Source organism: Entelurus aequoreus, linkage group LG14 (assembly GCF_033978785.1).
Source record: "Entelurus aequoreus isolate RoL-2023_Sb linkage group LG14, RoL_Eaeq_v1.1, whole genome shotgun sequence".
Classification (NCBI taxonomy): domain Eukaryota; kingdom Metazoa; phylum Chordata; class Actinopteri; order Syngnathiformes; family Syngnathidae; genus Entelurus; species Entelurus aequoreus.
In genome coordinates, this window is record NC_084744.1 from 935,640 (window position 1) to 1,078,520 (window position 142,881).

A 142,881-nucleotide genomic window follows, 5' to 3' on the forward strand; every position below is an offset into this window, starting at 1 on the left:
AACTAGTGCAGCTAGGGAGTGCACACAAAACATAAACTAGTACAGGTAGGGAATGCACACAAAACAGAAAATAGTGCAGGTAGGGAGTGGACACAAAATAAAAACTGGTGCAGCTTGGGAGTGCACACAAAACAAACATAAATGCAGCTTGGGAGTGCACACAAAACAGACACTAGTGCAGCTAGGGAGTGCACAGAAAACAGAAAATAGTGCAGTTAGGGAGTGGACACAAAAAAAAAAACTGGTGGAGCTTGGGAGTGCACACAAAACAAACACAAATGCAGCTAGAGAGTGCACACACAAGAGAAAACAGTGCAGCTAGGGAGTGGACACAAAACAAAAACTGGTGCAGCTAGGGAGTGCACACATAACAGACACTAGTGTCGCTAGAGAGTGCACACAAAACAGGAACTAGTACAGTTAGGGAAAGCACACAAAACCCGAAACTAGTGCAGTTAGGGAGAACACACAAAACAGACTCTAGTGCAGCTAGGAAGGGCACACAACACAGAAAATAGTGCAGCTAGGGAGTGCACACAAAACGGAAACTAGTTCAGTTAAAGAGTGCACAAAAAACAGAAAATAATGCAGCTACGGAGCGCACACAAAACAGAAACTAGTGCAGCTAGGGAGTGCACAGAAAACAGAAAATAGTGCAGTTACGGAGTGGACACAAAACAGAAACTAGTGCAGCTAGGGAGTGCACACAAAACAGACACTAGTGCAGCTAAGGAGTCCACACAAAACAGAAAATAGTGCAGCTAGGGAGTGCACACAAAACAGACACTAGTGCAGCTAAGGAGTCCACACAAAACAGAAAATAGTGTAGCTAGGGAGTGCACACAAAACAGAAACTAGTTCAGTTAAAGAGTGCACAAAAAACAGAAAATAATGCAGCTACGGAGCGCACACAAAACAGAAACTAGTGCAGCTAGGGAGTGCACAGAAAACAGAAAATAGTGCAGTTACGGAGTGGACACAAAACAGAAACTAGTGCAGCTAAGGAGTGCACACAAAACAGACACTAGTGCAGCTAAGGAGTCCACACAAAACAGAAAATAGTACAGCTAGGAAGGGCACACAAAACAAAAAATAATGCAGCTAGGGAGTGCACACAAAACAGAAAATAGTGCAGCTATGGAGTGCACACACACAACATAAACTGGTGCAGCTAGGGAGTGCACACAAAACAGACACTAGTGCAGCTAGGGAGTGCACACAAAACAGAAAATAGTGCAGCTATGGAGTGCACACACACAACATAAACTAGTGCAGCTAGGGAGTGCACACAAAACAGACACTAGTGCAGCTAGGGAGTGTACACAAAACATAAAATAGTGCAGCTAGGGAGTGGACACAAAATAAAAACTGGTGCAGCTTGGGAGTGCACACAAAACAAACGCAAATGCAGCTAAAGAGTACACACAAAACATAAACTAGTGCAGGTAGGAAGTGCACACAAAACATAAACTAGTGCAGGTAGGAAGTGCACACAAAACAGAAAATAGTGCAGGTAGGGAGTGGACACAAAACAAAAATTGGTGCAGCTAGGGAGTGCACACAAAACAGAAACTAGTGCATCTAGAGAGTGCACACTAAACATAAACTAGTGCATCTAGGGAGTGCACACAAAACAAATGCTAGTGCAGCTAGGGAGCGCACACAAAACAGCAACCAGTGCAGTTAGGAAGTGCACACAAAACAAATGCTAGTGCAGCTTGGGAGTGCACACAAACAGAAAGTAGTGCATCTAGGGCAGACCTGGGCATTCTGCGGCCCGCGGGCCACATCCGGCCCTTTGTGCGTCCCTGTCCGGCCCGCGTGAGGCCAATTATAAATTACAAAATACATTTTAAAAAGTATCTATGTCGAGTGTGCAATACAACGGTGCTGCTTTTGTTTTGAAAATCGTTATTTGTATTACTTCCGTGTGGACGTGTGCGTGATTGTGAGTGAATGTGAACAACTGCAATTACAAAATAAAGTTGAAAAAACATCTATGTCCTGCGCGTAATACAACTGTGCTGCTTTTATTTTGAAAAGTATTATTTATGGGCGTGTGTCCGTGTGTAACCTGCGAGTGAAGGTGCACATGCAGCGACAAGTGATGCACGGTTTACACCCGAGACGCTAAAAAGAGAAAAGTTGATGAAGAATGGCGTGTTTTCAACAAGACATGGACTGCCAAGCAACGTTCCCTCTAAGGTGCGTGCCTGCGCAATTGCGCACTGCTCGAGCGTCCTCTGCGCACAACAAATATATGCCGCGCACCAAATCAAATCCCATCTGAATTCTAAACAAAATAAACATATTTATTCTATGTAATTTTGCAATGTAACTCTGAGTGACAGTGACAACAAGCGGCCATAACGGTGTTCGTCAACACCGTTCAATTGAACACCGTTCAATTATTGTAACGTCTATCCAGATGCTTCGAGGCCAGGAATTATATCCATCACTTTATTGAGCAAAACTGTTTATATTCGGACATAACCACACCAAAAACATGAGTAAAACACTTCTATCTGGAAAAACTAGTCATTTTCTGCCGTACAAACCAGGCCAAAAGCAACTTGTCATCTGTCACCAACACGCATAGCACTAAACCACTGGTGCGTTTATGGCCACACAAAAAGTCGGACAACTCAAACACCACACAAAGTTACACTATGACTCCTCAGTCATACGTGTGCTTATTTTACTGTCATTTATTATTAATGTTCATTTATATATATTAGTCATGGAATGCTGTTACACACACTATGTTGAAGTATTACTATTATTATTAATTATTATTATTATTATTATTTATCTTACGGTATATATCAAAAATAATATTGAGCAAAATTTAATTGAAATATTGTCGATGTGGCCCTCCAGCAGTGCTCGGGTTGCTCATGCGGCCCCCGGTAAAAATTAATTGCCCACCCCTGATCTAGGGAGTGCACAGAACGCTAACACTTCTTGCACTTAAAGCAAAGATCCAGCCTGGTGCAGAGGACAGGGCTGGCTTATAAAGCACCCTGATTAGCAACCACTGTGTCCTGATTGGCAACCAGGGTCAGGTGAGGAAGCCAGGATCCAAACTGCAGAACCGTTGAAAAAAGGTGCAAACAGGAAATGAAAAGCAGAATAAGAGCACAGGACAGGAAATAAAAAAGAACATAAGAAAAGAAAGTGTAAAGCTGTCATGTTGAAAGTGAAGATTAGCATTTGAACTTATTGTCAACCCAGATGATATTTATCATATATTTTCACTCTCAACTTTTCTATACAATAATATACATCCATTTTATACTGCATGTCCCTTTCGGGGTAGTGGGGGGTTGCTGGAGCCTATCTCAGCTGCATTCGGGTGGAAGGCGGTGTACACCCTGGACAAGTCACCACCTCACAAATAATATATAACTGATACTTCTGTACACAATTAATATAGAACTGACCTAGCCCTAACCCTAATAATAATAATGCAAGTTTATGATAATACATCATAATAATGCACATTTATGATAATACATCATAATAATGTAAGTGTATGATAATACATCATAATAATGCACATGTATGATAATACATCATAATAATGCAAGTGTATGATAATACATCATAATAATGCACATGTATGATAATACATCATAATAATGCACATGTATGATAATACATCATAATAATGCAAGTGTATGATAATACATCATAATAATGCACATGTATGATAATACATCATAATAATGCAAGTGTATGATAATACATCATAATAATGCACATGTATGATAATACATCATAATAATGCAAGTGTATGATAATACATCATAATAATGCACATGTATGATAATACATCATAATAATGCAAGTGTATGATAATAGATCATAATAATGCACATGTATGATAATACATCCTAATAATATAAGTGCATGATAATACATCATAATAATGCACATGTATGATAATACATCATAATAATGCACATGTATGATAATACATCATAATAATGCACGTGTATGATAATACATCATAATAATGCAAGTGTATGATAATACATCATAATAATGCACATGTATGATAATACATCATAATAATGCAAGTGTATGATAATACATCATAATAATGCACATGTATGATAACACATCATAATAATGCAAGTGTATGATAATACATCATAATAATGCACATGTATGATAATACATCATAATAATGCACATGTATGATAATACATCATAATAATGCACATGTATGATAATACATCATAATAATTTTAAGTGTATGATAATACATCATAATAATGCACATGTATGATAATACATCATAATAATGCACGTGTATGATAATACATCATAATAATGCAAGTGTATGATAATACATCATAATAATGCACATGTATGATAATACATCATAATAATGCAAGTGTATGATAATACATCATAATAATGCACATGTATGATAACACATCATAATAATGCAAGTGTATGATAATACATCATAATAATGCACATGTATGATAATACATCATAATAATGCACATGTATGATAATACATCATAATAATGCACGTGTATGATAATACATCATAATAATGCAAGTGTATGATAATACATCATAATAATGCACATGTATGATAATACATCATAATAATGCAAGTGTATGATAATACATCATAATAATGCACATGTATGATAACACATCATAATAATGCAAGTGTATGATAATACATCATAATAATGCACATGTATGATAATACATCATAATAATGCACATGTATGATAATACATCATAATAATTTTAAGTGTATGATAATACATCATAATAATGCACATGTATGATAATACATCATAATAATTTTAAGTGTATGATAATACATCATAATAATGCACATGTATGATAATACATCATAATAATTTTAAGTGTATGATAATACATCATAATAATGCACATGTATGATAATACATCATAATAATTTTAAGTGTATGATAATACATCATAATAATGCAAGAGTATGAAGGGCAGCACGGTGCAACAGGGGTTAGTGCATGTGCCTCACAATACGATGGTCCTGAGTAGTCCTGGTTTCGATCCTGCGCTCGGGGTCTTTCTGTGCATGTTCTCCCCGTGACTGTGTGGGTTCCCTCCGGCTAACTCCCACCTCCAAAGACATGCACCTGGTGATAGGCCCCTCCCACCTCCAAAGACATGCACCTGGGGATAGGCCCCTCCCACTTCCAAAGACATGCACCTGGGGATAGGCCCCTCCCACCTCCAAAGACATGCACCTGGGGATAGGCCCCTCCCACCTCCAAAGACATGCACCTGGTGATAGGCCCCTCCCACCTCCAAAGACATGCACCTGGGGATAGGCCCCTCCCACCTCCAAAGACATGCACCTGGGGATAGGCCCCTCCCACTTCCAAAGACATGCACCTGGGGATAGGCCCCTCCCACCTCCAAAGACATGCACCTGGGGATAGGCCCCTCCCACCTCCAAAGACATGCACCTGGGGATAGGCCCCTCCCACCTCCAAAGGGGATAGGTTGATTGGCAACACTAAATGGTCCCTAGTGTGTGAATGTGAGTGTGAATGTTGTCTGTCTATCTGTGTTGGCCCTGCGATGAGGTGGCGACTTGTCCAGGGTGTACCCCGCCTTCCGCCCGATTGTAGCTGAGATAGGCTCCAGCACCCCCCGCAACCCCGAAGGGAATAAGCGGTAGAAAATGGATGGATGGATAATACATTTATCTACATTATAATACAGTTATCTACATCCTAATAAATATATCTACATCACAATACATGTATCTACATCATAATAAATGTATCTACATCATAATAAATGTATCTACATCATAATACATTTATCTACATCATAATACATTTATCTACATCATAATAAATGTATCTACATCACAATACATTTATCTACATCATAATAAATGTATCTACATCATAATACATTTATCTACATCATAATACATTTATCTACATCATAATAAATGTATCTACATCACAATACATTTATCTACATCATAATAAATGTATCTACATCATAATACATTTATCTACATCATAATAAATGTATCTACATCATAATACATTTATCTACATCATAATAAATGTATCTCCATCATAATACATTTATCTACATCATAATACATGTATCTACATCATAATAAATGTATCTACATCATAATACATTTATCTACATCATAATAAATGTATCTACATCATAATACATTTATCTACATCACAATACATTTATCTACATCATAATAAATGTATCTACATCATAATACATTTATCTACATCATAATACATTTATCTACATCATAATAAATGTATCTACATCATAATACATTTATCTACATCATAATAAATGTATCTACATCATAATACATTTATCTACATCATAATACATTTATCTACATCATAATAAATGTATCTACATCATAATACATTTATCTACATCATAATACATGTATCTACATCATAATACATGTATCTACATCATTATAAATGTATCTACATCATAATACATTTATCTACATCTTAATACATTTATCTACATCATAAAACATTTATCTACATCATAATACATTTATCTACATCATAATACATTTATCTACATCTTAATACATGTATCTACATTATAATACATTTATCTACATCATAATACATGTATCTACATCTTAATACATTTATCTACATCATAATACATTTATCTACATCATAATACATTTATCTACATTATAATACAGTTATCTACATCCTAATAAATGTATCTACATCATAATACATTTATCTACATCATAAGCGTTTATCTACACCATAATACATTTCTCTACATCATAATACATTTATCTACATCATAATACATTTATCTACATCATAATACATTTATCTACATCATCATGTCATGGCTGTCTTGAGTTTACAATAATTTCTACAACTCTTATTTTGTTGTGATGTAGTGATTGGAGCACATACTTGTTGTTGTTGTGATGTAGTGATTGGAGCACATACTTGTTGTTGTTGTGATGTAGTGATTGGAGCACATACTTGTTGTTGTTGTTGTGATGTAGTGATTGGAGCACATACTTGTTGTTGTTGTGATGTAGTGATTGGAGCACATACTTGTTGTTGTTGTGATGTAGTGATTGGAGCACATACTTGTTGTTGTTGTGATGTAGTGATTGGAGCACATACTTGTTGTTGTTGTGATGTAGTGATTGGAGCACATACTTGTTGTTGTTGTGATGTAGTGATTGGAGCACATACTTGTTGTTGTTGTGATGTAGTGATTGGAGCACATACTTGTTGTTGTTGTGATGTAGTGATTGGAGCACATACTTGTTGTTGTTGTGATGTAGTGATTGGAGCACATACTTGTTGTTGTTGTGATGTAGTGATTGGAGCACATACTTGTTGCTCACAAAAAACATTCATGAAGTTTGCTTCTTTTATGAATTTATTATGTGTCTACTGAAAATGTGAGGGTGAAAAGTATACATACAGCAATGTTAATATTTGCTTCCTTGGCAAGTTGACCTGCAATAAGGCACTTTTGGTAGCCATCCACAAGCTTCTGCTTGACCACTTGACCACTAAATTGCTGCAGTTCAGCTAAATGTGTTGCTTTTCTGACATGGACTTGTTTCTTCAGCATTGCCCACACCTTTAAGTCAGGCCATTCTAAAACCTTCATTCTAGCCTGATTTAGCCATTCCTTTTCCACTTTTGAGGTGTGTTTGGGGTCATTGTCCTGTTGGAACACCCAACAAGACCCAACCTCCGGGCTGATGATTTTAGCTTGTCCTGAACAATTTGGAGCTAATCCTCCTTTTTCATTGTCCCATTTAAAGCAGCAGTTCCATTGGCAGCAAAACAGGCCCAGAGCATAATACTACCACCACCATGCTTGACGGTAGGTATGGTGTTCCTGGGATTAAAGGCCTCCCCTTCTCTCCTCCAAACATATTGCTGGGTATTGTGGCCAAACAGCTCCAATTTTTGTTTCATATATATATATATATATATATATATATATATATATATATATATATATATATATATATATAGATACATATATATATATATATATATATATATATATATATATATATATATATATATATATATATATATATATATATATATATATATATATGTATCTATATATATATATGTATCTATATATCTATATATATATATCTATATATATATATCTATATATATATATATATATATAGATATATATATATAGATATATATATATATATGTATGTGTTTCATGCAGTATTGATGGAGACACAAGAAAGTGTCCTGATGCGTGTCAAAGGTGCAAGTCATTATCTAGCAGGTGCAACAATGATTGTAATTGTAATTGCTTCCACGTGGTAAAGCTGCTGATTAGATCCCTTGTTGACGCCACTACATTGGAGGTCTAATCAATGGCAATCATTTTTATCACCATCATCATCTCGTATATGTCAGTGCTGACTAACTGACTCACTAATTACTGATGGTGTCTGTGTGTGTGTGTGTGTGTGTGTGTGTGTGTGTGTGTGTGTGTGTGTGTGTGTGTGTGTGTGTGTGTGTGTGTGTGTGTGTGTGTGTGTGTGTGTGTGTGTGTGTGTGTGTGTGTGTATGTGTGTGTGTGTGTGTGTGTGTGTGTGTGTGTGTGTGTGTGTGTGTGTGTGTGTGTGTGTGTGTGTGTGTGTGTGTGTGTGTGTGTGTGTGTGTGTGTGTGTGTGTGTGTGTGTGTGTGTGTGTGTGTGAGCATTCATATTAGAGAAGCAGGGTTTGCTATCAAAAGTGAAATTACAAGTTACAAGACAAGCAGCTTAAAAAAAAGGTTTGCTTTGTAATTGGAAGTAGGAGTTCAGTAAAAAGCAATAGTTGTTCATGACATGAGGTTGCCTTCAAAATAAATCCTACACAGTAATGTGCCTTCAAGGTTCAAATCATTCACTTTGGAAGCTCAGGCCAACATTACAGTCAATAAAGTGTATGAAATGTAAAGTGAGTTGCCATAGAAACCTTCCTGGGAAGCAATAAAGTTCAAGATGCTGCAACACATGTGACACATGTGTCACACTGCACATGTGTCACATTTGCAGTGTGACACATGTGCAGTGTGACACATGTGTCACATTTGCAGTGTGTCACATGTGTCACACTGCACATGTGTCACATGTGTCACACTGCACATGTGTCACACTGCACATGTGTCACATGTGCAGTGTGACACATGTGACACACTGCAAATGTGACACATGTGTCACACTGCACATGTGTCACATGTGTCACACTGCACATGTGTCACACTGCACATGTGTCACACTGCACATGTGTCACATGTGTCACACTGCACATGTGTCACATGTGTCACACTGCACATGTGTCACACTGCACATGTGTCACACTGCACATGTGTCACACTGCACATGTGTCACACTGCTCATGTGTCACATGTGTCACACTGCACATGTGTCGCACTGCACATGTGTCACACTGCACATGTGTCACACTGCACATGTGTCACACTGCTCATGTGTCACATGTGTCACACTGCACATGTGTCACATGTGTCACACTGCTCATGTGTCACATGTGTCACACTGCACATGTGTCACACTGCACATGTGTCACACTGCACATGTGTCACACTGCACATGTGTCACACTGCTCATGTGTCACATGTGTCACATGTGTCACACTGCTCATGTGTCACATGTGTCACACTGCACATGTGTCACACTGCACATGTGTCACACTGCTCATGTGTCACATGTGTCACACTGCACATGTGTCACACTGCACATGTGTCACACTGCTCATGTGTCACATGTGTCACATGTGTCACACTGCTCATGTGTCACATGTGTCACACTGCACATGTGTCACACTGCACATGTGTCACACTGCTCATGTGTCACATGTGTCACACTGCACATGTGTCGCACTGCACATGTGTCACACTGCACATGTGTCACACTGCTCATGTGTCACATGTGTCACACTGCACATGTGTCACACTGCACATGTGTCACACTGCTCATGTGTCACATGTGTCACACTGCACATGTGACACTGCACATGTCAGCATTTGTCCTTCTTGGACTGTACAATTACTACATGTACTGTACTGCCTTTCTAAAATAAAGGTACTTTTTGTTTTTTCGTGTACAAACCCTGTTTCCATATGAGTTGGGAAATGGTGTTAGATGTAAATATAAACGGAATACAATGATTTGCAAATCCTTTTCAAGCCATATTCAGTTGAATATGCTACAAAGACAACATATTTCATGTTCAAACTCATAAACTTTACTTTTTTGCAAATAATCATTAACTTTATAATTTGAAGCCAGCAACACGTGACAAAGTAGTTGTGAAAAGTGGCAATAAATACTGATAAAGTTGAGGAATGCTCATCAAACACTTATTTGGAACATCCCACAGGTGAACAGGCTAATTGGGAACAGGTGGGTGCCATGATTGGGTATAAAAGTAGATTCCATGAAATGCTCAGTCATTCACAAACAAGGATGGGGCGAGGGTCACCACTTTGTCAACAAATGCCTGAGCAAATTGTTGAACAGTTTAAGAACAACCTTTCTCAAGCAGCTATTGCAAGGAATTTAGGGATTTCACCATCTACGCTCCGTAATATCATCAAAGAGAATGTGGAGAAATCACTGCAGGTAAGCAGCTAAGCCCGTGACCTTCCATCCCTCAGGCTGTACTGCATCAACAAGCCACATCAGTGTGTAGAGGATATCACCACATGGAACACTTCAGAAACCCACTGTCAGTAACTACAGTTGGTCGCTACATCTGTAAGTGCAAGTTAAAACTCTCCTATGCAAGGCCAAAACCGTTTATCAACAACACCCAGAAACGCCGCCGGCTTCTCTGGGCCTGAGCTCATCTAAGATGGACTGATACAAAGTGGAAAAGTGTTCTGTGGTCTGAGGAGTCCACATTTCTAATTGTTTTTGGAAACTGTGGACGTGGTGTCCTCCGGACCAAAGAGGAAAAGAACCATCCGGATTGTTCTAGGGTGAAAGTGTAAAAGGCAGCATGTGTGATGGTATGGGGGTGTATTAGTGGCCAAGACATGGGTAACTTACACATCTGTGAAGGCACCATTAATGCTGAAAGGTACATACAGCTTTTGGAGCAACATATGTTGTTATCATGGACGCCCCTGCTTATTTCAGCAAGACAATGCCAAGCCAGGTGTTACATCAACGTGGCTTCGTAGTAAAAGAGTGCGGGTACTAGACTGGCCTGCCTGTAGTCCAGACATTGAAAATGTGTGGCACCTGCAATGTGAGAAGGGAGACCCCCGGACTGTTGAACAACTTAAGCTGTACATCAAGCAAGAATGGGAAAGAATTCCACTTCAAAAATGTGTCTCCTCACTTCCCAAACCAAAACTGAGTGTTGTTCAAAGGAAAGGCCATGTAACACAGTGGTGAACATGCCCTTTCACAACTACTTTGGCACGTGTTGCAGCCATGAAATTCTAAGTTAATTATTATTTGCAAAAAAAACCTAAAGTTTATGAGTTTGAACATGAAATATGTTGTCTTTGTAGCATATTCAACTGAATATGGCTTGAAAAGGATTCACAAATCATTGTATTCTGTTTATATTTACATCTAACACCATTTCCCAACTCATATGGAAACGGGGTTTATACAAGAGTGCCGGACTAAACCACGAAGTCCTCTCACATACGTGACAAGCATGTTCTACCACAGTTTGTACAAGAAGTGCTCAGTTTTTGTAGGATTTGGTGAACCATGAACATTTTCACCAAAAGTTTGCCTCAATGTTCTTATAGCATCTTCGTTATGGTACAACCAAACCTTTCGTGTAACTCACCACTGGAGTCTTTTTGCAGTGCCTGGACAAATAAACCCAAGTGCTGGTGACTGTTGAGTTGCTGTGTGTGTTTTGAAGTATGACTGCTAAATATGAGGCCAAAGCAACTTTCACATGCCAGCATTTTCATCAAGAAAAATGTTGATTTGAAGGCAGAACTCGTAGAAAAAGGTGTTCATGTCCTAACCTCAACAAGAGTCTTTGATAAAGGTACAACTGATTATTTCGTGTGAACGATTCGATCCGATTCAAATTCCAGGGGTGACGATTGGACTCAGAACCAATTGTTGATTCAACACAGTTCTCGCTTCAAACTAATGTAGTCTTTTGTTTTATAATCATAATGACACACTTTCAAATCAATCAATCAATCAATGTTTATTTATATAGCCCTAAATCACAAAAGTCTCAAAGGGCTGCACAAGCCACAACCACATCCTCGGCACAGAGCCCACAAAAGGGACGTCGATGTGAATGACTATGAGAGACCTTGGAGAGGATCGCTTATTAGTGATTCCCAGAGCCCAAAAAAAGTCTGCGGGCTATAGAGCGTTTTCTATTGGGGCTCCAGTACTATGGAATAAAAGTTAGAGATGCTACCTCAGTAGAAGCATTTAAGTCCCATCTTAAAACTCATTTGTATACTCTAGCCTTTAAATAGACCCCCTTTTTAGACCAGTTGATCTGCCGTTTCTTTTCTTTTCTTGTCTACTCTGCTCCCAACCCGGGGTGGACCGCTAGCCTGTTCATCGGATGGGGACATCTCTACGCTGCTGACCCGTCTCCACTCGGGATGGTTCCTGCTGGCCCCACTATGGACTGGACTCTCGCTGATGTGTTGGACTTTCACAATATTATGTCAGACCCACTCCACATCCATTGCTTTCGGTCTCCCCTAGAGGGGTGGGGGGGTTACCCACATATGCGGTCCTCTCCAAGGTTTCTCATAGTCATTCACATTGACGTCCCACTGGGGTGAGTTTTTCCTTGCCCGTATGTGGGCTCTGTACTGAGGATGTCGTTGTGGCTTGTGCAGCCCTTTGAGACACTTGTGATTTAGGGCTGTATAAATAAACATTGATTGATTGATTGATTGATTGATTGATATGTGGGTAACCCCCCCTCTAAGTACAGTCCATAGTGGATCCACATAACAGTGAGAGTCCAGTCCATAGTGGGGCCAGCAGGAGACCAGCCCGAGCAGAGACAGGTCAGTAGCGCAGAGACGTCCCCAACCGATGCACAGGCGAGCGGTCCACCCCGGGTCCCGACTCTGGACAGCCAGCACTTCATCCATGGTCACCGGAACCGGAATAACCCGGCGAGGGGGCAAAGGAGAAAAGAAAACGGCATATCAACTGGTCTAAAAAAAGGGGGTCTATTTAAAGGCTAGAGCAGGGGTCACCAACACGGTGCCCGCGGGCACCAGGTAGCCCGTAAGGACCAGATGAGTAGCCCGCTGGCCTGTTCTAAAAATAGCTCAAATAGCAGCACTTACCAGTGAGCTGCCTCGATTTTTTAAATTGTATTTATTTACTAGCAAGCTGGTCTCGCTTTGCCCGACATTTTTAATTCTAAGAGAGACAAAACTCAAATAGAATTTGAAAATCCAAGAAAATATTTTAAAAACTTGGTCTTCACTTGTTTAAATATATTCATTAATTTTTTTACTTTGCTTCTCATAACTTTCAGAAAGACAATTTTAGAGAAAAAATACAACCTTAAAAATGATTTTAGGATTTTTAAACACATATACCTTTTTACCTTTTAAATTCCTTCCTCTTCTTTCCTGACAATTTAAATCAATGTTCAAGTAAATTAATTGTTTTTATTGTAAAGAATAATAAACAAATTTTAATTTAATTTTTCATTTTAGCTTCTGTCTTTTCGACGAAGAATATTTGTGAAATATTTCTTCAAACTTATTATGGTTAAAATTCAAAAAAAAATATTCTGGCAAATCTAGAAAATCTGTTCGATCAAATTTAAATCTTATTTCAAAGTCTTTTGAATTTCTTTTAAAATTTTTGTTCTGGAAAATCTAGAAGAAATAATGATTTGTCTTTGTTAGAAATATAGCTTGGTCCAATTTGTTGTATATTCTAACAAAGTGTAGATTGGATTTTAACCTATTTAAAACATGTCATCAAAATTCTAAAATTAATCTTAATCAGGAAAAATTACTAATGATGTTCCATAAATTATTTTTTTTATTGTTTCAAAAAGATTCGAATTAGCTAGTTTTTCTCTTCTTTTTTTTCGGTTGAATTTTGAATTTTAAAGAGTCGAAATTGAAGATAAACTATGTTTCAAAATTTAATTGTCATTTTTTTCGTGTTTTCTCCTCTTTTAAACCGTTCAATTAAGTGTAAATATCATTAATTATTAATAATAACATAGAGTTAAAGGTAAATTGAGCAAATTGGCTATTTCTGGCAATTTATTGAAGTGTGTATCAAACTGGTAGCCCTTCGCATTAATCACTACCCAAGAAGTAGCTCTTGCTTTCAAAAAGGTTGCTGACCCCTGGTATAGAGAGTATACAAATGAGTTTTAAGATGGGACTTAAATGCTTCTACTGAGGCAACTAAGAACACTTTCTTCTGGTCTCATGGAGATGGCCTAAATGGATTTTTAAAAGCTGATTCTTAAAAATGTAATCATTTGGATTTTTTTTTAGGGGGGGAATTATCAAGAATCAATTCATAATTGGGATGAATTGTTAAGATTTGATCAAGGTGGTGACCCCAGGATGCAGAGACGGGAGGTGAGGTTGAATTACAAAATGTTTAAACAATTGAATGAGTCCAAAAGTGTAAAAAAAAGCGATGGTGCAGAAGTGCACACCATGAATAATCAAACAAAAGCAGGTCTCAGTGGTCGGCAGGGGGGAACAGCCAGGGGGCGCTGAGCACAACAAGAGGTCCAACACAAAATCCTCTTTACCTCAGGGAGGCTAGGAAGCAAACATAAAGAGGTTAGGAATTTCAGGAATAAGGAGAGACAACATACCAGGAGAGACAACATACCAGGAGAGACAACATGCCAGGAGAGACAACATACTAGGAGAGACAACATACTAGGAGAGACAACATACCAGGAGAGACAACATGCCAGGAGAGACAACATACTAGGAGAGACAACATACCAGGAGAGACAACATACCAGGAGAGACAACATACCAGGAGAGACAACATACCAGGCAGGACCAAGTGAATCAGAGGTGCAGGAGACAAGAAGCAGCTGACAGTGACGAGCTTGCTTGAAATGGTTGCAGGTGTGCCTGGCTGGGGACTAATGAACTGAAGACAAACACACACCATAAAAAGAGAAGGCAGGGAAATAATAAAACACAACATGAATGCTAATCGCCATTCGTGTGTGAGTAGATTTCATTTTTCCATTTCATTTGTTTATCGGTAGGTTGGAGTTCAAATCCCGGCCGAGTCATACCAAAGACGATACAAATGGGAGCCATTACCTCCCTGCTTGGCACTCAGCATCAAGGCTTGGAGTTGGGGGTTAAATCACCAAAATGATTCCCGGGCGCGGCGCCGCTGCTGCTCACTGCTCCCCAAGGGGATGGGACAAATGCAGAGGACAAATGTCACCACATCTAGTGTGTGTGTGACTATCATTGCTACTTTAATCTTTAATTAATTTATTTGCAGGTATTTCATATTAACCTTTAAAAAGGCATTACGAACCAAACCAGGTACGACTAAACATTAGGAGCTGGTTGTCTTACTTTTACTCTTAAAAGGGTCAAATCATGATTTTTTTTTTCCATTTGAAACGCCTCCTTGTGGTCTACATGAAATGTAATGGTGGGTCTCAAGTGGAATGTTTGCATATGTGGATGTCAAAGTTGACCAACTTGTGGGATTATCAATCAATCAATCAATCAATCAATCAGCTTTATTGTCCATTCTTACATGTACAAGACACATAAGAACTGAAATTACATTTTCGGCACAATCCCGCTAAGAGCAGACATACGTTACAGGGAGACAAAACGGGACCGCCAACGGATCAGCCTCACTTAGGCGCTCCTCAAAAAGGTGGGAAAAAGGTGACATTGGGGGGAGGGTGGAAGTAAAAAAAATATCAGTCTGAGGCTGGACCCTCAGAATGGTCCAGACTGAGTCCGAGGAAAAAAACCTCACATAGCATGGCACACATAAACATGGTACATTTAATCACAACAAACTCGCAGCAGTGGTGAAGGCGTTACCGCCCTCACCAGTGGCAAGACAGAAAGGTCCACAACCTTATGTCCACAACCTTCTACTATCCAGGTGAGAGACATGATTTATCATCTACAATTAACTTTCACCAACTCAGAGGTGATGCAGCAGCTCAATATGTCAATATAGCAACATAAGCTAGTTAGCGCTCTGTGGTCACGACTTTACTAATAATAGTTTGTCTGTGTTAGCACTTATAATAACAATCTAGTTAATATTCAGGTCACAACATGTATTGTTGGTGTTTTTAGAGAGTTTTATGGGCGTAGTGTGTACTGCATTGTTAGCCGCCTCATACATGCCATATTTTACCACTTAGAATGCATAAAATGTCAAACATAGGTGTTTTTGTCTTACATAAGGATTGTGAATGATTCCAAAAACAAAGTGGAGTTCCTTTTGAAGTGACGTGCACTTGAATGTTGACAACTTCAAAAAGTTGTTGCTTTCCCTGACATTGACAAATCCAATCGAATGTGAAATGAGTAATCATACTGTTAGAATAATTATATACAAGTTATCACACATCTCTTATGCTTAAAGGCCGTTGCTCTAGTTATTATCTATTCTGTACTTTTTCTGCTTCGTGCAAGGGCACACAACTTGTTATCTTCCATGGCATGTGAGGAGTGGCCTCGCTGCAGATGTTTTCTGTCTTTCAGCCTTCTAACAGCCAAGGCTGAACCAGGACCTCAACGAAGATGAGTCATATCAACAGCAGACAGACAAAGCAGAGACAGGGCACAATCACAAGAGCCCCAGCAAATGATGTCACGTATTGTGCGTACTGAGCTGCTTGCATAATGTGTGACCCTTCCCTTTAGAAGCAGCCTCAGCATGTAACTAGGGAACTCCCAAACTGAATAAATAGGGGAGCGCGTGGACTGTTCCTCAGAGCGTGGGGGGAGACTGTAACTGAGTGTGCAGCTCCATGCGTTCTCCTCATAAGCTGAATTGAACTCTGTCTCTGCCTGATTCCTTGCTTCTTGTTCTGTTTGATAGTTCGGTGCTTAAACCTGACACATACAACAATATATCATCTAACAAACATAAGTGGAGAGACACCATCAACTAGGTTCATTTCCAGAAAGTGCAATTGAAGGAGCAGTAAGTAAAGTATGAGGCAGCAGTTAGATGAGGGCTACAATTCCTTCAATCATACTGTGATATCAACTTTATTCTTTCTTTGTCTGCTAAAAAGTGAGTAGCTGAATGTGAAGTCACATGTCTCCCTCCTCTGCCCACAGCCGTCGCCGTGTGAATGGTGTCGCTGCGAGCCCAACAACGAGGTGCACTGTGTGGTGTCCGACTGCGCCGTCCCGGAGTGCGTCAACCCCGTCTACGAGCCGGAGCAATGCTGCCCCATCTGTAAAAATGGTAAAGAATGATCAGAATTTGATGTGCCTGGGCAGAGACTGACCGCATACCCAGGGCCAGTGGGGGATGTCAAGTACCAGATTTCCTGGACTATAGACCGCACCAGTATATAAGCCACACCCACTACATTTTACAAGAAAAACAATCCATATATTGGCCGCATCGGACTACAAGTCGCAGATATATACAGTGGTGGTCCAAAGTGTACATACACGTGTAAAGTACATCATGTCATGGCTGTCAATCATTTCTACTACTCTTATGTTGTTGTGATGTAGTGATTGGAGCACATACTTGTTGTTGTTGTGATGTAGTGATTGGAGCACATACTTGTTGTTGTTGTTGTGATGTAGTGATTGGAGCACATACTTTTTGTTGTTGTTGTGATGTAGTGATTGGAGCACATACTTGTTGTTGTTGTGATGTAGTGATTGGAGCACATACTTGTTGTTGTTGTGATGTAGTGATTGGAGCACATACTTGTTGTTGTTGTGATGTAGTGATTGGAGCACATACTTGTTGTTGTTGTGATGTAGTGATTGGAGCACATACTTGTTGTTTGTGATGTAGTGATTGGAGCACATACTTGTTGTTGTTGTGATGTAGTGATTGGAGCACATACTTGTTGTTGTTGTGATGTAGTGATTGGAGCACATACTTGTTGTTGTTGTGATGTAGTGATTGGAGCACATACTTGTTGTGATGTAGTGATTGGAGCACATACTTGTTGTTGTTGTGATGTAGTGATTGGAGCACATACTTGTTGTTGTTGTGATGTAGTGATTGGAGCACATACTTGTTGTTGTTGTGATGTAGTGATTGGAGCACATACTTGTTGTTGTTGTGATGTAGTGATTGGAGCACATACTTGTTGTTGTTGTGATGTAGTGATTGGAGCACATACTTGTTGTTGTGATGTAGTGATTGGAGCACATACTTGTTGTTGTTGTTGTGATGTAGTGATTGGAGCACATACTTGTTGTTGTGATGTAGTGATTGGAGCACAAAAAACATTCATGAAGTTTGCTTCTTTTATGAATTTATTATGTGTCTACTGAAAATGTGAGGGTGAAAAGTATACATACAGCAATGTTAATATTTGCTTCCTTGGCAAGTTGACCTGCAATAAGGCACTTTTGGTAGCCATCCACAAGCTTCTGCTTGACCACTAAATTGCTGCAGTTCAGCTAAATGTCTGACATGGACTTGTTTCTTCAGCATTGTCCACACCTTTAAGTCAGGCCATTCTAAAACCTTCATTCTAGCCTGATTTAGCCATTCCTTTACCACTTTTGAGGTGTGTTTGGGGTCATTGTCATGTTGGAACACCCAACAAGACCCAACCTCCGGGCTGAGGATTTTAGCTTGTCCTGAACAATTTGGAGCTAATCCTCCTTTTTCATTGTCCCATTTAAAGCAGCAGTTCCATTGGCACCAAACAGGCCCAGAGCATAATACTACCACCACCATGCTTGACGGTAGGCATGGTGTTCCTGGGATTAAAGGCCTCCTCTTCTCTCCTCCAAACATATTGCTGGGTATTGTGGCCAAACAGCTCCAATTTTTGTTTCATCTGACATCACACGGACAAAGATAAGACCTTCTGGAGGAAAGTTCTGTGGTCAGACCAACACACCAAGGATGTTCTTTTACCAAGACTTGTGTTGGTTCCTAGAGCCAACAAGTCTTGGTAAAAGGACATCCTTGGTTTGTTTGTTCCTAGAGCCGACACAAGTCTTGGTAAAAGGACATCCTCGGTGTGTTGGTTCCTAGAGCCAACACAAGACTCAGTAAAAGGACATTCTTGGCGTGTTGGTTCCTAGAGCCAACACAAGTCTTGGTAAAAGGACATCCTTGGTTTGTTGGTTCCTAGAGCCAACACAAGTCTTGGTAAAAGGACATCCTTGGTTTGTTGGTTCCTAGAGCCGACACGAGTCTTGGTAAAGAACATCATTGGTGTTTTGGTTCCTAGAGCCAACACAAGACTCAGTAAAAGGACATTCTTGGCGTGTTGGTTCCTAGAGCCAACACAAGACTCAGTAAAACGACATTCTTGGCGTGTTGGTTCCTAGAGCCAACACAAGTCTTGGTAAAAGGACATCCTTGGTTTGTTGGTTCCTAGAGCCGACACGAGTCTTGGCAAAGAACATCATTGGTGTTTTGGTTCCTAGAGCCAACACAAGACTCAGTAAAAGGACATTCTTGGCGTGTTGGTTCCTAGAGCCAACACAAGACTCAGTAAAACGACATTCTTGGCGTGTTGGTTCCTAGAGCCAACACAAGTCTTGGTAAAAGGACATCCTTGGTTTGTTGGTTCCTAGAGCCGACACGAGTCTTGGTAAAGAACATCATTGGTGTTTTGGTTCCTAGAGCCAACACAAGACTCAGTAAAAGGACATTCTTGGCGTGTTGGTTCCTAGAGCCAACACAAGACTCAGTAAAACGACATTCTTGGCGTGTTGGTTCCTAGAGCCAACACAAGTCTTGGTAAAAGGACATCCTTGGTTTGTTGGTTCCTAGAGCCGACACGAGTCTTGGTAAAGAACATCATTGGTGTTTTGGTTCCTAGAGCCAACACAAGACTCAGTAAAAGGACATTCTTGGCGTGTTGGTTCCTAGAGCCAACACAAGACTCAGTAAAACGACATTCTTGGCGTGTTGGTTCCTAGAGCCAACACAAGTCTTGGTAAAAGGACATCCTTGGTTTGTTGGTTCCTAGAGCCAACACAAGTCTTGGTAAAAGGACATCCTTGGTTTGTTGGTTCGTAGAGCCAACACAAGACTCAGTAAAACGACATTCTTGGCGTGTTGGTTCCTAGAGCCAACACAAGACTCAGTAAAACGACATTCTTGGCGTGTTGGTTCCTAGAGCCGACACGAGTCTTGGTAAAGAACATCATTGGTGTGTTGGTTCCTAGAGCCAACACAAAACTCAGTAAAAGGACATCCTTGGTGTGTTGGTTCCTAGAGCCAACACAAGTCTTGGTAAAAGGACATCCTTGGTTTGTTGGTTCCTAGAGCCGACACGAGTCTTGGTAAAGAACATCCTTGGTGTGTTGGTTCCTAGAGCCAACACAAGTCTTGGTAAAGGACATCCTTTGTGTGTTGGTTCCTAGAGCCAACACAAGTCTTGGTAAAGGACATCCTTTATGTGTTGGTTCCTAGAGCCAACACAAGTCTTGGTAAAGGACATCCTTTGTGTGTTGGTTCCTAGAGCCAACACAAGTCTTAGTAAAGGACATCCTTTGTGTGGTGGTTCCTAGAGCCAACACAAGTCTTAGTAAAGGACATCCTTTGTGTGTTGGTTCCTAGAGCCAACACAAGTCTTGGTAAAGGACATCCTTTGTGTGTTGGTTCCTAGAGCCAGTCTTGGTTAAAAAAACAAACCAAAAAAAGCCTTCAAATCTGCTGCTCCATGGTCATGGAATGAATTCCAGAAGGTTACCTGAACTCATCACTTTGGGGGAATTGCAGGCCATTTGAAAAGATCGAGAATCTGTTTCTATTGTAAATGTTTTTATTGAATCATTTTATTTGTTTACCTATTGTGTGTTTGTACGTCCATCTTGTAACTAATTTGTGCTTTTAACTTTAGTGTGTGACTGCTGTAGTTTTATGTGTTGATGAAAGCTGGTTTTTGTTGCCCTCTTGGCCAGCTCACTCTTTAAAAGAGTTTTTAATCTCAATGACTTTTTTACCTGGTTAAATCAAATGAAATTAAAAATTCATGAATTATAAACTGCAGGGTTCAAAGTGGTTTATAGTCTGGGATTTACGGTTTAATGAATTTGACTTAATAGTCAGCAGTGATAGGTATTGTGTAGCAAAACATTTCAGTCTCAGTGATTGCTGATGTGGCTCCTCAAGCTCAGGTCCCAGCAAAGGACTTATTACAGGGAAGTGTGGGTGGAGAAGGCGTTGTAGTCTCCTGGCCTCTGCCACGTTCATTTTCCATAGTGTCTGTTCCTTGAAAGGATAGTGTGCCTCCACTCAGGGCTGTCTTCGGCAAGGGTCTCCTAGGTGGCACGGTCAATGGTGCAGCGGAGTAGAGTGGCCTTCAGTTGGTGACGGAGTGGTCGTTTGGGATAAAAGTTGTGAGACCAGGATCTGACGAGGGAGTTGGGTTGTGGGCAGTCTTCTTTTCTCGGGGTCCATTCAAAGTGGGCCGCGGTACTCTTAGATAGGTCAGCCCGGTCGCGGCCGTAGCTGCCAAACTGACACAACTTTGTGGATAGAACGATCTTCACCAAAGCACCGCCCATGTGTGGTTCCAGACTAGGGACTTAAAGCTGACCAAGTTTGTCCCCGGCACCATTGGGAGGATGGATCTGGGTAGTGCTGCCGGATGACTCAATTGCAGTCGAGGTCTGTCTTAAAATATGCCAGTTGGAGACTTGCAGGTTCGAAAAACCCTAGTAACCTAAGGGCCCGCTCGGTTTTTTGGCGACAATTGCACTCGCCAGTCATGGAGCGGGTGGTAATGGTCACCTGTGCACTTTTTGTAGGTATCAGGTTGGAGTTCCCCTGATCCCACACTTGACCTTCCCACTCCAGTTTAGTGTCTTACCCAGGACAGCTTTTGACTAATTACCACGGACTATTGAGTGGTCGTTGTTGTCATTCTAAATGACACACTAAGTGGAGTACACGCTAGTTCATTGATGAAATCATGGTTGGAGGGCGTGAAAACATTTTGAGTGACAAGCAACCCAGCCATTAGTTGGCCAAGAAAATGCCACAGAGACCCTTGTAAGATCAGCCCAAAATGTCTGGTCTCACACGGTAGCTTTAGCTTATAGCTGGAGATAGACTTTGTTTTCTGAAATAAAATAGAATAAAATTAAAATAAATATTTTTTAGTACAATCGTCCGAAAGAGCAGACATACAATCTACATTTCAGAGGACGACTGGTGGATCGCCACAAGGGCGGCGCCCCGTAAAAAAAGGTAGGAAAGGGATCTGGGGAGAAAAAAAGCAGCTCCCAAACTAAACTCTAATGGTGGGGCTTAGTGTGAGACCAGTAAAAAAAAACTCGAGCAACTATGAGCACATAAGAACACGTTACAGTACACAAAAACTCAACAGGAGGAAAGGGGAGCATCCGGTCCATAGGGCAATGCTCCTTAAGCCACGATACTGTGAGGGCTTGAAGGCGTGGGATGAGTGGGGGTATGTGTGCGTACGTGTTTAGTAGTCCATGACTGTAAGTCACTCCGTTAAGCGTCACTGAACAGAGTCAACATCCCCGGTGTCTTTGAATAAAAGCGTGTCTTTCACTGCGATGATCTCACTGGAGCGTTTACAGCCTGACTTTGCCAAGAGGGTGCCAAATTGTAGATAAGGATTGCTCTCGAAATTGATCATATTTTCACCTTGCAGAGCGGAAAGCTTCCCCGAGATGTTATCCAATTTGCGATTCAATTCAGACATGACATCAACTGTTGAGAATAAAAGCATTCTGGATTGAGGCTGAGGCGTCATATATGCGTGATGTTTTGAGGTGGGCGTGACCCTTCAGACTCTTAAGTAGTGTTGGTTTGTGTCCTACGTGTCACCAAAGTTGTTCCTTTTGATCTAATAAGTCGTGTCACGGCATCAAAATATGCTTCTCTGACCCTCTCTTGATGACTTCGGTGTTATATGCTGATAGCCAATAGCTGGCAGCCAATAGCTGACAGCCAATAGCTGATAGCCAATAGCTGATAGCCAATAGCTGGCAGCCAATAGCTGACAGCCAATAGCTGACAGCCAATAGCTGATAGCCAATAGCTGATAGCCAATAGCTGACAGCCAATAGCTGATAGCCAATAGCTGATAGCCAATAGCTGATAGCCAATAGCTGACAGCCAATAGCTGATAGCCAATAGCTGATAGCCAATAGCTGGCAGCCAATAGCTGACAGCCAATAGCTGACAGCCAATAGCTGATAGCCAATAGCTGAGAGCCAATAGCTGGCAGCCAATAGCTGAAAGCCAATAGCTGATAGCCAATAGCTAATAGCCAATAGCTGATAGCCAATAGCTGACAGCCAATAGCTGATAGCCAATAGCTGATAGCCAATAGCTGATAGCCAATAGCTAATAGCCAATAGCTGACAGCCACACTACTTGACTTGTTTTGTTGGTCTTTAAAGCCCGGTCTCTGTAGAATGATTGACAGCGGAGATCATGACACCGTGGTTGTATTTTGACCAATCAACAGTCCAAGCCCGATGGTTCTCCTCTGCCCTGGAGGTCCTTTCAATGTCACTCCTTAACATTCCCCGCACTCCCCTTCTTTGTGCAACTGTAGCACTTATCTGCATGTGACTCCCTCTCCTACACCTACTGGAACCAGCTAATTAGCTAATGATTGATTACTGGACGCTCTGTTCTCTGGCAATTATTCAGTCCTTGATTCTAAACCATTAGATTTGTTGCTGAACTTATGGATAGTTGTGTGTGGTAATTGTTTTTTCCAAATGAAAAGGTGCCACGGGCATTTATTGACTTAAATACTGATTACTTTTATAACAGGGGGTCTCTATTTAGTGAAAGCCATTTGCTAAAACTGTGAGGAACTCGCATGGCTGCAGTTTTTGAGACCCCAAGTGTCAGGAACCAGCAGACGATGAGAAGGTAAGATGATTTTTATTATCATCAACAGAAATAAAGCAGTCTTGCACATAAACGTTCCACAACAAAAAGCACTGAGGAGTGCTCGAGACAAAGCATAGATAGGATACATGTTGATTGGCTGCAGGTGTGGACCAGCGGCCAATCAACAGCAGTTGATACCATGATCATCATGGCGCCGATCACGGCTGCCTCGGTGCTCTTGTGCGCTCTGTTTTGTTTGTTTTTGTGCATAAATTGTGTGTCCGCGTGCTCTTACACCTGCGAAGAGCTACGGAACATCACATCAATCACCCCTACGGACTTATTACCGGTCATTTTGGCGTCAGCTGCGGATTTAGTCCATTTTTTGATCAAAAGAGGGAAACCGCACTGAAGAGGAAAGAGAGCGGGAGCCCTCGTCCGTCTCCGCAGACGAGGAATACACACACCCTTACCTGGCATCTTTCTCTCCAACGTCCGCTCACTTGCCAACAAGATGGATGAGCTAGCGTTGCTGATGAGAAGAAGCAAGGACTTTTCCTCTTGTTGTGTTTTGTGCGTGGCTGAGCGCGAGTGTCCCGGACAGCGCGGTTCAACTGGAGGGCTTTCATCTTCCCTGCACGGACCGAGACGCAGGGCTCTCTGGCAAAACAAGAGGAGGTGGAGTCCGCTATTTCATCAACAACAGCTGGTGTACAGACGTGACGGTGATATCCCATCACTTCTCTCCTGCTCTGGAATATCCTTTCAATCACTGTACGCCCTTTTACTCACCGTGTCAGATCATTTCATTAATTCTGGTGGCTGCCTACATTCCACCCGGCGCGGACGTGCATGACGCTCAGTGCACGCTTGCAGGCAAGATCTTACATGTGGAACGGTCTTTTCTGGACTCTCTTGTTATCGTGCTTGGTGACTTTAATAAAAGTAATTTGAGCCAGGAATTACCCAAGTATAGACAATTTATTAAATGCCCGACCAGAGAGGAGAACACTTTAGATCACTGTTGCACTACAATAAGCAAGGCATACCATGCAGTCCCGCGCGCTGCTCTTGGACTATCAGATCACGTGATGGTGCACTTAATCCCTTCATACAGACAGAGACTGAAACTGGCTAAACCTGTTATGAGGACCATTAAGAAGTCTACCGCTGAGGCTGTGGGGGAACTGCGCGCATGTTTGGAGACGACAGACTGGGAGGCAATTGGAGCGGCCACGGACAATCTGGACGAGTATACGGACACTATGACCTCATACATACAGTTCAATGAGGCGCACATCATTCCAATGCGCACCAGGGTTTGTTATAACAACGACAAGCCCTGGTTCACACCCAAGCTCCGACAGCTGCGCAAGAAGAAGGAGGCTGCGTGGAGAAGCGGGGACCGGAGTTCCTACAGAGAAGCGAAGCATCATTTCAACAGGGAAGTGGAGAAAGCTAAATCTGTGTTCTCTAACCGTCTACAGGAACAGTTCCGCTCCAATGATTCTGCGGCCGTGTGGAGAGGAATAAGGGCCCTTACGAACTATAAGCCCAAACCACCCCAGGCCCTGAATGACCGGACACTCGATCAGGGCCTCAACACACATTACTGTCGTCGGGAATGGCCTTCAGCTCATTAATCTCTGCTCCACCCACCATCACCCCCGCCCCAACCAACTCCAGCAGTTCATTAAAAGACTTAAAGGAATCAAATAACATCACAGGACTTCATCAAAGGCGCTCTCCATCCAAGAGGAGGATGTACGCCGGCAGTTCTTGAAGCTGAACATGCGGAAGGCCCCCGGGCCGGATGGTGTCTCCCCCTCCACCTTGAGACACTGCGGGGATCAGCAGGCTCCTGTCTTCACTGACATTTTTAACACCTCTCTGGAGCCATGCCACGTGCAGTCCTGCTTTAAGACCTCCACCATCGTCCCTGTCCCCAGAAAAGCACGGATCACAGGACTTAATGACTACAGGCCGGTGGCACTGACGTCTGTGGTCATGAAATCCTTTGAGCGCTTGGTCCTGCCCCACCTCAAGGACATCACCGCCCCCCTCCTGGACCCACTGCAGTTCGCCTACAGAGCAAACAGGTCTGTGGATGATGCAGTGAACCTGGCCCTCTACTTCATTCTGGAGCATCTGGACTCCCCAGGAACCTACGTCGGGATCCTATTTGTGGACTTCAGCTCTGCCTTCAACACCATCCTCCCTGGACTGCTACGAGACAAGCTCTACCAGCTCAGCGTGCCCGACTCCCCTCTGCAGTTGGATCAATGACTTCCTGATGGACCGAAGACAGCATGGATGGGAAATATTGTCTCAGACAGTCGAACCACGAACACTGGTACTCCTCAGGGCTGCGTACTTTCCCCCTGGCTCTTCTCCCTGTATACAAACTGCTGCACCTCCAGTCACCAGTCTGTAAAGCTGCTCAAGTTTGCGTACGACACTACCCTCATCGGGCTCATCTCGGATGGCGACGAGTCTGCCTACAGGAGAGAGATGGACCAGCTGGCGTCCTGGTGCAGCCTCAACAACCTGGAGCGGAACGCCCAGAAAACAGTGGAGATGATCTTGGACTTCAGAAAAGTCAAAGCCCCACCATCCCCCCTCACCCTGACTGACTCTGCCACCCCCGTCTCCATTGTGGACTCCATCCATTTTATGGGCACCACCATCACCCAGGACCTCAAGTGGGAGCCGACCATCAGCTCCCTCATCAAGAAGGCCCAGCAGAGGATGTACTTCCTGTGGCAGCTGAAGAAACTGAATGTGCCGACCGAGATGCTGGGGCAGTTCTACTCAGCCATCATCGAGTCCATCCTCACCTCCTCCATCACCGTGTGGTTCCCCCGCGCCACAGTCCGGGACAAGCATCGACTGCAGCGCATGGTACGCCCTGCTGAAAAGGTTATTGGCTGCAAACTCTCACCCCTCCAGGACCTGTTCTCCTCCAGATCCAGGAGGTGTGTGGGTCGGATCACAGCTGACTCTTCTCACCCTGGACACAAACTATTCTATTGAGTAACACAAAGGACAAAAGTAAAAGTGCCCCGAGTAATAGACGTCTCCAAACCAAATAGTTTGCAAAAAGAGGGATTTGTGAATTGATGTTCCACAGTATCTATTAGCTGAGGTCATTACTGTTGGGGAAAGAAGGCTTTATTGAGGGATGGCTATTTGAAAATAATATATGTCCTTTGTCCTGCTTCTAGTGCTGCCAGACATGACAGGATATCCATCGCAGGCAGAAGATAAATGGCCTTCTCAACGACTTTTCACATCTCCCATCTGATATTTTCTTCTTCATGTCGCAGCGTTTCCTCTCTTTTGTCACCACGGCGACTGCACACTGGGACTTAATAACAGGCTTCTTGGCCGGAGATAATCCATCCCGAAAGGACATAGTGACAACCCTTGGCATTTAAGGGCAGGCCTGTCATCCCCAGGGGGGCCGAGGGGGCCGGGTCCAGCAGCCAAATACATCTCAATGAGGGTGGCCGGCTGGTGTGTGTGTGTGTGTGTGTGTGTGTGTGTGTGTGCGTGCATGTGTGTGTACGTGCGTGTGTGTGTGTGTGCGTGGAGGGGAGAGCGTAATGAGGGCCGTACTGCTCAAACCAAAAGAACACGAAGAAGACGTCCAAAACAAATGTGTCTTACAGAAGATAGCTTGCAAATGTGGTGAGGAGACGTTTCAATCAAACGTTCTTGTCTTTTATGTTGTGTGGAAAACTGAGCCAAGTCAAAGTGAAACACAACTAATCACGTTTAACAACGCAGACACAAACTCAGCAGGCAGTGGAAGAATGTGGTGCTGAGCTAAAGAGTGGAAGAAGAGAAATAAAGAGTAGGAGTAGAAATAAAGAGTAGAAATAAAGAGTAGAAGAGTAGAAATAAAGAGTAGAATGAAATAAAGAGTAGAAGAATAGAAATATGCTGAGCAATATCAGAGAAATGACCATGGAAAAAGAGTGCCATCAAACATTATGTAGAGTGCATGGTATTGCATGTGAACAAGGCAATTGTTGCATTATGCATATTTTTATATAGGGCTGATACCCATAATTATTCATATTTGTAATGACCTATGGAAAATATGGACCAGGAGACCAACATAATCAATATTTCCATGTGAAATGTAACTTCCTCTGAGTATAATGCCATCAGCTATCCAGGCATCAGTCAATGTAAACACAATGTCAAATCCCAATAAACACTTCACAATAACAACACAAATATGTAAGAAACTAGTGCAAAGTGTGAACATGTAAACAGAGAAATACTGCCAGGAAGTTACGGAGTGTGTAACATTTCATTTGGTTTGGTATTTTTAGGTATGGAAAAACATTGCTGCCATGCAGTAATGAATATTTAATTATTATTGGACCAAACTATTATTTTAAAGTAGCATATTTGTTATATTGTGTCATACAGTCCTGCACTTTAGTTCCTGCCTGTTGTTTCCGTACATCTGAAACGGGAACGGACGTGTGTTGGGAAGAAAAGAAGGACGACTGCCAAACTGCGGCGTGACTTTTCCTCTTTTATCCACTATTTTTTTGCACTCTGTACAGAGAATCAATAGCGAGACAATGAGATAGTTGATACTGTTACACGATTGGCTGTTTAGCTTGTCCCACTTCCTGTTTGGCTAGCTTAGCAGAGCGCTAGTGCCTTTGTTCCTGCAACCAAGCGAGCTTTAATCTTTCCGTTTTTTCACTCCAAAAAAAAAAAATATATAATTATGGAACGTTTTATCGAAGGCATTTTATATTTAAATGTACTGATATCTATTTTTACACATACTTTTTGATCCTATGGCAGCAAAGTGGAGTTGTGTCACTAACAACAAACACCTGCTGTGAGAATGTTAATTAGGGTTGCCAGATCCCTGACAAATAAAGAAGGAACCCTCTTCACCTTCCAGTGTGGGAAAGCATGTTGTGGTGCATGCATGTTTGTAAGGTTGGGAGAAGTGGCGACTCATGTGCCTCTGCTTCTTTGTGTCCAAGACATTGAAGATGTTTGTCTGCTTGGACCTGTGAGGACGGCTCATTGAGTGTTGCTCGGGTCTAGCCACACATTCGGAAGACGATGGCAGCTGTTCAAGGAGCCCAAAGACTTGGCTTGGTCGGGCAGAGGTGTGAACGCTCAGACTTTTGACGATTTCGGAATTGAATGGCAAATTGCATAACATCTCGGAGAAGTTTTTCACTCTGCAAGGCGAAATGATGACCAATTTGACAACTAGAGCAGACTGGAGAGTGTTTGCTCGCCCTGACCAAACAAATCTTTATGGACCACTCAGCTCCTTCAGCCCTGGTAAACACCAACATCCCTTGTTGCAGCTTTTGAGCCATACCATGTGCTCATAGTGCTATTGTTGCTGCAGGTTTGTTCCTGCTTTCAAACTGAGCGTCCCTATTTTCAGATATCCTTTTTTTTTTTACTTTATCCTCTCTCCATGTTGACATCTGTCCAACCTTTGCTTCCCTTCAGTCTTCCTGTTCTGTCTGCACTGTATACTGTTTGTCTGTTCTTGGACGGGTGTGTCCTGAAAATCTCATTTGCAGTACTTTTTCAAGTGCAATGACAATAATGTTCCTTTTCTTTCTATGAGAAAGAAGTAGTCCAGTATTTGTGTGCGTGCAAAAAAACAGAAAGAAAGAAATTAGGACATGTTTGTGGTAGGTTTGCGGTTTGGCGTGATCCCAGGATGCAGAGACAGCAAGTTGCTTAAAGAAAACATCAGAGAGCACAAAACTATCACTTAGGTGTTCTACCGACGACTTAAGAGGTTTCTTCATTGTTGAAGTCGATTGTAAAATTTCAAATAAAGCGCCCTGTCAGCATTACCATCAATTCTGAACCACAAACCTCCACTCTTTTCCGTACGCTTTGAACCCTGCAGCTTATGAAACGGTGCGGCTAATTCATGTATTTTTCTTAGCCGACGACCATAACACAAACAGTTTTCATGAAACACATGCAAATACACTAAATAGATGTGTGATTGTTTGCGCTATGGCGCCGTCTTTTGGACGAGTTCGCTCGCTACGGGTGCTGTTAGGTGAATGACTACATGTTTCCTGCTGTTTAAAGCTTTGAACCAGAAGTAGAAGTGTAAGTTTGTCTTCTAGCTGTCCATAGCGTTTCTACTTGTATGCATTCGTCATTCATCACTCGAAGCGACGTTTGTAAGTTTTACAATATAACTAAAACACTTATTTCTTACTAAATCGTCCCATGTGTGATGTCTGTAGGAGTGTTTTCATGCATATTTGTACGTGCTATCGTAATGTAATGACGCTAGCAATGTTAGCATTAGCTAATATGCTAACGCGTTCACGAGGGTCTGTGTTACTATTATTAACTTACAATAACATTCTTTTTGTATTGTTTCACTTTCACAAATTCCTCAGTAAATTCAGCAAAACGTCAGCGTGGAGTTATTGAGTCTGTTTAGCTGATTGGAGAGCTAGCTTGCGCAGCTAGTGCCTCCATGACCATGACTTCTGTTTTTTTTGGTCAGCTGTTTTACTGCCGTGTTACAGACATTGATTGGAAATAATTAAGGTATGTAAATAAACATTTACAGAATATTTCTGTGTAAATAAGTCATTTCACAATGTATATATCTGCGGCTTATAGTCTGGTGTTGCTAATATGTTTTTTTTCTTTCTCAAATGTAGTGGGTGCGGCTTATACACCGGCATGTTCTATAGTCTGGAAAACATGGTAATTCTGCTGTCAGTTGACAATCTTATTTATATTGTCAGTTTTAAGGTTCAACACATGGAGGCATCCATCAACATTAGCAATGAAGGCTAATCTGTGAAAAATGTATTTTCTGAACATCCTGCATCCTCCATTTTGACTCTTCCCCGAGCTGATGGAGACTCTGCTGGGGAGTCTGGCAGCACATTAGTGTTCATGTCCAGGGAGGAAGAGGACTAACAAAAGAGATAAAGCCTTGCAAAAACAAGCCCGCCTGTGCATATGTCCGCCAAAAAATCTGCTCGCCTGACTGTCCTCCGCACATCCCTCCGCCAACCTCTAAACACCAGCACCGCTCAGGTCTTAGGAGAACTCAGGTCTTAGGAGAACTCAGGTCTTAGGAGAACTCAGGTCTTAGGAGAACCACCTTGGCTGCTTGTCGCTTTAATTCAGGGGTGTCTAAACTTTTTGACTTGGGTGCCGCATTGCGCTGAAAACATTTGGTTGAGGGCCAAAAATGTATATATATATACATATATATATACGTGTATATATATATACACACTGGTATATATATATATATATATATATATATATATATATATATATATATATATATATATATATATATATATATATATACACACACACACACACACACACACACACAGGTGTATATATATATATATATATATATATATATATATATATATATATATATATATATATATATATATACACACACACAGGTATATATATATATATATATATATATATATATATATATATATATATATATATCCATCCATCCATCAGGGCTCCGTCAGTCGTAACGACTATGGAAACTGCGCCAGTCCAGAGGTCAAGTTTAAACTCAGCGACAACGCCTGCTGTGGCTGATGAGTCGGATGTGGGAGAGGCAAACACGGCCGCATTTACTGCAGATGTAGCTGGAAGGCGCAACTGCAGGAGTGCGTGTCTTCCGCTTGGTTCTTTTTCCATTGGCTGTGGCATGGATCTTTTCCTCGCCAGTCTTCAGCTGTTTGTGAAGGACACTGCGCCATTTGCTGCGGTCAGCCGCCGCATCTTCCCAGTTTTCAGTGTTCATGTCCAGGGCTTTCATGTCCCGCTTGCAGACATCTTTGAAGCGCAGTTTTGGCCGGCCAACAGATCTCTTGCCAGAGGCAAGTTGGCCATACAGGATGTCCTTTGGGATACATCCATCCTCCATACGGCACACGTGGCCGAGCCAACGCAGCCTGCGTTGTCTGAGCAGCGTGATCATGGTAGGAAGACCAGCGCATTCGAGGACCTGGGCATTTGTCACCTTGTCACTCCAATGGATGCCGAGGATGCGGCGAAGGCAGCGCATAAGGAAGGTGTTCAGTTTGCGATCCTGTTTGGAGTATGTTGTGCGTGTTTCGCTGCCGTAGAGAAGAGTGTTGACAATGTACACTGCCATCTTGGTAGGAGTTGTCATCTTCCGGTTATCCCAGACATGGGTCGTGAGGCGCCCTAGGGTTGTGACAGCTTTGTCGATACGTTTGTTGATCTCACCATCGAGGGACAGATTGTCACTGATGGTGGATCCCAGGTATGGGAATCGAGTTGGTACTCATCGATTGTGATGGCTGGTGGAGTGTCCACTTCCTGACTCAGCACATTGGTCTTTTTTAGGCTGATGGTAAGCCCAAAGTCTTTGCAGGCCTAGGAGAATCTGTCCATAAGGTACTGGTGTTCTTGTTCAGTGTGCAAAATGACGGCGGCATCATCAGCAAAGAGCATGTCCCGGATGATTGTCTCACGGATTTTGGTCCTTGCTTTAAGACGGGCTGGGTTGAAAAGTCGGCCGTCAGATCTGGTACGTAGATATACCTCTTCTGTTGCAGTCCCAAATGCATGTTTGATGAGCAGGGCAAATAAGATGCCGAAAAGGGTAGGAGCAAGGACGCAACCTTGCTTGACTCCGCTCTGACTGTCTAATGGGTTGGACATGCTACCCTCATACTGGATGGTTGCCTTCATGTCGTCATGAAAAGATCTAATGAGACTACGGAGTTTTGGAGGGCATCCAATCTTGGGTAGGATGCTGAAGAGCCCTTCTCTGCTAACCAGGTCGAAAGCCTTGGTCAGATCAATGAAGGATATGTACAGGGGCTTCTGTTGTTCCCTGCATTTCTCCTGAAGTTGGCGTAGGGAGAATACCATGTCCACTGTAGAGCGCTTGGCGCGAGAGCCGCATTGAGATTCCGGGTAAACGCGCTCAGCAAGTTTCTGAAGGCGCACAAGCACGACACGGGCATAGAGTTTCCCTACGATATTCAGGAAGGAGATGCCCCTGTAATTGTTACAGTCGCTCCTCTCGCCCTTATTTTTGTAAAGGGTGACAATCTTGGCATCTCTCATGTCTTGCGGCACGGGTCCCTTTCCAGCACTGGCAGAAGACATCATCCAAAGGCTGCAGGAGGGTGTCTTTACAGCGCTTAATGAGGTCTGGGGGGATGCCATCAGTACCAGGTGCTTTGCCACTCGCTAAGCTGTCGATCGCTTTGTGAAGTTCAGCAAGTGTTGGTTCAGCATCTAATTCCTCCATGATGGGCAGCTGTTCAATGGCATCAAGGGCTGAGGTGACTACAGTGTTCTCTCTGGAGTAGAGTTCTGAATAGTGCTCTACCCATCTGTCCATCTGCTTGCCCTTGTCAGTGATAACTTCCCAACTAGTGGTCTTTAGGGGGGCTGTTTTGCTCTGTGTTGGGCCTAGAGCAGTCTTGATGCCCTGGTACATCCCTCTGATGTTACCTGAGGTAGCTGCAGACTGGATGGATTCACTGAGTTGTTGCCAGTATTCATTGGCACAATGTCTTGCAGTCTGTTGCATGTTGCTTCTTGTAGTTCTCAGTGCTTGCAGAGACTTCTCATTTGGGGAGCGTTTGTATTCAGCGAGGGCAGCACGCTTTGCTTCAATGATGGGGGTCATCTCGCTAGACTTGGCAACAAACCAGTCGTTGTTTTTGGAGATCTTCCTCCCAAAGATTGCAAGGCCTGTTTTTTGAATGGCCTCCCTGAGGTGGCCCCATTTCTCAGAGGCGGAGTAGTGCTGGTGTTCTCCACACAGGATGTTGTTGAGGGACTTGGCAAACTCTTCTACTTTCTCTGGAAGATGCATGCTGGTGGAATCAATGCGGAGCTTGCCTTTCTGTTTGGAGTTGTGAAACATTTTTGGTTGTAGCCTGATCTTGCAACAGACGAGTGAATGGTCGGTGTCGCAGTCTGTGCTGTGGTAACTACAAGTAACGAGCACAAACTTGAGGCTGGCTTGTCGGATCAGGATCATGTCTAGCTGATGCCAATGCTTTGAGCGGGGATGGCACCATATCACCTTGTGCTGTGGTTTTGTCTGAAAGTAGGAGTTGGTCACGCAAAGGTTATGGTAGGAACAGAACTCCAGTAGACGTTGCCCGTTCTCATTGACCTTGCCAACTCCGAAGTGTCCAAGACAGGAAGGCCATGAGTCATGGTCAGCGCCCACTCTTGCATTGAAGTCACCAAAGATGATGAGATGTTCCTTGGGGGGAATGTTTTTGATAACATCATTCAAGTTGGCATACAATTTGTCCTTAACTTCTGCTGTAGACATTAGAGTGGGAGCATATGCGCAGACTAGGGTCACTGAGACATCAGAGGTGTGGAGGTGGAGTGTCATCAGGCGTTCGTATCCTTTGTCTCCTGGTTCAACCATCTTTAACAAGGTGTTCCTGAAAGCGAATCCAACTCCATGGTCTCTGTGGTCTCTGGCACTCTTTCCTTGCCAGAAGAAGGTACAATCTTTCTCTTTGAGGGTTCCCAAATCGGCTAGGCGGGTCTCTTGCAATGCAGCCATGTCTAGCCATGTCTCTTGTCCTGTGTATTTGGAAACATTCACCCTGGAGTCATCCAGTGACTGCCGTGAATAGAGTGGCTGACAACAAGGGAAACACTATGTGACTGCTGGAAAGACAGCTGACAGGAGGAAATAGACCCCACCAGGGCAGGCATGGGCTAGCTACCCATGTTGGCAGGATCCAATAAGTATTTTGGAGACACCCACCAATTGCTACAGAAGAGAGAACACCCCTAGAGTCTGCAAGAGCGGGGGTGGAAGATGACTCATCAACGTATACCATGGTTTTAGACCCAGGAACGGAAATGACTACGAGAAAGACTAGCACTGAACAAGAACCAGGCACAGCATTATCATCAACATTGGAGAAAAGGCTCCAGGTATGTTCCTGTGGTTGGAAGAAAATAACATCTTCACGGGGCTTGAAAATACATCAAGGAAAGAAAAGGTGCATGAGAGAAGGAAAACAGGGATCTCGCATTGATAAGTACTTCTTGAGAACTCAATCAAATTAGTCGAATGAAGTCCAGCAACTGGAGTCTCACCAGATTGCAGGACATCAGCCGCCCTGAGGAATGAAACTCAAGCACATTGACAGATGCACAGGAAGGTGCAGAGCCCATCCAGCCAAGGAAACCTTAGACTTGGACTTATACTTAGACAAACTTTAATGATCCCAAGGAAAAATGTTCCCTGCAGTGGAAAAGAAGATCAGCGGGAGAAAACCCCGGGTGAAATGGCCCGGAGCCTCCGAAAAGAAAGAATGGGCAATCATAAACTCAGACCTAATCAGCATCCTACATGGACTAAAGGGCAGTCGAAAGAAAGCTTGACAAGATGGGTGACATCATCTACAACTATGGGGCAGAACGATATGGAGCAAGAGTCAAAGCGGCAAAGGTAGTAGCACCACAATGCAAGTCCAGACGGCAGCAGGAGATAGAATGCCTGATTCGGGAGAGAAGACACCTTAAGAAGAAGTGGAGGAAGGCTTCAGACAGTGAGAAAGAAGGCATTAACAATCTCCAGGGAAACATCAAAAGCCGGTTAACAACCCTGAGACGAGCAGAAAACCTGCGAAAAACAGCGGAAAAAGAAAGAACATGCAAGATCAAGTTTTTTCAAGGACCCCTTTAAATTTGTGAAATCACTTTTCACTGAAGAAAAGGGGGGAAACCTAAAAACGTCTAAGCAGGAGCTGGAGAAACATCTGGAAGAAATGTTTGTGGATGACAAGAAGAACGTGCAGACAGCTATTCCATCGGACATCCCACCAATTGAACAACCACAACACCAGATGGACATTAGCCCCCCAAAGTGGAGTGAAGTGGAGAAAGCAGTAAAGCTGGCGAGAGCATCATCAGTCCCAGGGCCAAATGGAGTTCCGTATCGACTCTACAAGAGTGCCCCTGATGTACTTCGCTTCCTGTGGCGGCTAATGAGGGTGGCTTGGGAGAAGGGAATCATACCCAAAGCATGGCGTAGGGCCGGAGGAGTCTTGATTCCCAAGGAGAAGGAATCTACAGATATCAGCCAGTTCCGCCCCATCAGCCTCCTCAATGTCGAGGGTAAGATTTTCTTCAGCCTAGTTGCCCAGAGGATGACCTACCTGGACAAGAACAGACCTGTGGATAGCTCAGTCCAAAAAGCAGGAATCCCAGGGTTCTCCGGATGCCTTGAACACACCAGCATAATCTGGCATCAAATCCAGCCTGCGAAGAAAGAGAGGAGAGATCTCCACATCATCTTCCTAGACCTTGCCAATGCATTTGGTTCTGTCCCACACAGTTTCCTCTGGGCATCCATCGACTTCTTCAAGATACCAGAGACCATCACCAACCTTGTCAAGGCATACTTTGAAGATCTGCAGCTCTGTTTTACCACACCAGACTTCACCACCACTTGGCACCATATGGAGGTTGGAATAATGACAGGGTGTACCATCTCCCCGTTGGCCTTCATCATGGCAATGGAAGTCATTATGCGAGCATTCAAGTGGGTACTGGGTGGCGAACAGCTGAGTTCGGGAATCCGCCTACCTCCTCTCAGGGCCTATATGGATGACATGACAACCATAACAACTACAGCACCCTGCACCAGCCGCCTACTAGGTAAGCTTCATGAGAACATCACTGGGGCCAGAATGAAATTCAAAGGCTCAAAATCAAGAAGCATCTCCATCATCAATCAATCAATCAATTATATTTTATATAGCGCTTTTCTCTAGTGACTCAAAGCACTTTACATAGTGAAACCCAATATCTAAGTTACATTTAAACCAGTGTGGGTGGCACTGAGAGCAGGTGGGTAAAGTGTCTTGCCCAAGGACACAACGGCAGTGACTAGGATGGCGGAAGCGGGGATCGAACCTGCAACTCTCAAGTTGCTGGCACGGCCGCTCTACCAACCGAGCTATACCGCCCCCATCATCAGAGGCAAACAGACAGAACAAAGGTTTTTCATTGGTGAAGAACCCATTCCAACTGTGTCAGAGAAGCCAATTAAGAGCCTGGGAAGGTGGTATGACTCATATCTGAAGGACACAGAGCAAGCAGACAAGCTAAGGCAAGAAGTCACCAAAGGTCTGAAGAACATTGACAGATCTATGCTGCCTGGCAAGCTGAAAATCTGGTGCCTCCAGTTCGGGTTACTACCCCGCCTCATGTGGCCATTAACCATGTATGGCATCTCCATCACCAGAGTGGAGAAAATGGAAAGAACAATCAGCTCTTACGTTAGAAAGTGGCTAGGTGTCCCTCGATGCCTAAGCAGCATCGGCCTGTATGGTCATGGATTACTCCAACTGCCTCTCTTTAGCCTGACAGAGGAGTTCAAATGCTCCAAGGTGAGGCTCGAGATGACCCTAACAGAGTCGAAGGATACTGTGGTTCGAGCTGCTGCCCCAAATCTGACAGCAGGGAAGAAGTGGTCAGCTAAGAACGCAGTACAGCAGGCAGCTCTTCACCACGCTGACATCGTGGGCCAAGTCCAGCATGGAAAAGCCGGTTTGGGACTTGGAGAGCCACGACCTTCCTGGAACAAGGCATCCTCTGCTGAGCGGTGCAAGCTGTTCGTGGCCGAGGTCCGTTGACAGGAAGAATCGACTAGATATGCCAAGGCTGTGGCGCAAGCTAAGCAGGGCCAGTGGACAAGGTGGGAAGGGGTGGAGAAACAGAAGATCATCTGAAGGGACATATGGGAGATGGAATCGAGTAGGGTAAGTTTCCTACTTCGAGCAACCTATGATGTCTTTCCCACCCCCAAAAACCTCAACCAATGGCTGGGTGAAGATCCATCATGCCCCCTGTGCTCAACACCAGCTACACTCAGACACATCCTCACTGGGTGTAAAGTGAGCCTCTCCCAAGGACGATACACCTGGAGACACAACGAAGTACTCAAATGCTTGGCAGCAACCCTGGAAAGCAGGAGAACAACCAACGACTCCTTTCCACCCAGGACACCCAACCTGAATATGCCAGTTGCCTTTGTTAGAGAGGGGGAATGAAGGCAACGAAAGACACCATCAAGGCCCAGGTTGGGACAGCTGGAGGTAGCCCGGGACTGGCAGATGCTGGTGGATGTGTATAAGAAACTCATTGTTCTACCAGAGATAGCAATTACTAACTTGCGGCCTGACCTAGTCCTGTGGTCCAACTCCCAGCGCATCGTGTACTTCGTTGAACTCACGGTCCCTTGGGAGCATGCGGTGGAGGAAGCTTTTGAGAGGAAAAAGCTCCGGTATGCAGAGCTCGCTGCAGAGGCTGAACGGTGAGGCTGGAGAACACAAGTCTGCCATGTAGAAGTTGGATGTTGGGGCTTTGTGGCAACATCAACAATAAGGCTGATGAGGGACCTGGGAGTTGGCGGTCAATCTCTACGTCAGGCCATAAAGGAAACATCGCGGCTGGCAGAGCGGAGCAGCCAGTGGCTCTGGCTAAAGAGGAAAGACCCCAACTGGTCACCAAAATAAATCATTACTCATGCTGAGGCTGGGCAGATGCAGAGGGGGGTGCTTCTGGGATGCCAGAATGCACCGCTGAACCTACTTGAGGCGTCGTGGGCCCAGTCAGCAAAACGTCCATGAGAGTAGGAGCCCACTTGAAAACCCTAATGATGCGTCTGCCCAGCCTGCAGCAACATAGATAATAAGTCAGTGTCTTTTAGTCTTCAACACGGGAGGTAGGAGGTGGCACTCTGGATTTTAGCATCTTGTCCTGTGTATTTGGAAACATCTACCAGGAGTCTCAGTAGCTCATAGTCAATGACAGCCGTTTTTCTAGCATCACTGATGTTGGAGATCGTTTGAGTGTCCGGGTGTCATAGTTCGGACATTCCATCTTCCCAGTTTTAGGACTGGGCGCCTGTTTTTCATACTTTGTTTCTTGCCTGGTGCAGGTCTTGCAGTCTGCTTGTCATTTTTTTCCTAAGCCCCATGCACCCGATGAGGAAGGCAGACTGTGGCGGGACAGCACCTAATTGGCTGCAGGCTGCCCAGCTTAGGCGGGCGGTAGCTGTCCAATGAAATTCAAGGATCTCTCCCACCGTCGGAAGCAACCCATGGCGCTATGCTCTACGCCAATTGAGCATTGTAGCTTATAACTGGTAGACTGTTGCTTCCCGTTGTTGTTTCCACGCTATGACACGAGGCTGGAGTGACCTCTCCAGGGCGCAAGCCAGGGCAGGGTAGTATGGGGGTCAAGCTGTTGCCCGTGCAGCAGGACCCCCCTCTTCACACTGATGATGGATCCAAAGGAGCAGCAAGAGCTGGTACAATTTGGCACCAACAGTGTCGCAGGAGTTGCTAGTGCACCGCTGTAGCCAGCAGTGGACCACCTTAGGGACTCTGTCTCCGGATTTTTTCCTCAGGGTTAACTCCCGAAGCCTTCCTCTAGAAAGGTATGCCACAAGGCAGGGGCGGTTTTGGATCGGAGTTTACCTTCTCCTAGATGGGTAGCCTTACTGGGCTGATGGGTCCCACCTACCCATGTGGCAGGTTGTACTGGGTTACATTTTACCAGTAGCAGGGATAAGATCTGACCTGACCTGACCACATATACATATATATATATATATATATATATACTGTATATATATATAATGGATGGATGGATGGATGGATTAGGAGGACGTGAGAGTTTGACTTTGACCTTGTTTACTTCCTCTTTAAAGTTTGTAATCAATCAGAAATATCAAGCAGCTAAAATGCACCAAACATGACTAAGTGTGGAGAGTATTTTGCATTTTCCCATCATGCACTGTAATGGATTTGTTGTCCACTAGATGGCAGCAACACATTTGTCAGACTACTTGAAATGAATGCAATCTTCCTGTGGGTAAAATTCTTGATCAAACTTATAATGGCTAGCGGGCCAAATTGATTGATTCCTGCTTTAATTCCTCTCTTTTCTGTGCCTGGCAGGTCCAAATTGCTTCGCCGGATCGACAATCATCCCAGCCGGGATTGAGGTAAAGGTGGACGACTGCACCATCTGTCGCTGCCATAACGGCGACTGGTGGAAACCGGCTCAGTGCTTGCGGCGCGAGTGCCTCAACGGCCAGTCGTCATAGAGAGAGACTCAGGCAAGACCCTGACCATGGACACCCTTTGTCATAGAGAGAGACTCAGGCAAGACCCTGACCATGGACACCCTATGTCATAGAGAGAGACTCAGGCAAGACCCTGGCCATGGACACCCTATGTCACAGAGAGAGACTCAGGCAAGACCCTGGCCATGGACACCCTTTGTCATAGAGTGAGACTCAGGCAAGACCCTGACCCTGGACACCCTTTGTCATAGAGAGAGACTCAGGCAAGACCCTGACCCTGGACACCCTTTTGTGCAGGGCAGGAGCACAATTCACAAAGAGAGAGGAGACTTTGCTATTCTGACGGCTGGGAAAAGACACACTTGGATGTGCTGAGGGGGTCACATGACATGTGCTGAGGGGTCACATGACATGTGCTGAGGGGTCACATGACATGTGCTGAGGGGTCACATGACACCAGTGGAAGTGTTCTCTCTAAAGGCTTCTTTGCAAGATCACGGCTTTTCTTTTGGATGTCTGCAGCTTTTTCACCAACGTTCTTGTCCACTAACATTAAATGGACTTTCTCAATCTGCCATCAGTCTTTGAAATGTTCCTTGCAACACAACAAGTACTGTGTTGATTTTTTTTGGCAAAACACAACAAGTACTGTGTTTATGTTGTATAGCACAAGGCAACAAGTACAGTGTTGATGTTGATGATTTACTATGAATTGATTAACGTGGACCCCGACTTAAACAAGTTGAAAAACCTATCGGGGTGTTACCATTTAGTGGTCAATTGTACGGAATATGTACTGTACTGTGCAATCTACTAATAAAAGTCTCAAACAATCAATGTTGTATAGCACAACACAACAAGTGCTGTGTTTATGTTTTATGGTACAACACAACAAGTACTGTGTTGATGTTTTATGGTACAACACAACAAGTACTGTGTTGATGTTTTATGGTACAACACAACAAGTACTGTGTTGATGTTTTATGGCACAACACAACAAGTACTGTGTTTATGTTTTATGGCACAACACAACAAGTACTGTGTTGAAGTTTTATGGTACAACACAACAAGTACTGTGTTGATGTTTTATGGTACAACACAACAAGTACTGTGTTGATGTTTTATGGCACAACACAACAAGTACTGTGTTGATGTTTTATGGCACAACACAACAAGTACTGTGTTGATGTTTTATGGCACAACACAACAAGTACTGTGTTTATGTTTTATGGCACAACACAACAAGTAGTGTGTTGGTGTTTCATGGCACAACACAACAAGTACTGTGTTGATGTTTTATGGCACAACACAACAAGTACTGTGTTTATGTTGTATGGCACAACACAACAAGTACTGTGTTGATGTTTTATGGCACAACACAACAAGTAGTGTGTTGGTGTTTCATGGCACAACACAACAAGTACTGTGTTGATGTTTTATGGCACAACACAACAAGTACTGTGTTTATGTTGTATGGCACAACACAACAAGTACTGTGTTTATGTTTTATGGTACAACACAACAAGTACTGTGTTGATGTTTTATGGTACAACACAACAAGTACTGTGTTGATGTTTTATGGCACAACACAACAAGTATTGTGTTTATGTTTTATGGCACAACACAACAAGTACTGTGTTGATGTTGTATGGCACAACACAACAAGTACTGTGTTGATGTTGTATGGCACAACACAACAAGTACTGTGTTGATGTTTTATGGCACAACACAACAAGTACTGTGTTTATGTTGTATGGCACAACACAACAAGTACTGTGTTTATGTTTTATGGCACACAGAGCTGAAAGTGTCCACTAGATGGCAGTAGAAGCACACACTCACAGTCAAATGACTCTCCTGTTTTAATTGATTTCATTTAATGAATCTTTGGGCACCGAACAATTTGATTGTAATCTATTTCATTATTTTGGTAAGAAAGAATATTTAAAAAGGTTTCTGACCATCTCCAGGATCTTTTCCAACCTCTACCTTGAAATGATCATAGCTTGTTGTGTTGAATGAGCTTTTACAGCCTTCCTTTATTGTCTTACCCGGGATACATAAAGACAATACATATAAATGGTAAATGGTAAATGGGTTATACTTGTATAGCTTTTCTACCTTCAAGGTACTCAAAGCGCTTTGACACTATTTACACATTCACACACACACACATTCACACACACATTCACACACACACATTCACACACACATTCACACAAACATTCACACACACATTCACACACACATTCACACACACATTCACACACACACATTCACACACACATTCACACACACATTCACACACACATTCACACAAACATTCACACACACATTCACACACACATTCACACACACATTCACACACACACATTCACACACACATTCACACACATTCACACACACATTCACACACACACATTCACACACACACATTCACACACACATTCACACACACATTCACACACACACACATTCACACACACACATTCACACACACATTCACACACACATTCACACACACACACATTCACACACACATTCACGCACACACATTCACACACACATTCACGCACACACATTCACACACACATTCACACACACATTCACACACACAATCACACACACATTCACACACACAATCACACACACATTCACACACACATTCACACACACATTCACACACACACATTCACACACACATTCACACACACATTCACACACACACATTCACACACACATTCACACACACACATTCACACACACATTCACACACACATTCACACACACACATTCACACACACACATTCACACACTGATGGCTGCCATGCAAGGCGCTACCAGCAGCCATCAGGAGCAAGGGTGAAGTGTCTTGCCCAAGGACACAACGGACGTGACTAGGATGGTAGAAGTTGGGAATTGAACCCCAGTAACCAGCAACCCTCCGATTGCTGGCACGGCCACTCTACCAACTTCGCCACGCCGTCCTTACCCTTACCACAACACCAAATACATATACCTGTTTGTACTACATTACCCACAACACCAAATACATATACCTGTTTGTACTACATTACCCACAACACAAAATACATATACCTGTTTGTACTACATTACCCACAACACCAAATACATATACCTGTTTGTACTACATTACCCACAACACCAAATACATATACCTGTTTGTACTACATTACCCACAACACCAAATACATATACCTGTTTGTACTACATTACCCACAACACCAAATACATATACCTGTTTGTACTACAACACCCACAACACCAAATACATATACCTGTTTGTACTACAATACCCACAACACCAAATACATATACCTGTTTGTACTACAATACCCACAACACCAAATACATATACCTGTTTGTACTACATTACCCACAACACCAAATACATATACCTGTTTGTACTATATTACCCACAACACCAAATACATATACCTGTTTGTACTACATTACCCACAACACCAAATCAATCAATCAATCAATGTTTATTTATATAGCCCTAAATCACAAGTGTCTCAAAGGGCTGTACAAGCCACAACGACATCCTCGGTACAGAGCCCACATACGGGCAAGGAAAAACTCACCCCAGTGGGACGTCGGTGAATGACTATGAGAAACCTTGGAGAGGACCGCATATGTGGGTAACCCCCCCCCTCTAGGGGAGACCGAAAGCAATGGATGTCGAGTGGGTCTGACATAACATTGTGAAAGTCCAGTCCACAGTGGATCCAACACATCAGCGGGAGTCCAGTCCACAGCGGGGCCAACAGGAAACCATCCCGAGCAGAGACGGGTCAGCAGCGCAGAGATGTCCCCAACCGACTCTGGACAGCCAGCACTTCATCCATGGCCACCGGACCTATGCAACTCCCCCTCGCAAGGGACAGGGGAGAAGAGGAGAGAAGAAAAGAAACGGCAGATCAACTGGTCTAAAAAAGGGGGGTCTATTTAAAGGCTAGATTATACAAATGAGTTTTAAGATGGGACTTAAATGCTTCTACTGAGGTAGCATCTCTAACTGTTACCGGGAGGGCATTCCAGAGTACTGGAGCCCCAATAGAAAACGCTCTATAGCCCGCAGACTTTTTTTTGGCTCTGGGAATCACTAATAAGCCGGAGTTCTTTGAACGCAGATTTCTTGTCGGGACATATGGTACAATACAATCAGCAAGATAGGCAGGAGCTTGACCGTGTAGTATTTTATACGTAAGTAGTAAAACCTTAAAGTCGCATCTTAAGTGCACAGGAAGCCAGTGCAGGTGAGCCAGTATAGGTATATATATGTATGTATATATGTATATAAAGGTATATACAGTATAGGCGTAATATGATCAAACTTTCTTGTTTTTGTCAAAAGACTTGCAGCCGCATTTTGTACCAACTGTAATCTTTTAATGCTAGACATAGGGAGACCCGAAAATAAAACGTTACAGTAATCGAGACGAGACGTAACGAACGCATGAATAATGATCTCAGCGTCGCTAGTGGACAAGATGGAACGAATTTTAGCGATATTACGGAGATGAAAGAAGGCCGTTTTAGTAACACTCTTAATGTGTGACTCAAACGAGAGAGTTGTTTTAGTAACACTCTTAATGTGTGACTCAAACGAGAGAGTTGTTTTAGTAACACTCTTAATGTGCGACTCAAACGAGAGAGTTGTTTTAGTAACACTCTTAATGTGTGACTCAAACGAGAGAGTTGGGTTGAAGATAATACCCAGATTATTTACCGAGTCGCCTTGTGTAATAGTTTGGTTGTCAAATGTTAAGGTGGTATTATTAAATAGATGTTGGTGTCTAGCAGGACCGATAATCAGCATTTCCGTTTTCTTAGCGTTGAGTTGCAAAAAGTTAGCGGACATCCATTGTTTAATTTCATTAAGACACGCCTCCAGCTGACTACAGTCCGGCGTGTTGGTCAGCTTTAGGGGCATGTAGAGTTGGGTGTCATCAGCATAACAGTGAAAGCTAACACCGTACTTGCGTATGATGTCACCCAGCGGCAGCATGTAAATACTAAAGAGTGCAGGGCCAAGAACCGAACCCTGGGGAACTCCGCACGTTACCTTGACATAGTCCGAGGTCACATTGTTATGGGAGACGCACTGCATCCTGTCAGTAAGATAAGAGTTAAACCAAGACAAGGCTAAGTCTGACATACCAATACGTGTTTTGATACGCTCTAATAAAATATTATGATCGACGGTATCGAAAGCGGCGCTAAGATCAAGAAGCAGCAACATAGATGACGCATCAGAATCCATCGTTAGCAATAGATCATTAGTCATTTTTGCGAGGGCTGTCTCCGTAGAGTGATTTGCCCTGAAACCGGATTGAAAAGGTTCACAGAGATTGTTAGTCACTAAGTGTTCATTTAGCTGCTGTGCAACAATTTTTTCGAGAATTTTGGAAATAAACGGAAGGTGGGAGACCGGTCGGTAGTTCACCATGAGGTCAGGATCGAGGTTAGGTCTTTTGAGCAGAGGATGAATAACCGCTTTTTTGAATGCTAGGGGAACAGTGCCGGAGGAAAGTGATAAGTTTATAATATTTAACACTGATGGACCTAATAATACAAACAGTTCCTTGATAAGTTTCCCAGGAAGTGGGTCAAGTAAACATGTTGTTTGTTTTATCCCACTTACACGCTGTAATAATTCCTCTAATGTTATTTCATCAAAAATAGAGAGACTGTTTTGGAGGGCAGTGTCCGTCGTATATACAGTCGTATTTGTGTTAATAGAGCCCAGTTGTAGCTGGGATGCGTTGTCTTTAATCTCCTTTCTAATGAGTTCCATTTTCTTATTAAAGAAATTCATCAAATCATCTGCCGAGTGGGTGGAGCTACTGGGAGGAGTCCCTTGTTGGGTTAGCGATGCTACTGTACTAAACAGAAATTTAGGATGAGATTTGAGTAGTATTTAGCTTTAGCTAAGGTAAGCATGCGTTTATAAGTTATTAAACTATCACTCCATGCTTGATGGAAAACCTCAAGTTTAGTCGCACGCCATTTGCGTTCCAGTTTTCTACATGATAATTTATGAGCTCTAATTTCTTCTGTAAACCATGGGGTGCGCCTTTTAGGGGCCCTTTTTTGCTATAGCGGTGCTATACTATCAATAATTTCGCGCAAGGCATCGTCAAAGTTGTTAGTGAGGTTATCAATAGAGCCGACATAATTTGGGAATGGTGCCATTACCGAAGGCAGTAGGTCAGCAAGAGTCATCGTTGTGGCAGCATTAATGTTGCGGCCGCTATAGCAGTTATTATTATTATTAGCTTGTTGACAATGAGTCAAAACTTCAAATTTTATAAGGTAATGATCGGACATTACTTTAGTATATGGAAGTATCATAACTTTGGAGGTGGTGACACCCCTGACAAGCACTAGATCTATTGTATTACCGTTGCGATGCGTGGGTTCATGTATTATTTGTGTAAGACCACAGCTATCAATTTTGGTTTGGAGCGCCACGCACTGAGGGTCCGATGGGGTATTCATATGGATATTAAAGTCCCCCATTATGATTATATTGTCGGCGTGCGTCACTAGATCAGCAACGAACTCTGAGAATTCACTGATAAAGTCCGAATAGGGCCCAGGGGGGCGGTAGATAACAGCCAGGTCGAGAGGTAGCGGTGTGACAGACCTCATAGTAAGCACCTCAAACGATTTATATTTATTATTTAGGTTAGGGGTAAGGTTGAAATTTTCATTGTATATTAGTGCGACACCCCCTCCCCTTTTAAGAGGACAGGCAACATGCGCATTCGTATAGTTAGGAGGAGATGCCTCATTGAGCGCAAAAAATTCGTCTGGTTTGAGCCAGGTTTCGCTAAGACCAATGACGTTAAGATTGTTGTCTCTAATGACCTCATTAACCAATAACGCCTTGGGAGACAATGATCTTATGTTTAAAAAGCCCATATTATAGGTATTGGGCTGTTTTGACGAGTTTTTGTTAAGATTATCCGTAGTGGCAATATTAACAATGTTGCATTTATTATGCGTAGTGCACTTGAAATAGTTTCGACCATATCTAGGAATTGATATGACGGGAATTTTCCGATTGTTTGCTTGGTGCTGCAATAGACTGGACATATCATAATTTGCCACCTCAGTAGAATGCATGTCCACCTCTGACACAGACACAACAGAAAAAACATGATGTGAATTGTGTATTATTCTAAGAGAATTGCTATGCGTACATGGATTATCCAGCCTGGCGCTGGCTAGTTCTAGCTTAACTGACTCCTCACCCGGACTAACAGACATTGTAATTGCCTGTGACCGGGCTTGCTCTAGTGTAGTCAGTCAAGTGAGACTTAAATAGTAGTCTATGTTTCTAGACAGGATGATGGCGCCTTCCTGGTTAGGGTGAAGGCCGTCTCTCATCAGCAAGCCTGGTTTGCCCCAGAAAGAGGGCCAGTTATCAATAAACGTTAGTCCCTGCGTCCTACAGTAGCTAGCCAACCACTTGTTAAGCGAGACTAATCTGCTATATCTCTCATCATTGCCTCTCGCAGGCAGGGGGCCAGAGACAATTACTCGATGCCTGGACATCTTTCTGGCGAGATCACAAGTCCTGGCTATGTTTCTCTTTGTAATCTCTGACTGTCTCATTCTAGTGTCATTGGAGCCAACGTGTACAACTATATTCGCATAATTAGTGGTGCGATTAGCCTGTCGTACGTGTTTACTAGGCCTGTTGCGAGTTAGCTCCCTAAGATTAGCTTCAATGTCAGGTGCTCTGGCCCCGGGGATACACTTTACTGTGGCTGGTTTGCTAAGCTTTATGTTTCGGGTGATGGAGTCCCCTATGACTAAGGTGTGGTGCCCGGTAGACTGGGGTGTAGGACTAGCTAAGGAGCTAAATCTATTATGCGTCTCAACCGGTACACCGTAGCTTGTAGGCCGCTTAGGACTGCTACAAGCTGGGCTAGTTAGCTCGCTACAGCTAACGCTAGCAGATGTGTCCGCAACATCTAAAGTTACGACATTACTCTGCTCTAACTGGCGGACACGGCCCTCTAGCAGAGCCAACCTCTCCGTGAGTATGGTGCAAGACGCGCAGGAAGCCATTACTCACAGTGTTTTCTGTCACCAAGTGAAGTTCCTGCTGTCCTCAGGGAAGTGGTCGCGGTCTGCGGGAGTAGCTTCCTACTTACCTTCTGACCGGCGCGGCCTTTCTCCGCGCTAGCTTAGCAGCTAGCTAGCTGAGGAAGGGGTGGTGGGACAGAGATCGGGTGATTTGCAAGTTAAATAGTACCACTAAATATGTTTGAGAAGTGATAAAGAAAGCTGTAGAACAATTAAAATCCAAGATTTTTTTTTTTTTCTCCGTTTTTTTTCTAAGTGTCTGATCGAGAGAAGGTAAAAAGAGGTGCTTTTTAGTCTCTTTCGATTTGGTACTTAGAAAAAATCCAATACTTTTTTTTTTTTTTTCTCCGTTTTTTTTTCTAAGTGTCTGATCGAGAGAAGGTAAAAAGAGGTGCTTTTTACCCTCTTTCGATTTGATACTTAGAAAAAAATCCAAATGTTTTTTTTTTCCCCCATTTTTTTTCTAAGTGTCTGATCGAGAGAAGGTAAAAAGAGGTGCTTTTTACCCTCTTTCGATTTGGTACTTAGAAAAAATCCAATACTTTTTTTTTTTTTTTCTCCGTTTTTTTTTCTAAGTGTCTGATCGAGAGAAGGTAAAAAGAGGTGCTTTTTACCCTCTTTCGATTTGGTACTTAGAAAAAAATCCAAATGTTTTTTTTTCCCCCCGTTTTTTTTCTAAGTGTCTGATCGAGAGAAGGTAAAAAGAGGTGCTTTTTACCCTCTTTCGATTTGGTACTTAGAAAAAATCCAATACTTTTTTTTTTTTTTTCTCCGTTTTTTTTTCTAAGTGTCTGATCGAGAGAAGGTAAAAAGAGGTGCTTTTTACCCTCTTTCGATTTGGTACTTAGAAAAAAATCCAAATGTTTTTTTTTCCCCCCGTTTTTTTTCTAAGTGTCTGATCGAGAGAAGGTAAAAAGAGGTGCTTTTTACCCTCTTTCGATTTGGTACTTAGAAAAAATCCAAGAATTTTTTTTTTTTCCGGTTTTTTTTCTTAGTGTCTAATCGAAAGAAGGTAAAAAGAGGTGCTTTTTACCCTCTTTCGATTTGGTACTCAGAAAAAATCCAAGAATTTTTTTTTTTTTTCTCCGTTTTTTTTCTAAGTGTCTGATCGAGAGAAGGTAAAAAGAGGTGCTTTTTACCCTCTGTCGATTTGGTACTTAGAAAAAAATCCAAGAATTTATTTTTTTTTCTCCGTTTTTTTTCTAAGTGTCTGATCGAAAAAAGGTAAAAAGAGGTGCTTTTTACCCTCTTTCGATTTGGTACTTAGAAAAAATCTAAGAATTTTTTTTTTTCCCCGTTTTTTTTCTAAGTGTCTCATCGAGAGAAGGTAAAAAGAAGTGCTTTTTACCCTCTGTCGATTTGGTACTTAGAAAAAATCCAATTTTTTTTTTTTTTCTCCGTTTTTTTTCTAAGTGTCTGATCGAGAGAAGGTAAAAAGAGGTGCTTTTTACCCACTTTCGATTTGGTACTTACAAAAAATCCAATAATTTTTTTTTTTCCCGTATTTTTTCTAAGTGTCTCATCGAGAGAAGGTAAAAAGAGGTGCTTTTTACACTCTTTCGATTTGGTACTTAGAAAAAATCCAAGATTTTTTTTTTTTTTCCCCCGGATTTTTTCTAAGTGTCTAATCGAGAGAAGGTAAAAAGAGGTGCTTTTTACCCTCTTTCGATTTGGTAGTCAGAAAAAATCCAATAATTTTTTTTTTTTTCTCCGTTTTTTTTCAAAGTGTCTGATGAGAGAAGGTAAAAATAGGTGCTTTTTACCCTCTTTCGATTTGGTACTTAGAAAAAAATTCAATTTTTTTTTTTCCCTCCGTTTTTTTTCTAAGTGTCTGATCGAGAGAAGGTAAAAAGAGGTGCTTTTTACCCTCTTTCGATTTGGTACTTAGAAAAAATCCAATAATTTATTTTTTTCCCCCGTTTTTTTTCTAAGTGTCTCATCGAGAGAAGGTAAAAAGAGGTGCTTTTTACCCTCTTTCGATTTGGTACTTAGAAAAAATCAATTTTTTTTTTTTCCTCCGTTTTTTTTCTAAGTGTCTGATCGAGAGAAGGTAAAAAGAGGTGCTTTTTACCCTCTGTCGATTTGGTACTTAGAAAAAAATCCAAGAATTTATTATTTTTTCTCCGTTTTTTTTCTAAGTGTCTGATCGAAAAAAGGTAAAAAGAGGTGCTTTTTACCCTCTTTCGATTTGGTACTTAGAAAAAATCTAAGAATTTTTTTTTTTCCCCGTTTTTTTTCTAAGTGTCTCATCGAGAGAAGGTAAAAAGAAGTGCTTTTTACCCTCTGTCGATTTGGTACTTAGAAAAAATCCAATTTTTTTTTTTTTTCTCCGTTTTTTTTCTAAGTGTCTGATCGAGAGAAGGTAAAAAGAGGTGCTTTTTACCCACTTTCGATTTGGTACTTACAAAAAATCCAATATTTTTTTTTTTCCCGTATTTTTTCTAAGTGTCTCATCGAGAGAAGGTAAAAAGAGGTGCTTTTTACACTCTTTCGATTTGGTACTGAGAAAAAATCCAAGATTTTTTTTTTTTTCCCCCGGATTTTTTCTAAGTGTCTAATCGAGAGAAGGTAAAAATAGGTGCTTTTTACCCTCTTTCGATTTGGTAGTCAGAAAAAATCCAATAATTTTTTTTTTTTTCTCCGTTTTTTTTCAAAGTGTCTGATGAGAGAAGGTAAAAATAGGTGCTTTTTACCCTCTTTCGATTTGGTACTTAGAAAAAAATTCAATTTTTTTTTTTTTCCTCCGTTTTTTTTCTAAGTGTCTGATCGAGAGAAGGTAAAAAGAGGTGCTTTTTACCCTCTTTCGATTTGGTACTTAGAAAAAATCCAATAATTTATTTTTTCCCCCCGTTTTTTTTCTAAGTGTCTCATCGAGAGAAGGTAAAAAGAGGTGCTTTTTACCCTCTTTCGATTTGGTACTTAGAAAAAATCCAAGAATTTTTTTTCCCGGATTTTTTCTAAGTGTCTAATCGTGAGAAGGTAAAAAGAGGTGCTTTTACCCTCTATCGATTTGGTACTCAGAAAAAATCCAAGAATTTTTTTTTTTTCCCCCGTTTTTTTCTAAGTGTCTGATCGAGAGAAGGTAAAAAGAGGTGCTTTTTACCCTCTTTCGATTTGGTACTCAGAAAAAATCCAATAATTTTTTTTTTTTCTCCGTTTTTTTTCTAAGTGTCTGATCGAGAGAAAGTAAAAAGAGGTGCTTTTTACCCTCTTTCGATTTGGTACTTAGAAAAAATCATTTTTTTTTTTTTCCCGTTTTTTTCTAAGTGTCTGATCGAGAGAAGGTAAAAAGAGGTGCTTTTTACCCTCTTTCGATTTGGTACTTAGAAAAAATCCAATAATTTTTTTTTTTTCCCCGTTTTTTTTCTAAGTGTCTCATCGAGAGAAGGTAAAAAGAGGTGCTTTTTACCCTCTTTCGATTTGGTACTTAGAAAAAATCCAAGAATTTTTTATTTTTTTCCCCCGGATTTTTTCTAAGTGTCTAATCGAGAGAAGGTAAAAAGAGGTGCTTTTTACCCTCTTTCGATTTGGTACTCAGAAAAAATCCAAGATTTTTTTTTTTTTTCCCGTTTTTTTTTCTAAGTGTCTGATCGAGAGAAGGTAAAAAGAGGTGCTTTTTACCCTCTTTCGATTTGGTACTTAGAAAAAATCCAAGAATTTTTTTTTTCCCCGTTTTTTTCTAAGTGTCTGATCGAGAGAAGGTAAAAAGAGGTGCTTTTTACCCTCTTTCGATTTGGTACTTAGAAAAAATCCAAGAATTTTTTTTCCCGGATTTTTTCTAAGTGTCTAATCGAGAGAAGGTAAAAAGAGGTGCTTTTTACCCTCTTTCGATTTGGTACTTAGAAAAAATCAAATAATTTTTTTTTTTCCCCCGTTTTTTTCTAAGTGTCTGATCGAGAGAAGGTAAAAAGAGGTGCTTTTTACCCTCTTTCGATTTGGTACTCAGAAAAAATCCAAGGATTTTTTTTTTTCCCGTTTTTTTTCTAAGTGTCTCATCGAGAGAAGGTAAAAAGAGGTGCTTTTTACCCTCTTTCGATTTGGTACTTAGAAAAAATCCACGATTTTTTTATTTTTTCCCCCGGATTTTTTCTAAGTGTCTAATCGAGAGAAGGTAAAAAGAGGTGCTTTTTACCCTCTTTCGATTTGGTAGTCAGAAAAAATCCAATAATTTTTTTCTTTTTTCTCCGTTTTTTTTCAAAGTGTCTGATGAGAGAAGGTAAAAATAGGTGCTTTTTACCCTCTGTCGATTTGGTACTTAGAAAAAAATTCATTTTTTTTTTTTTTCTCCGTTTTTTTCTAAGTGTCTGATCGAGAGAAGGTAAAAAGAGGTGCTTTTTACCCTCTTTCGATTTGGTACTTAGAAAAAATCCAATAATTTTTTTTTTTTCCCGGATTTTTTCTAAGTGTCTAATCGAGAGAAGGTAAAAAGAGGTGCTTTTTACCCTCTTTCGATTTGGTACTCAGAAAAAATCCAAGAATTTTTTTTTTTTTCTCCGTTTTTTTTCTAAGTGTCTGATCGAGAGAAAGTAAAAAGAGGTGCTTTTTACCCTCTTTCGATTTGGTACTTAGAAAAAATCAAATTTTTTTTTTTTTCCGTTTTTTTCTAAGTGTCTGATCGAGAGAAGGTAAAAAGAGGTGCTTTTTACCCTCTTTCGATTTGGTACTTAGAAAAAATCCAAGAATTTTTTATTTTTTTTCCCAGATTTTTTCTAAGTGTCTAATCGAGAGAAGGTAAAAAGAGGTGCTTTTTACCCTCTTTCGATTTGGTACTCAGAAAAAATCCAAGAATTTTTTTGTTTTTCCCGTTTTTTTCTAAGTGTCTGATCGAGAGAAGGTAAAAAGAGGTGCTTTTTACCCTCTTTCGATTTGGTACTCAGAAAAAATCCAAGAATTTATTTTTTTTTTCCCGTTTTTTTTCCAAGTGTCTGATCGAGAGAAGGTAAAAAGAGGTGCTTTTTACCCTCTTTCGATTTGGTACTTAGAAAAAAATCAAAGAATTATTATTTTTTTTCCGTTTTTTTCTAAGTGTCTGATCGAGAGAAGGTAAAAAGAGGTGCTTTTTACCCTCTTTCGATTTGGTACTCAGAAAAAATCCAAGATTTTTTTTTTTTTCCCGTTTTTTTTCTAAGTGTCTAATCGAGAGAAGGTAAAAAGAGGTGCTTTTTACCCTCTTTCGATTTGGTAGTCAGAAAAAATCCAATAATTTTTTTTTTTTCTCCGTTTTTTTTCAAAGTGTCTGATGAGAGAAGGTAAAAATAGGTGCTTTTTACCCTCTGTCGATTTGGTACTTAGAAAAAAATTCAATTTTTTTTTTTCTCCGTTTTTTTCTAAGTGTCTGATCGAGAGAAGGTAAAAAGAGGTGCTTTTTACCCTCTTTCGATTTGGTACTTAGAAAAAATCCAATAATGATTTTGTTTTCCCGGATTTTTTCTAAGTGTCTAATCGAGAGAAGGTAAAAAGAGGTGCTTTTTACCCTCTTTCGATTTGGTACTCAGAAAAAATCCAAGATTTTTTTTTTTTTCTCCGTTTTTTTTCTAAGTGTCTGATCGAGAGAAAGTAAAACGAGGTGCTTTTTACCCTCTTTCGATTTGGTACTTAGAAAAAATCAAATTTTTTTTTTTTTCCGTTTTTTTCTAAGTGTCTCATCGAGAGAAGGTAAAAAGAGGTGATTTTTACCCTCTTTCGATTTGGTACTCAGAAAAAATCCAAGGATTTTTTTTTTTTCCCGTTTTTTTTCTAAGTGTCTCATCGAGAGAAGGTAAAAAGAGGTGCTTTTTACCCTCTTTCGATTTGGTACTCAGAAAAAATCCAAGAATTTTTTTTTTCCCGTTTTTTTTTCTAAGTGTCTCATCAAGAGAAGGTAAAAAGAGGTGATTTTTACCCTCTTTCGATTTGGTACTCAGAAAAAATCCAAGGATTTTTTTTTTTTTCCCGTTTTTTTTCTAAGTGTCTCATCGAGAGAAGGTAAAAAGAGGTGATTTTTACCCTCTTTCGATTTGGTACTCAGAAAAAATCCAAGGATTTTTTTTTTTTTCCCGTTTTTTTTCTAAATGTCTCATCGAGAGAAGGTAAAAAGAGGTGCTTTTTACCCTCTTTCGATTTGGTACTTAGAAAAAATCCACGATTTTTTTATTTTTTCCCCCGGATTTTTTCTAAGTGTCTAATCGAGAGAAGGTAAAAAGAGGTGCTTTTTACCCTCTTTCGATTTGGTAGTCAGAAAAAATCCAATAATTTTTTTTTTTTTCTCCGTTTTTTTTCAAAGTGTCTGATGAGAGAAGGTAAAAATAGGTGCTTTTTACCCTCTGTCGATTTGGTACTTAGAAAAAAATTCGATTTTTTTTTTTTCTCCGTTTTTTTCTAAGTGTCTGATCGAGAGAAGGTAAAAAGAGGTGCTTTTTACCCTCTTTCGATTTGGTACTTAGAAAAAATCGAATAATTTTTTTTTTTTCCCTGATTTTTTCTAAGTGTCTAATTGAGAGAAGGTAAAAAGAGGTGCTTTTTACCCTCTTTCGATTTGGTACTCAGAAAAAATCCAAGAATTTTTTTTTTTTTCTCCGTTTTTTTTCTAAGTGTCTGATCGAGAGAAAGTAAAAAGAGGTGCTTTTTACCCTCTTTCGATTTGGTACTTAGAAAAAATCAATTTTTTTTTTTTTCCGTTTTTTTCTAAGTGTCTGATCGAGAGAAGGTAAAAAGAGGTGCTTTTTACCCTCTTTCGATTTGGTACTTAGAAAAAATCCAAGAATTTTTTATTTTTTTTCCCGTTTTTTTTTCTAAGTGTCTCATCGAGAGAAGGTAAAAAGAGGTGCTTTTTACCCTCTTTCGATTTGGTACTTAGAAAAAATCCAATAATTTTTTTTTTTTTTCCCAGATTTTTTCTAAGTGTCTAATCGAGAGAAGGTAAAAAGAGGTGATTTATACCCTCTTTCGATTTGGTACTCAGAAAAAATCCAATAATTTTTTTTTTTCCCGTTTTTTTTCTAAGTGTCTGATCGAGAGAAGGTAAAAAGAGGTGCTTTTTATCCTCTTTCGATTTGGTACTCAGAAAAAATCCAAGATTTTTTTTTTTTTCCCGTTTTTTTTCTAAGTGTCTAATCGAGAGAAGGTAAAAAGAGGTGCTTTTTACCCTCTTTCGATTTGGTAGTCAGAAAAAATCCAAATTTTTTTTTTTTTTTCTCCGTTTTTTTTCAAAGTGTCTGATGAGAGAAGGTAAAAATAGGTGCTTTTTACCCTCTGTCGATTTGGTACTTAGAAAAAAATTCAATTTTTTTTTTCTCCGTTTTTTTCTAAGTGTCTGATCGAGAGAAGGTAAAAAGAGGTGCTTTTTACCCTCTTTCGATTTGGTACTTAGAAAAAATCCAATAATTATTTTGTTTTCCCGGATTTTTTCTAAGTGTCTAATCGAGAGAAGGTAAAAAGAGGTGCTTTTTACCCTCTTTCGATTTGGTACTCAGAAAAAATCCAAGATTTTTTTTTTTTTCTCCGTTTTTTTTCTAAGTGTCTGATCGAGAGAAAGTAAAAAGAGGTGCTTTTTACCCTCTTTCGATTTGGTACTTAGAAAAAATCAAATTTTTTTTTTTTTTCCGTTTTTTTCTAAGTGTCTCATCGAGAGAAGGTAAAAAGAGGTGATTTTTACCCTCTTTCGATTTGGTACTCAGAAAAAATCCAAGGATTTTTTTTTTTCCCGTTTTTTTTCTAAGTGTCTCATCGAGAGAAGGTAAAAAGAGGTGCTTTTTACCCTCTTTCGATTTGGTACTCAGAAAAAATCCAAGAATTTTTTTTTTTCCCATTTTTTTTTCTAAGTGTCTCATCAAGAGAAGGTAAAAAGAGGTGATTTTTACCCTCTTTCGATTTGGTACTCAGAAAAAATCCAAGGATTTTTTTTTTTTTCCCGTTTTTTTTCTAAGTGTCTCATCGAGAGAAGGTAAAAAGAGGTGATTTTTACCCTCTTTCGATTTGGTACTCAGAAAAAATCCAAGGATTTTTTTTTTTTTCCCGTTTTTTTTCTAAATGTCTCATCGAGAGAAGGTAAAAAGAGGTGCTTTTTACCCTCTTTCGATTTGGTACTTAGAAAAAATCCACGATTTTTTTATTTTTTTCCCCGGATTTTTTCTAAGTGTCTAATCGAGAGAAGGTAAAAAGAGGTGCTTTTTACCCTCTTTCGATTTGGTAGTCAGAAAAAATCCAATAATTTTTTTTTTTTCTCCGTTTTTTTTCAAAGTGTCTGATGAGAGAAGGTAAAAATAGGTGCTTTTTACCCTCTGTCGATTTGGTACTTAGAAAAAAATTTGATTTTTTTTTTTTCTCCGTTTTTTTCTAAGTGTCTGATCGAGAGAAGGTAAAAAGAGGTGCTTTTTACCCTCTTTCGATTTGGTACTTAGAAAAAATCGAATAATTTTTTTTTTTTCCCTGATTTTTTCTAAGTGTCTAATTGAGAGAAGGTAAAAAGAGGTGCTTTTTACCCTCTTTCGATTTGGTACTCAGAAAAAATCCAAGAATTTTTTTTTTTTTCTCCGTTTTTTTTCTAAGTGTCTGATCGAGAGAAAGTAAAAAGAGGTGCTTTTTACCCTCTTTCGATTTGGTACTTAGAAAAAATCAATTTTTTTTTTTTTCCGTTTTTTTCTAAGTGTCTGATCGAGAGAAGGTAAAAAGAGGTGCTTTTTACCCTCTTTCGATTTGGTACTTAGAAAAAATCCAAGAATTTTTTATTTTTTTTCCCGTTTTTTTTTCTAAGTGTCTCATCGAGAGAAGGTAAAAAGAGGTGCTTTTTACCCTCTTTCGATTTGGTACTTAGAAAAAATCCAATAATTTTTTTTTTTTTTCCCAGATTTTTTCTAAGTGTCTAATCGAGAGAAGGTAAAAAGAGGTGATTTATACCCTCTTTCGATTTGGTACTCAGAAAAAATCCAATAATTTTTTTTTTTTCCCGTTTTTTTTCTAAGTGTCTGATCGAGAGAAGGTAAAAAGAGGTGCTTTTTACCCTCTTTCGATTTGGTACTCAGAAAAAATCCAATAATTTTTTTTTTTTCCCGTTTTTTTTCTAAGTGTCTGATCGAGAGAAGGTAAAAAGAGGTGCTTTTTACCCTCTTTCGATTTGGTACTTAGAAAAAATCAAAGAATTATTTTTTTTTTCCCGTTTTTTTCTAAGTGTCTGATCGAGAGAAGGTAAAAAGAGGTGCTTTTTACCCTCTTTCGATTTGGTACTCAGAAAAAATCCAAGATTTTTTTTTTTTCCCGTTTTTTTTCTAAGTGTCTCATCGAGAGAAGGTAAAAAGAGGTGCTTTTTACCCTCTTTCGATTTGGTACTCAGAAAAAATCCAATAATTTTTTTTTTTCCCGTTTTTTTTCTAAGTGTCTGATCGAGAGAAGGTAAAAAGAGGTGCTTTTTACCCTCTTTCGATTTGGTACTTTTTTTTTCTTTTTTTCCCCGTTTTTTTCTAAGTGTCTGATCGAGAGAAGGTAAAAAGAGGTGCTTTTTACCCTCTTTCGATTTGGTACTTAGAAAAAATCAAAGAATTATTTTTTTTCCCCCGTTTTTTTTCTAAGTGTCTCATCGAGAGAAGGTAAAAAGAGGTGCTTTTTACCCTCTTTCGATTTGGTACTCAGAAAAAATCCAATAATTTTTTTTTCCCCGTTTTTTTTCTAAGTGTCTGATCGAGAGAAGGTAAAAAGAGGTGCTTTTTACCCTCTTTCGATTTGGTACTCAGAAAAAATCCAAGAATTTATTTTTTTTCCCCGTTTTTTTTCCAAGTGTCTGATCGAGAGAAGGTAAAAAGAGGTGCTTTTTACCCTCTTTCGATTTGGTACTTAGAAAAAATCAAAGAATTATTATTTTTTTTCCGTTTTTTTCTAAGTGTCTGATCGAGAGAAGGTAAAAAGAGGTGCTTTTTACCCTCTTTCGATTTGGTACTCAGAAAAAATCCAAGATTTTTTTTTTTCCCGTTTTTTTTCTAAGTGTCTAATCGAGAGAAGGTAAAAAGAGGTGCTTTTTACCCTCTTTCGATTTGGTAGTCAGAAAAAATCCAATAATTTTTTTTTTTTTCTCCGTTTTTTTTCTAAGTGTCTGATGAGAGAAGGTAAAAATAGGTGCTTTTTACCCTCTGTCGATTTGGTACTTAGAAAAAAATTCAATTTTTTTTTTTCTCCGTTTTTTTCTAAGTGTCTGATCGAGAGAAGGTAAAAAGAGGTGCTTTTTACCCTCTTTCGATTTGGTACTTAGAAAAAATCCAATAATTATTTTGTTTTCCCGGATTTTTTCTAAGTGTCTAATCGAGAGAAGGTAAAAAGAGGTGCTTTTTACCCTCTTTCGATTTGGTACTCAGAAAAAATCCAAGATTTTTTTTTTTTTCTCCGTTTTTTTTCTAAGTGTCTGATCGAGAGAAAGTAAAAAGAGGTGCTTTTTACCCTCTTTCGATTTGGTACTTAGAAAAAATCAAATTTTTTTTTTTTTCCGTTTTTTTCTAAGTGTCTCATCGAGAGAAGGTAAAAAGAGGTGATTTTTACCCTCTTTCGATTTGGTACTCAGAAAAAATCCAAGGATTTTTTTTTTTTTCCCGTTTTTTTTCTAAGTGTCTCATCGAGAGAAGGTAAAAAGAGGTGCTTTTTACCCTCTTTCGATTTGGTACTCAGAAAAAATCCAAGAATTTTTTTTTTTCCCGTTTTTTTTTCTAGGTGTCTCATCGAGAGAAGGTAAAAAGAGGTGATTTTTACCCTCTTTCGATTTGGTACTCAGAAAAAATCCAAGGATTTTTTTTTTTCCCGTTTTTTTTCTAAGTGTCTCATCGAGAGAAGGTAAAAAGAGGTGATTTTTACCCTCTTTCGATTTGGTACTCAGAAAAAATCCAAGGATTTTTTTTTTTCCCGTTTTTTTTCTAAGTGTCTCATCGAGAGAAGGTAAAAAGAGGTGCTTTTTACCCTCTTTCGATTTGGTACTTAGAAAAAATCCACGATTTTTTTATTTTTTTCCCCGGATTTTTTCTAAGTGTCTAATCGAGAGAAGGTAAAAAGAGGTGCTTTTTACCCTCTTTCGATTTGGTAGTCAGAAAAAATCCAATAATTTTTTTTTTTTCTCCGTTTTTTTTCAAAGTGTCTGATGAGAGAAGGTAAAAATAGGTGCTTTTTACCCTCTGTCGATTTGGTACTTAGAAAAAAATTCGATTTTTTTTTTTTTCTCCGTTTTTTTCTAAGTGTCTGATCGAGAGAAGGTAAAAAGAGGTGCTTTTTACCCTCTTTCGATTTGGTACTTAGAAAAAATCCAATAATTTTTTTTTTTTCCCGGATTTTTTCTAAGTGTCTAATTGAGAGAAGGTAAAAAGAGGTGCTTTTTACCCTCTTTCGATTTGGTACTCAGAAAAAATCCAAGAATTTTTTTTTTTTTCTCCGTTTTTTTTCTAAGTGTCTGATCGAGAGAAAGTAAAAAGAGGTGCTTTTTACCCTCTTTCGATTTGGTACTTAGAAAAAATCAATTTTTTTTTTTTCCGTTTTTTTCTAAGTGTCTGATCGAGAGAAGGTAAAAAGAGGTGCTTTTTACCCTCTTTCGATTTGGTACTTAGAAAAAATCCAAGATTTTTTTATTTTTTTTCCCGGATTTTTTCTAAGTGTCTAATCGAGAGAAGGTAAAAAGAGGTGCTTTTTACCCTATTTCGATTTGGTACTTAGAAAAAATCAAATTTTTTTTTTTCCGTTTTTTTCTAAGTGTCTGATCGAGAGAAGGTAAAAAGAGGTGCTTTTTACCCTCTTTCGATTTGGTACTTAGAAAAAATCAAAGAATTATTTTTTTTTCCCCGTTTTTTTCTAAGTGTCTGATCGAGAGAAGGTAAAAAGAGGTGCTTTTTACCCTCTTTCGATTTGGTACTTAGAAAAAATCAAAGAATTATTTTTTTTTTCCCGTTTTTTTCTAAGTGTCTGATCGAGAGAAGGTAAAAAGAGGTGCTTTTTACCCTCTTTCGATTTGGTACTCAGAAAAAATCCAAGATTTTTTTTTTTCCCCGTTTTTTTTCTAAGTGTCTCATCGAGAGAAGGTAAAAAGAGGTGCTTTTTACCCTCTTTCGATTTGGTACTCAGAAAAAATCCAATAATTTTTTTTTTTCCCGTTTTTTTTCTAAGTGTCTGATCGAGAGAAGGTAAAAAGAGGTGCTTTTTACCCTCTTTCGATTTGGTACTTAGAAAAAATCAAAGAATTATTTTTTTTTTCCCGTTTTTTTCTAAGTGTCTGATCGAGAGAAGGTAAAAAGAGGTGCTTTTTACCCTCTTTCGATTTGGTACTCAGAAAAAATCCAAGATTTTTTTTTTCCCCGTTTTTTTTCTAAGTGTCTCATTGAGAGAAGGTAAAAAGAGGTGCTTTTTACCCTCTTTCGATTTGGTACTCAGAAAAAATCCAATAATTTTTTTTTTTCCCGTTTTTTTTCTAAGTGTCTGATCGAGAGAAGGTAAAAAGAGGTGCTTTTTACCCTCTTTCGATTTGGTACTCAGAAAAAATCCAAGAATTTATTTTTTTTTCCCGTTTTTTTTCTAAGTGTCTGATCGAGAGAAGGTAAAAAGAGGTGCTTTTTACCCTCTTTCGATTTGGTACTTTTTTTTTCTTTTTTTCCCCGTTTTTTTCTAAGTGTCTGATCGAGAGAAAGTAAAAAGAGGTGCTTTTTACCCTCTTTCGATTTGGTACTTAGAAAAAATCAAAGAATTATTTTTTTCCCCCGTTTTTTTTCTAAGTGTCTCATCGAGAGAAGGTAAAAAGAGGTGCTTTTTACCCTCTTTCGATTTGGTACTCAGAAAAAATCCAATAATTTTTTTTTTCCCGTTTTTTTTCTAAGTGTCTGATCGAGAGAAGGTAAAAAGAGGTGCTTTTTACCCTCTTTCGATTTGGTACTCAGAAAAAATCCAAGAATTTATTTTTTTTTTCCCGTTTTTTTTCTAAGTGTCTGATCGAGAGAAGGTAAAAAGAGGTGCTTTTTACCCTCTTTCGATTTGGTACTTTTTTTTTCTTTTTTCCCCCGTTTTTTTCTAAGTGTCTGATCGAGAGAAGGTAAAAAGAGGTGCTTTTTACCCTCTTTCGATTTGGTACTTAGAAAAAATCAAATAATTATTTTTTTTTTCCCGTTTTTTTCTAAGTGTCTGATCGAGAGAAGGTAAAAAGAGGTGCTTTTCACCCTCTTTCGATTTGGTACTCAGAAAAAATCCAAGATTTTTTTTTTTTTCCAGTTTTTTTTCTAAGTGTCTCATCGAGAGAAGGTAAAAAGAGGTGCTTTTTACCCTCTTTCGATTTGGTACTTAGAAAAAATCCAAGAATTTTTTATTTTTTTCCCCGGATTTTTTCTAAGTGTCTAATCGAGAGAAGGTAAAAAGAGGTGCTTTTTACCCTTTCGATTTGGTACTCAGAAAAAATCCAATTTTTTTTTTTTCCGTTTTTTTTCTAAGTGTCAGATCGAGAGAAGGTAAAAAGAGGTGCTTTTTACCCTCTTTCGATTTGGTACTCAGAAAAAATCCAAGAATTTTTTTTTTTTCCCGTTTTTTTTCTAAGTGTCTCATCGAGAGAAGGTAAAAAGAGGTGCTTTTTACCCTCTTTCGATTTGGTACTTAGAAAAAATCCAAGGATTTTTTTTTTTCCCCCCGGATTTCTTCTAAGTGTCTCATCGAGAGAAGGTAAAAAGAGGTGCTTTTTACCCTCTTTCGATTTGGTACTTAGAAAAAATCCAAGAATTTTTTTCCCCGGATTTTTTCTAAGTGTGTAATCGAGAGAAGGTAAAAAGAGGTGCTTTTACCCTCTTTCGATTTGGTACTCAGAAAAAATCCAAGAATTTTTATTTTTTTTCCCGTTTTTTTCTAAGTGTCTGATCGAGAGAAGGTAAAAATAGGTGCTTTTTACCCTCTTTCGATTTGGTACTCAGAAAAAATCCAAGAATTTTTTTTTTTTCCCGTTTTTTTTCTAAGTGTCTCATTGAGAGAAGGTAAAAAGAGGTGCTTTTTACCCTCTTTCGATTTGGTACTTAGAAAAAATCCAAGAATTTTTTTTCCCGGATTTTTTCTAAGTATCTAATCGAGAGAAGGTAAAAAGAGGTGCTTTTACCCTCTTTCGATTTGGTACTCAGAAAAAATCCAAGAATTTTTTTTTTTTTCCCGTTTTTTTTTAAGTGTCTCATCGAGAGAAGGTAAAAAGAGGTGCTTTTTACCCTCTTTCGATTTGGTACTTAGAAAAAATCCTATAATTTTTTTTTTGTTTTCCCGGATTTTTTCTAAGTGTCTAATCGAGAGAAGGTAAAAAGAGGTGCTTTTTACCCTCTTTCGATTTGGTACTCAGAAAAAATCCAATAATTTTTTTTTCCTGTTTTTTTTCTAAGTGTCTGATCGAGAGAAGGTAAAAAGAGGTGCTTTTTACCCTCTTTCGATTTGGTACTTAGAAAAAAGCAATTTTTTTTTTTTTTCCCCCCGTTTTTTTCTAAGTGTCTGATCGAGAGAAGGTAAAAAGAGGTGCCTTTTACCCTCTTTCGATTTGGTACTTAGAAAAAATCAAATAATTTTTTTTTTTTTCCGTTTTTTTCTAAGTGTCTGATCGAGAGAAGGTAAAAAGAGGTGCTTTTTACCCTCTTTCGATTTGGTACTTAGAAAAAATCCAAGAATTTTTTTTTTTCCCATTTTTTTTCTAAGTGTCTCATCGAGAGAAGGTAAAAAGAGGTGCTTTTTACCTTCTTTTGATTTGGTACTTAGAAAAAATCCAAGATTTTTTTTTTTCCCCGTTTTTTTTCTAAGTGTCTCATCGAGAGAAGGTAAAAAGAGGTGCTTTTTACCCTCTTTCGATTTGGTAGTCAGAAAAAATCCAAGAATTTTTATTTTTTTTCCCGTTTTTTTCTAAGTGTCTGATCGAGAGAAGGTAAAAATAGGTGCTTTTTACCCTCTTTCGATTTGGTACTCAGAAAAAATCCAAGAATTTTTTTTTTTTCCCGTTTTTTTTCTGAGTGTCTCATCGAGAGAAGGTAAAAAGAGGTGCTTTTTACCCTCTTTCGATTTGGTACTTAGAAAAAATCCAAGAATTTTTTTCCCCGGATTTTTTCTAAGTGTCTAATCGAGAGAAGGTAAAAAGAGGTGCTTTTACCCTCTTTCGATTTGGTACTCAGAAAAAATCCAAGAATTTTTTTTTTTTTCCCGTTTTTTTTTAAGTGTCTGATCGAGAGAAGGTAAAAAGAGGTGCTTTTTACCCTCTTTCGATTTGGTACTCAGAAAAAATCCAAGAATTTTTTTTTTTTCCCGTTTTTTTTCTAAGTGTCTCATCGAGAGAAGGTAAAAAGAGGTGCTTTTTACCCTCCTTCGATTTGGTACTTAGAAAAAATCCAAGAATTTTTTTTTTTTTCCCCCGGATTTTTTCTAAGTGTCTGATCGAGAGAAGGTAAAAAGAGGTGCTTTTTACCCTCTTTCGATTTGGTACTCAGAAAAAATCCAATAATTTTTTTTTTTCCCGTTTTTTTTCTAAGTGTCTGATCGAGAGAAGGTAAAAAGAGGTGCTTTTTACCCTCTTTCGATTTGGTACTTAGAAAAAATCAATTTTATTTTTTTTTTTCCCCGTTTTTTTCTAAGTGTCTGATCGAGAGAAGGTAAAAAGAGGTGCTTTTTACCCTCTTTCGATTTGGTACATAGAAAAAATCCAAGAATTTTTTTTTTTTTCGTTTTTTTCTAAGTGTCTGATCGAGAGAAGGTAAAAAGAGGTGCTTTTTACCCTCTGTCGATTTGGTACTTAGAAAAAAATCCAAGAATTTATTATTTTTTCTCCGTTTTTTTTCTAAGTGTCTGATCGAAAAAAGGTAAAAAGAGGTGCTTTTTACCCTCTTTCGATTTGGTACTTAGAAAAAATCTAAGAATTTTTTTTTTTCCCCGTTTTTTTTCTAAGTGTCTCATCGAGAGAAGGTAAAAAGAAGTGCTTTTTACCCTCTGTCGATTTGGTACTTAGAAAAAATCCAATTTTTTTTTTTTTCTCCGTTTTTTTTCTAAGTGTCTGATCGAGAGAAGGTAAAAAGAGGTGCTTTTTACCCACTTTCGATTTGGTACTTACAAAAAATCCAATATTTTTTTTTTTCCCGTATTTTTTCTAAGTGTCTCATCGAGAGAAGGTAAAAAGAGGTGCTTTTTACACTCTTTCGATTTGGTACTGAGAAAAAATCCAAGATTTTTTTTTTTTTCCCCCGGATTTTTTCTAAGTGTCTAATCGAGAGAAGGTAAAAATAGGTGCTTTTTACCCTCTTTCGATTTGGTAGTCAGAAAAAATCCAATAATTTTTTTTTTTTTCTCCGTTTTTTTTCAAAGTGTCTGATGAGAGAAGGTAAAAATAGGTGCTTTTTACCCTCTTTCGATTTGGTACTTAGAAAAAAATTCAATTTTTTTTTTTTTCCTCCGTTTTTTTTCTAAGTGTCTGATCGAGAGAAGGTAAAAAGAGGTGCTTTTTACCCTCTTTCGATTTGGTACTTAGAAAAAATCCAATAATTTATTTTTTCCCCCCGTTTTTTTTCTAAGTGTCTCATCGAGAGAAGGTAAAAAGAGGTGCTTTTTACCCTCTTTCGATTTGGTACTTAGAAAAAATCCAAGAATTTTTTTTCCCGGATTTTTTCTAAGTGTCTAATCGTGAGAAGGTAAAAAGAGGTGCTTTTACCCTCTATCGATTTGGTACTCAGAAAAAATCCAAGAATTTTTTTTTTTTCCCCCGTTTTTTTCTAAGTGTCTGATCGAGAGAAGGTAAAAAGAGGTGCTTTTTACCCTCTTTCGATTTGGTACTCAGAAAAAATCCAATAATTTTTTTTTTTTCTCCGTTTTTTTTCTAAGTGTCTGATCGAGAGAAAGTAAAAAGAGGTGCTTTTTACCCTCTTTCGATTTGGTACTTAGAAAAAATCATTTTTTTTTTTTTCCCGTTTTTTTCTAAGTGTCTGATCGAGAGAAGGTAAAAAGAGGTGCTTTTTACCCTCTTTCGATTTGGTACTTAGAAAAAATCCAATAATTTTTTTTTTTTCCCCGTTTTTTTTCTAAGTGTCTCATCGAGAGAAGGTAAAAAGAGGTGCTTTTTACCCTCTTTCGATTTGGTACTTAGAAAAAATCCAAGAATTTTTTATTTTTTTTCCCCGGATTTTTTCTAAGTGTCTAATCGAGAGAAGGTAAAAAGAGGTGCTTTTTACCCTCTTTCGATTTGGTACTCAGAAAAAATCCAAGATTTTTTTTTTTTTTCCCGTTTTTTTTTCTAAGTGTCTGATCGAGAGAAGGTAAAAAGAGGTGCTTTTTACCCTCTTTCGATTTGGTACTTAGAAAAAATCCAAGAATTTTTTTTTTCCCCGTTTTTTTCTAAGTGTCTGATCGAGAGAAGGTAAAAAGAGGTGCTTTTTACCCTCTTTCGATTTGGTACTTAGAAAAAATCCAAGAATTTTTTTTCCCGGATTTTTTCTAAGTGTCTAATCGAGAGAAGGTAAAAAGAGGTGCTTTTTACCCTCTTTCGATTTGGTACTTAGAAAAAATCAAATAATTTTTTTTTTCCCCCCGTTTTTTTCTAAGTGTCTGATCGAGAGAAGGTAAAAAGAGGTGCTTTTTACCCTCTTTCGATTTGGTACTCAGAAAAAATCCAAGGATTTTTTTTTTCCCGTTTTTTTTCTAAGTGTCTCATCGAGAGAAGGTAAAAAGAGGTGCTTTTTACCCTCTTTCGATTTGGTACTTAGAAAAAATCCACGATTTTTTTATTTTTTCCCCCGGATTTTTTCTAAGTGTCTAATCGAGAGAAGGTAAAAAGAGGTGCTTTTTACCCTCTTTCGATTTGGTAGTCAGAAAAAATCCAATAATTTTTTTCTTTTTTCTCCGTTTTTTTTCAAAGTGTCTGATGAGAGAAGGTAAAAATAGGTGCTTTTTACCCTCTGTCGATTTGGTACTTAGAAAAAAATTCAATTTTTTTTTTTCTCCGTTTTTTTCTAAGTGTCTGATCGAGAGAAGGTAAAAAGAGGTGCTTTTTACCCTCTTTCGATTTGGTACTTAGAAAAAATCCAATAATTTTTTTTTTTTCCCGGATTTTTTCTAAGTGTCTAATCGAGAGAAGGTAAAAAGAGGTGCTTTTTACCCTCTTTCGATTTGGTACTCAGAAAAAATCCAAGAATTTTTTTTTTTTTCTCCGTTTTTTTTCTAAGTGTCTGATCGAGAGAAAGTAAAAAGAGGTGCTTTTTACCCTCTTTCGATTTGGTACTTAGAAAAAATCAAATTTTTTTTTTTTTCCGTTTTTTTCTAAGTGTCTGATCGAGAGAAGGTAAAAAGAGGTGCTTTTTACCCTCTTTCGATTTGGTACTTAGAAAAAATCCAAGAATTTTTTATTTTTTTTCCCAGATTTTTTCTAAGTGTCTAATCGAGAGAAGGTAAAAAGAGGTGCTTTTTACCCTCTTTCGATTTGGTACTCAGAAAAAATCCAAGAATTTTTTTGTTTTTCCCGTTTTTTTCTAAGTGTCTGATCGAGAGAAGGTAAAAAGAGGTGCTTTTTACCCTCTTTCGATTTGGTACTCAGAAAAAATCCAAGAATTTATTTTTTTTTTCCCGTTTTTTTTCCAAGTGTCTGATCGAGAGAAGGTAAAAAGAGGTGCTTTTTACCCTCTTTCGATTTGGTACTTAGAAAAAAATCAAAGAATTATTATTTTTTTTCCGTTTTTTTCTAAGTGTCTGATCGAGAGAAGGTAAAAAGAGGTGCTTTTTACCCTCTTTCGATTTGGTACTCAGAAAAAATCCAAGATTTTTTTTTTTTCCCGTTTTTTTTCTAAGTGTCTAATCGAGAGAAGGTAAAAAGAGGTGCTTTTTACCCTCTTTCGATTTGGTAGTCAGAAAAAATCCAATAATTTTTTTTTTTTCTCCGTTTTTTTTCAAAGTGTCTGATGAGAGAAGGTAAAAATAGGTGCTTTTTACCCTCTGTCGATTTGGTACTTAGAAAAAAATTCAATTTTTTTTTTTCTCCGTTTTTTTCTAAGTGTCTGATCGAGAGAAGGTAAAAAGAGGTGCTTTTTACCCTCTTTCGATTTGGTACTTAGAAAAAATCCAATAATTATTTTGTTTTCCCGGATTTTTTCTAAGTGTCTAATCGAGAGAAGGTAAAAAGAGGTGCTTTTTACCCTCTTTCGATTTGGTACTCAGAAAAAATCCAAGATTTTTTTTTTTTTTCTCCGTTTTTTTTCTAAGTGTCTGATCGAGAGAAAGTAAAACGAGGTGCTTTTTACCCTCTTTCGATTTGGTACTTAGAAAAAATCAAATTTTTTTTTTTTTCCGTTTTTTTCTAAGTGTCTCATCGAGAGAAGGTAAAAAGAGGTGATTTTTACCCTCTTTCGATTTGGTACTCAGAAAAAATCCAAGGATTTTTTTTTTTTTCCCGTTTTTTTTCTAAGTGTCTCATCGAGAGAAGGTAAAAAGAGGTGCTTTTTACCCTCTTTCGATTTGGTACTCAGAAAAAATCCAAGAATTTTTTTTTTCCCGTTTTTTTTTCTAAGTGTCTCATCAAGAGAAGGTAAAAAGAGGTGATTTTTACCCTCTTTCGATTTGGTACTCAGAAAAAATCCAAGGATTTTTTTTTTTTTCCCGTTTTTTTTCTAAGTGTCTCATCGAGAGAAGGTAAAAAGAGGTGATTTTTACCCTCTTTCGATTTGGTACTCAGAAAAAATCCAAGGATTTTTTTTTTTTTCCCGTTTTTTTTCTAAATGTCTCATCGAGAGAAGGTAAAAAGAGGTGCTTTTTACCCTCTTTCGATTTGGTACTTAGAAAAAATCCACGATTTTTTTATTTTTTTCCCCGGATTTTTTCTAAGTGTCTAATCGAGAGAAGGTAAAAAGAGGTGCTTTTTACCCTCTTTCGATTTGGTAGTCAGAAAAAATCCAATAATTTTTTTTTTTTTCTCCGTTTTTTTTCAAAGTGTCTGATGAGAGAAGGTAAAAATAGGTGCTTTTTACCCTCTGTCGATTTGGTACTTAGAAAAAAATTCGATTTTTTTTTTTTCTCCGTTTTTTTCTAAGTGTCTGATCGAGAGAAGGTAAAAAGAGGTGCTTTTTACCCTCTTTCGATTTGGTACTTAGAAAAAATCGAATAATTTTTTTTTTTTCCCTGATTTTTTCTAAGTGTCTAATTGAGAGAAGGTAAAAAGAGGTGCTTTTTACCCTCTTTCGATTTGGTACTCAGAAAAAATCCAAGAATTTTTTTTTTTTTCTCCGTTTTTTTTCTAAGTGTCTGATCGAGAGAAAGTAAAAAGAGGTGCTTTTTACCCTCTTTCGATTTGGTACTTAGAAAAAATCAATTTTTTTTTTTTCCCGTTTTTTTCTAAGTGTCTGATCGAGAGAAGGTAAAAAGAGGTGCTTTTTACCCTCTTTCGATTTGGTACTTAGAAAAAATCCAAGAATTTTTTATTTTTTTTCCCGTTTTTTTTTCTAAGTGTCTCATCGAGAGAAGGTAAAAAGAGGTGCTTTTTACCCTCTTTCGATTTGGTACTTAGAAAAAATCCAATAATTTTTTTTTTTTTTCCCAGATTTTTTCTAAGTGTCTAATCGAGAGAAGGTAAAAAGAGGTGATTTATACCCTCTTTCGATTTGGTACTCAGAAAAAATCCAATAATTTTTTTTTTTCCCGTTTTTTTTCTAAGTGTCTGATCGAGAGAAGGTAAAAAGAGGTGCTTTTTACCCTCTTTCGATTTGGTACTTAGAAAAAATCCAAGAATTTTTTTTCCCGGATTTTTTCTAAGTGTCTAATCGAGAGAAGGTAAAAAGAGGTGCTTTTTACCCTCTTTCGATTTGGTACTTAGAAAAAATCAAATAATTTTTTTTTTCCCCCCGTTTTTTTCTAAGTGTCTGATCGAGAGAAGGTAAAAAGAGGTGCTTTTTACCCTCTTTCGATTTGGTACTCAGAAAAAATCCAAGGATTTTTTTTTTCCCGTTTTTTTTCTAAGTGTCTCATCGAGAGAAGGTAAAAAGAGGTGCTTTTTACCCTCTTTCGATTTGGTACTTAGAAAAAATCCACGATTTTTTTATTTTTTCCCCCGGATTTTTTCTAAGTGTCTAATCGAGAGAAGGTAAAAAGAGGTGCTTTTTACCCTCTTTCGATTTGGTAGTCAGAAAAAATCCAATAATTTTTTTCTTTTTTCTCCGTTTTTTTTCAAAGTGTCTGATGAGAGAAGGTAAAAATAGGTGCTTTTTACCCTCTGTCGATTTGGTACTTAGAAAAAAATTCAATTTTTTTTTTTCTCCGTTTTTTTCTAAGTGTCTGATCGAGAGAAGGTAAAAAGAGGTGCTTTTTACCCTCTTTCGATTTGGTACTTAGAAAAAATCCAATAATTTTTTTTTTTTCCCGGATTTTTTCTAAGTGTCTAATCGAGAGAAGGTAAAAAGAGGTGCTTTTTACCCTCTTTCGATTTGGTACTCAGAAAAAATCCAAGAATTTTTTTTTTTTTCTCCGTTTTTTTTCTAAGTGTCTGATCGAGAGAAAGTAAAAAGAGGTGCTTTTTACCCTCTTTCGATTTGGTACTTAGAAAAAATCAAATTTTTTTTTTTTTCCGTTTTTTTCTAAGTGTCTGATCGAGAGAAGGTAAAAAGAGGTGCTTTTTACCCTCTTTCGATTTGGTACTTAGAAAAAATCCAAGAATTTTTTATTTTTTTTCCCAGATTTTTTCTAAGTGTCTAATCGAGAGAAGGTAAAAAGAGGTGCTTTTTACCCTCTTTCGATTTGGTACTCAGAAAAAATCCAAGAATTTTTTTGTTTTTCCCGTTTTTTTCTAAGTGTCTGATCGAGAGAAGGTAAAAAGAGGTGCTTTTTACCCTCTTTCGATTTGGTACTCAGAAAAAATCCAAGAATTTATTTTTTTTTTCCCGTTTTTTTTCCAAGTGTCTGATCGAGAGAAGGTAAAAAGAGGTGCTTTTTACCCTCTTTCGATTTGGTACTTAGAAAAAAATCAAAGAATTATTATTTTTTTTCCGTTTTTTTCTAAGTGTCTGATCGAGAGAAGGTAAAAAGAGGTGCTTTTTACCCTCTTTCGATTTGGTACTCAGAAAAAATCCAAGATTTTTTTTTTTTTCCCGTTTTTTTTCTAAGTGTCTAATCGAGAGAAGGTAAAAAGAGGTGCTTTTTACCCTCTTTCGATTTGGTAGTCAGAAAAAATCCAATAATTTTTTTTTTTTCTCCGTTTTTTTTCAAAGTGTCTGATGAGAGAAGGTAAAAATAGGTGCTTTTTACCCTCTGTCGATTTGGTACTTAGAAAAAAATTCAATTTTTTTTTTTCTCCGTTTTTTTCTAAGTGTCTGATCGAGAGAAGGTAAAAAGAGGTGCTTTTTACCCTCTTTCGATTTGGTACTTAGAAAAAATCCAATAATTATTTTGTTTTCCCGGATTTTTTCTAAGTGTCTAATCGAGAGAAGGTAAAAAGAGGTGCTTTTTACCCTCTTTCGATTTGGTACTCAGAAAAAATCCAAGATTTTTTTTTTTTTTCTCCGTTTTTTTTCTAAGTGTCTGATCGAGAGAAAGTAAAACGAGGTGCTTTTTACCCTCTTTCGATTTGGTACTTAGAAAAAATCAAATTTTTTTTTTTTTCCGTTTTTTTCTAAGTGTCTCATCGAGAGAAGGTAAAAAGAGGTGATTTTTACCCTCTTTCGATTTGGTACTCAGAAAAAATCCAAGGATTTTTTTTTTTTTCCCGTTTTTTTTCTAAGTGTCTCATCGAGAGAAGGTAAAAAGAGGTGCTTTTTACCCTCTTTCGATTTGGTACTCAGAAAAAATCCAAGAATTTTTTTTTTCCCGTTTTTTTTTCTAAGTGTCTCATCAAGAGAAGGTAAAAAGAGGTGATTTTTACCCTCTTTCGATTTGGTACTCAGAAAAAATCCAAGGATTTTTTTTTTTTTCCCGTTTTTTTTCTAAGTGTCTCATCGAGAGAAGGTAAAAAGAGGTGATTTTTACCCTCTTTCGATTTGGTACTCAGAAAAAATCCAAGGATTTTTTTTTTTTTCCCGTTTTTTTTCTAAATGTCTCATCGAGAGAAGGTAAAAAGAGGTGCTTTTTACCCTCTTTCGATTTGGTACTTAGAAAAAATCCACGATTTTTTTATTTTTTTCCCCGGATTTTTTCTAAGTGTCTAATCGAGAGAAGGTAAAAAGAGGTGCTTTTTACCCTCTTTCGATTTGGTAGTCAGAAAAAATCCAATAATTTTTTTTTTTTTCTCCGTTTTTTTTCAAAGTGTCTGATGAGAGAAGGTAAAAATAGGTGCTTTTTACCCTCTGTCGATTTGGTACTTAGAAAAAAATTCGATTTTTTTTTTTTCTCCGTTTTTTTCTAAGTGTCTGATCGAGAGAAGGTAAAAAGAGGTGCTTTTTACCCTCTTTCGATTTGGTACTTAGAAAAAATCGAATAATTTTTTTTTTTTCCCTGATTTTTTCTAAGTGTCTAATTGAGAGAAGGTAAAAAGAGGTGCTTTTTACCCTCTTTCGATTTGGTACTCAGAAAAAATCCAAGAATTTTTTTTTTTTTCTCCGTTTTTTTTCTAAGTGTCTGATCGAGAGAAAGTAAAAAGAGGTGCTTTTTACCCTCTTTCGATTTGGTACTTAGAAAAAATCAATTTTTTTTTTTTCCCGTTTTTTTCTAAGTGTCTGATCGAGAGAAGGTAAAAAGAGGTGCTTTTTACCCTCTTTCGATTTGGTACTTAGAAAAAATCCAAGAATTTTTTATTTTTTTTCCCGTTTTTTTTTCTAAGTGTCTCATCGAGAGAAGGTAAAAAGAGGTGCTTTTTACCCTCTTTCGATTTGGTACTTAGAAAAAATCCAATAATTTTTTTTTTTTTTCCCAGATTTTTTCTAAGTGTCTAATCGAGAGAAGGTAAAAAGAGGTGATTTATACCCTCTTTCGATTTGGTACTCAGAAAAAATCCAATAATTTTTTTTTTTCCCGTTTTTTTTCTAAGTGTCTGATCGAGAGAAGGTAAAAAGAGGTGCTTTTTATCCTCTTTCGATTTGGTACTCAGAAAAAATCCAAGATTTTTTTTTTTTTCCCGTTTTTTTTCTAAGTGTCTAATCGAGAGAAGGTAAAAAGAGGTGCTTTTTACCCTCTTTCGATTTGGTAGTCAGAAAAAATCCAAAATTTTTTTTTTTTTTCTCCGTTTTTTTTCAAAGTGTCTGATGAGAGAAGGTAAAAATAGGTGCTTTTTACCCTCTGTCGATTTGGTACTTAGAAAAAAATTCAATTTTTTTTTTCTCCGTTTTTTTCTAAGTGTCTGATCGAGAGAAGGTAAAAAGAGGTGCTTTTTACCCTCTTTCGATTTGGTACTTAGAAAAAATCCAATAATTATTTTGTTTTCCCGGATTTTTTCTAAGTGTCTAATCGAGAGAAGGTAAAAAGAGGTGCTTTTTACCCTCTTTCGATTTGGTACTCAGAAAAAATCCAAGATTTTTTTTTTTTTCTCCGTTTTTTTTCTAAGTGTCTGATCGAGAGAAAGTAAAAAGAGGTGCTTTTTACCCTCTTTCGATTTGGTACTTAGAAAAAATCAAATTTTTTTTTTTTTCCGTTTTTTTCTAAGTGTCTCATCGAGAGAAGGTAAAAAGAGGTGATTTTTACCCTCTTTCGATTTGGTACTCAGAAAAAATCCAAGGATTTTTTTTTTTTCCCGTTTTTTTTCTAAGTGTCTCATCGAGAGAAGGTAAAAAGAGGTGCTTTTTACCCTCTTTCGATTTGGTACTCAGAAAAAATCCAAGAATTTTTTTTTTTCCCATTTTTTTTTCTAAGTGTCTCATCAAGAGAAGGTAAAAAGAGGTGATTTTTACCCTCTTTCGATTTGGTACTCAGAAAAAATCCAAGGATTTTTTTTTTTTTCCCGTTTTTTTTCTAAGTGTCTCATCGAGAGAAGGTAAAAAGAGGTGATTTTTACCCTCTTTCGATTTGGTACTCAGAAAAAATCCAAGGATTTTTTTTTTTTTCCCGTTTTTTTTCTAAATGTCTCATCGAGAGAAGGTAAAAAGAGGTGCTTTTTACCCTCTTTCGATTTGGTACTTAGAAAAAATCCACAATTTTTTTATTTTTTTCCCCGGATTTTTTCTAAGTGTCTAATCGAGAGAAGGTAAAAAGAGGTGCTTTTTACCCTCTTTCGATTTGGTAGTCAGAAAAAATCCAATAATTTTTTTTTTTTTCTCCGTTTTTTTTCAAAGTGTCTGATGAGAGAAGGTAAAAATAGGTGCTTTTTACCCTCTGTCGATTTGGTACTTAGAAAAAAATTCGATTTTTTTTTTTTCTCCGTTTTTTTCTAAGTGTCTGATCGAGAGAAGGTAAAAAGAGGTGCTTTTTACCCTCTTTCGATTTGGTACTTAGAAAAAATCGAATAATTTTTTTTTTTTCCCTGATTTTTTCTAAGTGTCTAATTGAGAGAAGGTAAAAAGAGGTGCTTTTTACCCTCTTTCGATTTGGTACTCAGAAAAAATCCAAGAATTTTTTTTTTTTTCTCCGTTTTTTTTCTAAGTGTCTGATCGAGAGAAAGTAAAAAGAGGTGCTTTTTACCCTCTTTCGATTTGGTACTTAGAAAAAATCAATTTTTTTTTTTTTCCGTTTTTTTCTAAGTGTCTGATCGAGAGAAGGTAAAAAGAGGTGCTTTTTACCCTCTTTCGATTTGGTACTTAGAAAAAATCCAAGAATTTTTTATTTTTTTTCCCGTTTTTTTTTCTAAGTGTCTCATCGAGAGAAGGTAAAAAGAGGTGCTTTTTACCCTCTTTCGATTTGGTACTTAGAAAAAATCCAATAATTTTTTTTTTTTTTCCCAGATTTTTTCTAAGTGTCTAATCGAGAGAAGGTAAAAAGAGGTGATTTATACCCTCTTTCGATTTGGTACTCAGAAAAAATCCAATAATTTTTTTTTTTTCCCGTTTTTTTTCTAAGTGTCTGATCGAGAGAAGGTAAAAAGAGGTGCTTTTTACCCTCTTTCGATTTGGTACTCAGAAAAAATCCAATAATTTTTTTTTTTTCCCGTTTTTTTTCTAAGTGTCTGATCGAGAGAAGGTAAAAAGAGGTGCTTTTTACCCTCTTTCGATTTGGTACTTAGAAAAAATCAAAGAATTATTTTTTTTTTCCCGTTTTTTTCTAAGTGTCTGATCGAGAGAAGGTAAAAAGAGGTGCTTTTTACCCTCTTTCGATTTGGTACTCAGAAAAAATCCAAGATTTTTTTTTTTTCCCGTTTTTTTTCTAAGTGTCTCATCGAGAGAAGGTAAAAAGAGGTGCTTTTTACCCTCTTTCGATTTGGTACTCAGAAAAAATCCAATAATTTTTTTTTTCCCGTTTTTTTTCTAAGTGTCTGATCGAGAGAAGGTAAAAAGAGGTGCTTTTTACCCTCTTTCGATTTGGTACTTTTTTTTTCTTTTTTTCCCCGTTTTTTTTCTAAGTGTCTGATCGAGAGAAGGTAAAAAGAGGTGCTTTTTACCCTCTTTCGATTTGGTACTTAGAAAAAATCAAAGAATTATTTTTTTTTCCCCGTTTTTTTTCTAAGTGTCTCATCGAGAGAAGGTAAAAAGAGGTGCTTTTTACCCTCTTTCGATTTGGTACTCAGAAAAAATCCAATAATTTTTTTTTCCCCGTTTTTTTTCTAAGTGTCTGATCGAGAGAAGGTAAAAAGAGGTGCTTTTTACCCTCTTTCGATTTGGTACTCAGAAAAAATCCAAGAATTTATTTTTTTTTCCCGTTTTTTTTCCAAGTGTCTGATCGAGAGAAGGTAAAAAGAGGTGCTTTTTACCCTCTTTCGATTTGGTACTTAGAAAAAATCAAAGAATTATTATTTTTTTTCCGTTTTTTTCTAAGTGTCTGATCGAGAGAAGGTAAAAAGAGGTGCTTTTTACCCTCTTTCGATTTGGTACTCAGAAAAAATCCAAGATTTTTTTTTTTTCCCGTTTTTTTTCTAAGTGTCTAATCGAGAGAAGGTAAAAAGAGGTGCTTTTTACCCTCTTTCGATTTGGTAGTCAGAAAAAATCCAATAATTTTTTTTTTTTTCTCCGTTTTTTTTCTAAGTGTCTGATGAGAGAAGGTAAAAATAGGTGCTTTTTACCCTCTGTCGATTTGGTACTTAGAAAAAAATTCAATTTTTTTTTTTTCTCCGTTTTTTTCTAAGTGTCTGATCGAGAGAAGGTAAAAAGAGGTGCTTTTTACCCTCTTTCGATTTGGTACTTAGAAAAAATCCAATAATTATTTTGTTTTCCCGGATTTTTTCTAAGTGTCTAATCGAGAGAAGGTAAAAAGAGGTGCTTTTTACCCTCTTTCGATTTGGTACTCAGAAAAAATCCAAGATTTTTTTTTTTTTCTCCGTTTTTTTTCTAAGTGTCTGATCGAGAGAAAGTAAAAAGAGGTGCTTTTTACCCTCTTTCGATTTGGTACTTAGAAAAAATCAAATTTTTTTTTTTTTCCGTTTTTTTCTAAGTGTCTCATCGAGAGAAGGTAAAAAGAGGTGATTTTTACCCTCTTTCGATTTGGTACTCAGAAAAAATCCAAGGATTTTTTTTTTTTTCCCGTTTTTTTTCTAAGTGTCTCATCGAGAGAAGGTAAAAAGAGGTGCTTTTTACCCTCTTTCGATTTGGTACTCAGAAAAAATCCAAGAATTTTTTTTTTTCCCGTTTTTTTTTCTAGGTGTCTCATCGAGAGAAGGTAAAAAGAGGTGATTTTTACCCTCTTTCGATTTGGTACTCAGAAAAAATCCAAGGATTTTTTTTTTTTCCCGTTTTTTTTCTAAGTGTCTCATCGAGAGAAGGTAAAAAGAGGTGATTTTTACCCTCTTTCGATTTGGTACTCAGAAAAAATCCAAGGATTTTTTTTTTCCCGTTTTTTTTCTAAGTGTCTCATCGAGAGAAGGTAAAAAGAGGTGCTTTTTACCCTCTTTCGATTTGGTACTTAGAAAAAATCCACGATTTTTTTATTTTTTTCCCCGGATTTTTTCTAAGTGTCTAATCGAGAGAAGGTAAAAAGAGGTGCTTTTTACCCTCTTTCGATTTGGTAGTCAGAAAAAATCCAATAATTTTTTTTTTTTCTCCGTTTTTTTTCAAAGTGTCTGATGAGAGAAGGTAAAAATAGGTGCTTTTTACCCTCTGTCGATTTGGTACTTAGAAAAAAATTCGATTTTTTTTTTTTTCTCCGTTTTTTTCTAAGTGTCTGATCGAGAGAAGGTAAAAAGAGGTGCTTTTTACCCTCTTTCGATTTGGTACTTAGAAAAAATCCAATAATTTTTTTTTTTTCCCGGATTTTTTCTAAGTGTCTAATTGAGAGAAGGTAAAAAGAGGTGCTTTTTACCCTCTTTCGATTTGGTACTCAGAAAAAATCCAAGAATTTTTTTTTTTTTCTCCGTTTTTTTTCTAAGTGTCTGATCGAGAGAAAGTAAAAAGAGGTGCTTTTTACCCTCTTTCGATTTGGTACTTAGAAAAAATCAATTTTTTTTTTTTTCCGTTTTTTTCTAAGTGTCTGATCGAGAGAAGGTAAAAAGAGGTGCTTTTTACCCTCTTTCGATTTGGTACTTAGAAAAAATCCAAGATTTTTTTATTTTTTTTCCCGGATTTTTTCTAAGTGTCTAATCGAGAGAAGGTAAAAAGAGGTGCTTTTTACCCTATTTCGATTTGGTACTTAGAAAAAATCAAATTTTTTTTTTTTCCGTTTTTTTCTAAGTGTCTGATCGAGAGAAGGTAAAAAGAGGTGCTTTTTACCCTCTTTCGATTTGGTAGTCAGAAAAAATCCAAATTTTTTTTTTTTTTTCTCCGTTTTTTTTCAAAGTGTCTGATGAGAGAAGGTAAAAATAGGTGCTTTTTACCCTCTGTCGATTTGGTACTTAGAAAAAAATTCAATTTTTTTTTTCTCCGTTTTTTTCTAAGTGTCTGATCGAGAGAAGGTAAAAAGAGGTGCTTTTTACCCTCTTTCGATTTGGTACTTAGAAAAAATCCAATAATTATTTTGTTTTCCCGGATTTTTTCTAAGTGTCTAATCGAGAGAAGGTAAAAAGAGGTGCTTTTTACCCTCTTTCGATTTGGTACTCAGAAAAAATCCAAGATTTTTTTTTTTTTCTCCGTTTTTTTTTCTAAGTGTCTGATCGAGAGAAAGTAAAAAGAGGTGCTTTTTACCCTCTTTCGATTTGGTACTTAGAAAAAATCAAATTTTTTTTTTTTTCCGTTTTTTTCTAAGTGTCTCATCGAGAGAAGGTAAAAAGAGGTGATTTTTACCCTCTTTCGATTTGGTACTCAGAAAAAATCCAAGGATTTTTTTTTTTTCCCGTTTTTTTTCTAAGTGTCTCATCGAGAGAAGGTAAAAAGAGGTGCTTTTTACCCTCTTTCGATTTGGTACTCAGAAAAAATCCAAGAATTTTTTTTTTTCCCATTTTTTTTTCTAAGTGTCTCATCAAGAGAAGGTAAAAAGAGGTGATTTTTACCCTCTTTCGATTTGGTACTCAGAAAAAATCCAAGGATTTTTTTTTTTTTCCCGTTTTTTTTCTAAGTGTCTCATCGAGAGAAGGTAAAAAGAGGTGATTTTTACCCTCTTTCGATTTGGTACTCAGAAAAAATCCAAGGATTTTTTTTTTTTTTCCCGTTTTTTTTCTAAATGTCTCATCGAGAGAAGGTAAAAAGAGGTGCTTTTTACCCTCTTTCGATTTGGTACTTAGAAAAAATCCACGATTTTTTTATTTTTTTCCCCGGATTTTTTCTAAGTGTCTAATCGAGAGAAGGTAAAAAGAGGTGCTTTTTACCCTCTTTCGATTTGGTAGTCAGAAAAAATCCAATAATTTTTTTTTTTTTCTCCGTTTTTTTTCAAAGTGTCTGATGAGAGAAGGTAAAAATAGGTGCTTTTTACCCTCTGTCGATTTGGTACTTAGAAAAAAATTCGATTTTTTTTTTTTCTCCGTTTTTTTCTAAGTGTCTGATCGAGAGAAGGTAAAAAGAGGTGCTTTTTACCCTCTTTCGATTTGGTACTTAGAAAAAATCGAATAATTTTTTTTTTTTCCCTGATTTTTTCTAAGTGTCTAATTGAGAGAAGGTAAAAAGAGGTGCTTTTTACCCTCTTTCGATTTGGTACTCAGAAAAAATCCAAGAATTTTTTTTTTTTTCTCCGTTTTTTTTCTAAGTGTCTGATCGAGAGAAAGTAAAAAGAGGTGCTTTTTACCCTCTTTCGATTTGGTACTTAGAAAAAATCAATTTTTTTTTTTTTCCGTTTTTTTCTAAGTGTCTGATCGAGAGAAGGTAAAAAGAGGTGCTTTTTACCCTCTTTCGATTTGGTACTTAGAAAAAATCCAAGAATTTTTTATTTTTTTTCCCGTTTTTTTTTCTAAGTGTCTCATCGAGAGAAGGTAAAAAGAGGTGCTTTTTACCCTCTTTCGATTTGGTACTTAGAAAAAATCCAATAATTTTTTTTTTTTTTCCCAGATTTTTTCTAAGTGTCTAATCGAGAGAAGGTAAAAAGAGGTGATTTATACCCTCTTTCGATTTGGTACTCAGAAAAAATCCAATAATTTTTTTTTTTTCCCGTTTTTTTTCTAAGTGTCTGATCGAGAGAAGGTAAAAAGAGGTGCTTTTTACCCTCTTTCGATTTGGTACTCAGAAAAAATCCAATAATTTTTTTTTTTTCCCGTTTTTTTTCTAAGTGTCTGATCGAGAGAAGGTAAAAAGAGGTGCTTTTTACCCTCTTTCGATTTGGTACTTAGAAAAAATCAAAGAATTATTTTTTTTTTCCGTTTTTTTCTAAGTGTCTGATCGAGAGAAGGTAAAAAGAGGTGCTTTTTACCCTCTTTCGATTTGGTACTCAGAAAAAATCCAAGATTTTTTTTTTTTCCCGTTTTTTTTCTAAGTGTCTAATCGAGAGAAGGTAAAAAGAGGTGCTTTTTACCCTCTTTCGATTTGGTAGTCAGAAAAAATCCAATAATTTTTTTTTTTTTCTCCGTTTTTTTTCTAAGTGTCTGATGAGAGAAGGTAAAAATAGGTGCTTTTTACCCTCTGTCGATTTGGTACTTAGAAAAAAATTCAATTTTTTTTTTTTCTCCGTTTTTTTCTAAGTGTCTGATCGAGAGAAGGTAAAAAGAGGTGCTTTTTACCCTCTTTCGATTTGGTACTTAGAAAAAATCCAATAATTATTTTGTTTTCCCGGATTTTTTCTAAGTGTCTAATCGAGAGAAGGTAAAAAGAGGTGCTTTTTACCCTCTTTCGATTTGGTACTCAGAAAAAATCCAAGATTTTTTTTTTTTTCTCCGTTTTTTTTCTAAGTGTCTGATCGAGAGAAAGTAAAAAGAGGTGCTTTTTACCCTCTTTCGATTTGGTACTTAGAAAAAATCAAATTTTTTTTTTTTTCCGTTTTTTTCTAAGTGTCTCATCGAGAGAAGGTAAAAAGAGGTGATTTTTACCCTCTTTCGATTTGGTACTCAGAAAAAATCCAAGGATTTTTTTTTTTTTCCCGTTTTTTTTCTAAGTGTCTCATCGAGAGAAGGTAAAAAGAGGTGCTTTTTACCCTCTTTCGATTTGGTACTCAGAAAAAATCCAAGAATTTTTTTTTTTCCCGTTTTTTTTTCTAGGTGTCTCATCGAGAGAAGGTAAAAAGAGGTGATTTTTACCCTCTTTCGATTTGGTACTCAGAAAAAATCCAAGGATTTTTTTTTTTCCCGTTTTTTTTCTAAGTGTCTCATCGAGAGAAGGTAAAAAGAGGTGATTTTTACCCTCTTTCGATTTGGTACTCAGAAAAAATCCAAGGATTTTTTTTTTTCCCGTTTTTTTTCTAAGTGTCTCATCGAGAGAAGGTAAAAAGAGGTGCTTTTTACCCTCTTTCGATTTGGTACTTAGAAAAAATCCACGATTTTTTTATTTTTTTCCCCGGATTTTTTCTAAGTGTCTAATCGAGAGAAGGTAAAAAGAGGTGCTTTTTACCCTCTTTCGATTTGGTAGTCAGAAAAAATCCAATAATTTTTTTTTTTTCTCCGTTTTTTTTCAAAGTGTCTGATGAGAGAAGGTAAAAATAGGTGCTTTTTACCCTCTGTCGATTTGGTACTTAGAAAAAAATTCGATTTTTTTTTTTTTCTCCGTTTTTTTCTAAGTGTCTGATCGAGAGAAGGTAAAAAGAGGTGCTTTTTACCCTCTTTCGATTTGGTACTTAGAAAAAATCCAATAATTTTTTTTTTTTCCCGGATTTTTTCTAAGTGTCTAATTGAGAGAAGGTAAAAAGAGGTGCTTTTTACCCTCTTTCGATTTGGTACTCAGAAAAAATCCAAGAATTTTTTTTTTTTTCTCCGTTTTTTTTCTAAGTGTCTGATCGAGAGAAAGTAAAAAGAGGTGCTTTTTACCCTCTTTCGATTTGGTACTTAGAAAAAATCAATTTTTTTTTTTTTCCGTTTTTTTCTAAGTGTCTGATCGAGAGAAGGTAAAAAGAGGTGCTTTTTACCCTCTTTCGATTTGGTACTTAGAAAAAATCCAAGATTTTTTTATTTTTTTTCCCGGATTTTTTCTAAGTGTCTAATCGAGAGAAGGTAAAAAGAGGTGCTTTTTACCCTATTTCGATTTGGTACTTAGAAAAAATCAAATTTTTTTTTTTTCCGTTTTTTTCTAAGTGTCTGATCGAGAGAAGGTAAAAAGAGGTGCTTTTTACCCTCTTTCGATTTGGTAGTCAGAAAAAATCCAAATTTTTTTTTTTTTTTCTCCGTTTTTTTTCAAAGTGTCTGATGAGAGAAGGTAAAAATAGGTGCTTTTTACCCTCTGTCGATTTGGTACTTAGAAAAAAATTCAATTTTTTTTTTCTCCGTTTTTTTCTAAGTGTCTGATCGAGAGAAGGTAAAAAGAGGTGCTTTTTACCCTCTTTCGATTTGGTACTTAGAAAAAATCCAATAATTATTTTGTTTTCCCGGATTTTTTCTAAGTGTCTAATCGAGAGAAGGTAAAAAGAGGTGCTTTTTACCCTCTTTCGATTTGGTACTCAGAAAAAATCCAAGATTTTTTTTTTTTTCTCCGTTTTTTTTCTAAGTGTCTGATCGAGAGAAAGTAAAAAGAGGTGCTTTTTACCCTCTTTCGATTTGGTACTTAGAAAAAATCAAATTTTTTTTTTTTTCCGTTTTTTTCTAAGTGTCTCATCGAGAGAAGGTAAAAAGAGGTGATTTTTACCCTCTTTCGATTTGGTACTCAGAAAAAATCCAAGGATTTTTTTTTTTTCCCGTTTTTTTTTCTAAGTGTCTCATCGAGAGAAGGTAAAAAGAGGTGCTTTTTACCCTCTTTCGATTTGGTACTCAGAAAAAATCCAAGAATTTTTTTTTTTCCCATTTTTTTTTCTAAGTGTCTCATCAAGAGAAGGTAAAAAGAGGTGATTTTTACCCTCTTTCGATTTGGTACTCAGAAAAAATCCAAGGATTTTTTTTTTTTTCCCGTTTTTTTTCTAAGTGTCTCATCGAGAGAAGGTAAAAAGAGGTGATTTTTACCCTCTTTCGATTTGGTACTCAGAAAAAATCCAAGGATTTTTTTTTTTTTCCCGTTTTTTTTCTAAATGTCTCATCGAGAGAAGGTAAAAAGAGGTGCTTTTTACCCTCTTTCGATTTGGTACTTAGAAAAAATCCACGATTTTTTTATTTTTTTCCCCGGATTTTTTCTAAGTGTCTAATCGAGAGAAGGTAAAAAGAGGTGCTTTTTACCCTCTTTCGATTTGGTAGTCAGAAAAAATCCAATAATTTTTTTTTTTTTCTCCGTTTTTTTTCAAAGTGTCTGATGAGAGAAGGTAAAAATAGGTGCTTTTTACCCTCTGTCGATTTGGTACTTAGAAAAAAATTCGATTTTTTTTTTTTCTCCGTTTTTTTCTAAGTGTCTGATCGAGAGAAGGTAAAAAGAGGTGCTTTTTACCCTCTTTCGATTTGGTACTTAGAAAAAATCGAATAATTTTTTTTTTTTCCCTGATTTTTTCTAAGTGTCTAATTGAGAGAAGGTAAAAAGAGGTGCTTTTTACCCTCTTTCGATTTGGTACTCAGAAAAAATCCAAGAATTTTTTTTTTTTTCTCCGTTTTTTTTCTAAGTGTCTGATCGAGAGAAAGTAAAAAGAGGTGCTTTTTACCCTCTTTCGATTTGGTACTTAGAAAAAATCAATTTTTTTTTTTTTCCGTTTTTTTCTAAGTGTCTGATCGAGAGAAGGTAAAAAGAGGTGCTTTTTACCCTCTTTCGATTTGGTACTTAGAAAAAATCCAAGAATTTTTTATTTTTTTTCCCGTTTTTTTTTCTAAGTGTCTCATCGAGAGAAGGTAAAAAGAGGTGCTTTTTACCCTCTTTCGATTTGGTACTTAGAAAAAATCCAATAATTTTTTTTTTTTTTCCCAGATTTTTTCTAAGTGTCTAATCGAGAGAAGGTAAAAAGAGGTGATTTATACCCTCTTTCGATTTGGTACTCAGAAAAAATCCAATAATTTTTTTTTTTTCCCGTTTTTTTTCTAAGTGTCTGATCGAGAGAAGGTAAAAAGAGGTGCTTTTTACCCTCTTTCGATTTGGTACTCAGAAAAAATCCAATAATTTTTTTTTTTTCCCGTTTTTTTTTCTAAGTGTCTGATCGAGAGAAGGTAAAAAGAGGTGCTTTTTACCCTCTTTCGATTTGGTACTTAGAAAAAATCAAAGAATTATTTTTTTTTTCCCGTTTTTTTCTAAGTGTCTGATCGAGAGAAGGTAAAAAGAGGTGCTTTTTACCCTCTTTCGATTTGGTACTCAGAAAAAATCCAAGATTTTTTTTTTTTCCCGTTTTTTTTCTAAGTGTCTCATCGAGAGAAGGTAAAAAGAGGTGCTTTTTACCCTCTTTCGATTTGGTACTCAGAAAAAATCCAATAATTTTTTTTTTCCCGTTTTTTTTCTAAGTGTCTGATCGAGAGAAGGTAAAAAGAGGTGCTTTTTACCCTCTTTCGATTTGGTACTTTTTTTTTCTTTTTTTCCCCGTTTTTTTCTAAGTGTCTGATCGAGAGAAGGTAAAAAGAGGTGCTTTTTACCCTCTTTCGATTTGGTACTTAGAAAAAATCAAAGAATTATTTTTTTTTCCCCGTTTTTTTTCTAAGTGTCTCATCGAGAGAAGGTAAAAAGAGGTGCTTTTTACCCTCTTTCGATTTGGTACTCAGAAAAAATCCAATAATTTTTTTTCCCCGTTTTTTTTCTAAGTGTCTGATCGAGAGAAGGTAAAAAGAGGTGCTTTTTACCCTCTTTCGATTTGGTACTCAGAAAAAATCCAAGAATTTATTTTTTTTTCCCGTTTTTTTTCCAAGTGTCTGATCGAGAGAAGGTAAAAAGAGGTGCTTTTTACCCTCTTTCGATTTGGTACTTAGAAAAAATCAAAGAATTATTATTTTTTTTCCGTTTTTTTCTAAGTGTCTGATCGAGAGAAGGTAAAAAGAGGTGCTTTTTACCCTCTTTCGATTTGGTACTCAGAAAAAATCCAAGATTTTTTTTTTTTCCCGTTTTTTTTCTAAGTGTCTAATCGAGAGAAGGTAAAAAGAGGTGCTTTTTACCCTCTTTCGATTTGGTAGTCAGAAAAAATCCAATAATTTTTTTTTTTTTCTCCGTTTTTTTTCTAAGTGTCTGATGAGAGAAGGTAAAAATAGGTGCTTTTTACCCTCTGTCGATTTGGTACTTAGAAAAAAATTCAATTTTTTTTTTTTCTCCGTTTTTTTCTAAGTGTCTGATCGAGAGAAGGTAAAAAGAGGTGCTTTTTACCCTCTTTCGATTTGGTACTTAGAAAAAATCCAATAATTATTTTGTTTTCCCGGATTTTTTCTAAGTGTCTAATCGAGAGAAGGTAAAAAGAGGTGCTTTTTACCCTCTTTCGATTTGGTACTCAGAAAAAATCCAAGATTTTTTTTTTTTTCTCCGTTTTTTTTCTAAGTGTCTGATCGAGAGAAAGTAAAAAGAGGTGCTTTTTACCCTCTTTCGATTTGGTACTTAGAAAAAATCAAATTTTTTTTTTTTTCCGTTTTTTTCTAAGTGTCTCATCGAGAGAAGGTAAAAAGAGGTGATTTTTACCCTCTTTCGATTTGGTACTCAGAAAAAATCCAAGGATTTTTTTTTTTTCCCGTTTTTTTTCTAAGTGTCTCATCGAGAGAAGGTAAAAAGAGGTGCTTTTTACCCTCTTTCGATTTGGTACTCAGAAAAAATCCAAGAATTTTTTTTTTTCCCGTTTTTTTTTCTAGGTGTCTCATCGAGAGAAGGTAAAAAGAGGTGATTTTTACCCTCTTTCGATTTGGTACTCAGAAAAAATCCAAGGATTTTTTTTTTTCCCGTTTTTTTTCTAAGTGTCTCATCGAGAGAAGGTAAAAAGAGGTGATTTTTACCCTCTTTCGATTTGGTACTTAGAAAAAATCCACGATTTTTTTATTTTTTTCCCCGGATTTTTTCTAAGTGTCTAATCGAGAGAAGGTAAAAAGAGGTGCTTTTTACCCTCTTTCGATTTGGTAGTCAGAAAAAATCCAATAATTTTTTTTTTTTCTCCGTTTTTTTTCAAAGTGTCTGATGAGAGAAGGTAAAAATAGGTGCTTTTTACCCTCTGTCGATTTGGTACTTAGAAAAAAATTCGATTTTTTTTTTTTCTCCGTTTTTTTCTAAGTGTCTGATCGAGAGAAGGTAAAAAGAGGTGCTTTTTACCCTCTTTCGATTTGGTACTTAGAAAAAATCCAATAATTTTTTTTTTTTCCCGGATTTTTTCTAAGTGTCTAATTGAGAGAAGGTAAAAAGAGGTGCTTTTTACCCTCTTTCGATTTGGTACTCAGAAAAAATCCAAGAATTTTTTTTTTTTTCTCCGTTTTTTTTCTAAGTGTCTGATCGAGAGAAAGTAAAAAGAGGTGCTTTTTACCCTCTTTCGATTTGGTACTTAGAAAAAATCAATTTTTTTTTTTTTCCGTTTTTTTCTAAGTGTCTGATCGAGAGAAGGTAAAAAGAGGTGCTTTTTACCCTCTTTCGATTTGGTACTTAGAAAAAATCCAAGATTTTTTTATTTTTTTTCCCGGATTTTTTCTAAGTGTCTAATCGAGAGAAGGTAAAAAGAGGTGCTTTTTACCCTATTTCGATTTGGTACTTAGAAAAAATCAAATTTTTTTTTTTTCCGTTTTTTTCTAAGTGTCTGATCGAGAGAAGGTAAAAAGAGGTGCTTTTTACCCTCTTTCGATTTGGTACTTAGAAAAAATCAAAGAATTATTATTTTTTCCCCGTTTTTTTCTAAGTGTCTGATCGAGAGAAGGTAAAAAGAGGTGCTTTTTACCCTCTTTCGATTTGGTACTTAGAAAAAATCAAAGAATTATTTTTTTTTTCCCGTTTTTTTCTAAGTGTCTGATCGAGAGAAGGTAAAAAGAGGTGCTTTTTACCCTCTTTCGATTTGGTACTCAGAAAAAATCCAAGATTTTTTTTTTTCCCCGTTTTTTTTTCTAAGTGTCTCATCGAGAGAAGGTAAAAAGAGGTGCTTTTTACCCTCTTTCGATTTGGTACTCAGAAAAAATCCAATAATTTTTTTTTTTCCCGTTTTTTTTCTAAGTGTCTGATCGAGAGAAGGTAAAAAGAGGTGCTTTTTACCCTCTTTCGATTTGGTACTTAGAAAAAATCAAAGAATTATTTTTTTTTTCCCGTTTTTTTCTAAGTGTCTGATCGAGAGAAGGTAAAAAGAGGTGCTTTTTACCCTCTTTCGATTTGGTACTCAGAAAAAATCCAAGATTTTTTTTTTCCCCGTTTTTTTTCTAAGTGTCTCATCGAGAGAAGGTAAAAAGAGGTGCTTTTTACCCTCTTTCGATTTGGTACTCAGAAAAAATCCAATAATTTTTTTTTTTCCCGTTTTTTTTCTAAGTGTCTGATCGAGAGAAGGTAAAAAGAGGTGCTTTTTACCCTCTTTCGATTTGGTACTCAGAAAAAATCCAAGAATTTATTTTTTTTTTCCCGTTTTTTTTCTAAGTGTCTGATCGAGAGAAGGTAAAAAGAGGTGCTTTTTACCCTCTTTCGATTTGGTACTTTTTTTTTCTTTTTTTCCCCGGTTTTTTTCTAAGTGTCTGATCGAGAGAAGGTAAAAAGAGGTGCTTTTTACCCTCTTTCGATTTGGTACTCAGAAAAAATCCAAGAATTTTTTTTTTTCCCATTTTTTTTTCTAAGTGTCTCATCAAGAGAAGGTAAAAAGAGGTGATTTTTACCCTCTTTCGATTTGGTACTCAGAAAAAATCCAAGGATTTTTTTTTTTTTCCCGTTTTTTTTCTAAGTGTCTCATCGAGAGAAGGTAAAAAGAGGTGATTTTTACCCTCTTTCGATTTGGTACTCAGAAAAAATCCAAGGATTTTTTTTTTTTTCCCGTTTTTTTTCTAAATGTCTCATCGAGAGAAGGTAAAAAGAGGTGCTTTTTACCCTCTTTCGATTTGGTACTTAGAAAAAATCCACGATTTTTTTATTTTTTTCCCCGGATTTTTTCTAAGTGTCTAATCGAGAGAAGGTAAAAAGAGGTGCTTTTTACCCTCTTTCGATTTGGTAGTCAGAAAAAATCCAATAATTTTTTTTTTTTCTCCGTTTTTTTTCAAAGTGTCTGATGAGAGAAGGTAAAAATAGGTGCTTTTTACCCTCTGTCGATTTGGTACTTAGAAAAAAATTCGATTTTTTTTTTTCTCCGTTTTTTTCTAAGTGTCTGATCGAGAGAAGGTAAAAAGAGGTGCTTTTTACCCTCTTTCGATTTGGTACTTAGAAAAAATCCAAGAATTTTTTTTTTTTTCTCCGTTTTTTTTCTAAGTGTCTGATCGAGAGAAAGTAAAAAGAGGTGCTTTTTACCCTCTTTCGATTTGGTACTTAGAAAAAATCAATTTTTTTTTTTTTTCCGTTTTTTTCTAAGTGTCTGATCGAGAGAAGGTAAAAAGAGGTGCTTTTTACCCTCTTTCGATTTGGTACTTAGAAAAAATCCAAGAATTTTTTATTTTTTTTCCCGTTTTTTTTTCTAAGTGTCTCATCGAGAGAAGGTAAAAAGAGGTGCTTTTTACCCTCTTTCGATTTGGTACTTAGAAAAAATCCAATAATTTTTTTTTTTTTTCCCAGATTTTTTCTAAGTGTCTAATCGAGAGAAGGTAAAAAGAGGTGATTTATACCCTCTTTCGATTTGGTACTCAGAAAAAATCCAATAATTTTTTTTTTTTCCCGTTTTTTTTCTAAGTGTCTGATCGAGAGAAGGTAAAAAGAGGTGCTTTTTACCCTCTTTCGATTTGGTACTCAGAAAAAATCCAATAATTTTTTTTTTTTCCCGTTTTTTTTTCTAAGTGTCTGATCGAGAGAAGGTAAAAAGAGGTGCTTTTTACCCTCTTTCGATTTGGTACTTAGAAAAAATCAAAGAATTATTTTTTTTTTCCCGTTTTTTTCTAAGTGTCTGATCGAGAGAAGGTAAAAAGAGGTGCTTTTTACCCTCTTTCGATTTGGTACTCAGAAAAAATCCAAGATTTTTTTTTTTTTCCCGTTTTTTTTCTAAGTGTCTCATCGAGAGAAGGTAAAAAGAGGTGCTTTTTACCCTCTTTCGATTTGGTACTCAGAAAAAATCCAATAATTTTTTTTTTCCCGTTTTTTTTCTAAGTGTCTGATCGAGAGAAGGTAAAAAGAGGTGCTTTTTACCCTCTTTCGATTTGGTACTTTTTTTTTCTTTTTTTCCCCGTTTTTTTCTAAGTGTCTGATCGAGAGAAGGTAAAAAGAGGTGCTTTTTACCCTCTTTCGATTTGGTACTTAGAAAAAATCAAAGAATTATTTTTTTTTCCCCGTTTTTTTTCTAAGTGTCTCATCGAGAGAAGGTAAAAAGAGGTGCTTTTTACCCTCTTTCGATTTGGTACTCAGAAAAAATCCAATAATTTTTTTTCCCCGTTTTTTTTCTAAGTGTCTGATCGAGAGAAGGTAAAAAGAGGTGCTTTTTACCCTCTTTCGATTTGGTACTCAGAAAAAATCCAAGAATTTATTTTTTTTTCCCGTTTTTTTTCCAAGTGTCTGATCGAGAGAAGGTAAAAAGAGGTGCTTTTTACCCTCTTTCGATTTGGTACTTAGAAAAAATCAAAGAATTATTATTTTTTTTCCGTTTTTTTCTAAGTGTCTGATCGAGAGAAGGTAAAAAGAGGTGCTTTTTACCCTCTTTCGATTTGGTACTCAGAAAAAATCCAAGATTTTTTTTTTTTCCCGTTTTTTTTCTAAGTGTCTAATCGAGAGAAGGTAAAAAGAGGTGCTTTTTACCCTCTTTCGATTTGGTAGTCAGAAAAAATCCAATAATTTTTTTTTTTTTCTCCGTTTTTTTTCTAAGTGTCTGATGAGAGAAGGTAAAAATAGGTGCTTTTTACCCTCTGTCGATTTGGTACTTAGAAAAAAATTCAATTTTTTTTTTTTCTCCGTTTTTTTCTAAGTGTCTGATCGAGAGAAGGTAAAAAGAGGTGCTTTTTACCCTCTTTCGATTTGGTACTTAGAAAAAATCCAATAATTATTTTGTTTTCCCGGATTTTTTCTAAGTGTCTAATCGAGAGAAGGTAAAAAGAGGTGCTTTTTACCCTCTTTCGATTTGGTACTCAGAAAAAATCCAAGATTTTTTTTTTTTTCTCCGTTTTTTTTCTAAGTGTCTGATCGAGAGAAAGTAAAAAGAGGTGCTTTTTACCCTCTTTCGATTTGGTACTTAGAAAAAATCAAATTTTTTTTTTTTTCCGTTTTTTTCTAAGTGTCTCATCGAGAGAAGGTAAAAAGAGGTGATTTTTACCCTCTTTCGATTTGGTACTCAGAAAAAATCCAAGGATTTTTTTTTTTCCCGTTTTTTTTCTAAGTGTCTCATCGAGAGAAGGTAAAAAGAGGTGCTTTTTACCCTCTTTCGATTTGGTACTCAGAAAAAATCCAAGAATTTTTTTTTTTCCCGTTTTTTTTTCTAGGTGTCTCATCGAGAGAAGGTAAAAAGAGGTGATTTTTACCCTCTTTCGATTTGGTACTCAGAAAAAATCCAAGGATTTTTTTTTTTCCCGTTTTTTTTCTAAGTGTCTCATCGAGAGAAGGTAAAAAGAGGTGATTTTTACCCTCTTTCGATTTGGTACTCAGAAAAAATCCAAGGATTTTTTTTTTCCCCGTTTTTTTTCTAAGTGTCTCATCGAGAGAAGGTAAAAAGAGGTGCTTTTTACCCTCTTTCGATTTGGTACTTAGAAAAAATCCACGATTTTTTTATTTTTTTCCCCGGATTTTTTCTAAGTGTCTAATCGAGAGAAGGTAAAAAGAGGTGCTTTTTACCCTCTTTCGATTTGGTAGTCAGAAAAAATCCAATAATTTTTTTTTTTTCTCCGTTTTTTTTCAAAGTGTCTGATGAGAGAAGGTAAAAATAGGTGCTTTTTACCCTCTGTCGATTTGGTACTTAGAAAAAAATTCGATTTTTTTTTTTTTCTCCGTTTTTTTCTAAGTGTCTGATCGAGAGAAGGTAAAAAGAGGTGCTTTTTACCCTCTTTCGATTTGGTACTTAGAAAAAATCCAATAATTTTTTTTTTTTCCCGGATTTTTTCTAAGTGTCTAATTGAGAGAAGGTAAAAAGAGGTGCTTTTTACCCTCTTTCGATTTGGTACTCAGAAAAAATCCAAGAATTTTTTTTTTTTTCTCCGTTTTTTTTCTAAGTGTCTGATCGAGAGAAAGTAAAAAGAGGTGCTTTTTACCCTCTTTCGATTTGGTACTTAGAAAAAATCAATTTTTTTTTTTTTCCGTTTTTTTCTAAGTGTCTGATCGAGAGAAGGTAAAAAGAGGTGCTTTTTACCCTCTTTCGATTTGGTACTTAGAAAAAATCCAAGATTTTTTTATTTTTTTTCCCGGATTTTTTCTAAGTGTCTAATCGAGAGAAGGTAAAAAGAGGTGCTTTTTACCCTATTTCGATTTGGTACTTAGAAAAAATCAAATTTTTTTTTTTTCCGTTTTTTTCTAAGTGTCTGATCGAGAGAAGGTAAAAAGAGGTGCTTTTTACCCTCTTTCGATTTGGTACTTAGAAAAAATCAAAGAATTATTATTTTTTCCCCGTTTTTTTCTAAGTGTCTGATCGAGAGAAGGTAAAAAGAGGTGCTTTTTACCCTCTTTCGATTTGGTACTTAGAAAAAATCAAGGAATTATTTTTTTTTTCCCGTTTTTTTCTAAGTGTCTGATCGAGAGAAGGTAAAAAGAGGTGCTTTTTACCCTCTTTCGATTTGGTACTCAGAAAAAATCCAAGATTTTTTTTTTTCCCCGTTTTTTTTCTAAGTGTCTCATCGAGAGAAGGTAAAAAGAGGTGCTTTTTACCCTCTTTCGATTTGGTACTCAGAAAAAATCCAATAATTTTTTTTTTTCCCGTTTTTTTTCTAAGTGTCTGATCGAGAGAAGGTAAAAAGAGGTGCTTTTTACCCTCTTTCGATTTGGTACTCAGAAAAAATCCAAGATTTTTTTTTTCCCCGTTTTTTTTCTAAGTGTCTCATCGAGAGAAGGTAAAAAGAGGTGCTTTTTACCCTCTTTCGATTTGGTACTCAGAAAAAATCCAATAATTTTTTTTTCCCGTTTTTTTTCTAAGTGTCTGATCGAGAGAAGGTAAAAAGAGGTGCTTTTTACCCTCTTTCGATTTGGTACTCAGAAAAAATCCAAGAATTTATTTTTTTTTTCCCGTTTTTTTTCTAAGTGTCTGATCGAGAGAAGGTAAAAAGAGGTGCTTTTTACCCTCTTTCGATTTGGTACTTTTTTTTTCTTTTTTTCCCCGTTTTTTTCTAAGTGTCTGATCGAGAGAAGGTAAAAAGAGGTGCTTTTTACCCTCTTTCGATTTGGTACTTAGAAAAAATCAAAGAATTATTTTTTTCCCCCGTTTTTTTTCTAAGTGTCTCATCGAGAGAAGGTAAAAAGAGGTGCTTTTTACCCTCTTTCGATTTGGTACTCAGAAAAAATCCAATAATTTTTTTTTTCCCGTTTTTTTTCTAAGTGTCTGATCGAGAGAAGGTAAAAAGAGGTGCTTTTTACCCTCTTTCGATTTGGTACTCAGAAAAAATCCAAGAATTTATTTTTTTTTCCCGTTTTTTTTCTAAGTGTCTGATCGAGAGAAGGTAAAAAGAGGTGCTTTTTACCCTCTTTCGATTTGGTACTTTTTTTTCTTTTTTTCCCCGTTTTTTTCTAAGTGTCTGATCGAGAGAAGGTAAAAAGAGGTGCTTTTTACCCTCTTTCGATTTGGTACTTAGAAAAAATCAAAGAATTATTTTTTTTTTCCCGTTTTTTTCTAAGTGTCTGATCGAGAGAAGGTAAAAAGAGGTGCTTTTCACCCTCTTTCGATTTGGTACTCAGAAAAAATCCAAGATTTTTTTTTTTTTCCAGTTTTTTTTCTAAGTGTCTCATCGAGAGAAGGTAAAAAGAGGTGCTTTTTACCCTCTTTCGATTTGGTACTTAGAAAAAATCCAAGAATTTTTTATTTTTTTCCCCGGATTTTTTCTAAGTGTCTAATCGAGAGAAGGTAAAAAGAGGTGCTTTTTACCCTTTCGATTTGGTACTCAGAAAAAATCCAATTTTTTTTTTTTCCGTTTTTTTTCTAAGTGTCAGATCGAGAGAAGGTAAAAAGAGGTGCTTTTTACCCTCTTTCGATTTGGTACTCAGAAAAAATCCAAGAATTTTTTTTTTTTCCCGTTTTTTTTCTAAGTGTCTCATCGAGAGAAGGTAAAAAGAGGTGCTTTTTACCCTCTTTCGATTTGGTACTTAGAAAAAATCCAAGGATTTTTTTTTTTCCCCCCGGATTTCTTCTAAGTGTCTCATCGAGAGAAGGTAAAAAGAGGTGCTTTTTACCCTCTTTCGATTTGGTACTTAGAAAAAATCCAAGAATTTTTTTCCCCGGATTTTTTCTAAGTGTGTAATCGAGAGAAGGTAAAAAGAGGTGCTTTTACCCTCTTTCGATTTGGTACTCAGAAAAAATCCAAGAATTTTTATTTTTTTTCCCGTTTTTTTCTAAGTGTCTGATCGAGAGAAGGTAAAAATAGGTGCTTTTTACCCTCTTTCGATTTGGTACTCAGAAAAAATCCAAGAATTTTTTTTTTTTCCCGTTTTTTTTCTAAGTGTCTCATTGAGAGAAGGTAAAAAGAGGTGCTTTTTACCCTCTTTCGATTTGGTACTTAGAAAAAATCCAAGAATTTTTTTTCCCGGATTTTTTCTAAGTATCTAATCGAGAGAAGGTAAAAAGAGGTGCTTTTACCCTCTTTCGATTTGGTACTCAGAAAAAATCCAAGAATTTTTTTTTTTTTCCCGTTTTTTTTTAAGTGTCTCATCGAGAGAAGGTAAAAAGAGGTGCTTTTTACCCTCTTTCGATTTGGTACTTAGAAAAAATCCTATAATTTTTTTTTTGTTTTCCCGGATTTTTTCTAAGTGTCTAATCGAGAGAAGGTAAAAAGAGGTGCTTTTTACCCTCTTTCGATTTGGTACTCAGAAAAAATCCAATAATTTTTTTTTCCTGTTTTTTTTCTAAGTGTCTGATCGAGAGAAGGTAAAAAGAGGTGCTTTTTACCCTCTTTCGATTTGGTACTTAGAAAAAAGCAATTTTTTTTTTTTTCCCCCCCGTTTTTTTCTAAGTGTCTGATCGAGAGAAGGTAAAAAGAGGTGCCTTTTACCCTCTTTCGATTTGGTACTTAGAAAAAATCAAATAATTTTTTTTTTTTTCCGTTTTTTTCTAAGTGTCTGATCGAGAGAAGGTAAAAAGAGGTGCTTTTTACCCTCTTTCGATTTGGTACTTAGAAAAAATCCAAGAATTTTTTTTTTTCCCGTTTTTTTTCTAAGTGTCTCATCGAGAGAAGGTAAAAAGAGGTGCTTTTTACCTTCTTTTGATTTGGTACTTAGAAAAAATCCAAGATTTTTTTTTTCCCCCGTTTTTTTTCTAAGTGTCTCATCGAGAGAAGGTAAAAAGAGGTGCTTTTTACCCTCTTTCGATTTGGTAGTCAGAAAAAATCCAAGAATTTTTATTTTTTTTCCCGTTTTTTTCTAAGTGTCTGATCGAGAGAAGGTAAAAATAGGTGCTTTTTACCCTCTTTCGATTTGGTACTCAGAAAAAATCCAAGAATTTTTTTTTTTTCCCGTTTTTTTTCTGAGTGTCTCATCGAGAGAAGGTAAAAAGAGGTGCTTTTTACCCTCTTTCGATTTGGTACTTAGAAAAAATCCAATAATTTTTTTCCCCGGATTTTTTCTAAGTGTCTAATCGAGAGAAGGTAAAAAGAGGTGCTTTTACCCTCTTTCGATTTGGTACTCAGAAAAAATCCAAGAATTTTTTTTTTTTTCCCGTTTTTTTTTAAGTGTCTGATCGAGAGAAGGTAAAAAGAGGTGCTTTTTACCCTCTTTCGATTTGGTACTCAGAAAAAATCCAAGAATTTTTTTTTTTTCCCGTTTTTTTTCTAAGTGTCTCATCGAGAGAAGGTAAAAAGAGGTGCTTTTTACCCTCCTTCGATTTGGTACTTAGAAAAAATCCAAGAATTTTTTTTTTTTTCCCCCGGATTTTTTCTAAGTGTCTGATCGAGAGAAGGTAAAAAGAGGTGCTTTTTACCCTCTTTCGATTTGGTACTCAGAAAAAATCCAATAATTTTTTTTTTTCCCGTTTTTTTTCTAAGTGTCTGATCGAGAGAAGGTAAAAAGAGGTGCTTTTTACCCTCTTTCGATTTGGTACTTAGAAAAAATCAATTTTATTTTTTTTTTTCCCCGTTTTTTTCTAAGTGTCTGATCGAGAGAAGGTAAAAAGAGGTGCTTTTTACCCTCTTTCGATTTGGTACATAGAAAAAATCCAAGAATTTTTTTTTTTTTCGTTTTTTTCTAAGTGTCTGATCGAGAGAAGGTAAAAAGAGGTGCTTTTTACCCTCTTTCGATTTGGTACATAGAAAAAATCCAAGAATTTTTTTTTTTTTCGTTTTTTTCTAAGTGTCTGATCGAGAGAAGGTAAAAAGAGGTGCTTTTTACCCTCTTTCGATTTGGTACTTAGAAAAAATCCAATAATTTTTTTTCCCTGATTTTTTCTAAGTGTCTAATCGTGAGAAGGTAAAAAGAGGTGCTTTTACCCTCTATCGATTTGGTACTCAGAAAAAATCCAAGAATTTTTTTTTTTCCCCTGTTTTTTTCTAAGTGTCTGATCGAGAGAAGGTAAAAAGAGGTGCTTTTTACCCTCTTTCGATTTGGTACTCAGAAAAAATCCAAGATTTTTTTTTTTCCCGTTTTTTTTCTAAGTGTCTCATCGAGAGAAGGTAAAAAGAGGTGCTTTTTACCCTCTTTCGATTTGGTACTTAGAAAAAATCCAAGAATTTTTTATTTTTTTCCCCGGATTTTTTCTAAGTGTCTAATCGAGAGAAGGTAAAAAGTGGTGCTTTTTACCCTTTCGATTTGGTACTCAGAAAAAATCCAATTTTTTTTTTTCCCGTTTTTTTTTCTAAGTGTCAGATCTAGAGAAGGTAAAAAGAGGTGCTTTTTACCCTCTTTCGATTTGGTACTCAGAAAAAATCCAAGAATTTTTTTTTTTTCCCGTTTTTTTTCTAAGTGTCTCATCGAGAGAAGGTAAAAAGAGGTGCTTTTTACCCTCTTTCGATTTGGTACTTAGAAAAAATCCAAGGATTTTTTTTTTCCCCCCCGGATTTCTTCTAAGTGTCTGATCGAGAGAAGGTAAAAATAGGTGCTTTTTACCCTCTTTCGATTTGGTACTCAGAAAAAATCCAAGAATTTTTTTTTTTTTCCCGTTTTTTTTATAAGTGTCTGATCGAGAGAAGGTAAAAAGAGGTGCTTTTTACCCTCTTTCGATTTGGTACTCAGAAAAAATCCAAGAATTTTTTTTTTCTTCCCGTTTTTTTTCTAAGTGTCTCATCGAGAGAAGGTAAAAAGAGGTGCTTTTTACCCTCTTTCGATTTGGTACTTAGAAAAAATCCAATAATTTTTAATTTTTTTTCCCGGATTTTTTCTAAGTGTCTAATCGAGAGAAGGTAAAAAGAGGTGCTTTTTACCCTCTTTCGATTTGGTACTCAGAAAAAATCCAATAATTTTTTTTTTCCCGTTTTTTTTCTAAGTGTCTGATCGAGAGAAGGTAAAAAGAGGTGCTTTTTACCCTCTTTCGATTTGGTACTTAGAAAAAATCCAATAATTTATTTTTTTTCCCCGTTTTTTTTCTAAGTGTCTCATCGAGAGAAGGTAAAAAGAGGTGCTTTTTACCCTCTTTCGACTTGGTACTTAGAAAAAATCCAAGAATTTTTTTTCCCGGATTTTTTCTAAGTGTCTAATCGTGAGAAGGTAAAAAGAGGTGCTTTTACCCTCTATCGATTTGGTACTCAGAAAAAATCCAAGAATTTTTTTTTTTCCCCCCGTTTTTTTCTAAGTGTCTGATCGAGAGAAGGTAAAAAGAGGTGCTTTTTACCCTCTTTCGATTTGGTAGTCAGAAAAAATCCAAGAATTTTTATTTTTTTTCCCGTTTTTTTCTAAGTGTCTGATGAGAGAAGGTAAAAATAGGTGCTTTTTACCCTCTGTCGATTTGGTACTTAGAAAAAAATTCAAATTTTTTTTTTTCTCCGTTTTTTTCTAAGTGTCTGATCGAGAGAAGGTAAAAAGAGGTGCTTTTTACCCTCTTTCGATTTGGTACTTAGAAAAAATCCAATATATATATTTTTTTTCCCGTTTTTTTTCTAAGTGTCTCATCGAGAGAAGGTAAAAAGAGGTGCTTTTTACCCTCTTTCGATTTGGTACTTAGCAAAAATCCAAGAATTTTTTTTCCCGGATTTTTTCTAGGTGTCTAATCGAGAGAAGGTAAAAAGAGGTGCTTTTACCCTCTTTCGATATGGTACTCAGAAAAAATCCAAGAATTTTTTTTTTTTCCCGTTTTTTTTTAAGTGTCTGATCGAGAGAAGGTAAAAAGAGGTGCTTTTTACCCTCTTTCGATTTGGTACTCAGAAAAAATCCAAGAATTTTTTTTTTCTTCCCGTTTTTTTTCTAAGTGTCTCATCGAGAGAAGGTAAAAAGAGGTGCTTTTTACCCTCTTTCGATTTGGTACTTAGAAAAAATCCAAGAATTTTTTTTTTTTCCCGTTTTTTTTCTAAGTGTCTCATCGAGAGAAGGTAAAAAGAGGTGCTTTTTACCCTCTTTCGATTTGGTAGTCAGAAAAAATCCAATAATTTTTTTTTTTTTTCTCCGTTTTTTTTCAAAGTGTCTGATGAGAGAAGGTAAAAATAGGTGCTTTTTACCCTCTGTCGATTTGGTACTTAGAAAAAAATTCAATTTTTTTTTTTTTCTCCGTTTTTTTCTAAGTGTCTGATCGAGAGAAGGTAAAAAGAGGTGCTTTTTACCCTCTTTCGATTTGGTACTTAGAAAAAATCCAAGAATTTTTATTTTTTTTCCCCGGATTTTTTCTAAGTGTCTAATCGAGAGAAGGTAAAAAGAGGTGCTTTTTACCCTCTTTCGATTTGGTACTTAGAAAAAATCCAATAATTTTTTTTTTTTTCCCGTTTTTTTTCTAAGTGTCTCATCGAGAGAAGGTAAAAAGAGGTGCTTTTTACCCTCTTTCGATTTGGTACTTAGAAAAAATCCAATAATTTTTTTTCCCGGATTTTTTCTAAGTGTCTAATCGAGAGAAGGTAAAAAGAGGTGCTTTTACCCTCTTTCGATTTGGTACTCAGAAAAAATCCAATAATTTTTTTTTTTTCCCGTTTTTTTTTAAGTGTCTGATCGAGAGAAGGTAAAAAGAGGTGCTTTTTACCCTCTTTCGATTTGGTACTCAGAAAAAATCCAAGAATTTTTTTTTTTTTCCCGTTTTTTTTCTAAGTGTCTCATCGAGAGAAGGTAAAAAGAGGTGCTTTTTACCCTCCTTCGATTTGGTACTTAGAAAAAATCCAAGAATTTTTTTTTTTTTTCCCCGGATTTTTTCTAAGTGTCTAATCGAGAGAAGGTAAAAAGAGGTGCTTTTTACCCTCTTTCGATTTGGTACTCAGAAAAAATCCAAAAATTTTTTTTTTTCCCCGTTTTTTTTCTAAGTGTCTGATCGAGAGAAGGTAAAAAGAGGTGCTTTTTACCCTCTTTCGATTTGGTACTCAGAAAAAATCCAAGAATTTATTTTTTTTTTCCCGTTTTTTTTCTAAGTGTCTGATCGAGAGAAGGTAAAAAGAGGTGCTTTTTACCCTCTTTCGATTTGGTACTTTTTTTTTCTTTTTTTCCCCGTTTTTTTCTAAGTGTCTGATCGAGAGAAGGTAAAAAGAGGTGCTTTTTACCCTCTTTCGATTTGGTACTTAGAAAAAATCAAAGAATTATTTTTTTCCCCCCGTTTTTTTTCTAAGTGTCTCATCGAGAGAAGGTAAAAAGAGGTGCTTTTTACCCTCTTTCGATTTGGTACTCAGAAAAAATCCAATAATTTTTTTTTTCCCGTTTTTTTTCTAAGTGTCTGATCGAGAGAAGGTAAAAAGAGGTGCTTTTTACCCTCTTTCGATTTGGTACTCAGAAAAAATCCAAGAATTTATTTTTTTTTCCCGTTTTTTTTCCAAGTGTCTGATCGAGAGAAGGTAAAAAGAGGTGCTTTTTACCCTCTTTCGATTTGGTACTTAGAAAAAATCAAAGAATTATTATTTTTTTCCCGTTTTTTTTCTAAGTGTCTGATCGAGAGAAGGTAAAAAGAGGTGCTTTTTACCCTCTTTCGATTTGGTACTTAGAAAAAATCCAATAATTTATTTTTTTTCCCCGTTTTTTTTCTAAGTGTCTCATCGAGAGAAGGTAAAAAGAGGTGCTTTTTACCCTCTTTCGACTTGGTACTTAGAAAAAATCCAAGAATTTTTTTTCCCGGATTTTTTCTAAGTGTCTAATCGTGAGAAGGTAAAAAGAGGTGCTTTTACCCTCTATCGATTTGGTACTCAGAAAAAATCCAAGAATTTTTTTTTTTCCCCCCGTTTTTTTCTAAGTGTCTGATCGAGAGAAGGTAAAAAGAGGTGCTTTTTACCCTCTTTCGATTTGGTAGTCAGAAAAAATCCAAGAATTTTTATTTTTTTTCCCGTTTTTTTCTAAGTGTCTGATGAGAGAAGGTAAAAATAGGTGCTTTTTACCCTCTGTCGATTTGGTACTTAGAAAAAAATTCAAATTTTTTTTTTTCTCCGTTTTTTTCTAAGTGTCTGATCGAGAGAAGGTAAAAAGAGGTGCTTTTTACCCTCTTTCGATTTGGTACTTAGAAAAAATCCAATATATATATTTTTTTTCCCGTTTTTTTTCTAAGTGTCTCATCGAGAGAAGGTAAAAAGAGGTGCTTTTTACCCTCTTTCGATTTGGTACTTAGCAAAAATCCAAGAATTTTTTTTCCCGGATTTTTTCTAGGTGTCTAATCGAGAGAAGGTAAAAAGAGGTGCTTTTACCCTCTTTCGATATGGTACTCAGAAAAAATCCAAGAATTTTTTTTTTTTCCCGTTTTTTTTTAAGTGTCTGATCGAGAGAAGGTAAAAAGAGGTGCTTTTTACCCTCTTTCGATTTGGTACTCAGAAAAAATCCAAGAATTTTTTTTTTCTTCCCGTTTTTTTTCTAAGTGTCTCATCGAGAGAAGGTAAAAAGAGGTGCTTTTTACCCTCTTTCGATTTGGTACTTAGAAAAAATCCAAGAATTTTTTTTTTTTCCCGTTTTTTTTCTAAGTGTCTCATCGAGAGAAGGTAAAAAGAGGTGCTTTTTACCCTCTTTCGATTTGGTAGTCAGAAAAAATCCAATAATTTTTTTTTTTTTTCTCCGTTTTTTTTCAAAGTGTCTGATGAGAGAAGGTAAAAATAGGTGCTTTTTACCCTCTGTCGATTTGGTACTTAGAAAAAAATTCAATTTTTTTTTTTTCTCCGTTTTTTTCTAAGTGTCTGATCGAGAGAAGGTAAAAAGAGGTGCTTTTTACCCTCTTTCGATTTGGTACTTAGAAAAAATCCAAGAATTTTTATTTTTTTTCCCCGGATTTTTTCTAAGTGTCTAATCGAGAGAAGGTAAAAAGAGGTGCTTTTTACCCTCTTTCGATTTGGTACTTAGAAAAAATCCAATAATTTTTTTTTTTTTCCCGTTTTTTTTCTAAGTGTCTCATCGAGAGAAGGTAAAAAGAGGTGCTTTTTACCCTCTTTCGATTTGGTACTTAGAAAAAATCCAATAATTTTTTTTCCCGGATTTTTTCTAAGTGTCTAATCGAGAGAAGGTAAAAAGAGGTGCTTTTACCCTCTTTCGATTTGGTACTCAGAAAAAATCCAATAATTTTTTTTTTTTCCCGTTTTTTTTTAAGTGTCTGATCGAGAGAAGGTAAAAAGAGGTGCTTTTTACCCTCTTTCGATTTGGTACTCAGAAAAAATCCAAGAATTTTTTTTTTTTTCCCGTTTTTTTTCTAAGTGTCTCATCGAGAGAAGGTAAAAAGAGGTGCTTTTTACCCTCCTTCGATTTGGTACTTAGAAAAAATCCAAGAATTTTTTTTTTTTTTCCCCGGATTTTTTCTAAGTGTCTAATCGAGAGAAGGTAAAAAGAGGTGCTTTTTACCCTCTTTCGATTTGGTACTCAGAAAAAATCCAAAAATTTTTTTTTTTCCCCGTTTTTTTTCTAAGTGTCTGATCGAGAGAAGGTAAAAAGAGGTGCTTTTTACCCTCTTTCGATTTGGTACTCAGAAAAAATCCAAGAATTTATTTTTTTTTTCCCGTTTTTTTTCTAAGTGTCTGATCGAGAGAAGGTAAAAAGAGGTGCTTTTTACCCTCTTTCGATTTGGTACTTTTTTTTTCTTTTTTTCCCCGTTTTTTTCTAAGTGTCTGATCGAGAGAAGGTAAAAAGAGGTGCTTTTTACCCTCTTTCGATTTGGTACTTAGAAAAAATCAAAGAATTATTTTTTTCCCCCCGTTTTTTTTCTAAGTGTCTCATCGAGAGAAGGCAAAAAGAGGTGCTTTTTACCCTCTTTCGATTTGGTACTCAGAAAAAATCCAATAATTTTTTTTTCCCCGTTTTTTTTCTAAGTGTCTGATCGAGAGAAGGTAAAAAGAGGTGCTTTTTACCCTCTTTCGATTTGGTACTCAGAAAAAATCCAAGAATTTATTTTTTTTTCCCGTTTTTTTTCCAAGTGTCTGATCGAGAGAAGGTAAAAAGAGGTGCTTTTTACCCTCTTTCGATTTGGTACTTAGAAAAAATCAAAGAATTATTATTTTTTTTCCGTTTTTTTCTAAGTGTCTGATCGAGAGAAGGTAAAAAGAGGTGCTTTTTACCCTCTTTCGATTTGGTACTCAGAAAAAATCCAAGATTTTTTTTTTTTTCCCGTTTTTTTTCTAAGTGTCTAATCGAGAGAAGGTAAAAAGAGGTGCTTTTTACCCTCTTTCGATTTGGTAGTCAGAAAAAATCCAATAATTTTTTTTTTTTTCTCCGTTTTTTTTCAAAGTGTCTGATGAGAGAAGGTAAAAATAGGTGCTTTTTACCCTCTGTCGATTTGGTACTTAGAAAAAAATTCAATTTTTTTTTTTTCTCCGTTTTTTTCTAAGTGTCTGATCGAGAGAAGGTAAAAAGAGGTGCTTTTTACCCTCTTTCGATTTGGTACTTAGAAAAAATCCAATAATTATTTTGTTTTCCCGGATTTTTTCTAAGTGTCTAATCGAGAGAAGGTAAAAAGAGGTGCTTTTTACCCTCTTTCGATTTGGTACTCAGAAAAAATCCAAGATTTTTTTTTTTTTCTCCGTTTTTTTTCTAAGTGTCTGATCGAGAGAAAGTAAAAAGAGGTGCTTTTTACCCTCTTTCGATTTGGTACTTAGAAAAAATCAAATTTTTTTTTTTTTCCGTTTTTTTCTAAGTGTCTCATCGAGAGAAGGTAAAAAGAGGTGATTTTTACCCTCTTTCGATTTGGTACTCAGAAAAAATCCAAGGATTTTTTTTTTTTTCCCGTTTTTTTTCTAAGTGTCTCATCGAGAGAAGGTAAAAAGAGGTGCTTTTTACCCTCTTTCGATTTGGTACTCAGAAAAAATCCAAGAATTTTTTTTTTTCCCGTTTTTTTTTCTAGGTGTCTCATCGAGAGAAGGTAAAAAGAGGTGATTTTTACCCTCTTTCGATTTGGTACTCAGAAAAAATCCAAGGATTTTTTTTTTTTTCCCGTTTTTTTTCTAAGTGTCTCATCGAGAGAAGGTAAAAAGAGGTGCTTTTTACCCTCTTTCGATTTGGTACTTAGAAAAAATCCACGATTTTTTTATTTTTTTCCCCGGATTTTTTCTAAGTGTCTAATCGAGAGAAGGTAAAAAGAGGTGCTTTTTACCCTCTTTCGATTTGGTAGTCAGGAAAAATCCAATAATTTTTTTTTTTTCTCCGTTTTTTTTCAAAGTGTCTGATGAGAGAAGGTAAAAATAGGTGCTTTTTACCCTCTGTCGATTTGGTACTTAGAAAAAAATTCGATTTTTTTTTTTTTCTCCGTTTTTTTCTAAGTGTCTGATCGAGAGAAGGTAAAAAGAGGTGCTTTTTACCCTCTTTCGATTTGGTACTTAGAAAAAATCCAATAATTTTTTTTTTTCCCGGATTTTTTCTAAGTGTCTAATTGAGAGAAGGTAAAAAGAGGTGCTTTTTACCCTCTTTCGATTTGGTACTCAGAAAAAATCCAAGAATTTTTTTTTTTTTCTCCGTTTTTTTTCTAAGTGTCTGATCGAGAGAAAGTAAAAAGAGGTGCTTTTTACCCTCTTTCGATTTGGTACTTAGAAAAAATCAATTTTTTTTTTTTTCCGTTTTTTTCTAAGTGTCTGATCGAGAGAAGGTAAAAAGAGGTGCTTTTTACCCTCTTTCGATTTGGTACTTAGAAAAAATCCAAGATTTTTTTATTTTTTTTCCCGGATTTTTTCTAAGTGTCTAATCGAGAGAAGGTAAAAAGAGGTGCTTTTTACCCTATTTCGATTTGGTACTTAGAAAAAATCAAATTTTTTTTTTTTCCGTTTTTTTCTAAGTGTCTGATCGAGAGAAGGTAAAAAGAGGTGCTTTTTACCCTCTTTCGATTTGGTACTTAGAAAAAATCAAAGAATTATTTTTTTTCCCCCGTTTTTTTCTAAGTGTCTGATCGAGAGAAGGTAAAAAGAGGTGCTTTTTACCCTCTTTCGATTTGGTACTTAGAAAAAATCAAAGAATTATTTTTTTTTTCCCGTTTTTTTCTAAGTGTCTGATCGAGAGAAGGTAAAAAGAGGTGCTTTTTACCCTCTTTCGATTTGGTACTCAGAAAAAATCCAAGATTTTTTTTTTCCCCGTTTTTTTCCTAAGTGTCTCATCGAGAGAAGGTAAAAAGAGGTGCTTTTTACCCTCTTTCGATTTGGTACTCAGAAAAAATCCAATAATTTTTTTTTTTCCCGTTTTTTTTCTAAGTGTCTGATCGAAAGAAGGTAAAAAGAGGTGCTTTTTACCCTCTTTCGATTTGGTACTTAGAAAAAATCAAAGAATTATTTTTTTTTTCCCGTTTTTTTCTAAGTGTCTGATCGAGAGAAGGTAAAAAGAGGTGCTTTTTACCCTCTTTCGATTTGGTACTCAGAAAAAATCCAAGATTTTTTTTTTCCCCGTTTTTTTTCTAAGTGTCTCATCGAGAGAAGGTAAAAAGAGGTGCTTTTTACCCTCTTTCGATTTGGTACTCAGAAAAAATCCAATAATTTTTTTTTTCCCGTTTTTTTTCTAAGTGTCTGATCGAGAGAAGGTAAAAAGAGGTGCTTTTTACCCTCTTTCGATTTGGTACTCAGAAAAAATCCAAGAATTTATTTTTTTTTTCCCGTTTTTTTTCTAAGTGTCTGATCGAGAGAAGGTAAAAAGAGGTGCTTTTTACCCTCTTTCGATTTGGTACTTTTTTTTTCTTTTTTCCCCCGTTTTTTTCTAAGTGTCTGATCGAGAGAAGGTAAAAAGAGGTGCTTTTTACCCTCTTTCGATTTGGTACTTTTTTTTTCTTTTTTTCCCCGTTTTTTTCTAAGTGTCTGATCGAGAGAAGGTAAAAAGAGGTGCTTTTTACCCTCTTTCGATTTGGTACTTAGAAAAAATCAAAGAATTATTTTTTTTCCCCCGTTTTTTTTCTAAGTGTCTCATCGAGAGAAGGTAAAAAGAGGTGCTTTTTACCCTCTTTCGATTTGGTACTCAGAAAAAATCCAATAATTTTTTTTTTCCCGTTTTTTTTCTAAGTGTCTGATCGAGAGAAGGTAAAAAGAGGTGCTTTTTACCCTCTTTCGATTTGGTACTCAGAAAAAATCCAAGAATTTATTTTTTTTTTCCCGTTTTTTTTCTAAGTGTCTGATCGAGAGAAGGTAAAAAGAGGTGCTTTTTACCCTCTTTCGATTTGGTACTTTTTTTTTCTTTTTTTCCCCGTTTTTTTCTAAGTGTCTGATCGAGAGAAGGTAAAAAGAGGTGCTTTTTACCCTCTTTCGATTTGGTACTTAGAAAAAATCAAAGAATTATTTTTTTTTTCCCGTTTTTTTCTAAGTGTCTGATCGAGAGAAGGTAAAAAGAGGTGCTTTTCACCCTCTTTCGATTTGGTACTCAGAAAAAATCCAAGATTTTTTTTTTTTTCCAGTTTTTTTTCTAAGTGTCTCATCGAGAGAAGGTAAAAAGAGGTGCTTTTTACCCTCTTTCGATTTGGTACTTAGAAAAAATCCAAGAATTTTTTATTTTTTCCCCCGGATTTTTTCTAAGTGTCTAATCGAGAGAAGGTAAAAAGAGGTGCTTTTTACCCTTTCGATTTGGTACTCAGAAAAAATCCAATTTTTTTTTTTTTCCGTTTTTTTTCTAAGTGTCAGATCGAGAGAAGGTAAAAAGAGGTGCTTTTTACCCTCTTTCGATTTGGTACTCAGAAAAAATCCAAGATTTTTTTTTTTTTCCCGTTTTTTTTCTAAGTGTCTCATCGAGAGAAGGTAAAAAGAGGTGCTTTTTACCCTCTTTCGATTTGGTACTTAGAAAAAATCCAAGGATTTTTTTTTTTCCCCCCGGATTTCTTCTAAGTGTCTCATCGAGAGAAGGTAAAAAGAGGTGCTTTTTACCCTCTTTCGATTTGGTACTTAGAAAAAATCCAAGAATTTTTTTCCCCGGATTTTTTCTAAGTGTGTAATCGAGAGAAGGTAAAAAGAGGTGCTTTTACCCTCTTTCGATTTGGTACTCAGAAAAAATCCAAGAATTTTTATTTTTTTTCCCGTTTTTTTCTAAGTGTCTGATCGAGAGAAGGTAAAAATAGGTGCTTTTTACCCTCTTTCGATTTGGTACTCAGAAAAAATCCAAGAATTTTTTTTTTTTCCCGTTTTTTTTCTAAGTGTCTCATTGAGAGAAGGTAAAAAGAGGTGCTTTTTACCCTCTTTCGATTTGGTACTTAGAAAAAATCCAAGAATTTTTTTTCCCGGATTTTTTCTAAGTATCTAGTCGAGAGAAGGTAAAAAGAGGTGCTTTTACCCTCTTTCGATTTGGTACTCAGAAAAAATCCAAGAATTTTTTTTTTTTTCCCGTTTTTTTTTAAGTGTCTCATCGAGAGAAGGTAAAAAGAGGTGCTTTTTACCCTCTTTCGATTTGGTACTTAGCAAAAATCCAAGAATTTTTTTTCCCGGATTTTTTCTAGGTGTCTAATCGAGAGAAGGTAAAAAGAGGTGCTTTTACCCTCTTTCGATATGGTACTCAGAAAAAATCCAAGAATTTTTTTTTTTTTCCCGTTTTTTTTTAAGTGTCTGATCGAGAGAAGGTAAAAAGAGGTGCTTTTTACCCTCTTTCGATTTGGTACTCAGAAAAAATCCAAGAATTTTTTTTTTCTTCCCGTTTTTTTTCTAAGTGTCTCATCGAGAGAAGGTAAAAAGAGGTGCTTTTTACCCTCTTTCGATTTGGTACTTAGAAAAAATCCAAGAATTTTTTTTTTTTCCCGTTTTTTTTCTAAGTGTCTCATCGAGAGAAGGTAAAAAGAGGTGCTTTTTACCCTCTTTCGATTTGGTAGTCAGAAAAAATCCAATAATTTTTTTTTTTTTTCTCCGTTTTTTTTCAAAGTGTCTGATGAGAGAAGGTAAAAATAGGTGCTTTTTACCCTCTGTCGATTTGGTACTTAGAAAAAAATTCAATTTTTTTTTTTTCTCCGTTTTTTTCTAAGTGTCTGATCGAGAGAAGGTAAAAAGAGGTGCTTTTTACCCTCTTTCGATTTGGTACTTAGAAAAAAATCCAAGAATTTTTATTTTTTTTCCCCGGATTTTTTCTAAGTGTCTAATCGAGAGAAGGTAAAAAGAGGTGCTTTTTACCCTCTTTCGATTTGGTACTTAGAAAAAATCCAATAATTTTTTTTTTTTTCCCGTTTTTTTTCTAAGTGTCTCATCGAGAGAAGGTAAAAAGAGGTGCTTTTTACCCTCTTTCGATTTGGTACTTAGAAAAAATCCAATAATTTTTTTTCCCGGATTTTTTCTAAGTGTCTAATCGAGAGAAGGTAAAAAGAGGTGCTTTTACCCTCTTTCGATTTGGTACTCAGAAAAAATCCAATAATTTTTTTTTTTTCCCGTTTTTTTTTAAGTGTCTGATCGAGAGAAGGTAAAAAGAGGTGCTTTTTACCCTCTTTCGATTTGGTACTCAGAAAAAATCCAAGAATTATTTTTTTTTCCCGTTTTTTTTCTAAGTGTCTCATCGAGAGAAGGTAAAAAGAGGTGCTTTTTACCCTCCTTCGATTTGGTACTTAGAAAAAATCCAAGAATTTTTTTTTTTTTTCCCCGGATTTTTTCTAAGTGTCTAATCGAGAGAAGGTAAAAAGAGGTGCTTTTTACCCTCTTTCGATTTGGTACTCAGAAAAAATCCAAAATTTTTTTTTTTTCCCCGTTTTTTTTCTAAGTGTCTGATCGAGAGAAGGTAAAAAGAGGTGCTTTTTACCCTCTTTCGATTTGGTACTCAGAAAAAATCCAAGAATTTATTTTTTTTTTCCCGTTTTTTTTCTAAGTGTCTGATCGAGAGAAGGTAAAAAGAGGTGCTTTTTACCCTCTTTCGATTTGGTACTTTTTTTTTCTTTTTTTCCCCGTTTTTTTCTAAGTGTCTGATCGAGAGAAGGTAAAAAGAGGTGCTTTTTACCCTCTTTCGATTTGGTACTTAGAAAAAATCAAAGAATTATTTTTTTTTCCCCGTTTTTTTTCTAAGTGTCTCATCGAGAGAAGGTAAAAAGAGGTGCTTTTTACCCTCTTTCGATTTGGTACTCAGAAAAAATCCAATAATTTTTTTTTTCCCGTTTTTTTTCTAAGTGTCTGATCGAGAGAAGGTAAAAAGAGGTGCTTTTTACCCTCTTTCGATTTGGTACTCAGAAAAAATCCAAGAATTTATTTTTTTTTCCCGTTTTTTTTCCAAGTGTCTGATCGAGAGAAGGTAAAAAGAGGTGCTTTTTACCCTCTTTCGATTTGGTACTTAGAAAAAATCAAAGAATTATTATTTTTTTTCCGTTTTTTTCTAAGTGTCTGATCGAGAGAAGGTAAAAAGAGGTGCTTTTTACCCTCTTTCGATTTGGTACTCAGAAAAAATCCAAGATTTTTTTTTTTTTCCCGTTTTTTTTCTAAGTGTCTAATCGAGAGAAGGTAAAAAGAGGTGCTTTTTACCCTCTTTCGATTTGGTAGTCAGAAAAAATCCAATAATTATTTTTTTTTCTCCGTTTTTTTTCAAAGTGTCTGATGAGAGAAGGTAAAAATAGGTGCTTTTTACCCTCTGTCGATTTGGTACTTAGAAAAAAATTCAATTTTTTTTTTTTCTCCGTTTTTTTCTAAGTGTCTGATCGAGAGAAGGTAAAAAGAGGTGCTTTTTACCCTCTTTCGATTTGGTACTTAGAAAAAATCCAATAATTATTTTGTTTTCCCGGATTTTTTCTAAGTGTCTAATCGAGAGAAGGTAAAAAGAGGTGCTTTTTACCCTCTTTCGATTTGGTACTCAGAAAAAATCCAAGATTTTTTTTTTTTTCTCCGTTTTTTTTCTAAGTGTCTGATCGAGAGAAAGTAAAAAGAGGTGCTTTTTACCCTCTTTCGATTTGGTACTTAGAAAAAATCAAATTTTTTTTTTTTTCTGTTTTTTTCTAAGTGTCTCATCGAGAGAAGGTAAAAAGAGGTGATTTTTACCCTCTTTCGATTTGGTACTCAGAAAAAATCCAAGGATTTTTTTTTTTTTTCCCGTTTTTTTTCTAAGTGTCTCATCGAGAGAAGGTAAAAAGAGGTGCTTTTTACCCTCTTTCGATTTGGTACTCAGAAAAAATCCAAGAATTTTTTTTTTCCCGTTTTTTTTTCTAGGTGTCTCATCGAGAGAAGGTAAAAAGAGGTGCTTTTTACCCTCCTTCGATTTGGTACTTAGAAAAAATCCAAGAATTTTTTTTTTTTTTCCCCGGATTTTTTCTAAGTGTCTAATCGAGAGAAGGTAAAAAGAGGTGCTTTTTACCCTCTTTCGATTTGGTACTCAGAAAAAATCCAAAATTTTTTTTTTTTCCCCGTTTTTTTTCTAAGTGTCTGATCGAGAGAAGGTAAAAAGAGGTGCTTTTTACCCTCTTTCGATTTGGTACTCAGAAAAAATCCAAGAATTTATTTTTTTTTTCCCGTTTTTTTTCTAAGTGTCTGATCGAGAGAAGGTAAAAAGAGGTGCTTTTTACCCTCTTTCGATTTGGTACTTTTTTTTTCTTTTTTTCCCCGTTTTTTTCTAAGTGTCTGATCGAGAGAAGGTAAAAAGAGGTGCTTTTTACCCTCTTTCGATTTGGTACTTAGAAAAAATCAAAGAATTATTTTTTTTTCCCCGTTTTTTTTCTAAGTGTCTCATCGAGAGAAGGTAAAAAGAGGTGCTTTTTACCCTCTTTCGATTTGGTACTCAGAAAAAATCCAATAATTTTTTTTTTCCCGTTTTTTTTCTAAGTGTCTGATCGAGAGAAGGTAAAAAGAGGTGCTTTTTACCCTCTTTCGATTTGGTACTCAGAAAAAATCCAAGAATTTATTTTTTTTTCCCGTTTTTTTTTCCAAGTGTCTGATCGAGAGAAGGTAAAAAGAGGTGCTTTTTACCCTCTTTCGATTTGGTACTTAGAAAAAATCAAAGAATTATTATTTTTTTTCCGTTTTTTTCTAAGTGTCTGATCGAGAGAAGGTAAAAAGAGGTGCTTTTTACCCTCTTTCGATTTGGTACTCAGAAAAAATCCAAGATTTTTTTTTTTTTCCCGTTTTTTTTCTAAGTGTCTAATCGAGAGAAGGTAAAAAGAGGTGCTTTTTACCCTCTTTCGATTTGGTAGTCAGAAAAAATCCAATAATTATTTTTTTTTCTCCGTTTTTTTTCAAAGTGTCTGATGAGAGAAGGTAAAAATAGGTGCTTTTTACCCTCTGTCGATTTGGTACTTAGAAAAAAATTCAATTTTTTTTTTTTCTCCGTTTTTTTTCTAAGTGTCTGATCGAGAGAAGGTAAAAAGAGGTGCTTTTTACCCTCTTTCGATTTGGTACTTAGAAAAAATCCAATAATTATTTTGTTTTCCCGGATTTTTTCTAAGTGTCTAATCGAGAGAAGGTAAAAAGAGGTGCTTTTTACCCTCTTTCGATTTGGTACTCAGAAAAAATCCAAGATTTTTTTTTTTTTCTCCGTTTTTTTTCTAAGTGTCTGATCGAGAGAAAGTAAAAAGAGGTGCTTTTTACCCTCTTTCGATTTGGTACTTAGAAAAAATCAAATTTTTTTTTTTTTCCGTTTTTTTCTAAGTGTCTCATCGAGAGAAGGTAAAAAGAGGTGATTTTTACCCTCTTTCGATTTGGTACTCAGAAAAAATCCAAGGATTTTTTTTTTTTTCCCGTTTTTTTTCTAAGTGTCTCATCGAGAGAAGGTAAAAAGAGGTGCTTTTTACCCTCTTTCGATTTGGTACTCAGAAAAAATCCAAGAATTTTTTTTTTCCCGTTTTTTTTTCTAGGTGTCTCATCGAGAGAAGGTAAAAAGAGGTGATTTTTACCCTCTTTCGATTTGGTACTCAGAAAAAATCCAAGGATTTTTTTTTTTTCCCGTTTTTTTTCTAAGTGTCTCATCGAGAGAAGGTAAAAAGAGGTGATTTTTACCCTCTTTCGATTTGGTACTCAGAAAAAATCCAAGGATTTTTTTTTTTTTCCCGTTTTTTTTCTAAGTGTCTCATCGAGAGAAGGTAAAAAGAGGTGCTTTTTACCCTCTTTCGATTTGGTACTTAGAAAAAATCCACGATTTTTTTATTTTTTTCCCCGGATTTTTTCTAAGTGTCTAATCGAGAGAAGGTAAAAAGAGGTGCTTTTTACCCTCTTTCGATTTGGTAGTCAGAAAAAATCCAATAATTTTTTTTTTTTCTCCGTTTTTTTTCAAAGTGTCTGATGAGAGAAGGTAAAAATAGGTGCTTTTTACCCTCTGTCGATTTGGTACTTAGAAAAAAATTCGATTTTTTTTTTTCTCCGTTTTTTTCTAAGTGTCTGATCGAGAGAAGGTAAAAAGAGGTGCTTTTTACCCTCTTTCGATTTGGTACTTAGAAAAAATCCAATAATTTTTTTTTTTCCCGGATTTTTTCTAAGTGTCTAATTGAGAGAAGGTAAAAAGAGGTGCTTTTTACCCTCTTTCGATTTGGTACTCAGAAAAAATCCAAGAATTTTTTTTTTTTTCTCCGTTTTTTTTCTAAGTGTCTGATCGAGAGAAAGTAAAAAGAGGTGCTTTTTACCCTCTTTCGATTTGGTACTTAGAAAAAATCAATTTTTTTTTTTTTCCGTTTTTTTCTAAGTGTCTGATCGAGAGAAGGTAAAAAGAGGTGCTTTTTACCCTCTTTCGATTTGGTACTTAGAAAAAATCCAAGATTTTTTTATTTTTTTTCCCGGATTTTTTCTAAGTGTCTAATCGAGAGAAGGTAAAAAGAGGTGCTTTTTACCCTATTTCGATTTGGTACTTAGAAAAAATCAAAAAATTTTTTTTTCCGTTTTTTTCTAAGTGTCTGATCGAGAGAAGGTAAAAAGAGGTGCTTTTTACCCTCTTTCGATTTGGTACTTAGAAAAAATCAAAGAATTATTTTTTTTTCCCCGTTTTTTTCTAAGTGTCTGATCGAGAGAAGGTAAAAAGAGGTGCTTTTTACCCTCTTTCGATTTGGTACTTAGAAAAAATCAAAGAATTATTTTTTTTTTCCCGTTTTTTTCTAAGTGTCTGATCGAGAGAAGGTAAAAAGAGGTGCTTTTTACCCTCTTTCGATTTGGTACTCAGAAAAAATCCAAGATTTTTTTTTTCCCCCGTTTTTTTCCTAAGTGTCTCATCGAGAGAAGGTAAAAAGAGGTGCTTTTTACCCTCTTTCGATTTGGTACTCAGAAAAAATCCAATAATTTTTTTTTTTCCCGTTTTTTTTCTAAGTGTCTGATCGAAAGAAGGTAAAAAGAGGTGCTTTTTACCCTCTTTCGATTTGGTACTTAGAAAAAATCAAAGAATTATTTTTTTTTTCCCGTTTTTTTCTAAGTGTCTGATCGAGAGAAGGTAAAAAGAGGTGCTTTTTACCCTCTTTCGATTTGGTACTCAGAAAAAATCCAAGATTTTTTTTTTCCCCGTTTTTTTTCTAAGTGTCTCATCGAGAGAAGGTAAAAAGAGGTGCTTTTTACCCTCTTTCGATTTGGTACTCAGAAAAAATCCAATAATTTTTTTGTTCCCGTTTTTTTTCTAAGTGTCTGATCGAGAGAAGGTAAAAAGAGGTGCTTTTTACCCTCTTTCGATTTGGTACTCAGAAAAAATCCAAGAATTTATTTTTTTTTTCCCGTTTTTTTTCTAAGTGTCTGATCGAGAGAAGGTAAAAAGAGGTGCTTTTTACCCTCTTTCGATTTGGTACTTTTTTTTTCTTTTTTCCCCCGTTTTTTTCTAAGTGTCTGATCGAGAGAAGGTAAAAAGAGGTGCTTTTTACCCTCTTTCGATTTGGTACTTTTTTTTTCTTTTTTTCCCCGTTTTTTTCTAAGTGTCTGATCGAGAGAAGGTAAAAAGAGGTGCTTTTTACCCTCTTTCGATTTGGTACTTAGAAAAAATCAAAGAATTATTTTTTTTCCCCCGTTTTTTTTCTAAGTGTCTCATCGAGAGAAGGTAAAAAGAGGTGCTTTTTACCCTCTTTCGATTTGGTACTCAGAAAAAATCCAATAATTTTTTTTTTCCCGTTTTTTTTCTAAGTGTCTGATCGAGAGAAGGTAAAAAGAGGTGCTTTTTACCCTCTTTCGATTTGGTACTCAGAAAAAATCCAAGAATTTATTTTTTTTTTCCCGTTTTTTTTCTAAGTGTCTGATCGAGAGAAGGTAAAAAGAGGTGCTTTTTACCCTCTTTCGATTTGGTACTTTTTTTTTCTTTTTTTCCCCGTTTTTTTCTAAGTGTCTGATCGAGAGAAGGTAAAAAGAGGTGCTTTTTACCCTCTTTCGATTTGGTACTTAGAAAAAATCAAAGAATTATTTTTTTTTTCCCGTTTTTTTCTAAGTGTCTGATCGAGAGAAGGTAAAAAGAGGTGCTTTTCACCCTCTTTCGATTTGGTACTCAGAAAAAATCCAAGATTTTTTTTTTTTTCCAGTTTTTTTTCTAAGTGTCTCATCGAGAGAAGGTAAAAAGAGGTGCTTTTTACCCTCTTTCGATTTGGTACTTAGAAAAAATCCAAGAATTTTTTATTTTTTTCCCCGGATTTTTTCTAAGTGTCTAATCGAGAGAAGGTAAAAAGAGGTGCTTTTTACCCTTTCGATTTGGTACTCAGAAAAAATCCAATTTTTTTTTTTCCGTTTTTTTTCTAAGTGTCAGATCGAGAGAAGGTAAAAAGAGGTGCTTTTTACCCTCTTTCGATTTGGTACTCAGAAAAAATCCAAGAATTTTTTTTTTTTCCCGTTTTTTTTCTAAGTGTCTCATCGAGAGAAGGTAAAAAGAGGTGCTTTTTACCCTCTTTCGATTTGGTACTTAGAAAAAATCCAAGGATTTTTTTTTTTCCCCCCGGATTTCTTCTAAGTGTCTCATCGAGAGAAGGTAAAAAGAGGTGCTTTTTACCCTCTTTCGATTTGGTACTTAGAAAAAATCCAAGAATTTTTTTCCCCGGATTTTTTCTAAGTGTGTAATCGAGAGAAGGTAAAAAGAGGTGCTTTTACCCTCTTTCGATTTGGTACTCAGAAAAAATCCAAGAATTTTTATTTTTTTTCCCGTTTTTTTCTAAGTGTCTGATCGAGAGAAGGTAAAAATAGGTGCTTTTTACCCTCTTTCGATTTGGTACTCAGAAAAAATCCAAGAATTTTTTTTTTTCCCGTTTTTTTTCTAAGTGTCTCATTGAGAGAAGGTAAAAAGAGGTGCTTTTTACCCTCTTTCGATTTGGTACTTAGAAAAAATCCAAGAATTTTTTTTCCCGGATTTTTTCTAAGTATCTAATCGAGAGAAGGTAAAAAGAGGTGCTTTTACCCTCTTTCGATTTGGTACTCAGAAAAAATCCAAGAATTTTTTTTTTTTTCCCGTTTTTTTTTAAGTGTCTCATCGAGAGAAGGTAAAAAGAGGTGCTTTTTACCCTCTTTCGATTTGGTACTTAGAAAAAATCCTATAATTTTTTTTTTGTTTTCCCGGATTTTTTCTAAGTGTCTAATCGAGAGAAGGTAAAAAGAGGTGCTTTTTACCCTCTTTCGATTTGGTACTCAGAAAAAATCCAATAATTTTTTTTTCCTGTTTTTTTTCTAAGTGTCTGATCGAGAGAAGGTAAAAAGAGGTGCTTTTTACCCTCTTTCGATTTGGTACTTAGAAAAAAGCAATTTTTTTTTTTTTTTCCCCCCGTTTTTTTCTAAGTGTCTGATCGAGAGAAGGTAAAAAGAGGTGCCTTTTACCCTCTTTCGATTTGGTACTTAGAAAAAATCAAATATTTTTTTTTTTTTTCCGTTTTTTTCTAAGTGTCTGATCGAGAGAAGGTAAAAAGAGGTGCTTTTTACCCTCTTTCGATTTGGTACTTAGAAAAAATCCAAGAATTTTTTTTTTTCCCGTTTTTTTTCTAAGTGTCTCATCGAGAGAAGGTAAAAAGAGGTGCTTTTTACCTTCTTTTGATTTGGTACTTAGAAAAAATCCAAGATTTTTTTTTTCCCGTTTTTTTTCTAAGTGTCTCATCGAGAGAAGGTAAAAAGAGGTGCTTTTTACCCTCTTTCGATTTGGTAGTCAGAAAAAATCCAAGAATTTTTATTTTTTTTCCCGTTTTTTTCTAAGTGTCTGATCGAGAGAAGGTAAAAATAGGTGCTTTTTACCCTCTTTCGATTTGGTACTTAGAAAAAATCCAAGGATTTTTTTTTTTCCCCCCGGATTTCTTCTAAGTGTCTCATCGAGAGAAGGTAAAAAGAGGTGCTTTTTACCCTCTTTCGATTTGGTACTCAGAAAAAATCCAAGAATTTTTTTTTTTTCCCGTTTTTTTTCTAAGTGTCTCATCGAGAGAAGGTAAAAAGAGGTGCTTTTTACCCTCTTTCGATTTGGTACTTAGAAAAAATCCAAGGATTTTTTTTTTTCCCCCCGGATTTCTTCTAAGTGTCTGATCGAGAGAAGGTAAAAATAGGTGCTTTTTACCCTCTTTCGATTTGGTACTCAGAAAAAATCCAAGAATTTTTTTTTTTTTCCCGTTTTTTTTCTAAGTGTCTAATCGAGAGAAGGTAAAAAGAGGTGCTTTTACCCTCTTTCGATTTGGTACTCAGAAAAAATCCAAGAATTTTTTTTTTTTCCCCGTTTTTTTTATAAGTGTCTGATCGAGAGAAGGTAAAAAGAGGTGCTTTTTACCCTCTTTCGATTTGGTACTCAGAAAAAATCCAAGAATTTTTTTTTTCTTCCCGTTTTTTTTCTAAGTGTCTCATCGAGAGAAGGTAAAAAGAGGTGCTTTTTACCCTCTTTCGATTTGGTACTTAGAAAAAATCCAATAATTTTTAATTTTTTTCCCCGGATTTTTTCTAAGTGTCTAATCGAGAGAAGGTAAAAAGAGGTGCTTTTTACCCTCTTTCGATTTGGTACTCAGAAAAAATCCAATAATTTTTTTTTTCCCGTTTTTTTTCTAAGTGTCTGATCGAGAGAAGGTAAAAAGAGGTGCTTTTTACCCTCTTTCGATTTGGTACTTAGAAAAAATCCAATAATTTATTTTTTTTCCCCGTTTTTTTTCTAAGTGTCTCATCGAGAGAAGGTAAAAAGAGGTGCTTTTTACCCTCTTTCGACTTGGTACTTAGAAAAAATCCAAGAATTTTTTTCCCCGGATTTTTTCTAAGTGTCTAATCGTGAGAAGGTAAAAAGAGGTGCTTTTACCCTCTTTCGATTTGGTACTTAGAAAAAATCCAAGAATTTTTTTCCCCGGATTTTTTCTAAGTGTGTAATCGAGAGAAGGTAAAAAGAGGTGCTTTTACCCTCTTTCGATTTGGTACTCAGAAAAAATCCAAGAATTTTTATTTTTTTTCCCGTTTTTTTCTAAGTGTCTGATCGAGAGAAGGTAAAAATAGGTGCTTTTTACCCTCTTTCGATTTGGTACTCAGAAAAAATCCAAGAATTTTTTTTTTTCCCGTTTTTTTTCTAAGTGTCTCATTGAGAGAAGGTAAAAAGAGGTGCTTTTTACCCTCTTTCGATTTGGTACTTAGAAAAAATCCAAGAATTTTTTTTCCCGGATTTTTTCTAAGTATCTAATCGAGAGAAGGTAAAAAGAGGTGCTTTTACCCTCTTTCGATTTGGTACTCAGAAAAAATCCAAGAATTTTTTTTTTTTTCCCGTTTTTTTTTAAGTGTCTCATCGAGAGAAGGTAAAAAGAGGTGCTTTTTACCCTCTTTCGATTTGGTACTTAGAAAAAATCCTATAATTTTTTTTTTGTTTTCCCGGATTTTTTCTAAGTGTCTAATCGAGAGAAGGTAAAAAGAGGTGCTTTTTACCCTCTTTCGATTTGGTACTCAGAAAAAATCCAATAATTTTTTTTTCCTGTTTTTTTTCTAAGTGTCTGATCGAGAGAAGGTAAAAAGAGGTGCTTTTTACCCTCTTTCGATTTGGTACTTAGAAAAAAGCAATTTTTTTTTTTTTTTCCCCCGTTTTTTTCTAAGTGTCTGATCGAGAGAAGGTAAAAAGAGGTGCCTTTTACCCTCTTTCGATTTGGTACTTAGAAAAAATCAAATAATTTTTTTTTTTTTCCGTTTTTTTCTAAGTGTCTGATCGAGAGAAGGTAAAAAGAGGTGCTTTTTACCCTCTTTCGATTTGGTACTTAGAAAAAATCCAAGAATTTTTTTTTTTCCCGTTTTTTTTCTAAGTGTCTCATCGAGAGAAGGTAAAAAGAGGTGCTTTTTACCTTCTTTTGATTTGGTACTTAGAAAAAATCCAAGATTTTTTTTTTTTCCCGTTTTTTTTCTAAGTGTCTCATCGAGAGAAGGTAAAAAGAGGTGCTTTTTACCCTCTTTCGATTTGGTAGTCAGAAAAAATCCAAGAATTTTTATTTTTTTTCCCGTTTTTTTCTAAGTGTCTGATCGAGAGAAGGTAAAAATAGGTGCTTTTTACCCTCTTTCGATTTGGTACTTAGAAAAAATCCAAGAATTTTTTTCCCCGGATTTTTTCTAAGTGTCTAATCGAGAGAAGGTAAAAAGAGGTGCTTTTACCCTCTTTCGATTTGGTACTCAGAAAAAATCCAAGAATTTTTTTTTTTTTCCCGTTTTTTTTTAAGTGTCTGATCGAGAGAAGGTAAAAAGAGGTGCTTTTTACCCTCTTTCGATTTGGTACTCAGAAAAAATCCAAGAATTTTTTTTTTTTCCCGTTTTTTTTCTAAGTGTCTCATCGAGAGAAGGTAAAAAGAGGTGCTTTTTACCCTCCTTCGATTTGGTACTTAGAAAAAATCCAAGAATTTTTTTTTTTTTCCCCCGGATTTTTTCTAAGTGTCTGATCGAGAGAAGGTAAAAAGAGGTGCTTTTTACCCTCTTTCGATTTGGTACTCAGAAAAAATCCAATAATTTTTTTTTTTCCCGTTTTTTTTCTAAGTGTCTGATCGAGAGAAGGTAAAAAGAGGTGCTTTTTACCCTCTTTCGATTTGGTACTTAGAAAAAATCAATTTTATTTTTTTTTTTCCCCGTTTTTTTCTAAGTGTCTGATCGAGAGAAGGTAAAAAGAGGTGCTTTTTACCCTCTTTCGATTTGGTACATAGAAAAAATCCAAGAATTTTTTTTTTTTTCGTTTTTTTCTAAGTGTCTGATCGAGAGAAGGTAAAAAGAGGTGCTTTTTACCCTCTTTCGATTTGGTACATAGAAAAAATCCAAGAATTTTTTTTTTTTTCGTTTTTTTCTAAGTGTCTGATCGAGAGAAGGTAAAAAGAGGTGCTTTTTACCCTCTTTCGATTTGGTACTTAGAAAAAATCCAATAATTTTTTTTCCCTGATTTTTTCTAAGTGTCTAATCGTGAGAAGGTAAAAAGAGGTGCTTTTACCCTCTATCGATTTGGTACTCAGAAAAAATCCAAGAATTTTTTTTTTCCCCCTGTTTTTTTCTAAGTGTCTGATCGAGAGAAGGTAAAAAGAGGTGCTTTTTACCCTCTTTCGATTTGGTACTCAGAAAAAATCCAAGATTTTTTTTTTTCCCGTTTTTTTTCTAAGTGTCTCATCGAGAGAAGGTAAAAAGAGGTGCTTTTTACCCTCTTTCGATTTGGTACTTAGAAAAAATCCAAGAATTTTTTATTTTTTTCCCCGGATTTTTTCTAAGTGTCTAATCGAGAGAAGGTAAAAAGAGGTGCTTTTTACCCTTTCGATTTGGTACTCAGAAAAAATCCAATTTTTTTTTTTCCCGTTTTTTTTTCTAAGTGTCAGATCTAGAGAAGGTAAAAAGAGGTGCTTTTTACCCTCTTTCGATTTGGTACTCAGAAAAAATCCAAGAATTTTTTTTTTTTCCCGTTTTTTTTCTAAGTGTCTCATCGAGAGAAGGTAAAAAGAGGTGCTTTTTACCCTCTTTCGATTTGGTACTTAGAAAAAATCCAAGGATTTTTTTTTTTTCCCCCCGGATTTCTTCTAAGTGTCTGATCGAGAGAAGGTAAAAATAGGTGCTTTTTACCCTCTTTCGATTTGGTACTCAGAAAAAATCCAAGAATTTTTTTTTTTTTCCCGTTTTTTTTCTAAGTGTCTAATCGAGAGAAGGTAAAAAGAGGTGCTTTTACCCTCTTTCGATTTGGTACTCAGAAAAAATCCAAGAATTTTTTTTTTTTTCCCGTTTTTTTTATAAGTGTCTGATCGAGAGAAGGTAAAAAGAGGTGCTTTTTACCCTCTTTCGATTTGGTACTCAGAAAAAATCCAAGAATTTTTTTTTTCTTCCCGTTTTTTTTCTAAGTGTCTCATCGAGAGAAGGTAAAAAGAGGTGCTTTTTACCCTCTTTCGATTTGGTACTTAGAAAAAATCCAATAATTTTTAATTTTTTTTCCCGGATTTTTTCTAAGTGTCTAATCGAGAGAAGGTAAAAAGAGGTGCTTTTTACCCTCTTTCGATTTGGTACTCAGAAAAAATCCAATAATTTTTTTTTTCCCGTTTTTTTTCTAAGTGTCTGATCGAGAGAAGGTAAAAAGAGGTGCTTTTTACCCTCTTTCGATTTGGTACTTAGAAAAAATCCAATAATTTATTTTTTTTCCCCGTTTTTTTTCTAAGTGTCTCATCGAGAGAAGGTAAAAAGAGGTGCTTTTTACCCTCTTTCGACTTGGTACTTAGAAAAAATCCAAGAATTTTTTTCCCCGGATTTTTTCTAAGTGTCTAATCGTGAGAAGGTAAAAAGAGGTGCTTTTACCCTCTATCGATTTGGTACTCAGAAAAAATCCAAGAATTTTTTTTTTCCCCCCGTTTTTTTCTAAGTGTCTGATCGAGAGAAGGTAAAAAGAGGTGCTTTTTACCCTCTTTCGATTTGGTAGTCAGAAAAAATCCAAGAATTTTTATTTTTTTTCCCGTTTTTTTCTAAGTGTCTGATGAGAGAAGGTAAAAATAGGTGCTTTTTACCCTCTGTCGATTTGGTACTTAGAAAAAAATTCAATTTTTTTTTTTTTCTCCGTTTTTTTCTAAGTGTCTGATCGAGAGAAGGTAAAAAGAGGTGCTTTTTACCCTCTTTCGATTTGGTACTTAGAAAAAATCCAATATATATATTTTTTTTCCCGTTTTTTTTCTAAGTGTCTCATCGAGAGAAGGTAAAAAGAGGTGCTTTTTACCCTCTTTCGATTTGGTACTTAGCAAAAATCCAAGAATTTTTTTTCCCGGATTTTTTCTAGGTGTCTAATCGAGAGAAGGTAAAAAGAGGTGCTTTTACCCTCTTTCGATATGGTACTCAGAAAAAATCCAAGAATTTTTTTTTTTTTCCCGTTTTTTTTTAAGTGTCTGATCGAGAGAAGGTAAAAAGAGGTGCTTTTTACCCTCTTTCGATTTGGTACTCAGAAAAAATCCAAGAATTTTTTTTTTCTTCCCGTTTTTTTTCTAAGTGTCTCATCGAGAGAAGGTAAAAAGAGGTGCTTTTTACCCTCTTTCGATTTGGTACTCAGAAAAAATCCAAGGATTTTTTTTTTTTTCGTTTTTTTCTAAGTGTCTGATCGAGAGAAGGTAAAAAGAGGTGCTTTTTACCCTCTTTCGATTTGGTACATAGAAAAAATCCAAGAATTTTTTTTTTTTTCGTTTTTTTCTAAGTGTCTGATCGAGAGAAGGTAAAAAGAGGTGCTTTTTACCCTCTTTCGATTTGGTACTTAGAAAAAATCCAATAATTTTTTTTCCCTGATTTTTTCTAAGTGTCTAATCGTGAGAAGGTAAAAAGAGGTGCTTTTACCCTCTATCGATTTGGTACTCAGAAAAAATCCAAGAATTTTTTTTTTTCCCCTGTTTTTTTCTAAGTGTCTGATCGAGAGAAGGTAAAAAGAGGTGCTTTTTACCCTCTTTCGATTTGGTACTCAGAAAAAATCCAAGATTTTTTTTTTTCCCGTTTTTTTTCTAAGTGTCTCATCGAGAGAAGGTAAAAACAGGTGCTTTTTACCCTCTTTCGATTTGGTACTTAGAAAAAATCCAAGAATTTTTTATTTTTTTCCCCGGATTTTTTCTAAGTGTCTAATCGAGAGAAGGTAAAAAGAGGTGCTTTTTACCCTTTCGATTTGGTACTCAGAAAAAATCCATTTTTTTTTTTTCCCGTTTTTTTTTCTAAGTGTCAGATCTAGAGAAGGTAAAAAGAGGTGCTTTTTACCCTCTTTCGATTTGGTACTCAGAAAAAATCCAAGAATTTTTTTTTTTTCCCGTTTTTTTTCTAAGTGTCTCATCGAGAGAAGGTAAAAAGAGGTGCTTTTTACCCTCTTTCGATTTGGTACTTAGAAAAAATCCAAGGATTTTTTTTTTTCCCCCCGGATTTCTTCTAAGTGTCTGATCGAGAGAAGGTAAAAATAGGTGCTTTTTACCCTCTTTCGATTTGGTACTCAGAAAAAATCCAAGAATTTTTTTTTTTTTCCCGTTTTTTTTCTAAGTGTCTAATCGAGAGAAGGTAAAAAGAGGTGCTTTTACCCTCTTTCGATTTGGTACTCAGAAAAAATCCAAGAATTTTTTTTTTTTCCCCGTTTTTTTTATAAGTGTCTGATCGAGAGAAGGTAAAAAGAGGTGCTTTTTACCCTCTTTCGATTTGGTACTCAGAAAAAATCCAAGAATTTTTTTTTTCTTCCCGTTTTTTTTCTAAGTGTCTCATCGAGAGAAGGTAAAAAGAGGTGCTTTTTACCCTCTTTCGATTTGGTACTTAGAAAAAATCCAATAATTTTTAATTTTTTTCCCCGGATTTTTTCTAAGTGTCTAATCGAGAGAAGGTAAAAAGAGGTGCTTTTTACCCTCTTTCGATTTGGTACTCAGAAAAAATCCAATAATTTTTTTTTTCCCGTTTTTTTTCTAAGTGTCTGATCGAGAGAAGGTAAAAAGAGGTGCTTTTTACCCTCTTTCGATTTGGTACTTAGAAAAAATCCAATAATTTATTTTTTTTCCCCGTTTTTTTTCTAAGTGTCTCATCGAGAGAAGGTAAAAAGAGGTGCTTTTTACCCTCTTTCGACTTGGTACTTAGAAAAAATCCAAGAATTTTTTTCCCCGGATTTTTTCTAAGTGTCTAATCGTGAGAAGGTAAAAAGAGGTGCTTTTACCCTCTTTCGATTTGGTACTTAGAAAAAATCCAAGAATTTTTTTCCCCGGATGTTTTCTAAGTGTGTAATCGAGAGAAGGTAAAAAGAGGTGCTTTTACCCTCTTTCGATTTGGTACTCAGAAAAAATCCAAGAATTTTTATTTTTTTTCCCGTTTTTTTCTAAGTGTCTGATCGAGAGAAGGTAAAAATAGGTGCTTTTTACCCTCTTTCGATTTGGTACTCAGAAAAAATCCAAGAATTTTTTTTTTTTCCCGTTTTTTTTCTAAGTGTCTCATTGAGAGAAGGTAAAAAGAGGTGCTTTTTACCCTCTTTCGATTTGGTACTTAGAAAAAATCCAAGAATTTTTTTTCCCGGATTTTTTCTAAGTATCTAATCGAGAGAAGGTAAAAAGAGGTGCTTTTACCCTCTTTCGATTTGGTACTCAGAAAAAATCCAAGAATTTTTTTTTTTTTCCCGTTTTTTTTTAAGTGTCTCATCGAGAGAAGGTAAAAAGAGGTGCTTTTTACCCTCTTTCGATTTGGTACTTAGAAAAAATCCTATAATTTTTTTTTTGTTTTCCCGGATTTTTTCTAAGTGTCTAATCGAGAGAAGGTAAAAAGAGGTGCTTTTTACCCTCTTTCGATTTGGTACTCAGAAAAAATCCAATAATTTTTTTTTCCTGTTTTTTTTCTAAGTGTCTGATCGAGAGAAGGTAAAAAGAGGTGCTTTTTACCCTCTTTCGATTTGGTACTTAGAAAAAAGCAATTTTTTTTTTTTTTTTCCCCCGTTTTTTTCTAAGTGTCTGATCGAGAGAAGGTAAAAAGAGGTGCCTTTTACCCTCTTTCGATTTGGTACTTAGAAAAAATCAAATAATTTTTTTTTTTTTCCGTTTTTTTCTAAGTGTCTGATCGAGAGAAGGTAAAAAGAGGTGCTTTTTACCCTCTTTCGATTTGGTACTTAGAAAAAATCCAAGAATTTTTTTTTTTCCCGTTTTTTTTCTAAGTGTCTCATCGAGAGAAGGTAAAAAGAGGTGCTTTTTACCTTCTTTTGATTTGGTACTTAGAAAAAATCCAAGATTTTTTTTTTTTCCCGTTTTTTTTCTAAGTGTCTCATCGAGAGAAGGTAAAAAGAGGTGCTTTTTACCCTCTTTCGATTTGGTAGTCAGAAAAAATCCAAGAATTTTTATTTTTTTTCCCGTTTTTTTCTAAGTGTCTGATCGAGAGAAGGTAAAAATAGGTGCTTTTTACCCTCTTTCGATTTGGTACTTAGAAAAAATCCAAGAATTTTTTTCCCCGGATTTTTTCTAAGTGTCTAATCGAGAGAAGGTAAAAAGAGGTGCTTTTACCCTCTTTCGATTTGGTACTCAGAAAAAATCCAAGAATTTTTTTTTTTTTCCCGTTTTTTTTTAAGTGTCTGATCGAGAGAAGGTAAAAAGAGGTGCTTTTTACCCTCTTTCGATTTGGTACTCAGAAAAAATCCAAGAATTTTTTTTTTTTCCCGTTTTTTTTCTAAGTGTCTCATCGAGAGAAGGTAAAAAGAGGTGCTTTTTACCCTCCTTCGATTTGGTACTTAGAAAAAATCCAAGAATTTTTTTTTTTTTCCCCCGGATTTTTTCTAAGTGTCTGATCGAGAGAAGGTAAAAAGAGGTGCTTTTTACCCTCTTTCGATTTGGTACTCAGAAAAAATCCAATAATTTTTTTTTTTCCCGTTTTTTTTCTAAGTGTCTGATCGAGAGAAGGTAAAAAGAGGTGCTTTTTACCCTCTTTCGATTTGGTACTTAGAAAAAATCAATTTTATTTTTTTTTTCCCCGTTTTTTTCTAAGTGTCTGATCGAGAGAAGGTAAAAAGAGGTGCTTTTTACCCTCTTTCGATTTGGTACATAGAAAAAATCCAAGAATTTTTTTTTTTTTCGTTTTTTTCTAAGTGTCTGATCGAGAGAAGGTAAAAAGAGGTGCTTTTTACCCTCTTTCGATTTGGTACATAGAAAAAATCCAAGAATTTTTTTTTTTTTCGTTTTTTTCTAAGTGTCTGATCGAGAGAAGGTAAAAAGAGGTGCTTTTTACCCTCTTTCGATTTGGTACTTAGAAAAAATCCAATAATTTTTTTTCCCTGATTTTTTCTAAGTGTCTAATCGTGAGAAGGTAAAAAGAGGTGCTTTTACCCTCTATCGATTTGGTACTCAGAAAAAATCCAAGAATTTTTTTTTTCCCCCTGTTTTTTTCTAAGTGTCTGATCGAGAGAAGGTAAAAAGAGGTGCTTTTTACCCTCTTTCGATTTGGTACTTAGAAAAAATCCAATAATTTTTTTTCCCTGATTTTTTCTAAGTGTCTAATCGTGAGAAGGTAAAAAGAGGTGCTTTTACCCTCTTTCGATTTGGTACTCAGAAAAAATCCAAGATTTTTTTTTTTCCCGTTTTTTTTCTAAGTGTCTCATCGAGAGAAGGTAAAAAGAGGTGCTTTTTACCCTCTTTCGATTTGGTACTTAGAAAAAATCCAAGAATTTTTTATTTTTTTCCCCGGATTTTTTCTAAGTGTCTAATCGAGAGAAGGTAAAAAGAGGTGCTTTTTACCCTTTCGATTTGGTACTCAGAAAAAATCCAATTTTTTTTTTTCCCGTTTTTTTTTCTAAGTGTCAGATCTAGAGAAGGTAAAAAGAGGTGCTTTTTACCCTCTTTCGATTTGGTACTCAGAAAAAATCCAAGAATTTTTTTTTTTTCCCGTTTTTTTTCTAAGTGTCTCATCGAGAGAAGGTAAAAAGAGGTGCTTTTTACCCTCTTTCGATTTGGTACTTAGAAAAAATCCAAGGATTTTTTTTTTTCCCCCCGGATTTCTTCTAAGTGTCTGATCGAGAGAAGGTAAAAATAGGTGCTTTTTACCCTCTTTCGATTTGGTACTCAGAAAAAATCCAAGAATTTTTTTTTTTTTCCCGTTTTTTTTCTAAGTGTCTAATCGAGAGAAGGTAAAAAGAGGTGCTTTTACCCTCTTTCGATTTGGTACTCAGAAAAAATCCAAGAATTTTTTTTTTTTTCCCGTTTTTTTTATAAGTGTCTGATCGAGAGAAGGTAAAAAGAGGTGCTTTTTACCCTCTTTCGATTTGGTACTCAGAAAAAATCCAAGAATTTTTTTTTTCTTCCCGTTTTTTTTCTAAGTGTCTCATCGAGAGAAGGTAAAAAGAGGTGCTTTTTACCCTCTTTCGATTTGGTACTTAGAAAAAATCCAATAATTTTTAATTTTTTTTCCCGGATTTTTTCTAAGTGTCTAATCGAGAGAAGGTAAAAAGAGGTGCTTTTTACCCTCTTTCGATTTGGTACTCAGAAAAAATCCAATAATTTTTTTTTTCCCGTTTTTTTTCTAAGTGTCTGATCGAGAGAAGGTAAAAAGAGGTGCTTTTTACCCTCTTTCGATTTGGTACTTAGAAAAAATCCAATAATTTATTTTTTTTCCCCGTTTTTTTTCTAAGTGTCTCATCGAGAGAAGGTAAAAAGAGGTGCTTTTTACCCTCTTTCGACTTGGTACTTAGAAAAAATCCAAGAATTTTTTTCCCCGGATTTTTTCTAAGTGTCTAATCGTGAGAAGGTAAAAAGAGGTGCTTTTACCCTCTATCGATTTGGTACTCAGAAAAAATCCAAGAATTTTTTTTTTCCCCCCGTTTTTTTCTAAGTGTCTGATCGAGAGAAGGTAAAAAGAGGTGCTTTTTACCCTCTTTCGATTTGGTAGTCAGAAAAAATCCAAGAATTTTTATTTTTTTTCCCGTTTTTTTCTAAGTGTCTGATGAGAGAAGGTAAAAATAGGTGCTTTTTACCCTCTGTCGATTTGGTACTTAGAAAAAAATTCAATTTTTTTTTTTTTCTCCGTTTTTTTCTAAGTGTCTGATCGAGAGAAGGTAAAAAGAGGTGCTTTTTACCCTCTTTCGATTTGGTACTTAGAAAAAATCCAATATATATATTTTTTTTCCCGTTTTTTTTCTAAGTGTCTCATCGAGAGAAGGTAAAAAGAGGTGCTTTTTACCCTCTTTCGATTTGGTACTTAGCAAAAATCCAAGAATTTTTTTTCCCGGATTTTTTCTAGGTGTCTAATCGAGAGAAGGTAAAAAGAGGTGCTTTTACCCTCTTTCGATATGGTACTCAGAAAAAATCCAAGAATTTTTTTTTTTTTCCCGTTTTTTTTTAAGTGTCTGATCGAGAGAAGGTAAAAAGAGGTGCTTTTTACCCTCTTTCGATTTGGTACTCAGAAAAAATCCAAGAATTTTTTTTTTCTTCCCGTTTTTTTTCTAAGTGTCTCATCGAGAGAAGGTAAAAAGAGGTGCTTTTTACCCTCTTTCGATTTGGTACTTAGAAAAAATCCAAGAATTTTTTTTTTTCCCGTTTTTTTTCTAAGTGTCTCATCGAGAGAAGGTAAAAAGAGGTGCTTTTTACCCTCTTTCGATTTGGTAGTCAGAAAAAATCCAATAATTTTTTTTTTTTTTCTCCGTTTTTTTTCAAAGTGTCTGATGAGAGAAGGTAAAAATAGGTGCTTTTTACCCTCTGTCGATTTGGTACTTAGAAAAAAATTCAATTTTTTTTTTTTCTCCGTTTTTTTCTAAGTGTCTGATCGAGAGAAGGTAAAAAGAGGTGCTTTTTACCCTCTTTCGATTTGGTACTCAGAAAAAATCCAAGAATTTTTTTTTTTTTCCCGTTTTTTTTTAAGTGTCTGATCGAGAGAAGGTAAAAAGAGGTGCTTTTTACCCTCTTTCGATTTGGTACTCAGAAAAAATCCAAGAATTTTTTTTTTTTCCCGTTTTTTTTCTAAGTGTCTCATCGAGAGAAGGTAAAAAGAGGTGCTTTTTACCCTCCTTCGATTTGGTACTTAGAAAAAATCCAAGAATTTTTTTTTTTTTCCCCCGGATTTTTTCTAAGTGTCTGATCGAGAGAAGGTAAAAAGAGGTGCTTTTTACCCTCTTTCGATTTGGTACTCAGAAAAAATCCAATAATTTTTTTTTTTCCCGTTTTTTTTCTAAGTGTCTGATCGAGAGAAGGTAAAAAGAGGTGCTTTTTACCCTCTTTCGATTTGGTACTTAGAAAAAATCAATTTTATTTTTTTTTTTCCCCGTTTTTTTCTAAGTGTCTGATCGAGAGAAGGTAAAAAGAGGTGCTTTTTACCCTCTTTCGATTTGGTACATAGAAAAAATCCAAGAATTTTTTTTTTTTTCGTTTTTTTCTAAGTGTCTGATCGAGAGAAGGTAAAAAGAGGTGCTTTTTACCCTCTTTCGATTTGGTACATAGAAAAAATCCAAGAATTTTTTTTTTTTCGTTTTTTTCTAAGTGTCTGATCGAGAGAAGGTAAAAAGAGGTGCTTTTTACCCTCTTTCGATTTGGTACTTAGAAAAAATCCAATAATTTTTTTTCCCTGATTTTTTCTAAGTGTCTAATCGTGAGAAGGTAAAAAGAGGTGCTTTTACCCTCTATCGATTTGGTACTCAGAAAAAATCCAAGAATTTTTTTTTTCCCCCTGTTTTTTTCTAAGTGTCTGATCGAGAGAAGGTAAAAAGAGGTGCTTTTTACCCTCTTTCGATTTGGTACTCAGAAAAAATCCAAGATTTTTTTTTTTCCCGTTTTTTTTCTAAGTGTCTCATCGAGAGAAGGTAAAAAGAGGTGCTTTTTACCCTCTTTCGATTTGGTACTTAGAAAAAATCCAAGAATTTTTTATTTTTTTCCCCGGATTTTTTCTAAGTGTCTAATCGAGAGAAGGTAAAAAGAGGTGCTTTTTACCCTTTCGATTTGGTACTCAGAAAAAATCCAATTTTTTTTTTTCCCGTTTTTTTTTCTAAGTGTCAGATCTAGAGAAGGTAAAAAGAGGTGCTTTTTACCCTCTTTCGATTTGGTACTCAGAAAAAATCCAAGAATTTTTTTTTTTCCCGTTTTTTTTCTAAGTGTCTCATCGAGAGAAGGTAAAAAGAGGTGCTTTTTACCCTCTTTCGATTTGGTACTTAGAAAAAATCCAAGGATTTTTTTTTTTCCCCCCGGATTTCTTCTAAGTGTCTGATCGAGAGAAGGTAAAAATAGGTGCTTTTTACCCTCTTTCGATTTGGTACTCAGAAAAAATCCAAGAATTTTTTTTTTTTTCCTGTTTTTTTTCTAAGTGTCTAATCGAGAGAAGGTAAAAAGAGGTGCTTTTACCCTCTTTCGATTTGGTACTCAGAAAAAATCCAAGAATTTATTTTTTTTTCCCGTTTTTTTTATAAGTGTCTGATCGAGAGAAGGTAAAAAGAGGTGCTTTTTACCCTCTTTCGATTTGGTACTCAGAAAAAATCCAAGAATTTTTTTTTTCTTCCCGTTTTTTTTCTAAGTGTCTCATCGAGAGAAGGTAAAAAGAGGTGCTTTTTACCCTCTTTCGATTTGGTACTTAGAAAAAATCCAATAATTTTTAAATTTTTTTCCCGGATTTTTTCTAAGTGTCTAATCGAGAGAAGGTAAAAAGAGGTGCTTTTTACCCTCTTTCGATTTGGTACTCAGAAAAAATCCAATAATTTTTTTTTTCCCGTTTTTTTTCTAAGTGTCTGATCGAGAGAAGGTAAAAAGAGGTGCTTTTTACCCTCTTTCGATTTGGTACTTAGAAAAAATCCAATAATTTATTTTTTTTCCCCGTTTTTTTTCTAAGTGTCTCATCGAGAGAAGGTAAAAAGAGGTGCTTTTTACCCTCTTTCGACTTGGTACTTAGAAAAAATCCAAGAATTTTTTTCCCCGGATTTTTTCTAAGTGTCTAATCGTGAGAAGGTAAAAAGAGGTGCTTTTACCCTCTATCGATTTGGTACTCAGAAAAAATCCAAGAATTTTTTTTTTTCCCCCCGTTTTTTTCTAAGTGTCTGATCGAGAGAAGGTAAAAAGAGGTGCTTTTTACCCTCTTTCGATTTGGTAGTCAGAAAAAATCCAAGAATTTTTATTTTTTTTCCCGTTTTTTTCTAAGTGTCTGATGAGAGAAGGTAAAAATAGGTGCTTTTTACCCTCTGTCGATTTGGTACTTAGAAAAAAATTCAATTTTTTTTTTTTTCTCCGTTTTTTTCTAAGTGTCTGATCGAGAGAAGGTAAAAAGAGGTGCTTTTTACCCTCTTTCGATTTGGTACTTAGAAAAAATCCAATATATATATTTTTTTTCCCGTTTTTTTTCTAAGTGTCTCATCGAGAGAAGGTAAAAAGAGGTGCTTTTTACCCTCTTTCGATTTGGTACTTAGCAAAAATCCAAGAATTTTTTTTCCCGGATTTTTTCTAGGTGTCTAATCGAGAGAAGGTAAAAAGAGGTGCTTTTACCCTCTTTCGATATGGTACTCAGAAAAAATCCAAGAATTTTTTTTTTTTTCCCGTTTTTTTTAAGTGTCTGATCGAGAGAAGGTAAAAAGAGGTGCTTTTTACCCTCTTTCGATTTGGTACTCAGAAAAAATCCAAGAATTTTTTTTTTCTTCCCGTTTTTTTTCTAAGTGTCTCATCGAGAGAAGGTAAAAAGAGGTGCTTTTTACCCTCTTTCGATTTGGTACTTAGAAAAAATCCAAGAATTTTTTTTTTTCCCGTTTTTTTTCTAAGTGTCTCATCGAGAGAAGGTAAAAAGAGGTGCTTTTTACCCTCTTTCGATTTGGTAGTCAGAAAAAATCCAATAATTTTTTTTTTTTTTCTCCGTTTTTTTTCAAAGTGTCTGATGAGAGAAGGTAAAAATAGGTGCTTTTTACCCTCTGTCGATTTGGTACTTAGAAAAAAATTCAATTTTTTTTTTTTTCTCCGTTTTTTTCTAAGTGTCTGATCGAGAGAAGGTAAAAAGAGGTGCTTTTTACCCTCTTTCGATTTGGTACTTAGAAAAAATCCAAGAATTTTTATTTTTTTTCCCCGGATTTTTTCTGTGTCTAATCGAGAGAAGGTAAAAAGAGGTGCTTTTTACCCTCTTTCGATTTGGTACTTAGAAAAAATCCAATAATTTTTTTTTTTTCCCGTTTTTTTTCTAAGTGTCTCATCGAGAGAAGGTAAAAAGAGGTGCTTTTTACCCTCTTTCGATTTGGTACTTAGAAAAAATCCAATAATTTTTCTTCCCGGATTTTTTCTAAGTGTCTAATCGAGAGAAGGTAAAAAGAGGTGCTTTTACCCTCTTTCGATTTGGTACTCAGAAAAAATCCAAGAATTTTTTTTTTTTCCCGTTTTTTTTTAAGTGTCTGATCGAGAGAAGGTAAAAAGAGGTGCTTTTTACCCTCTTTCGATTTGGTACTCAGAAAAAATCCAAGAATTTTTTTTTTTTCCCGTTTTTTTTCTAAGTGTCTCATCGAGAGAAGGTAAAAAGAGGTGCTTTTTACCCTCCTTCGATTTGGTACTTAGAAAAAATCCAAGAATTTTTTTTTTTTTCCCCCGGATTTTTTCTAAGTGTCTAATCGAGAGAAGGTAAAAAGAGGTGCTTTTTACCCTCTTTCGATTTGGTACTCAGAAAAAATCCAAAAATTTTTTTTTTTCCCCGTTTTTTTTCTAAGTGTCTGATCGAGAGAAGGTAAAAAGAGGTGCTTTTTACCCTCTTTCTATTTGGTACTTAGAAAAAATCAATTTTTTTTTTTTTTTTTCCCCCGTTTTTTTCTAAGTGTCTGATCGAGAGAAGGTAAAAAGAGGTGCTTTTTACCCTCTTTCGATTTGGTACTTAGAAAAAATCCAATAATTTATTTTTTTTCCCCGTTTTTTTTCTAAGTGTCTCATCGAGAGAAGGTAAAAAGAGGTGCTTTTTACCCTCTTTCGACTTGGTACTTAGAAAAAATCCAAGAATTTTTTTTCCCGGATTTTTTCTAAGTGTCTAATCGTGAGAAGGTAAAAAGAGGTGCTTTTACCCTCTATCGATTTGGTACTCAGAAAAAATCCAAGAATTTTTTTTTTTCCCCCCGTTTTTTTCTAAGTGTCTGATCGAGAGAAGGTAAAAAGAGGTGCTTTCTACCCTCTTTCGATTTGGTACTCAGAAAAAATCCAAGAATTTTTTTTTTTTCTCCGTTTTTTTTCTAAGTGTCTGATAGAGAGAAAGTAAAAAGAGGTGCTTTTTACCCTCTTTCGATTTGGTACTTAGAAAAAATCATTTTTTTTTTTTTTCCGTTTTTTTCTAAGTGTCTGATCGAGAGAAGGTAAAAAGAGGTGCTTTTTACCCTCTTTCGATTTGGTACTTAGAAAAAATCCAAGAATTTTTTTTCCCGGATTTTTTCTAAGTGTCTAATCGTGAGAAGGTAAAAAGAGGTGCTTTTACCCTCTATCGATTTGGTACTCAGAAAAAATCCAAGAATTTTTTTTTTCCCCCCCGTTTTTTTCTAAGTGTCTGATCGAGAGAAGGTAAAAAGAGGTGCTTTCTACCCTCTTTCGATTTGGTACTCAGAAAAAATCCAAGAATTTTTTTTTTTTCTCCGTTTTTTTTCTAAGTGTCTGATAGAGAGAAAGTAAAAAGAGGTGCTTTTTACCCTCTTTCGATTTGGTACTTAGAAAAAATCATTTTTTTTTTTTTTCCGTTTTTTTCTAAGTGTCTGATCGAGAGAAGGTAAAAAGAGGTGCTTTTTACCCTCTTTCGATTTGGTACTTAGAAAAAATCATTTTTTTTTTTTTTCCGTTTTTTTCTAAGTGTCTCATCGAGAGAAGGTAAAAAGAGGTGCTTTTTACCCTCTTTCGATTTGGTACTTAGAAAAAATCCAAAATTTTTTTATTTTTTTTTCCCGGATTTTTTCTAAGTGTCTAATCGAGAGAAGGTAAAAAGAGGTGCTTTTTACCCTCTTTCGATTTGGTACTCAGAAAAAATCAAAGATTTTTTTTTTTTTTTCTCCGTTTTTTTTCTAAGTGTCTGATCGAGAGAAGGTAAAAAGAGGTGCTTTTTACCCTCTTTCGATTTGGTGCTCAGAAAAGATCCAATATATATATTTTTTTCCCGTTTTTTTTCTAAGTGTCTGATCGAGAGAAGGTAAAAAGAGGTGGTTTTTACCCTCTTTCGATTTGGTACTCAGAAAAAATCCAAGAATTTTTTTTTTTTCCCGTTTTTTTTCTAAATGTCTCATCGAGAGAAGGTAAAAAGAGGTGCTTTTTACCCTCTTTCGATTTGGTACTTAGAAAAAATCCAAAGATTTTTTTTTTTTTCCCCCGGATTTCTTCTAAGTGTTTAATCGAGAGAAGGTAAAAAGAGGTGCTTTTTACCCTCTTTCGATTTGGTACTCAGAAAAAATCCAAGAATGTTTTTTTTTTCCCGTTTTTTTTCTAAGTGTCTGATCGAGAGAAGGTAAAAAGAGGTGCTTTTTACCCTCTTTCGATTTGGTACTTGGAAAAAATCAATTTTTTTTTTTTTTTTCCCCCGGATTTCTTCTAAGTGTCTAATCGAGAAAAGGTAAAAAGAGGTGCTTTTTACCCTCTTTCGATTTGGTACTCAGAAAAAATCCAATAAATTTTTTTTTTTCCCTTTTTTTTTCTAAGTGTCTCATCGAGAGAAGGTAAAAAGAGTTGCTTTTTACCCTCTTTCGATTTGGTACTTAGAAAAAATCCAAGATTTTTTTATTTTTTTTCCCGGATTTTTTCTAAGTGTCTAATCGAGAGAAGGTAAAAAGAGGTGCTTTTTACCCTATTTCGATTTGGTAGTCAGAAAAAATCCAATATATATATTTTTTTTCTCAGTTTTTTTTCAAAGTGTCTGATGAGAGAAGGTAAAAATAGGTGCTTTTTACCCTCTGTCGATTTGGTACTTAGAAAAAATCCAATAATTTTTTTTTTCCCCGTTTTTTTTCTAAGTGTCTCATCGAGAGAAGGTAAAAAGAGGTGCTTTTTACCCTCTTTCGATTTGGTACTTAGAAAAAATCCAATAATTTTTTTTCCCGGATTTTTTCTAAGTGTCTAATCGAGAGAAGGTAAAAAGAGGTGCTTTTACCCTCTTTCGATTTGGTACTCAGAAAAAATCCAATAATTTTTTTTTTTCCCGTTTTTTTCTAAGTGTCTGATCGAGAGAAGGTAAAAATAGGTGCTTTTTACCCTCTTTCGATTTGGTACTCAGAAAAAATCCAAGAATTTTTTTTTTTTCCCGTTTTTTTTCTAAGTGTCTGATCGAGAGAAGGTAAAAAGAGGTGCTTTTTACCCTCTTTCGATTTGGTACTCAGAAAAAATCCAAGAATTTTTTTTTTCCCGTTTTTTTTCTAAGTGTCTCATCGAGAGAAAGTAAAAAGAGGTGCTTTTTACCCTCTTTCGATTTGGTACTTAGAAAAAATCCAAGGATTTTTTTTTTTCCCCCCCGGATTTCTTCTAAGTGTCTCATCGAGAGAAGGTAAAAAGAGGTGCTTTTTACCCTCTTTCGATTTGGTACTTAGAAAAAATCCAAGAATTTTTTTTCCCGGATTTTTTCTAAGTGTCTAATCGAGAGAAGGTAAAAAGAGGTGCTTTTTACCCTCTTTCGATTTGGTACTCAGAAAAAATCCAAGAATTTTTTTTGTTTTCCCGTTTTTTTTCTAAGTGTCTCATCGAGAGAAGGTAAAAAGAGGTGCTTTTTACCCTCTTTCGATTTGGTACTCAGAAAAAATCCAATAATTTTTTTTTTTTCCCCGTTTTTTTTCTAAGTGTCTCATCGAGAGAAGGTAAAAAGAGGTGCTTTTTACCCTCTTTCGACTTGGTACTTAGAAAAAATCCAAGAATTTTTTTTCCCGGATTTTTTCTAAGTGTCTAATCGTGAGAAGGTAAAAAGAGGTGCTTTTACCCTCTATCGATTTGGTACTCAGAAAAAATCCAAGAATTTTTTTTTTTCCCCCCGTTTTTTTCTAAGTGTCTGATCGAGAGAAGGTAAAAAGAGGTGCTTTCTACCCTCTTTCGATTTGGTACTCAGAAAAAATCCAAGAATTTTTTTTTTTTCTCCGTTTTTTTTCTAAGTGTCTGATAGAGAGAAAGTAAAAAGAGGTGCTTTTTACCCTCTTTCGATTTGGTACTTAGAAAAAATCATTTTTTTTTTTTTTCCGTTTTTTTCTAAGTGTCTGATCGAGAGAAGGTAAAAAGAGGTGCTTTTTACCCTCTTTCGATTTGGTACTTAGAAAAAATCCAAGAATTTTTTTTCCCGGATTTTTTCTAAGTGTCTAATCGTGAGAAGGTAAAAAGAGGTGCTTTTACCCTCTATCGATTTGGTACTCAGAAAAAATCCAAGAATTTTTTTTTCCCCCCCGTTTTTTTCTAAGTGTCTGATCGAGAGAAGGTAAAAAGAGGTGCTTTCTACCCTCTTTCGATTTGGTACTCAGAAAAAATCCAAGAATTTTTTTTTTTTCTCCGTTTTTTTTCTAAGTGTCTGATAGAGAGAAAGTAAAAAGAGGTGCTTTTTACCCTCTTTCGATTTGGTACTTAGAAAAAATCATTTTTTTTTTTTTTTCCGTTTTTTTCTAAGTGTCTGATCGAGAGAAGGTAAAAAGAGGTGCTTTTTACCCTCTTTCGATTTGGTACTTAGAAAAAATCATTTTTTTTTTTTTTCCGTTTTTTTCTAAGTGTCTCATCGAGAGAAGGTAAAAAGAGGTGCTTTTTACCCTCTTTCGATTTGGTACTTAGAAAAAATCCAAAATTTTTTTATTTTTTTTTCCCGGATTTTTTCTAAGTGTCTAATCGAGAGAAGGTAAAAAGAGGTGCTTTTTACCCTCTTTCGATTTGGTACTCAGAAAAAATCAAAGATTTTTTTTTTTTTTTCTCCGTTTTTTTTCTAAGTGTCTGATCGAGAGAAGGTAAAAAGAGGTGCTTTTTACCCTCTTTCGATTTGGTGCTCAGAAAAGATCCAATATATATATTTTTTTCCCGTTTTTTTTCTAAGTGTCTGATCGAGAGAAGGTAAAAAGAGGTGGTTTTTACCCTCTTTCGATTTGGTACTCAGAAAAAATCCAAGAATTTTTTTTTTTTCCCGTTTTTTTTCTAAATGTCTCATCGAGAGAAGGTAAAAAGAGGTGCTTTTTACCCTCTTTCGATTTGGTACTTAGAAAAAATCCAAAGATTTTTTTTTTTTTCCCCCGGATTTCTTCTAAGTGTTTAATCGAGAGAAGGTAAAAAGAGGTGCTTTTTACCCTCTTTCGATTTGGTACTCAGAAAAAATCCAAGAATGTTTTTTTTTTCCCGTTTTTTTTCTAAGTGTCTGATCGAGAGAAGGTAAAAAGAGGTGCTTTTTACCCTCTTTCGATTTGGTACTTGGAAAAAATCAATTTTTTTTTTTTTTTTTCCCCCGGATTTCTTCTAAGTGTCTAATCGAGAAAAGGTAAAAAGAGGTGCTTTTTACCCTCTTTCGATTTGGTACTCAGAAAAAATCCAATAAATTTTTTTTTTTCCCTTTTTTTTTCTAAGTGTCTCATCGAGAGAAGGTAAAAAGAGTTGCTTTTTACCCTCTTTCGATTTGGTACTTAGAAAAAATCCAAGATTTTTTTATTTTTTTTCCCGGATTTTTTCTAAGTGTCTAATCGAGAGAAGGTAAAAAGAGGTGCTTTTTACCCTATTTCGATTTGGTAGTCAGAAAAAATCCAATATATATATTTTTTTTCTCAGTTTTTTTTCAAAGTGTCTGATGAGAGAAGGTAAAAATAGGTGCTTTTTACCCTCTGTCGATTTGGTACTTAGAAAAAATCCAATAATTTTTTTTTTCCCCGTTTTTTTTCTAAGTGTCTCATCGAGAGAAGGTAAAAAGAGGTGCTTTTTACCCTCTTTCGATTTGGTACTTAGAAAAAATCCAATAATTTTTTTTCCCGGATTTTTTCTAAGTGTCTAATCGAGAGAAGGTAAAAAGAGGTGCTTTTACCCTCTTTCGATTTGGTACTCAGAAAAAATCCAATAATTTTTTTTTTTCCCGTTTTTTTCTAAGTGTCTGATCGAGAGAAGGTAAAAATAGGTGCTTTTTACCCTCTTTCGATTTGGTACTCAGAAAAAATCCAAGAATTTTTTTTTTTTCCCGTTTTTTTTCTAAGTGTCTGATCGAGAGAAGGTAAAAAGAGGTGCTTTTTACCCTCTTTCGATTTGGTACTCAGAAAAAATCCAAGAATTTTTTTTTTCCCGTTTTTTTTCTAAGTGTCTCATCGAGAGAAGGTAAAAAGAGGTGCTTTTTACCCTCTTTCGATTTGGTACTTAGAAAAAATCCAAGGATTTTTTTTTTTCCCCCCCGGATTTCTTCTAAGTGTCTCATCGAGAGAAGGTAAAAAGAGGTGCTTTTTACCCTCTTTCGATTTGGTACTTAGAAAAAATCCAAGAATTTTTTTTCCCGGATTTTTTCTAAGTGTCTAATCGAGAGAAGGTAAAAAGAGGTGCTTTTTACCCTCTTTCGATTTGGTACTCAGAAAAAATCCAAGAATTTTTTTTGTTTTCCCGTTTTTTTTCTAAGTGTCTCATCGAGAGAAGGTAAAAAGAGGTGCTTTTTACCCTCTTTCGATTTGGTACTCAGAAAAAATCCAATAATTTTTTTTTTTCTCCGTTTTTTTTCTAAGTGTCTGATCGAGAGAAAGTAAAAAGGGGTGCTTTTTACCCTCTTTCGATTTGGTACTTAGAAAAAATCAAAAAAAAAAATGTTCTCCGTTTTTTTCTAAGTGTCTGATCGAGAGAAGGTAAAAAGAGGTGCTTTTGACCCTCTTTCGATTTGGTACTTAGAAAAAAATCCAAGAATTTTTTTTTTTTTTTCCCGGATTTTTTCTAAGTGTCTAATCGAGAGAAGGTAAAAAGAGGTGCTTTTTACCCTCTTTCGATTTGGTACTCAGAAAAATTCCAAGAATTTTTTTTTTTTTCCCGTTTTTTTCTAATTGTCTGATCGAGAAAAGGTAAAAAGAGGTGCTTTTTACCCTCTTTCGATTTGGTACTCGGAAAAAATCCAAGAATTTTTTTTTCCCCGTTTTTTTTCTAAGTGTCTCATCGAGAGAAGGTAAAAAGAGGTGCTTTTTACCCTCTTTCGATTTGGTACTTAGAAAAAATCCAAGAATTTTTTTTTTTTTCCCCCGGATTTTTTCTAAGTGTCTAATCGAGAGAAGGTAAAAAGAGGTGATTTATACCCTCTTTCGATTTGGTACTCAGAAAAAATCCAATATATATATTTTTTTTCCCGTTTTTTTTCTAAGTGTCTGATCGAGAGAAGGTAAAAAGAGGTGCTTTTTACCCTCTTTCGATTTGGTACTCAGAAAAAATCCAAGAATTTTTTTTTTTTTCCCGTTTTTTTCTAAGTGTCTGATCGAGAGAAGGTAAAAAGAGGTGCTTTTTACCCTCTTTCGATTTGGTACTCAGAAAAAATCCAAGAATTTTTTTTTCCCCGTTTTTTTTCTAAGTGTCTCATCGAGAGAAGGTAAAAAGAGGTGCTTTTTACCCTCTTTCGATTTGGTACTTAGAAAAAATCCAAGAATTTTTTTTTTTTTTTCCCGGATTTTTTCTAAGTGTCTAATCGAGAGAAGGTAAAAAGAGGTGATTTATACCCTCTTTCGATTTGGTACTCAGAAAAAATCCAATATTTTTTTTTTTTTTTTCCCGTTTTTTTTTCTAAGTGTCTGATCGAGAGAAGGTAAAAAGAGGTGCTTTTTACCCTCTTTCGATTTGGTACTTAGAAAAAAATCAATTTTTTTTTCCCTTTTTTTCCCCGTTTTTTTCTAAGTGTCTGATCGAGAGAAGGTAAAAAGAGGTGCTTTTTACCCTCTTTCGATTTGGTACTTAGAAAAACTCAAAGAATTATTTTTTTTTTTCCGTTTTTTTCTAAGTGTCTGATCGAGAGAAGGTAAAAAGAGGTGCTTTTTACCCTCTTTCGATTTGGTACTTAGAAAAAATCCAAGAATTTTTATTTTTTTCCCGTTTTTTTTCTAAGTGTCTCATCGAGAGAAGGTAAAAAGAGGTGCTTTTTACCCTCTTTCGATTTGGTACTTAGAAAAAATCCAAGAATTATTTTTTTTTTCCCCGTTTTTTTTCTAAGTGTCTCATCGAGAGAAGGTAAAAAGAGGTGCTTTTACCCTCTTTCGATTTGGTACTCAGAAAAAATCCAAGAATTTTTTTTTTTTTTCCAAGTGTCTGATCGAGAGAAGGTAAAAAGAGGTGCTTTTTACCCTCTTTCGATTTGGTACTCAGAAAAAATCCAAGAAATTTTTTTTTTTCCCGTTTTTTTTCTAAGTGTCTCATCGAGAGAAGGTAAAAAGAGGTGCTTTTTACCCTCTTTCGATTTGGTACTTACAAAAAATCCAAGAATTTTTTTTTTTTTCCCGGATTTTTTCTAAGTGTCTAATCGAGAGAAGGTAAAAAGAGGTGCTTTTTACCCTCTTTCGATTTGGTACTCAGAACAAATCCAAAAAAAATTTTTTTCCCGTTTTTTTTCTAAGTGTCTGATCGAGAGAAGGTAAAAAGAGGTGCTTTTTACCCTCTTTCGATTTGGTACTCAGAAAAAATCCAAGAATTTTAATTTTTTTTTCCCGTTTTTTTTCTAAGTGTCTGATCGAGAGAAGGTAAAAAGAGGTGCTTTTTACCCTCTTTCGATTTGGTACTTAGAAAAAATCAATTTTTATTTATTTTTTTTTTTTCTGTTTTTTTCTATGTGTCTGATCGAGAGAAGGTAAAAAGAGGTGCTTTTTACCCTCTTTCGATTTGGTACTTAGAAAAAATCAAAGAATTTTTTTTTTTTTTCAGTTTTTTTCTAAGTGTCTGATCGAGAGAAGGTAAAAAGAGGTGCTTTTTACCCTCTTTCGATTTGGTTCTTAGAAAAAATCCAAGAATTTTTTTTTTTCCCGTTTTTTTTCTAAGTGTCTCATCGAGAGAAGGTAAAAAGAGGTGCTTTTTACCCTCTTTCGATTTGGTACTTAGAAAAAATCCAAGATTTTTTAATTTTTTTTCCCGGATTTTTTCTAAGTGTCTCATCGAGAGAAGGTAAAAAGAGGTGCTTTTTACCCTCTTTCGATTTGGTACTCAGAAAAAATCCAATAATTTTTTTTTTTTCTCCGTTTTTTTTCTAAGTGTCTGATCGAGAGAAAGTAAAAAGGGGTGCTTTTTACCCTCTTTCGATTTGGTACTTAGAAAAAATCAAAAAAAAAAATGTTCTCCGTTTTTTTCTAAGTGTCTGATCGAGAGAAGGTAAAAAGAGGTGCTTTTTACCCTCTTTCGATTTGGTACTTAGAAAAAAATCCAATAATTTTTTTTTTTTTTTCCCGGATTTTTTCTAAGTGTCTAATCGAGAGAAGGTAAAAAGAGGTGCTTTTTACCCTCTTTCGATTTGGTACTCAGAAAAATTCCAAGAATTTTTTTTTTTTTCCCGTTTTTTTCTAATTGTCTGATCGAGAGAAGGTAAAAAGAGGTGCTTTTTACCCTCTTTCGATTTGGTACTCAGAAAAAATCCAAGAATTTTTTTTTCCCCGTTTTTTTTCTAAGTGTCTCATCGAGAGAAGGTAAAAAGAGGTGCTTTTTACCCTCTTTCGATTTGGTACTTAGAAAAAATCCAAGAATTTTTTTTTTTTTTCCCCGGATTTTTTCTAAGTGTCTAATCGAGAGAAGGTAAAAAGAGGTGATTTATACCCTCTTTCGATTTGGTACTCAGAAAAAATCCAATATATATATTTTTTTTCCCGTTTTTTTTCTAAGTGTCTGATCGAGAGAAGGTAAAAAGAGGTGCTTTTTACCCTCTTTCGATTTGGTACTCAGAAAAAATCCAAGAATTTTTTTTTTTTTCCCGTTTTTTTCTAAGTGTCTGATCGAGAGAAGGTAAAAAGAGGTGCTTTTTACCCTCTTTCGATTTGGTACTCAGAAAAAATCCAAGAATTTTTTTTTTCCCCGTTTTTTTTCTAAGTGTCTCATCGAGAGAAGGTAAAAAGAGGTGCTTTTTACCCTCTTTCGATTTGGTACTTAGAAAAAATCCAAGAATTTTTTTTTTTTCCCGGATTTTTTCTAAGTGTCTAATCGAGAGAAGGTAAAAAGAGGTGCTTTTTACCCTCTTTCGATTTGGTACTCAGAAAAAATCCAATAATTTTTTTTTTTTCTCCGTTTTTTTTCTAAGTGTCTGATCGAGAGAAAGTAAAAAGGGGTGCTTTTTACCCTCTTTCGATTTGGTACTTAGAAAAAATCAAAAAAAAAAATGTTCTCCGTTTTTTTCTAAGTGTCTGATCGAGAGAAGGTAAAAAGAGGTGCTTTTTACCCTCTTTCGATTTGGTACTTAGAAAAAAATCCAAGAATTTTTTTTTTTTTTTCCCGGATTTTTTCTAAGTGTCTAATCGAGAGAAGGTAAAAAGAGGTGCTTTTTACCCTCTTTCGATTTGGTACTTAGAAAAAATTCAAGGATTTTTTTTTTTCCCCCCCGGATTTCTTCTAAGTGTCTCATCGAGAGAAGGTAAAAAGAGGTGCTTTTTACCCTCTTTCGATTTGGTACTCAGAAAAAATCCAAGAATTTTTTTTCCCGGATTTTTTCTAAGTGTCTAATCGAGAGAAGGTAAAAAGAGGTGCTTTTTACCCTCTTTCGATTTGGTACTCAGAAAAAATCCAAGAATTTTTTTTGTTTTCCCGTTTTTTTTCTAAGTGTCTCATCGAGAGAAGGTAAAAAGAGGTGCTTTTTACCCTCTTTCGATTTGGTACTCAGAAAAAATCCAATAATTTTTTTTTTTTCTCCGTTTTTTTTCTAAGTGTCTGATCGAGAGAAAGTAAAAAGGGGTGCTTTTTACCCTCTTTCGATTTGGTACTTAGAAAAAATCAAAAAAAAAAATGTTCTCCGTTTTTTTCTAAGTGTCTGATCGAGAGAAGGTAAAAAGAGGTGCTTTTTACCCTCTTTCGATTTGGTACTTAGAAAAAAATCCAAGAATTTTTTTTTTTTTTTCCCGGATTTTTTCTAAGTGTCTAATCGAGAGAAGGTAAAAAGAGGTGCTTTTTACCCTCTTTCGATTTGGTACTCAGAAAAATTCCAAGAATTTTTTTTTTTTTCCCGTTTTTTTCTAATTGTCTGATCGAGAGAAGGTAAAAAGAGGTGCTTTTTACCCTCTTTCGATTTGGTACTCAGAAAAAATCCAAGAATTTTTTTTTCCCCGTTTTTTTTCTAAGTGTCTCATCGAGAGAAGGTAAAAAGAGGTGCTTTTTACCCTCTTTCGATTTGGTACTTAGAAAAAATCCAAGAATTTTTATTTTTTTCCCCCGGATTTTTTCTAAGTGTCTAATCGAGAGAAGGTAAAAAGAGGTGATTTATACCCTCTTTCGATTTGGTACTCAGAAAAAATCCAATATATATATTTTTTTTCCCGTTTTTTTTCTAAGTGTCTGATCGAGAGAAGGTAAAAAGAGGTGCTTTTTACCCTCTTTCGATTTGGTACTCAGAAAAAATCCAAGAATTTTTTTTTTTTTCCCGTTTTTTTCTAAGTGTCTGATCGAGAGAAGGTAAAAAGAGGTGCTTTTTACCCTCTTTCGATTTGGTACTCAGAAAAAATCCAAGAATTTTTTTTTTCCCCGTTTTTTTTCTAAGTGTCTCATCGAGAGAAGGTAAAAAGAGGTGCTTTTTACCCTCTTTCGATTTGGTACTTAGAAAAAATCCAAGAATTTTTTATTTTTTTTCCCGGATTTTTTCTAAGTGTCTAATCGAGAGAAGGTAAAAAGAGGTGATTTATACCCTCTTTCGATTTGGTACTCAGAAAAAATCCAATAATTTTTTTTTTTTTCCCGTTTTTTTTTCTAAGTGTCTGATCGAGAGAAGGTAAAAAGAGGTGCTTTTTACCCTCTTTCGATTTGGTACTTAGAAAAAAATCAATTTTTTTTTTCCTTTTTTTCCCCGTTTTTTTCTAAGTGTCTGATCGAGAGAAGGTAAAAAGAGGTGCTTTTTACCCTCTTTCGATTTGGTACTTAGAAAAAATCAAAGAATTATTTTTTTTTTTCCGTTTTTTTCTAAGTGTCTGATCGAGAGAAGGTAAAAAGAGGTGCTTTTTACCCTCTTTCGATTTGGTACTTAGAAAAAATCCAAGAATTTTTATTTTTTTCCCGTTTTTTTTCTAAGTGTCTCATCGAGAGAAGGTAAAAAGAGGTGCTTTTTACCCTCTTTCGATTTGGTACTTAGAAAAAATCCAAGAATTATTTTTTTTTCCCCGTTTTTTTTCTAAGTGTCTCATCGAGAGAAGGTAAAAAGAGGTGCTTTTACCCTCTTTCGATTTGGTACTCAGAAAAAATCCAAGAATTTTTTTTTTTTTCCAAGTGTCTGATCGAGAGAAGGTAAAAAGAGGTGCTTTTTACCCTCTTTCGATTTGGTACTCAGAAAAAATCCAATAATTTTTTTTTTTTTCCCGTTTTTTTTCTAAGTGTCTCATCGAGAGAAGGTAAAAAGAGGTGCTTTTTACCCTCTTTCGATTTGGTACTTAGAAAAAATCCAAGAATTATTTTTTTTTTCCCGTTTTTTTTCTAAGTGTCTCATCGAGAGAAGGTAAAAAGAGGTGCTTTTTACCCTCTTTCGATTTGGTACTTAGAAAAAATCCAAGAATTTTTTTTTTTTCCCGGATTTTTTCTAAGTGTCTAATCGAGAGAAGGTAAAAAGAGGTGCTTTTTACCCTCTTTCGATTTGGTACTCAGAACAAATCCAAAAAATTTTTTTTTCCCGTTTTTTTTCTAAGTGTCTGATCGAGAGAAGGTAAAAAGAGGTGCTTTTTACCCTCTTTCGATTTGGTACTCAGAAAAAATCCAAGAATTTTAATTTTTTTTTCCCGTTTTTTTTCTAAGTGTCTGATCGAGAGAAGGTAAAAAGAGGTGCTTTTTACCCTCTTTCGATTTGGTACTTAGAAAAAATCAATTTTTATTTATTTATTTTTTTTCTGGTTTTTTCTATGTGTCTGATCGAGAGAAGGTAAAAAGAGGTGCTTTTTACCCTCTTTCGATTTGGTACTTAGAAAAAATCAAATAATTTTTTTTTTTTTTCAGTTTTTTTCTAAGTGTCTGATCGAGAGAAGGTAAAAATAGGTGCTTTTTACCCTCTTTCGATTTGGTTCTTAGAAAAAATCCAAGAATTTTTTTTTTTCCCGTTTTTTTTCTAAGTGTCTCATCGAGAGAAGGTAAAAAGAGGTGCTTTTTACCCTCTTTCGATTTGGTACTTAGAAAAAATCCAAGATTTTTTAATTTTTTTTCCCGGATTTTTTCTAAGTGTCTAATCGAGAGAAGGTAAAAAGAGGTGCTTTTTACCCTCTTTCGATTTGGTACTTAGAAAAAATCCAATAATTTTTTTTTTTTTTCTCCGTTTTTTTTCTAAAGCAGCTAGTGCCCAATCAAATGGGACTGGGTTCAAATCCCAGTCAGATCGTTTGGTGACTAGGAAAGATCCAGTCAGAGAAATTAGTCTTTTATATCATAGTTTACTGAGACAGGTTCTCAACTAAATATGTCATTGGGGACGGAAATCTCCTTTCAAGAAGACCACAGATAGCTGAATGGTTAAAGCAGCTAGCTCCCAATCATAGGGTTCTGCGTTCAATCCCAGTCAGATCAATGATCTTTGATTTGTGTTTTGTAACATGTATTTAAAACAAAAGAGTGCTCCTGTCACAGAAAGGATCTTTGACCTGCATTTTTCCACAGTACAGTGCTCTTGTCAAACAAGATCTTTGATTAGTGTTTTGTAACACCTCCACTCCACTGTATTATCCTGAATCAGATGCACCTGTGTGAGGTCGTTAGCTGCATAAAGACACCTGTCCACCCCATACAATCAGTAAGAGCCAAACATTCAGCATGGCTAAGAGCAAAGAGCTGTCCAAAGACACCAGAGACAAAATGGTACAACTCCACAAGGATGGAAAGGGCTACGGAGAAATTGCCAAGCAGCTTGGTGAAAAAAGGTCCACTGTTGGAGCAATCATTAGAAAATGGAAGAAGCTAAACATGACGGTCAATCTCAATGGGAGTGGAGCCCCATGCAAGATATCACCTGGTGGGGTCTCAATGATGCTAAGAAAGGTGAGGAATCAGCCCAGGACTACACGGCAGGACTTGGTCAATGACCTGAAAAGAGCTGGGACCACTGTTTCCATGGTCACTGTTGGTAATAACGTCATGGTTTGAAATCATGCATGGCACGGAAGGTTCCCCTGCTTAAACCAGAACATGTTAAGGCCCGTCTTAAGTTTGCCAATGACCATTTGGATGATCCAGAGGAGTCATGGGAGAAAGTGTTGTGGACAGTGTTTTATCACATCTCTATCATAGTTTACAGACACAGGTTCACCATTAAATCTGGTCTTAAGAAAACCCAAGGTAGCTCAGTGGGTAACATCAATACTGTTAACCAAGGGGTACTGGGTTCAAGTCCCACTTACAGTTTTATATCATAGTTTACTGAGACAGGTTCTCAATTAAATGTTTCATTGGGGCCCTAAAACTTTATTCTAGAAGACAAAAGATAGCTGAAGGGTTAAACAGCTACCTCCCAATCAAAGGGTTCTGGGTTCAATCCCAGTCAGGTCACTCTACAACTACTAAATATCCACTCAGAGCAATTCATCTTTTAAATGAAAGTTTACTGAGACAGTTCTCAATTATATATGTCATTGGGGCCCGGAAATCTGGCAACAAATAGAGTAAGGATGGCTGAATGGTTAAACAGCTACCTCTCAATCAAAGGTTTCTGGGTTCAATCCCAGTCAGGTCACTCTACAACTACTAAATATCCACTCGGAGCAATTAGTCTTTTAAATGAAAGTTTACTGAGACAGTTCTCAAATATATATGTCATTGGGGCCCGGAAATCTGG